The sequence below is a fragment of the Diadema antillarum genome, unplaced genomic scaffold (genome assembly GCF_040938485.1).
Source record: "Diadema antillarum isolate AM-2024a unplaced genomic scaffold, OU_Dant_1.0 seq00000082_RagTag, whole genome shotgun sequence".
Lineage (NCBI taxonomy): Eukaryota > Metazoa > Echinodermata > Echinoidea > Diadematoida > Diadematidae > Diadema > Diadema antillarum.
Genome location: NW_027271175.1, coordinates 1,610,877 through 1,755,055, shown reverse-complemented (window position 1 = coordinate 1,755,055; position 144,179 = coordinate 1,610,877). Strand labels below are relative to the sequence as shown.

Below are 144,179 nucleotides of genomic sequence, written 5' to 3'. Positions count from 1 at the left end.
CTCTTCTGTGTTTCACGAACACGACGAAGGGTTATTGAGATCTGTTGTGTGTGTGTGTGTGTGTGTGTTGGTTTTGTTGTTGTTGTTTTGCCATTATGATTACTTTTTGAAAATTAATGCTCACTGTAGACCATTGTGACAGAAATGGAATTAAAGCACAATTTCAGTCCAGTTTGAAGTAAGTCTGATAACTAAGAGTAACATCTTTGGAGTACAACATTGAAATTTGGAACAAAATAGGATGAAAATTAGGGAAATTATGAAGTTGGAAAGTTTCACCAGTTCCTGAAGGACAGCTGTTGTACAGTCAATATAGATATGCAAATGAGTGAGCTGATGATGTCATCACCCCACAATATATTTTTATTCATTGACTGTGTATGAAAAAATACCATTATCTTTAAATCTCTGCTCTCAATGGTAAACAATTTTTCTTTAATATAACAGTGACAAAAATTAAAGATTGCGCTTTGATATTAATGCGTACAGGAAAGAATTCTAGGGCACAACACGTACTTAGTTACCGACAGAATTGCATTTTGATTGTGATTCCGAAGCGTACTTTCATTCTCATTATTTTCAATCTGACGTATTTATCATGCTCGTTGATGTAGGCGCTTTCCTGTATTTTATAGCGCATGCTGTCTCTGCGTTTCTTAATTTCTTTTTGCCTCGTTTACTCCAGAACGTGCCACGTAAAATGGCACCTCGTCATAACTGATACAGCTAATAAAATATTTAGAACCACTTGTTTTTGTTGCAATCTATATTTCAACTCAAGTATAGTAGTGAGAGCGAGTAAATACGAAGTCACCTGCATGGTCGTACTGCTCTCGTGTCTTTGAAAGTATATAATTATTGCTTTTCTTTCCATTTAAACCTCGAAATTCCATCGATTTCTTTTTACTTTCGATGAATAGAAAAACTCTTGCCTAATCATCCGTGCTCTTAAGCGTTAAAGAACCAGAGCTTTTATTCAAAGCCTGAATCCAAAAGATCATTCGATGCCCAAAATGTAAGTAACCCCTCGTAGACACACAATGAATTGCACATAGATATAAAACCTGTAGGTCTGAATGCAAAATATCACTTACCCATATACATGTTAGTATGAATGTAATCGGGCCTTCAGACAACGGGAGTTTATAAATCATCACTTTTAACATGCAGGGTGTCTGGATGTATACATACGTCACTAATCCGACGCCCACGAGTCATAATACAGTCCATGAGTCACACAGCCCACGAGCTTGACACTATAGCCTAAGGCTAAATGAGTGCGACGCACCATGACAGTAGACAAGGTCCACAAGTCCGTAGGCAAAAAGGGCCCATGAGGCCGACACTAGGCGAACAAGGTCCAAGAGTCCGACAGTAGGCTAAAGGCCCACGGGTCTGACATTGCTTTTGCCTATAGTCTCGGACTCATGAACCCTGAATCCTACGGCCACGTGACTATGACCTCAGTGACGACGAAAACAGAAAAATACAGATTCGGAAATATGAATAAATGGATGGTAAAAGGGTGAATATCTTGCAATTCAAAATTGTCCATGGGGGAATCTATTTGGACGACTTTATAAGTTAAATAAAAGTGAACATTTTTTTTTGTGCAATTCTGCAAGTGACGATGATACAAAATAACGCTTCCATACTGAGGTTTGATTACCGACAAAGATCTACTGAAGAAAGGAAAAAAATCAAATTAAAGACAAATGGTGAGAATGTTCCACAATTGCTCATTTCTCCTGCTAGATTTGTTATGATTATGCTATTATACGCTGATGCAGCAGATGGTTGATGTAAGTTTTATAGCAACATTGTCAAACCTTAGAATTAAACATCGACATTTTGACATTTACGTCACATCTCACTTAACCAAAATGACAAATGATTCTCCACCCCCCCCCCCCGTACATCTGCAAAAATAATTCATTTCAGGGCAGTTGCAAATATTTTCGTCAGATCCAGTAAACCCGATGGGTCTTTCAGTTTCCTTAAGGGAATATGAGGACTTCTCATCAGAACAGTTATTGAAGGCGACGATAACAACTATAGGAAGAAAAAGAAAATCAGATAAATTACACAGCAGTACTTGTGACGTCCCTTTTGACGATTGAGAAACACTGGTATTGTTGATTGTAGCGCATGCAGTTCCTCTTGTTATACCGCTGACGAACGTAACATGCCTCGTAACAACGACTCATTCGCCGTGAAAACCTGTAACTTTATAGGCTTGTTTTCGACTGACAAAACAACTGAATTTCTCCCGCAGGTTTTTATGATCTCACCATGCGCGTCTACGGCGTCTGCAAATGCCAACGAATCCGTGTGCGGTGTGCCTATTAAAGCAGATAACTTCTTTCCCTCTCCAAAACCTTTTCTCTTTCCCTTTCTCTCTCTCTCTCTCTCTCTCTTTCTCTCTCTCTCTCTCTCTCTCTCTCTCTCTGTCTCTCTCTCTCTCTCTGTCAACTGCAACATAATCATCACAGGATGTAGAAGAGGGATAATTGTGTCATCCTAATAGCTGGGCCGCCGGGCATTTTTAACCTTTTCCCCTCTTCCACGCTGGATTACCAGACGTTATTTTCCGCCATAATCGTTTAATCGACTGCATTATGCGCGCCAAAAATAAGCATGCGTGCCGTCTGATGCTTTGCATGTATTCCAAACGTCAAAAATAACCAGCGTATATCGTATGCGGAGCGTTTAAAGTCCGACTGCAATCCCGGTGTCTTTAAGTTGAGTACCATCACTAAGAAACGAATTGTTGAATATAAATGAAATTTAGATTAAAATCTAAGTTTTTTTTTTCATGCCTCCCCCTCCCCCTGCCGACCACTCGGTGGAAATTGAGTGTTCGTACAATATCTAACTCAGGCATAATTCGCGTTCTATTTTTCAATCCAGTCAAGAAAGGCCTATGCAGTGGCGTATCTAGGGAAAACGGCGCCCGGGGCAAGCGCGAAAATTGCGCCCCTAATTTCTGAAAAAGACTAGTGTTCAACCCCAACCCCATCCCGGTAGGGACTCTAAGCAAAGTCCACATGATATGCTTTTCAAGCCCTTAAAAGGGTCTTTTGAGGGTGATTTAAATGTAATGAATTTTGATAAATTTTGGCGAGCGAGCGCAGCGAGCGAGCCGAAAATTTTTGTATTTCAGCTGACAAAACATTTCATTCTTGTCATTTTTTGCTTATCAAATCTTACAATTCTAATCAAGATAGTGACGGCCTTATAGATAACGATTTATCTATATCAACAAACTGAGTACTTTAAAAAAATATTCTAAAGGGGGGGCATTTCATGAAGCATTTTGTCATGAAGCAACTTGTCGGACAAAATTTGCTTTCAGCCAATCAGAGGCAAGGATTTCAGTAGCTTTTAACAGTTTGTCAGACGAAATATCTGACAAATTGCTTCATGAAATGCCCCCCATGGACGCGCGAGTGAGCCGAAATTTGTATTTTTATTTCCGCGTCATCATCACGTTTTGTTCTTGATAAATTTTGGCGAGCGAGCGCAGCGAGCGAGCCGAAAATTTTTGTATTTCAGCTTACAAAACATGGAACTCTTGTATTTTTTTGCTTATCAAATCTTACAATTCTAATCAAAATATAATGACGGCCTTATAGACAACGATTTTTACCAACAAACTGAAGACTTGAAAAAATACTCTAAATTAGTACGAGCGAGTGAGCCGAAAGTTGTACATTTCCGCGTCATCATCACGTTTTGTTCTTATCTCCTTTTTGTTTTGATAAATTTTGGCGAGCGAGCGCAGCGAGCGAGCCGAAAATTTTTGTAATTCAGCTTACAAAACATGGAACTCTTGTCATTTTTTGCTTATCAAATCTTACAATTCTAATCAATCAAGATATAGTGACGGCCTTATAGATAACGATTTTTACCAACAAACTGAGGACTTGAAGAAATACTCTAAATTAGTACGAGCGAGTGAGCCGAAATTTGTATATTTCCACGTCATCAGTACGTTTTGTTCTTATCTTGTTTGATTTTTTTTTGGCGCCCCCCCCCCCCGTATGTTCGAAACCGTTGGCGCCTTCTTTTGATCCAATTGGCGATCGCTTCAGAACGAAAGAAATTGCAGCCGCTGCTCCGTGAAACATTTTGCCTGCTAAATATAAAATGACATGTGTGAACACAATAGACATTGTCATTTTGTCCGCGTCATCATCACATTTTGTTCTTACCTTCTTCTTCTATATGAAATTTAGAGAGCGAGCGCAGCGAGCGAGCCGAAAATTGTTGTATTTCAGCTTACATAACATGGAATTCTTGTGTGAACACAATAAACATTGTCATTTTGTCCGAGTCATCGTTATGTTTTGTTTTTATCTTTTTTTTTATTTCGTTTTCTGCCCCCCCCCCCCCCCCCACCATTCTTCCTCCCCCCCCCCCCCCCCCCGTTTCCGGTGAGTTTCTTCTTCTTCTTCTTCTTTTCTTTTTTCTTTTCTTTTTCTTTTTTTCTTTTTTTTTTGCGCCCCCAAGGAGTGGCGCCCGGGGCACGTGCCCCCCTTGCCCCCCCCCCCCTAGATACGCCACTGGGCCTATGTCATAAAACAAATGAAAATAATTCAATAACGTTATTTGAAATGGAATTAACCACATCATTTGAAACATCTGTTGGGATATTTGGCAGTGCATTTTTAACGTCGTCGTCTATAATTAATTCATATCATGTTTGATTTTATTAAGATTTGATTTTTATTTTCAATCGGTCATGAACGATAGGCTGAGGATTTTCAGATTTTATATTTTCTTTTAATAACTTCAGCAACAACAAACAGCAAACATATCACGCGACTAATGCAAATCCGAGTAGGTGATAACCTACTGCTGCAAAAGCCGCGCTCTGACCTGTCCACATATCTTAAATAAACTTTCCTGCTTTGCTTCATAAAACTGTGAAGAAAGCCCGTGTATAGGTAGATAGATATGTTGCATATATATTTTTTACTTTTGATGGCACGTTAGGAAGACACTTTGTGTTTTCCTTACGTTTTTTTTTACCATATAACACCTGTATAACATCCCATTTAATCCGTGCTTTACTGCTTACAACGATTTGTACGATTTTCGTACACTGTCTCTGAAAATTGGATGGATCACAGAGGTATACATCAGCCAAACCCCCCCCCCCCCAAAAAAAAAAAAGTGATGTAAAAATGATGTCATCATCGTTCAAGCTGTTCTACATAGTGCAAATGACTGCCAACTCTCTCACGGTTCTGCAAAAGCATGTGGAGTTGGAGAATTTGGTGACTGTTTTATTCTATGTTACATCTTTATGAAACATCTGCTGTCTTGTCATTATATTGTTTCTTCGTTGTTGTTGTTTTTTATTTCTTTTTGCTGTTCAATACAGCCCAAACAATATAGACAAGATGATAGAGTTGAATTGCGTTCAGCAAATGTAAAGCTATTAAAAGAACACTAACAATGAGTCTGAGAAAAAAAATCTATTAAATGCTAGAAAGTTACGAATTCTTAAGGTTTAGTTAAGTCCATTTGCCGCCATCTCTGGATAAGTTAGTGTACAACAATTTGGGAATATCTCAAGCTGACGCCGATGCGACGCAAGAAACTATAAAGGAAGTCAAATATATCTTAAATTTTCTAGCATAATATTACTTTAAAAAAAGCTCATCACTTACCTTTTCAGAAGGTAGGGAAATGGCGTCACCTGTAGCGTAATTATGTCAGTAATAAGTCGAAGCAACGTGTATTGTTCATTGAAAAAAAAAATGAAGTTGTTGAAAATGTGATATCATTCAAATGGTCCCATTTTCGTCAAACGTCTTTTATGGGTTAAATTTCTATAGGCATTTTCACAGATGATTGTGCTTGAGAATAATGCCTCCAATTCTCCCCAACCCCACCCACCCCCTCCCCTTTTCTACCTCTCCCTCCATTCGAGGACCCTCCTGCACCACACCTCGTTAAAGTGTCTTCCCGCCATCTCTTCGCCGCGACAACCGCTGGCGTCCCCGGAAGCTCACTTATCGGCATTTCTCGTCTAGCATCTTGCCAACCCGTCTGTTGACAGGTCCCTACAGTGAACGCACTTTCTGAGCCTTTCTTTCCCACGACTAGTCTTCATATCAGAAGACACGATTGCAATTCGTATACCCATTTCACCGAACCTTGTGTATACCCTAAGTGCTCCCTTCTCCATCGACCTCAGCATCTGGTAGTCTTGGTCAAGACGTCTCGCTCAAGCCGAGCTTTTCTTCACGGATATTTGATTTTTTCAAAGTTTGAAAGAAAACAAAAGAGAAAAGTAAAACATGATATGTCGTCCATATTTTTCTCAGGAGCTAGTGACAGCAGAATAGTCCATTGAGGTCTCTATCGACAGACTGTGCTGCCACTCAGCTGTACCAATAGTAATTTGGCGGGAACATCACGTTCATGGTTGGGATCGAACAGACCTCAGGGAAATGGGCGACAAAGCGCACATGTGAATAAAATTGGTCCAGTAGGATCATGACTTCGGCACTATACTACATTATACATATTTTTTTTTTCATTTATTTGAATATGTATTCATTATGTAGGCCTACGTGCGTGCGTGCGTGCGTGTGTGTTTTGTTCACATTTTATGAATAAAACTTTTGTCGACATGAATAATTAGATAAGCACGTGCAAGGTATTTTCTGGATGCGCACACACACCCACACAACACACACACACAAAAAAAACGATTCATGGAGGGTTCTATTCCACGGATTATACAGAAATACTCACCTGCATTGTGTTGAGCGTCAAGAGTATCCACAGGGAAAATTTACCTGTTGGAGTGTTAACTTGTTCCATACTGAATTCTGAAATTCCTGTTGACATACTGGCCACCAAGTTCCCGATCCTTAATGTGCAGTCGGTATTATCAGCATTGATTGTGCATGTGTGATGCAAGCGTGGAGCTACAACGCAACGTTGATAGATCCATGATGCAAGTGTGTGTATGTGCCACAACACGCTTTATGTCTTGTTCGATGTCTGTGTGTCGGTGTGTAGGTGCGTTTTGTGTGTGTCTGCATTTCTGCTACTTGTATCGACGATATTCTTATTAGGGTATATTAATATATTTGTTTAAAAAATGGCATGAAAACTGCATTTTTGGTATATCCTGGTCCATTAACCTGTTTGGTAGTCATTAGCAGGCATATGCTCAAATTTAAAAGAAAAGCTGAATGAACGTGGACTACTTGAACACAGATGGCAAACGTTGTAAAAGATTACTTTGAAAGGTGAACTTTTGACACTAAAGTATAAAACATGTTGATGGACAATGTCATCTGCAACTGCTGTAAAATGTGATGAAATAAGTTTACAAAATTAATATAGCACACATAACCAGGAAATTGCTACATTGAATGACAATGTCAATTCCATGCAGTTTCATTACTTTTTTTTTTATAGATAAATATTCCCTTTTCTTAGTGTATGGTACAAAAGAAAGTTTGTGATGGCGGCAATCTAATAGATATTTACTCGACATATCTTATAATCTACAAGTCTGAGTTGTTGTTGTTGTTGTTTTTTAATCTCAAATATATCATACTGGTATATACATGGCAGTGAAACATTTAGCAAGAATAAATGGGTCATTACATACCTTTTATCATCGCCCCCCCCCCCCCCCCCCCCCCCATCGCCGGCCTGTTAGACGGTGAAGACTTGGGAAAAAACAGTTTAAGATTCATCCATATAATTTGTTCATTTGATTCTTTTTTCATGAGAGAGCTTTCTTTTGACGCATATGGCTTGTATTTTTTATAGCTTTGACACGGTCATTCGTCTATGGGACGATACATTCATTATGTTACCAAGACACATATGTCGTGTTGCCGTTGAAGGCTGCTACATCAGGTGCATGGACACAATACTTTTTTGATACTAAAATCATGGAGCTACTACACAGAGTGTAGTTCCATGCTAAAACTCACGCACTCGTCATAGCTTGCACAATGAGCTGTCATGGCGCATTTCGTAGATGGCGCTCTTCTTAATGACAGTACTGCCAGAGCTGTCATGAAACTGTGTAACTAGTCTATTGTACAGAGTTGGGTCAACTTGTTGGTTTCAGATGGTCGCAACATGGCGTGTATACCTTTGTTAAATGCTTGCCTAACAAAGCAATATGCCGCCATAGTGCTGTCTATTGGGGCAGAGTAAGCAAGACTCTATAGATGGCACTACATGAACTACCCCTTTCTCGCTTCACCTACCATTATGATGTAACTTTGGTGAATAATATGAAAGACTAAAAGACAGTTAATGAAAATTATTACACAATATTCCAGAGTCCACTTTCTCTTTCTTCTTTCCTAAGTAGAGACCCTAATGCGTAGGCATAACAAGTTTTCATACTTTCAACTGAATTCATAAATAAGATTGGGGTTCTTGGGATCTGACATTAGTGTTTGTTGAAAAAAAAAAATGTCTCTTGAAAAAGAATATTGAATATTATTATCTATATGAGATAGTTTTGCGGGGCAATTGTAGTTGGTATTTTGATCGGTCGTCGAGGTCAGCGGGCAATATTAGTGGGTATCACCCTACATCCTACTTTACGTGTAAACATTTCGGTCAATCACAAAGAGACATTCACAAATCCGCGGGACACACCCACCGCAGAAGAACGCCAATAAATCAACTCATACAAGGTCGACCACTTTCAGCTGCAGCAGCACTACGCGTCAAACAATAAGTAATGACTAGTCCATTTGTGCTCAATGACTGCACAATGACCATCAGTTATTACAACTCTCCAAATTGAAACAGAAACAAAAACAAAGTGTAAATACGTTCAGATGTTTGAAGTTAGTTACAACTATGTATCTTGGAAGTTGGATTTGAATGATATTCATTGATGAACAATTTTGCAATTATTCGACATGTTGGTGATGATCTACAGGTAGTCAAATAGTGCATAGCCGTATTCACATATTTTCCTATTTTTACCTAGGGGATAGGTAATAGTTATGATATTGACTGGCCTTGAGGGAGATACCAGACAAATATTGCCCGCACTGAAAGAATATTGCCCTCGTCTTCGACTCGAGCAATATTCTTTCAGTTTGGGCAATATTTTCTGGTATCTCCCTCAAGGCCATTCAATATTATATAGATATTATATGCTATGCTCGTTTTTTTTTTTCTCATGGACATCCAGCGGTTAACTTCATTATCATGTACTGCTGTCTCTTGCATTCTCTGCAGTTCGTGTTATGCAACCCAAACTCAAAAACTTATATCAAAATATTGTAATTACATGCAACATTTCTTTGTGTTGATATTCTTATAAATTCTATGTGGATCAATCACTAACCCGTGTTTCATCTGAGCCAGTTTTTAATGAAATAATCGAGTGATTCTGTCATGATTTTTCTTGTCCATTATTCAATGTAAGTTAAATTTCAGTAAGCCATTAATATAGAAAATCATGTTTTCTCTTCTTCTTCTTCTTCTTCTCCTTCTGTTTCTTCTTCTTCTTTTCATCAATCATTCCACAGACGGTGCGAGTATTTCGGGTCGAGAGTTTATCTTCACATTTGCTGAGAACTACGCGAACGACGAAGATCCTCGTCTGCTGTTGGTTAATGCCTCACCCGAGCAAGCACACGTCACTGTATCTGTACCGGATCTCAACGTAAACCTTCAAGGGTTTCTGCCGCGGGAGGCCAGTCAGGTTGTTCCACTGCCAAATGAAGTGTTATTCCATGGCTCGTATGACGGCCGAAGCGGCCATGCCATCGTGATCAACTCTACGGCCAACATATGCGTCTATGGAGTCAACGATGCCCATGCGAGGTCAATGGACGGATTCACGGCCATACCGGTTTCCACCATGGGGAGGGAGCACATGGTTGTCTCATATCCCGCCGGCTCCCGTTCCCAGATCAGTTTCGTTGCCGTAGAGGACGCTACTCTGGTAACCATCAATCTGAATACTGCCTGGGTGCACACTGGAATCCGCCTGAATCCAGGAGAGAATCTCCGCTTCAACTTAAATCGGCTAGAAACCATACATCTAGAGGGCGCTACTGATCCGACTGGTTCCAGGATCACCTCCAACAAGCCCATCTCAGTCCTAACGGGCAGTCAGTGCGCCTTCGTGCCAAATTCTGTCCAGTCGTGTGACCATCTCGTCGAGCAGATTGCACCATTCCACCAGTGGGGGCGCACGTTCATTGCTTCTGCCATGATGGGGCGGCAGGCATCGACCGTTTACCGTCTGCTAGCTGGACGAGACAATACTGTCATCGCTTTCTCTGACCCGAATAGAACGGACGTGATGCTGTCCCGGGGACGCTTCATCGAGTTCGACATTGGCCAATCCGACACAGTTTTAATTCAGACCTCCATGCCTTGTCTTTTAGTGGCATTTGCAAAGGGTCACTATGCGGACAACCAGACGGGACCGGGCGATCCTTCGATGACGATGGTGCCCCCTTTAGAGCAGGGAGTCCATTCCGTACACTTCCTCACGTACAACCAAACACGAAATGGAAACGTACTTTCGTCTTTCCTCAACGTCCTTGGAGAGTGCCTGAGCCTTGAGAATGCGACAATTGATGGATCCAAGGCCGAATTTGTGGCGGGAAATTCGTTTCGGCGAATAGGGATGAGTCGCTACTGCGCTTTGCGACTGCCCATCAGACAAGGGGCACACAATCTCGTTGTGAATCGTCATTACGCGCCCGTTGTTGGTTTCCTGTACGGCTTCGCCTCCTTTAACTCGTACGCGTTTCCCGTCGCCATGGCAACTGATCCCTTGACATGTTACACAACGCGGCCCGATAGAGAACAGGTAGAGCATTTCTGCGTGGAGAGGGTAGTGATCGTTGGAGCAGGGTCCGGAGACAGCGGTCCGGAAGCAGGAGATCCCGAGTGTGACTACTCCGAATGTGTCCATCCAGGTAGGCATCATATAGGAACCTCTACATTTATTTCCGTGCTCTTTTGGAGATGTCTGGCTTAATTCTTTGGCTCAGCTTTTTTTTCCGGAGATTTATTGACATTTGTGAATAGGCGTTGCTGCGCAGCACGTCCTTGTTCAGTTCCGTGGAGTAGCGTATTCACGGACTTCCATGCAGCGAACGTAAAGAATAATCAACCATTGATAAGCCTATAAGTTGAAATAAAAGTAGTGAAAGTAAGCTCAGATACAATCTCTACAAATCAATAGATATTGTCATTAATTTTGTGAATATCGCACTACTATCACCACAGCCACCAACACGGGTCACTACTGCTACAATTTTTTTCAAGGAAATTATACCGCACGAAATTCTTTGTCATTTCTTCAGCGCTTTTTAATCTTTTAAATGAAGAGTCCGTGGAAGATGAAGGGTTCCCGCCTTTAAAACTTAATAATGCTTCTTTTTCATATCGATGTTAGGAATTGACATTTCAATAGTTCTTAGGATAAAAGTGCACCCAACTTTCGTGGTGACACTGACGATATGAGCAGATGTCGAGGTGTAAAGGGAAAATGTCCTCAACAGAATTACATGAGGACTCGAGAACGCAGATTTAGAGTGAGACACCTAGCCAAAGTCAAAGTTTTACGAAAAATGGAAAATCCATTCAGTTTGTGATCCTTTTCTTCAGTTTGGGATGATTTCCCGTTGCGTCTTCTTTACATGGGAACTCGAAAAATCGAGATGAAAGATAAGGAAGAGTGAAATGAAGAAATTTCCTTTTTATCTTATGAAAAGTACACTTTAGCTCAACCTGTTGCAATGATGCGTTCAGACAAGCGTTATTTTCACAATCTGTAAGAGCTATGAGCCAGTTGAGCCAGTTGTTCTTTCTACGAACGAAAAAAAAAAAAATGAATTAAGGTTCCATAACCGTCTTATATCATGTTCGACTTGATGGAATCTTAAACCGTCCTCTCATTTGGTTTAAATACTTTGTGCTCACTGAAGCACCTTGAACGGGAAGGGGCGCGTATCACTTTTAAACTTAATGTGGCGTGTGGTTCATTCACTGTACTTGTCTTCATTGTTTCCCAGTGCATGTGATACTTATCGCAGTAGCAACGGCAGCGGGGGCTCTCATCATAGAATTCTACATGAGGAGGAAGTTTTCCCAGCGACGTAAGGAGCGGTGAGTGATGCAACTATTTGACGCATGCGCATGTGTATTGTCGTACTGGCTGGTATCATACCTCCCATTAGGGAGGTTTTCGTCTCACCTCCCTGCTTCCATTATAATCAGGACTGTACAATACACATGCGTAATTGAACCCGACCGAGAAGTTTTAGAGATAGCCATTGGTTACAAGTTACCTGCCCTGCCCTAAAAAGGTGACGATGTGTGCGAGGATGGGGGCGGGAGGGGGCGTGGGGAGATGAGACTGGGTAATGATATCATGGTAGCAGGGAGCTGAAAAAAAAGTCGTCTTCTTGCAACCTCGCTAGAATGGTACTACAGCGTATCATTAGTAAACAACAGTAGTAAGACGGCTACTTCCAGTGATTAGGCCTAATGACGACGATAGCCGTTCTCCTATCAGGAACTGATAATAGTGCTTGAGAGAAAAAAAAAATCTCCCATAAGGGTTTTTGAAGAGATATAACGGAGATGTCGTAAAAAAGTTATGAGCTGAGGCCGAGAAACTCACTGCTCTTCCTAATCGTGAGCAGGTGAATTGAAAACTCAAAGGTGAAAAAAAAAAAGATCTCTGTGAATTCCGAAAGCGAGCAGTTTGATTGTTCTCGAGTATCTACTGCGATTTTCAAGAATACCCAAAATTGAACACTGATACGCCTGCTATACTTGGGCATGCTACCATTCATACGAAAAATAATGAATGTTCATGTCGAAAAGAATTACCGTTTCAGTACAAAATCCAATGTCTTACATCATACAGCTAGATTAACAAAACGTTCTCAGCAATAAGGAGATCGTTTTCGATTTTGTTCCCTGTGTCGTTCTCGATGTTTTCACTGTCTTTTCCAACGTCATCCTTTTTACACAGCGAGCGGAGACGCCGGCGATCGTTGATGAAGAACGCCGCCGCTGCCATTTCGTCGCTGTCGTTCTACCGAGAACGTCGACCTGCTCTGACGGGCGTGCCGCCCGAAGAAACTTGAAAGAGTCTCCCTTCACCCTCTCACTGGTACATGTACTTCACATGGGAGTGTTGTGTCGAAAATTGCAGCATGAAAGACTGTTTTGTGACACTTGAACGAATCGTTTCGTTTACGAACATGATCCTTATACTAATAGATAAGGGTATTTTACAACACATTTTAATGGGGCTAGTGGGATTTTATACGATTAACACGGCTACTAACAGCCGATGTTTATGCCATCGTTTTGTTTGTTAAATATGTACATAATTGTAACGGATAATAGTCGTTTTGCCACCGATTATTCTTTAAGGTATATAATGTGACTGCAGTGCAAATATCAGTGTAGACGGGACTATAATTTGAAACTTTTCTTTATCAAATATATCATAAATTAGTATATATTTTAATCATAATCATATAAAACGAAGGGTCAAGTATGTGTAGGTGCAAAGTATGGGAATGCGCCGCTCTTCGAGAAATGTGAATTTTGTGCTTTTTTCCCCCCTTTATTTTCCTAATTTGTCCGTGTAAGTATTATTAATGCCATCGCAAATATTGTTGGTGTTATTCTTATTATCACTGTTAATTAGAATATGGTTTGGTATGTGGTAATTTACTGTAATGAATTATTAACGTGACATCATTTCGAAATTATGAATACTCTGGCAACGAACACTGTTTAAGTTAACTGACAGCAACATTCTTTTGTGAAACATACTATAGCGCCTCCCGTTCTGTAGAAGGCCAGGAAAATTTCTCGGGAAAAATAAAAATAAAAAAACCCCAAATATGTGTGTATACTATATATATATATATATATATATATATATATATATATACAGTGTACATAAATGATAATGATAATGATAATGAATAACATTTATATAGCGCTTAATACTGATGTTTCTAAGCGCATCAAATCGGGGAAAAATAATATATATAACGTAAAAACAAAATACAGCATTATGTACATATTATGATAACGACAGCAACAACAACAGCAAAATTAAGGTTGTGTAAACAGATGAGTTTTCAACAATGACTTAAACCTATCAACATTTTCAGCGTTACGAATATAAAAAGGGAGTTCATTCCAAAGAAGTGGGGAAATAACTGAAAAGGCCCTATCACCATAACGTGTACAGGTGCGGGGACCACGTGATAATTGGAGAGCGGAGGAAGAACGAAGAGAACGGGTTGAAGTGGAGGAGCGGAAGGAAATGTATACAATGTATACATTGTATACAATGTATACAATGTATACATTGTATACAATGTATACAATGTATTTATTATGAAATGGTATGAAATGATATTCTGATGTATAAACTACTGTTTCAAAGGTAGTGTCTGGAAGATATTTAGCAACTTAAAAGTGTTAGGGGAAAACGTCTCATTGGCATACAAAAATGAACAAATTGTGGAAAAATAAAAGCAATGGTAAATAAATCATATCATATTACTGTGTGACTATTGTATAAAACATTAGAGCAGCTTGTGTTCATTTTTAGTATGAGCAGGACCCTGCTGCATAAAAACAGATGCAACCAAACTGCTCTACTCAAAAGAGCTTTACTCCTTAGAACATAATATACCAGCAATCACTTCATTTAAAGGTCGTATATCCCTTTTGCAAAGTCACAAAAATTTGCAAGGTTGAAGAATAATGTCTCCTATGAAGTTGTGAAGGAAATCTAATGGTAATACAACTTAAAAAAAAAAAATGAAGGAGTAACCCAATGTCACTTCGGAATATTATGCTCCCTTTTGTACCGTGAAAATCAGGAGGAATTTTTTCGGGTTTATGAGTAAATTCATTGGATATCTAAAGTAATGTTTCCCATTCCACCATAAAGAAACTACCAGTTTTATCATTCCGAGGAAAGGTCTGAATTATCCACCTCTACAAAATACCAGCTATGAAAAGATATCTTTTTCTTCTGCAGGGTTGCAAAAGGGACACACAAACTTTAAAATACAAACGTACAGTGTATTTTACCGTTCAACACGCAATCCACAACTACATTGTATGACTGCTGAATAGTCAATAAGAACAACACAAGTTACAAAGATTCTCTTCTCCTTTTTTATCATTCGTCTACTTACAACAGTGGATACATTAGGCATGTTTATTACGGAAAGATTCATTGATATACAAGTGCATGAATTTATACATATATTTTAAATTCTAGACAAGTGCTCCACAAAGAGGTGTAGGCAACCCTTTCATCACTCTTTAATTTACAACGTACGAGATGAAAGATATAAAAGTTTGAGGGGAAACCTTTTCACTATTTCAAATCAAAACAACACAACAAAGTAACCAGCGAGAAAACTGCAGCTCAGTAGACATGTGAGATCACAATGCTGCTCTTCTCCATCGCTTGATAATCACAATACGCCCTAAGATACTGATAGCCTTTGATAAAAATGCACCCTTACATTACCCAAGCTCAAACACAATAGTAATCATAATCATAGCGACAATAAGAAGTAGATTTAAAGTCAGAAATATATTGCTACTGCTTTATCTTTTAATCACGCAAACACAAAAGGGAGGAAAACAAAATGGAGATGTTTTATATTCACAATGAAGTCATTTTGAAATACGAGATCAACCAACTTTGAGCGCATTGCGTAAGTATATCTGTAACTTGGCAGACAAGACCCATTTCACTAGAAATTTTCTTAGGTGAACGAAGAGGAAAAAGTTATGTGTCCCTTGCATCCTATTTGCTTGTGAGGGTCAACAATTAACACCTGTACCCAAAATGATTCCACTTTGTGGAGGAGGGGGGCAGGTAAGATAGACTTTGGAAAATTCTGCCCCTACCTCAGCAGGACCATTCGACACAATTCCACTTTTGTTCAACACAACAAGATCGTGATTCCACAATGTATTCTGCCATTCCATACAAATGTTTTTCAGACACTTGGGGGCGCCCTACATTTAACATTGCCTGAGTGATTTTTAACTCGAAGAACAGTCCCAAGTACAGTGCGTATCTGGTTGGTTGTCCATGAAGAACTGAGCCAACTTCCATGTCTGTATCGTGGTTTGGACCTTGAGCCTTCAAGCACTGATTAAAAATCCGTCACTAATGCCATTCAGGGCATTATTTAACTCTTCACTATGAGATTTGAGAAACCATATCTGTGGGGGGTTTTTTCGCTTTAATTTTTTTGAAATACAGCAACACGGACTAATGCACAGAAAAAAAAAATGGTACACTTAATCCACTTCTGGTTGTTTTCTGGTTCATGATTCATGGACATGTCAATCACATGCTCTACCCCTAGCAACGATGAAGTTTATCAGATTGAAATAAACATATTGTTGTCGTTTTTTTAATGGGTGTTTGGGAGCAAGAGGAATAAACCCATACAGAAGTTGGCTGGCCAACTCTCAACTACACATACACCTGTCTACTCAATAAATGTTAACTTGCCTTCCTATCAAGTCACGAATAACAAAGAACAGAAAAAAAAAAAAACGAAGCACAGGTAATATAAGCACGAGGTCTCCGGCTGCAAAATTCCTTCATTGCCTCCTTTTGTAAATCGACGTCATAAATAGCAGAAGTACAGAGTCCTACACGGTACATGCAGTAAAAATATACATTTCACTGTTCTAATTTTCACGAGAAATAAACTAGTCAGGTATAAATTCCAGTTTGTTTGTTTGCAGGGGGGCATGAATTAATTAATTACAATGACAGGCACACTACTACAATGAGAAATTCACTGACTGCTGGGTTCTAAAGCTGCAGGAGAATCAGTCTTTACAAACATCCCTTTTCCTTTCCACATCAAATACAAAACAAGAATAAAGGAATGTACTACAAACTTTACAACAGGTAGATTTACAAGGGAAAAAAAAAAAATCAACGTTTTATTTCCATCCCAGCAGAGAAGGTACTGAACAGGGCATAAAATTCTAGAGAGCTTAACTACATAGTTTCATTAAAATTCATTCCCCTCGAACCTGGAGCAGAAACCCAAAAGCAGCTATTTGCACTTGAACAAAATTATTCACTGGATTTTTTTTCAACTGCAGCAAACAAACACGGCGACTACATGATTCAGATTACAGAGACTAGCATCAGTTAATCATGTATGGGAGGACTTGACAAATTGGATATACAATTACATTATTGACTGCTTCCTCGCAAAAGTTGCGAGAACATCCCTATCGCATCCGCATTAGAACATCTCTTGCCCATGCAACGAGTCCCGCTTCCAGCATCTCACATGAAAGACGTCTTTTGTCAACCCCAGCTGCACTTCGACCACAGCCAACCGATTCAAACCTGCCAGTGGGAACGTTGCAGCCCCAACGCTCACAACCACCCAACGTTCTGGGACAATTGCAGGAATTTCAGAACTATACCCACATTGCAACGTCAATGTGCATGTAGTGCTATTGCCTTTTCACACAAGAGAATCATAGAATAACAAAGAAAAAGAGAAAGATAGAAAAACATTAATCTCTTCATTTACTTTTACACATAAAAAACAATGTTGATCTATTAATGCATCTTGAACTGCACATCCACCAATGCTAAAAAGTCAAATCTATGGCATGTCTTTGAATATCCTTGCATGCACAAGTTGCTCCTGCAATTTCTTCAATGCTTCCAACAATCTTTGCTGTCTTAAATCAGCAAACCATCCAAAGAGAACCATGCAGCGGAGTTCTACAGTCACAATACGTTCAACACCTCACAGCAAATTTGACTGGCGACGATCTGTTGGAAAATACACATACGAAACAGCCCAGCAATGAGCTAGCTGTAGTCTCTTGCCATTTGGGGATGAGGTTGCTGAATTGGAGAGGTCTAGGAGACATAGAATTATGCATTGGGTCTACAGACTTTACACATTGGATATGATAGGGTAAGTACTCCTGCTGTGTTCAGGCGCTGAAAAGTGTCACTACACATTCCCTACCCCACGTTCTTGCTTCCTCACAGTACTGACGTGATGTAAACCCATTGCACAGGAATAATCATACAATGACCATAACCGAAAATCCTCTGGCTAGAATTACGCAGCATGACTGCTCATGCGCTGCTGCTGCTGGTTGGTAACCGCTTACCACAAATTATCGGCAGTAAGCTGCAGAACTCATACAGGTCAGGTCGGCAAAAGTCAAGTCTTACATTGTGGCCCCAGCAGTCAAATGCACACACAACAAAACAAAACAAAAAAAAAAGAAGAAAAAAAAAAAACACACACACACCTCTGAACCAAATGTCTATCGCATTTTAAATCACAATCTGATAATAAGTAGACACTGAATAGATTGAGGTGCTATGCAAAAATATTCCAATTCACATTTCCATGAGAGGAAACAAATATAGAAGCAAAGTACATTTGCGCATTTACTCAAGACTCTCCCTCATACAAAGTCTCTGCCTAAAATTCACAATTTGAGAAGAAGGCAGCTCTACTGGTGACATGGACATGATTGCTTGTTCTTAGGGGTCTCTGGAATCTCAACAACAAAGAAAAAACAAAGATTTTCTCCCTCTCTTGGTTACCCAGGAGATAATCATGGCATACATAAAAATAACTACAGGGATGCTGGGCAGACGCAGACTGTAGAATGTCACTTCACATTCCATCCTTGGAGGGGAGGGCACTTGTCTCCATGGCGATAGCGTCATTTATGACTCGTCTTTATCCTTGGCGGCTGAGAAGCCCCGGACTTCACCTTCACATCGGCCCTGCAGAGAGTAGCAAGCGTTATTAAAACAGTGAGAGCAGAAGAAGGTTCATCTGCTCAGGGTGCATTTCACTCTTAACTTTTTTTTTTTTTTTTGGGGGGGGGGGGGGGCCACGATCAGACTTTTGAAATGTGTTTAGCACATAACATGGTTGCATCACGAACCAAATTGACATAAATGCCATTTCATCACAACCCAAATTGCAAACTAGCAATTCAAAATAGACAAAGAGGTGCCTTTGCAATTGGCAATTCTTCCAAACGTAGATCCTGGAGAATCATAAACATAGCAAGCACCTGTGCAGTGCATGTTCGCAAAATGGGCTCTTCCTTGAGCTGGAAAAAAATTGAGCATAAACAGGTACAAAGGCACCCTTGTATATAGCATTTCAAAACGCCGATTCTGCATTTGCAAACTAAGCATAAAAATGCATACCAAGACAACAAATTTATTGGCCTCGTTTAGGAAGGGCTGACGAAATGGCATAAGCTTAAACATGCTACAGGCCTAATACACCTTTAAGACTGACTTTCACCTGTTGATTATCCACTACATACTGTAAAGCAAGATATTTTTACAGCATGAAATTTTTGCAAATTGTCACTGGCATTCAATGTATATACTGTAGACAGCAACTTTAGCTTGCATTCTAATTTTGTGAATCTTGTCTCTCACAAACTTCACAAAATTGAAATGCACACTAACATTTCTGGTTTTACAGTATGTGACAACTCAAGGGGAAAAATTCCAACTGAATTACTTCACAAAGCTCTTCCACAAGCTTTAAATCTAAAATGGTTCCAAACAGCAACAGAAAATAACCACCACTGCCAAAGTGCAAACTGTCTGACACGCACTAGGTCTGTGGCAGTGTCTTGCTAAAAGGCAGCAAACATAAACTGCGACTCATTGACAAACTGCCCTAAAATTGACATTTGGAAACATAAAATGCCACAGCATTTGAACAGCTGTTCATCGGTGGGAAGTTCTACACTTGAGTCGAACATTTTATTTCCCATTTCTAATACTAAATACATTACCCTGAAGGGTAGCTATTGCTAAAATTTGAACTGATACTTCCTCACTGTTTCAGTAAGTCAGTCAAGAAGGACATTTCCATGGGAACCGAGAAATTCAAACTTCCTCAAAGTCTCGCAATTTTCCATATTAACAAATGCACAAATGCAGCAAACATTCTTCCCAATTCACACAACCCACCATGCCCCTGGAGGAACATGTTCTTCACCAACCTTATCTAGCTCGGCTTTGGTTTGGTCTTCAATGGCCCTTATATCCTCCATCGTCATGCCATGGTACTTGTCTATCGAGCAGAAGACTTGGCGATGGAATAATGTGAACAGACGCCTCTCTTGCTGTTGGTAGAATGGGAGACAAGAGTCAGAAGGTAGGTATGAACAGGCAGGGCGGTGCTTTCTTGCTCAATTAACCCGTTCCATACAGGAACCTGGTGGCCTGTGTATTACGTCTCTGGGAATTTCAGAATTCAGTATGGAACGGGTTAAGACAACCAGTATGAGGACTGTCATACAAAATGTCCAAAACTAGATATTTTGTGTCTACAAACACAAAATATACACATTCTCTATGGCATGGACAGCCATTGATGGTGAAAGGCACTGAACTAGAGCCAAGGAGAATAAACTATCCCCAGATTTCTGTTCATTTGGTTTAGTTTGGTTTTAAGTTTGTTTGTTTTGTTTGTTTGTTTGTTTGTTTGTTTGTTTGTTTGTTTGTTTGTTTGTTTGTTCTTGTTGTTGTTGTTGTTGTTGTTGTTGTGTTTTTTTTTTTTTTTGGGGGGGGGGGTTAAGCTTTTCTCCCTAAATGTGATAAGAACACAAGTTGATGTATGGGGAGAACATAGGAGTACTGGACAGGTTATACCACAATCTGGTCACTATCCTCAAACACATTTTTTAACTTACTCAAAAAATGCAACCTTTGAATACTTGCTGCTATCAGTGTGGTAAAATTCCTACATTTCTTTTTTTGATTCCACTCTAAGATCGGCAGTCATGCATGTTGCCTCTGCACTAAAGGACAAGTTCACCTTCATAAACATAAGGATTGAGAGAATGTAGCAATATTAGTAGAACACATTATTGAAAGTTTGAGGAAAATCAGACAATCCGTTCAAAAGTTATGAATTTTTGAAGTTTTTGTGCAGTAACCGCTGGATGAGAAGACTACTCCAGTGTATGAATAACTTAGATGTCACATGCGTACAACAATATAAGGAAAATATAAAGAGAATTTCACAAAATACCATCTTTTGAAAAGAGTACACATTCCCCTGACTCGTTACCGACAAATGTTATGGGTAATATTATTCCCCCTGCCTTTAGAAAGAGGCAGTCAAGAGCTCTTTTATTATGCGAAAAAAGTGAAAATATGTTGAATTTTCTTTAACATTTTCTTTATACTGTTGTACGCATATGACTCACAAGCTGTAGTAGTCTCTTCATCCAGCGGTTCCAACACAAAAATTTTAAAAATTCATAACTTTTGCATCGATTGTCCAATTTTCCTCAAACTTTCACTGATGTGTTCTACTAATATTGTTGCATTCTCTCAATCCTTATGTTTATGAAGGTGAACTTGTCCTTTAACAGATATGACATCACTTTCAACACATCTACTGCTTATGTATAGACTAATGCATGGTCAACAGCACTGGTGTTCAAAAGTCTCTAAGGGTAAACATATACATGTGACGCAAAATTTGTAAGCATTCACTGTTGCCGCTACTTTCTCTTTCTTTTTAACCCTAAAAAGGCCGGGGGGGTTGAATCAACCCCCCCCCCCCCCGACATTTTTCGCGACTTCTCCGCCGCGCGAAATTTTTTGTCCGCGCCGTTCGCTGACTTTTTACTTTCAAGTCTTGCGCATCTTTTGACACCATTTTCGCAAAAAATCTTGCATACCGTTACGACGCTGCGCGACCTTTAATACATGCCTGTCAGACCGAAAATGGCTCAAAAATGTGATTTTGTGTATAAAGTCTATGCAAATGGAGTTTTCTCTTCTTATTCATAAAGATATGATTATTTTCACTTTCATAGGCTGAAACTAATTAATCTTAGCATAATTATGCTTGAAATAGGTTCTGTCATAAATTTTGAGAAAAAAAAATGATAAAACAAAAGGTCGAAAAAACAAAGAAATACATAAGAAATTCATAAAACAATAAAATACATAAGAAATTTATTTTGATACCAGATTTTTTTTTCATGTACATTGTTAGGAATGCTACAAAGAATGTTATCACCAAAAATTAGGATTCTAGGAGCTTTAATTTCTGATTTAGAGCAAAAAGTATGATTTTATGCATATATTAACATAACTAATCATTATGATGAAAATTTCCATCTTTTTTTTATAGTTTGGTAGATTACGCCACAGGTAATGTATGTGCCAATTTTCATGGTGATTGCGCGAGCGACGGCCGAGATCTCGGGGGGAGGGGGGGGGGGGGGGGGGGGTGGTTGAATCAACCCCTCCCGGGCCACAGAACACCCAAAAAAGCCTAGCCTGGTTAGGGTTAAAGGGTGTGTACAGTTCTGGTCGAGGTGTAGATTTAGCTTTTAACATTTTGCGAGATATTCAGAAACCACTCTATGAGATGCCAAAGAGCATGCAGTTCTTAGGGGTATCAACAGTTTATTCAATGAAAATCGGTCTTGAAATGGCTGAGATATCCAAAAACAAGGTGAAACAAAGAGATCCTAGTAAAGTTGTGGCATGTTGCCTTTTATTATTAATACTTTTTTGGATATCTCAGCCATTTGAAAACCAATTTTCATCAAATAAACGTTCAATCCTTCTTAAAATTACATGCTCTTTCATATTTCATAAGAGGCTTTTCATTATCTCACTTAGGAATGTTCAAAACACGAATTCCTACCTCAACCAGTACTGTACAGTCCCTTTAAGATATGGTAAAGGCAAAAAGGAAACTTACCCTCATTACAAAGGATTCAACGCGCCTCTGTAGACCCCACCACTGGAAATTAAAGGTTACCAGCTTGTAGCAACACATGAGTGGCTTCGTGGTTTCCTACGTCATCAGAGAACATACATATTCATGATTAGAAGTAATGCATATTCATAACAATGCAAATTAGCTAAAATTGTATTCAAATTAGCTAGAGACTAATCATAAAGACATTTATACAAATTACCTAAAACATATTCATTGATCACATGCACAAGTATTCAAATGTAACATGTGCCGCAGTTTCCGCTGATTACCATTTCTTGACATGGTAACCCATACATTTTGTACATGGAAACAACTAGACTTGGCAATTCAGTGATCAACAGAAAAGCAGGAGTATCATACCACACAGTATGCATTCAAACAACTTGCTCAACAGCGGTATCACAGACATAAGTTTGCAAATCACAGTGGTGATAGAAATGCTTCTCGTCACTCGCGCTTTACCCTTTACACAACCAACATCTTGACAAATCACTGACATTGCATACAGTAAGGATGTCCATGGGAATGACAGCAGGGAATAATTTTCCTGGTATCGCAATTTGCTATGCATTTTTACACCACTGCTACACAAACTAACTTTTGTATAGCAGTTTTCTTACATAGAAATGTACAGGATATCATTGAAGATATTTTTCATCAGCTAAAATTGCTAATCAAATTTGAGTTTGAAAATTATTCCCTGGACAGAGTTAGGGGATCTCTGCAAAAGCTCTGAGCCCACTTTAACGCACTGGTTCACTGGAAATGTGTACTTGCAGTGGGACTATTAGACCCGAATTCACGAAGGTAGTACAAATGAAACCATGGACAAAACCATGGAGCGCCAAGTGTCAAACGGAATATTTCGTTATGAAATTGGTAATTTCATTGACAAAATGACAGTTTCGTAATGAAATTATCGTTTCGTGGACGAAATGTTCATTTAGTTACAAAATGTTGTCATTTCGTCACAAAATAATCATTTCATTGACATAATGACCGATTTCTCAACGAAGTATTCCATGCAACACTTGGCGCTCCATGGTTTTTGTTCATGCTTTAAACCATGGTTTCATTTGTACCACCTTCATGAATTCGGGCCTTAAAGTCTGGGGTTCAAGTTTTAGAAGGTCTACTTATGCCGTGATTTGGCTGGGGTCACGCTTACACCCTAAGACAGATATAACAAAGTCAGCATTAAAAAAAAAAAAATCCACTGCAATATGAATCTACCAAATGATTTTCTAGCCGAGTTTCTTCTTCTCCTCACTCAACTCCCCATCCTTTGTTAGTCTTCTTCCATGTCTTTTCTTTCTTTATGCAGATCAGACACTTTGACTTGTTGGCTAACGGCTTTGGCCCATATAAAGAACAAACAAGATCTGAAGGTTAGATTCATTCTGCTGTGCGAAGCCAACAGGTTGCACATTATACAAATAATACACAGGTGAGAGTGTTTTAGTGGAGATGCAGCGCACTCAAGGGTATTTACAATGGTGAAACATGCATGAGGCGCAGCCTAATGCATGTTGTATGACATTGTGAATACCCGAGAGTGAGCTGCATCTCCACTAACGTCACGAACTCAAACCTGTGTATTATTTGATTTATAAAATGGGTTGAAAACTAATAGCATTTTTCATGTGCTTTTTATGGGTGCATGACAGTTCGCAACATAAAACTTGCTTAAGAGCCAAAATGAGCGAAAATGTTCGCTCCAAACACTCAGTAGACACTCTTTACATGTCATATGCACGCATGTATGTCAGCTGTACGAGGCCGTCAGTACAAACTATTAGTAACTATTAGCAATGTAGTAATTAGTAACAACTGATTGAGTGCGCATTGCTAAAGTATGCGTTGAGACGTTGTGACCGTGCAGTTATGCCTTCTTTGTAAGTCCCATGGGATAGAACGCTGTGCTACATGCTGTTTTGTTGCACACTCTTTGCACGGCCATGCATATTGATAAGAAAATCAAGAGCGCACACATGAGTCATGTCAGCAGTGCTGATTGGCTTTATTCTTGAATCCATTTTATAACATCGCATGACCCCTCATCTTACCTTCCAGTCTTTGCCGAGAAGACCCCGTCCAGTCTTCTCTGACTTGAATTTACTGGGATCCTCAGACTCCTTGTAGTCCTGGGTGACCAAGGGGCATGATGTGCAAAAACATAACATGGTAAATCATTACATACAAGTAACATCAAACTTTGTTATGGTATTGTTTAGGTTTGAGATGGGGATTCAAGTTTTAACTTTTGTAAGATGATTAGAAACCTCTTAAATGAAATATTAAAGAGCATACAGTTCTAAGAGGAATTTAAAGTTTATTTGATGAAAATCAGTTTCGAAATGGCTGAGATATCCAAAAACAAAGCAAAACACTGTGGTCCTTATAAAAGGTGGGTCCCACCTTTTATTGGGACCTCTTTGTTTATTGGATATCTCAACTATCTCTAAACCAAATTTCATCAAATACACTGTTATTTCCTCTTAAAATTGTACACTCTTTAATATTACATATAAAAGGTTTCTAATTATCTCACAAAAAGTTAAAACCTGAATCCCCACCTCAGCCAAAACTATACCATCCTTTCAAGCATGACCTAATCACCACATCTTATTAATCCACCTTTTTCAATGCAGAAAGAACAGTAATAATACATTGCTTTTCAAATGCATAATGTAAATAAGACTATGTACTGCAAAGTCCTACATGAATTAAGAACAGAAATTCAAACACTGAAACAATGTCAGGGAATAATTTTCCTGGTATCGCATCGCAATTTGCTATGCATTTTTACACCACTGCTACACAAACTAACTTTTGTGTAGCAGTTTTCTTACATAGAAGTGTACAGGATATCATTGAAGATATTTTTCAAATTTTTTCAAATTGCTAATCAAATTTGATTTAATCAATTTCAAATTTTTGGTGGCCCAAGAGAAAAATTTGGTGGCCCGAAAAAAACAAACAATAAAAAACATTAAAAGTCCTGTTTTTTTTTTTAATGAGTCACGAGTTACGAATCTATTGACATAGGCCCCTACTTTTCAAAAAATTTTGAGGGCCCAAGGCGGGCCACCAAATTTGAACTTTTTTGAAATTTGGTGGCCCGACTTTAATTTTTGGTGGCCCCGGGCCATCGGGCCACCGTTAGTGTCGAGCCCTGTACACAGACATAGATGCAAAAACTAATTCAGTTTTTCAGGACTTCTCAAAGGCCTCTCCAGAGGGGGGCTTGCATCAGGGAAAGTGGGAAGACAATCTTTACACACACAAAAAAAAACATTGGCACTAAAAGTGCATTTTAAATAGCACCTTGTTTTAATCATGGGTTCCATAAAAGACGTAACAATAGATGTAGTACAAGCAATAGTGCCAAGTCAAGTCAGGTTGAAAAGAAGTAAATTCCAACACTGTTTCCACCAAAGATCTCTAAAAAAAATCCCCAAGCATCCACACAACGATTCATTTGGATGGCTACCAAGGATGTTCAAGAGCCACGGATGGAGCATACAGTCAGAGTCATCACATGTATACTCTTTGACCCCTTTTACAGTGCGAGGCTCGGCTGCGGCTCGGCCCCGCCCCGCTTCAGTGTAAACGTGCAAAAGGCCAAATGCGGGGCCAAAATTGGCCTCGCATTTGGCCTTGCTCTGGAGGTGGTCTCGGCCGCGGCTCGGCTGCGGCCCAGCCCAGCCTTTTCTCAGTGTAAACGCAAACTGAGCCAAATGCGCGGCCAATTTTAGTCTGGCTTCCAAACCCTCTGCTCGTACTATTTCGCTATTCAAGATATTAACCCCCTCAACATCAAAAACTAGTATAGTTTAAGGTGGTTTTGTCTTGCAAAGGATTTTTCCTTCGGCAAAGGTCTTTGACACGGCGACAATCCAGTTGGCAAAGGGTCTGAAAACCAGAATATACCAAATTGCGTTTGTTAACAAGCAGAGCGCCACTACAACAAACTATTGAAAGGTTTGAAATAAAAGCGCGGCCGAGCCCGGCAGTGTAAACGGACAAAATTGCGGGGCTCGGCCTCACAATTGAGGCTGGGCTCGGCTGCGGCTCGGCCGCGGCTCGGCCCGGCCCCGCACTGTAAACAGGGTCACGGTCAGGTTCAAGTCATTTCCAGAAGCCAGAGTGAAAACAAACAGCTCGGCATTACACATGTGCGGAGTTGAGTGTGAATTTACTGTACAAATCCACGAGGTGATACAGACGACACGATACGACGTTCACAAACTTGGTCTGTCAGCGCTCAGAATCCTCGATCCACCATTCTTTTCCATAATCTGTCAATCAACAAAATTTCTTGTGGCTATCAGAAATATGAATGGACCATATCTGACGGTTCCATGGAATTTCAAACGGCAGAAAAGTAGATAACTCCATCTAAAAGTACGCGGATCGATTGACCACATGGGTTTGTTTTCACTCCAGCTGCCACTCTGCATGTCACATAAATACCTGGATGTCCAACCACAAGAATACTTGCACTTACCGAAGAGGAGATGTGATCATTGGCTATGTCGATCACCTGTACGTCCCTATCCTTCAACTTCTCTGGAGGTAATTGATGGACCTTTAGAAAAAAAGACGGAGAAAGGACTTGTGACTGTAACAAACACAAATCTTAGTTTCATAAATAGATACATACATATATATATACATACATACATAGATACATACATACATACATTCATACGTAAATGCCATATACACCAATACAATCATACAGGTACACACATACATACACACACAGATACATATAGTACATGGATACATATCCATAAATAAACTCACACACACAGACATTCACACATACACCATTCATCATTACATACATGTTTTATGACTGAAGTTGACGCAATTCCACAAGAGAACGCTATAATTTGAGAACGACGAGATTTTTTGTGTTTTTTTTAACTTAAAAGATAATGAACATCTGAATGTGAAAAACCAGACATTTAGCCTAAATTCAGACATAAAAAACAGAATGCCATCGTACTCTGCAGATAATACTTACATTTTCTTGCTTGCCATCATCTTGTATGTGCCAGGTTTCAATTCGTAGTTCCATCTTATCCTTCATGTAGCCGGGATTCTGAAATACAGAGAGACATATACAGCGTTCAGATTGATCTACCTTGATCTTCTTGTTGACTAGATGCACTGTGGGCATTCTTATGATACTCTTTACATCAGGTAATAAACTACAGCAATTCCACTACTGAAAAGTCAACTGGAATGCTTTTGAATCTCATGCAATCTTTCTGTCAGCCACAAGTACATGTGTTATCATTTACACCTGATGAAGTTTAGCAATCTTGACTGTTGAGCGTGGATTGATCTCCACCCTCCCAGTAAAAAGAAAATATATCAAAATTCCGTTTCATCTCCATCCATTACTTCAAACAGCAAAGCTAATAGATTTTCTTACTAGAATTTAGGGCCACAAATGGCATTTTTTGCCATCAAATTTGGATCACCTTTGACCTTGACCTTTGAACCCCCTGCCATTGCAGGTAACTAATTCATTGTTTAATTCTATCCTACTAGACTTTTCTTGTTTATAAAGTTCTAACTGGATGTAACAATTTTTGCAAAAGCAAACTAATCTTTAACTCACCTTAACATTTGACCATTACTAATGCATGCAATCAATCATCAATTTTAAGCTACAACTGTATTCCATCCTTCTATTCACAGCATTGCTGAACACTCATAGCTAATGCTTTGGCTGAAAGTGACAATTTTTCTGCAAAAGGGCATTGACCTTTGACTTTGAGCTTGGCCACTCACAGTTAACATCTCACATTCAACATTGTCTATTTACCATATCTCTATTCTTTCAACTGAAATCATCCTACCAATGTTCACAATTTGCACATTCCTAGCAAAAGAGTCCAGATATTTCAATTTTCAACTGAACTTTGGTGACCATTGACACAAAATGAGTGTCAAGACACAATTTTCATCAAAGTTTGCTCCTTCCTGTTAACGTAGGTTTAACGAAAATGCTAATAAATTGGAGTGGCTGAATATGGGCATGCATGTTGGACTGGGTAGTTTGGGGGCTGGAGCTTAGCCAAGGGCTTACTGGAACTGGCTGTCCCATGTGACAATGTTCTGAAAAGTACAATATCTCTACTAGAATGGATAGCTCTACCAGCAGTGCTATCCATGGAAGGGTGCGTCCCTTACCTTGATGACAGTACAGCAGTAGGGGTACGCGTTGTAGGCCTCCTCATCTACCTCCAGTGATCCTTTGGGGGCCAAGGCCCGGATGAAACCCGGAACTTTGCTGAAGAGAGATCAAGAAGACTGATGCATTGATACCACACTCTTTCCACAATAAAAATATATCTTCCTGGAACACTGAAGTTTTACATGTGCCTACTTTTGCTCATCAACATGAATGCGTAATGGATTTCTCACACATCCTCAAACCAGAAGAAAGTACAATCCTACAAATGGATGAAAAAAATCATGTTTGTTTACGTCTGTCTACCAAGAAATAAAGTAAACACACAAAAAAATAACCATGCCATTTATGTTCATGTAATGCAAATGAGCAATTTTGACCTCTAAACATATAGAATATCTCATCATTTTTTAAACTGCATTTACACAGTCATATTGTAAAACTGTCAGACATTTTATTCAACCTGTCCTGCACTGATCAAACTTTCACTGAGTTCTGTTATCTTCACAGGCTGCTTGTACTAAAAAGAACTACTTCTTTGTGCAGTGGTTTATTTTTGCAACACTGCAAGTCAACTTCACATGCCAAAGTAACAACATACCACAACTCTGCCTATCAAATGTGATGGATTATCAAATCGATGGTGGTATGCCAATAACTCTGCTTCTGAACAAAGGACAATGTTTATAAATTTCCAATTCCACTGCTATGGGTCTCCATATTGGGAATATTTATCACTTGCAACATTCTAATTTGTGAAATAAAGTGCAAAAAAAAATAAGAAATATGGTGTGTACAGTATGTTTAAACTTACTGTTCTAAATGATATTTCTTGTAGGTGTATTGCCCAGACTCTTCTACCATCTCCCCGCTAGGACCACGCTTCTGTCTTGTGTAGGGTTTGTTCTCCAAAACTTCCACCCCATCTCCGCCTCCTGTTACCTCTTTACTCGTTTCTGCTACAGAGTACAGCTGGCCGATTTTATACTGCAGCAAAAACAAATGCACAAAATCAAGAAACACACAATGAAAGCTTAAAATCAGCATTAGCCCACATTGCCAACTTTGACAGTATGATGAGAAAATTGACAGATGCTTGGCCAAGCAATGATGGCCAAGGAGGTCATGACTATCTCTTCACACTGTCAACTCAAACTTACTGTATCAAATTTGCAAGCTGCACCAACACTTGCAAAAACACTAAGAATCAAAGCAATACTGCACCATCTCTATCTTCATAATGTCAAGTTTCAGAGCATCCTTTGATCAGGTACAGTTGTATAATGTAAACTTGCGTGGATGTACAGTAATTTAAATGTGAAACAAAACTAGGGGAATGAATCAATAACACAGTAGGCTACTGAGACAATTACAGTGTAAATCAATACAGTTTGCTTGCAATGGAGGGTCACTAATGGATGCATGACAGTGTACATTCTATGAGCAGTCATTACTACTCTACTCAGGTTTGTAATTACATGTAACAAGCAGTGCATCACACATTAAACTTGGACAGAGTGCACAAGAGCATCAAAATATTTTGACATGCATTCATTAATAAGTTGTTGTTTTTTTTACTGTTTGTGTGTGTGTGTGTGTGTTCGTGTGTGTGTGTGCGTGTGTGTGTGTTTTCTGAAGAGCCTGAATGAATAATCTGCTATCGTGGCCATGCATGACAAACTATACATGTACATGTACGTACATGTATTGGTTTACACTATACATTGTACAAAATACGATATACTGTACATTGTACTGTATGTACACACTGATGTTGTAATGATGAGTCCTCTGATACACTTTAGGAACTACAATAGTGGATACACGTGTAGCTAGAGTATAACATTCCTGTAATACCTTGCACATACATGTATGTACACTGTAGGAAAATTTACACTGTACTTGATGAAGTGTTAGTGAAAATCATTGATTATTGCTCCACAGACAATAACGTTCCAGAAGAGGAGCTACAACGAAGCTGTGTATTAAAGTAGTAGGGTAGGAAAGAGCCGCATGGGATCAATGGTGGCATGTGTAACCATTTTGAAGAGTAAGGCATTTCATTTTGCTCCTTTTCAATTTGGACCAACTTCATTGTATGCGAGAGGGTGCACAGGGCATGCATATCGTTAATACTGGCAAATCCGCAACTACAGTTTGTCTGTCAAATGCAGAGGGCCCTCTACTGATTGCCTGCTGAAACGTGGTGGGTACTATGCAAAGTCTGTGGCGATTCATGGCTCTAACACAGGAAAGGGTGTAAGAAGGAATCACATCTAAAGTGTAGCTGGGATTGCACAATAACTCAGCAATATCAGTCAGCCTTCTCTCTACGCAATGAACAATATACAGTGTATAAACACATCATGTACATTGTACATTGTACTTGTATCATGCATGCACAGTGTTAATCAGTGGCAAAAACTCCCTGGCAGTTCCATACGTCACCCTTTCAGAATTTCCCCAAGGCCTACTCTGTGCCCCCAAAATAGGCCACCTTGTATTCTATGATTGCATTTATACAAGTCAATGACTTTTTACAGAAACACAAATTTCTGAAAAAGAGATCTCAGTTCTGTTTCTCGTTCTTCCATTTTTTTTTTTAAATCTGGGGTGGGATGTACAATTGTACATGTACTGTACTTGTATCATGCATGCACAGTGTTAATCAGTGGCAAAAACTCCCTGGCAGTTCCATACGTCACCCTTTCAGAATTTCCCCAAGGCCTACTCTGTGCCCCCAAAATAGGCCACCCTGTATTCTATGATTGCATAGTCAATGACTTTTTACAAAAACACAAATTTCTGAAAAAGAGATCGAAATCAGTTATTTTTATTGTAATACAAAGAATCAAATGACCACACAGGATGAACTTTATCACAATGCAATGCAAGTTCAATAACGGTGAACCATAGAGCAGGAAGTCCCATTCAATTCCACACAGTTGGCATGGTGCAATTTTACACCTGTACATGTAAGGAGACAAAAATAGAGTCTACTAGTCTAGCTAAAATATACTGGTACAGTACATTTATACATTATTTCAGAAGGTTGCAAATCACTACACTGTACAAGGATTTGAGTGAACACAGTTTACAGCTGTCTGCAGCAGCAGGTTTGTCAATATTTGAAATGGTAAAGAGCTGTGTCCATTTTGCATGAAAGACTTGAACACAAATCACATGAAATCATGAAACAAAATGTAAAATGTACTACATTTTTTACTTTGTAGGATAAGAGGCCCATTTTAATGTTCCATTTTTATGCTTGGTTTCAACTCAAAGCTAAAATTTGCAACTTTATTGCCATTAATGTTTTTGGATGTTTAAATTCCAGATGAATAAAATCTGAAGAATATCTTAAATCTGGTTAGTGCCCTTACAGGCACATGTACATTGTACAACTTTACTTTCACCAAAACCTTGTACATTAGATACAGAATAACGGGATACACTTTATATTTACTGTATATCTGAAAAGAATTCAAATTGTATGTTTTCAAGAAAGGGTAGTTTTATATTACAGCCATGAAAAAAAAAGGATTACAGTTATACTTTTATATTACAGCCAGGAAAAAAAAAGGATTACAGTTATACACTGAGGTACATTTGTGAAAACCACAGCATGCATTGACATTTTGAACAGGTGCCATATCATTCTGCATGGCTAATGTGCATGCACATGTGGTTTCAACACAGGAGATGGATGGCACATGAATCTATAACAGTTACCAGTACAAACCTTCATTATATTCTGTAGCATTAAAAATCAAAGTCTAAAAACCATTTCCAACGAACAATGTAGTATTGTACATACAGCATGTATGTACATGCACCTAGTTTAAAGGTGCATGGTCCCCGTGTTTTAGTCAAATGCGTACGCGGGCGCACGGCGCAAGTTTCCTATAGAGACCTACGCTATCGACTTCTTTTGGCGCTTACGCTTTGGCCCACTTTCCCGAGTCCGAAGAAGTCCGATTCACTGTAGTCAGTGGTCCGATCACAGTTCGGCTCATGATTCGGCTGAGGGGGATGACAGCTTTAGCAAACTTCTTTTGTGATGTCATAATAACAAGCACATACGCATGCACCCTGGCATTACTACAGACTGCGCGATGCGCAGAGAAGACAACAAAGGCAACGTTACTTAGCAACACCTACGCACTTTACTCTTGATGACAGCTCTACTTCGGTAATCTTCGGCAGTATTATCAACAGCGCCATCTACACTACCGGGACTATGCCCCTTTAAGTACGTTTTTTTGTACAGGTGCAGTTAGTCTAAAAATCATGTTTGGTTTTTTTAAAGTGAATTTCAGTTGACAACACATACACCTTTGTACAGCTGTAGACATACATGTACACGTACAAGTGTACAAGTACAAGAGTGTATGTAATCAGTACTGTACATGTACACTGTACACATTAGCATAATCACTGGTTGTGTCTTACAGCTGTACAGTACATGTACCTTTGTGGTTAGTGTTATTCAAAATGCAAGTTTCCATATCCCACTTAAAGGCATAATTTACCACTTGCAGATAAAAACCTAGCATTAGTGCTTTAAAATAGTTCTAAAATGTGAGTTAGGGATAGAAACAACCACTGTACAAATTTGAATCCGTACAATCGATGTTACTGTAAGTATTGTTAAATACACAAAATGTGAACAATACTTGTAGTTATAATAAGAATGTTTCCAGACTAAACCGTCTACAGTTATGGTTTATTGAGAAAAATACTGATCGCAATATCTCCTTATATTTTAGGCTTTATTGCGAAAATTGTATGTGGTAGGATGTTTTGTGATACAACAGACCTACACTTATGCATCAAATGTGATATCTTTCAGGCCTCGAATTTTGCCAGTTTTAGGGACAGGCAATTTTTGGTTTTGGGGGCACTCTCTCTCAAAACTTTTTAAGGGCAGCAAGGAAAAGTTGCAGTTTACAAGCAGGGTAATTTTGAGAGAGGCATTGTGGCAAGTAGATAGGGCATTGCGGCATATTGCCTTTTGCCTCCCGGGTAATTCAAGGCCTGATCTTTAAAATGTTTTAAACCACTACTCCCAAAGGTAAACAGGACCTTTAAATTTCATTTAAAACACAATACAAGATGTCAAATTTAATAGACATTATCAGTGATACATACAACATGCATTACAAATCGAATGTGTCAGTAAATTAATGTTGAACCCAATGCCTACAGTAGAAACACACTTCTCCTATTTGCCCTGTTGGATATTAGAAGGCATTACTGTATGACAGTGTGGCTACAGTACCCTCTCTGATACAAGGGTGCATTTTCCTTGTCTAACAGTGTACAGTTTTGGCCACTACAGGCAGGAGGACTGCAATACGGGGTTAGCAGCAAATTTCTAAAACTGATTTTCTCTTTGTGTGAGTGTGTATACGTACGTGTATGTGTGTGTGAGTATGTGTGTGTGTATACGCATGGGTGAGCAAGGGGTACATTGTGGGGGTTCCATCTTTATGTTTTACTTTATTTAGTCAAGCACTGTGGGGGTAAAAATGACATTTGGGGAGTATTTTGTCTATGGGAGAAACCAACAGGGTACTCCCACAAGTACTAGTACTACTACTGTACATGTACAGTGTAATGCTAGTTTATGTGTATGTGTGTGTGTGTGTACAGTACATGTCTGTATGTGTGTGAGGAATCACATTGGAACCTGGTACAAATCTCACAGCTGTACAGCAATCAATGCAATGTATTGATTTGCTACCAAGTATCAAACTAGAATGTACCACTGACTCAGTATAAACCTGGGAAATAATACCAGTCAAGTTCTCACAATACTGAGTTTCATATGAACACTTGATTGAAGCATGCTGAATCAGTTTTGCAAACAACATACCGTACATGTAAGGTGCGGTCATACTGACAAAAGATTGAGAAGTTTAAGATCGCAATCTCTAAGATCTCGATCTTTTGCCAGAGTGACTGCGCCTATCGCGATGCTGGTATTAAATTATGTATGTTTCATTAATCCAATGCTATACTAATACCTGAAGCTCACTGCACCCAGACTCAGTATTCATGCCCATATTTGTGAAAGATGAGCACATACTGTAGTACCGTAACGTAAGGAAAATAGTCCAAAGCCAAAGGCAAACATTCTGTCCTGGCATTGATTACAGCCAACACATCTCACATTGTATTCAAATCACTTCAAGGCTGCACTCATGAGTAATCCAGATATCTTCATATACCCATATCTGCCAAATGAATTACAACAGGCCCACATGCATATCTGGAGATCCTCCCACATTTCTCCCACCCCCACTCCCTTTCTCTCGTCTGGCCAGACTGAGGGCTGGGCCACCCGTTACTGAGTTGATACTGAAAACCCACACACACACACACACACACAAACACACAAACACAAACAAACACAAATACCGTACATCTCACCCTGTACAAAATGTGTTAGATTATGCATTCACCTAAAAAACTATTGTACACTGTACAATGTAGACCTACCTGTACAAATTTCTCTTTTTGATCAGACTCAACATACAAATCACATTTAAGCAAATGTGATTTTTTTTTTTTTATACAGATGAAAAGTGCAGGGCACAACATGTACATGTCAGACATAGTGTACATAATAGTAAATTGCACATGTAGATCCTACACTATTAACCTGTAAAGGATGAGCTGATTTTGCTACAATTGTACAACAAGCATAAATTCCTAAGGACACTTGCCCAAGTACTGTAAATTTTATAATCAGAACTCGTCCTCAATGGGTTAAGATGGCCCTATGACCTGTTGCAATCACTAAAAAACCAGATTTTTGCATGCATGAAATTATTGAGAATTTCACGAAGAGCCAAGATTCACGCAATTGCCCTGAAACGGCCTTCTGCTCCAATTTGTCAAGATTTCATGCCGAAAACATTTCTGGTTTTACAGTACCTTAAAGGTCAGGATACATCTGATATGTGTGTACAAAATGAGTCAGAGGAATGACCTTGACTGCACTTTGTGAACACTTTATAAAATGAACAGTCTACATTGTACTTGTATTTGACTGCCATAGTATATTACATTTGATTGCTTTGGGTGTAACATGTTTATTTATCCATCGCTTCAGCGGTCAGTAAAATTCCTGCTGATTACATCGGCTAATCGTAACTGATACATCATCTCGTAATGATGTAAGCGAGGGTCTATCTAAAAGTAACTACTCAATAGGGGTGTGTTGTATGTAGGAGCAAAGGTAATCTACATCAATAAAAAAAAGAAAAAAGGAGTCGTACCAGTTGGGTCGCGCTATCAGACACTTGCATACACAGACAAAATGCAGTCACCACAACAAACCAAAGACTGAGATATCCAGCAGAGATAAGACTTGTCTATGTCAGTGGGGGTATACAATGTACACGTGTACATTCAATCTAGTACCGGTACCACTCTGGCCAAATGTTGCAAAGATATTGTAGAGTTGCCTGTGATGTTATTCCTTAAAATGCATTAAACTTCTTTTTACAATTACTTTTTTCTTTACGAGAATTTTCAAATACTTACTATCTAAAGGGAAAGTTTCCCAAACCCTATGAAAATTACCAAATGTAGGAAGATTAGTGAAACACTCAGCTTGAGGAATCAAAAAATTTTTCATGAGTTATTTATATTTCCAGTTCAGAATGTGACAAAGTCTAAAATTCGAAGCATACACATATCTAATTCTACCTAAATGCACACCAAAAATGCTTCAATTCTGTGTAAACTTTTGGTTGTTATTGGGTTTTTTTTTTTACTTGGTTTGATATACATTATATAAATATTAAAAAGAGCAAAAATAAGAACATTTTAGGAATGATAAGTCTGATTTCCCTGAAATATATGTTTTGTTTGCATCCACGAGAATTAGGGCACTTGCATTCTAATAGCCATACTGTTGCTGGGGCAATTTCTATCTGACTGAATTTTTCATTACAAGATTTCTACTGATCCTTTTAAGCTCTCCACCAAGGCTAAGAAGCCAATCGGTACAGAGCCAAAATCTCTTGTTGTGGCATGAAACCCGAGTAGAGCATTTCCTCTGGATGGAAAGCCGGCAGGTTGCAAATCACTTGCAACTTGCAAAATACCATCTTCCTCTTCCCCCTGCCCTTTAATACTAGAAGCTAAGTAACACTATAAAAAAAATAGCATTACAAAATGAACACTAAAAATTGAGAAGGACATCATGGCAAAGGGCATTTTGAGTACAACCAGGCGTGGACTTTGAACCCTCTCGCTACCTTTAATCTCTGCGTCCTATGGCTAATCAATTGTTCAAGAACCATGCCTCACTTGGCGATCTTTCCGTGCATGGCAAGTATAATCCACATGCAAACACTGCAGCCCTCTATTGCACATGCCTTCCTTGTTCACGTCAAAACCGTGATCATTTATGATCGAGTCGTGTCTCTTGCACGATGATACATGGTGCATTACAAAAATGCTGTGCCCCCATCCCTCCCCTCTCCCATGAAAAAGATTTCAAGTCACTGAATGAAAATTAGAGGAGTGTATGTTATTTTAAAGAGGAAATCCACCCCTACAATGAATAAACTTCAAAAGAAAGAGAAAAATATCTCTTACAGAACGGTACAAACATGACAAAAATCGGATAAGAAATAAGGAAGATATGACAGTTTGAAATTGCACATTTTTTTCAGAAAACATTTCTTGACCAGTCCTTATGAATATTTAAATCAGCAAGTTGATGATGTCATGCTCTCACAATTTCTTTTCAAATAAATTCATTTCAAATACAAAAATGACAAAAATCTCATATTTCAACTGAATGAATATAAAACTTGCCTTAAAACCACCCAAAATACAAGAGAATGAATGTTAACACTGATATATCTTGGTATGGGAACATGCTTTTACTTTTATTAGCCAAAAAATAAACAATTTTCTGAATTTCATATGCAACACATGTGAAATATAGTGAGGGTACAACATCATCACTCGGTCATTTGAATATTAGTAAGGACTAGTCTGGAACCGTTTTCCAAAAACAAATATGAAATTTCAAAATGTCATATCTCCTTAATCCCCGATTTTTGTCAATTCTTTTTCTGTCTCGTTTAGTATGGAATATTTTTCTCTTTCTTTTGAATCCTATTCATTTTGGGGGTCGGATAAAATCTTTATGAAAGTATGGAGCAAGAGTCATAACATACTCACCTCCTCTACTGTCATTGGGAGTAGAACCCGACTGCAAAAGAACAAAGAAAAAGATTACTTGCCATGGTGTACACATGAATGTACAGGTGTATTGCACAGAATACACTGAAAAAAACAAAACAAAACAAAACAACAAAGCATATACAGTGGAAACTCAGTACAACATGATCCTTGGGATCAAGAACGATTTGTTCTTTATAACAGACATTTTGTTATTTCAGTGGTCAATGAACAATACAAAGCAAACGAAGTACAAAGTAACTACATTGGGACCAGAGAAATTAGTTTGTTATATCAGGTGATTTGTTATACAGTACCATCAGATCTCTTTACATTGAGTTTCCACTGTACCTCATAATTTCACATATCCAGACAAACATAATTAATCATACACTTTGTACCAGTAAAAGAAAAAAAAAATGGTTAACCTACATTCCTTTGTACATTATACATGTCATAGTTCATTGTGCAAGAAAGATTTTACATTTCATTCCAGCACAATGGACTATTAAAGCCCATGTGTCAAATTTTCATTTAACTATCGTAAGGGCCACTTACATGACAGCAAAATAAACATGACAGTTGGGCATAAAATTTCCATTAGCAAAACCATGACTCAGGTGAGTAAACACATCATAATAAATTCTCAAAGATTGTTCTAAATATATACTGTATATAACATGTCACCTATGGTAGAACTTGAACTTTGTATTTCTATAATCACTAAAGACGCGGGGGGGGGGGGATCCTTCTGTCAGTGACCTTGAGCAGGAAACTAAAGCCTACTGTTTTAGACAAGAAATTTCCATGGGTATGAAATTTTGCAAATTTTGGGAGGAGCCAAGATACACTGTACATGTAAGTGAAAGTATGAAAAATGTATGAAAAAGTTGTTCTTGTTTTGTTTTTTTCTACACAATGCATTGAATGTCAGTGGCAATTCACATACAATTCATGGTGTGAATGTTTCTCTTTTACAGTATAATATGCCCAAATTTGGCAAGAGGTTCGACACGCAACGTACATTGTAGGTCATACTGTTTATATTGCTTTATATTGCTGTACAAATACACGCACATGTCCTATTATTTATTCAAAGTGAAAGCATGAACTTGATGTGCCATCTCAGTCTAGCCCACAATACGAACTACTACTGGAAGTACAATTGTACTCTGTATTTTCTTTAAGATTCATGATTGTCTACAATTGTACATGGTGTATGTACGATGTATAACCATCATCAACAGTTTGCAAAAAGAAGTACATGTACTGTAAAAGTGGAAATTTTCGTGGTGTTCAAATTTTCGCGCAACCAGAAACTAGCGCGAAAATAAAAGCACGCGAATATTTTTGCTTGCCATATGTGCCTGTGCGTGATGTCTTGATTCCGCGGAATTAAAAACACGCGAAACTCTTCAGACCCGGCCAAGCGCGCAAAATTAGTAACGCGAAAATATCCACTTTTAGAGTACCCACTGGTTATCAATAGAGCTGTTTCAGTATTCATCTAGCCAGGTTAATGACATCCACATGTATAGGACACAGCTATGATCTGATAGTCAGGTTTCCTTCCACCCTACCTACTGGTAATACATGGTGGTACTTACATGAAGTACTTTCAGGATCTGCTTTAAATGAAACAAAAACAAAAATAAAATTGATTTACGTGTGTCTCCTCTTTATAGTGTATGCCTAAAACTGTATACAGTCTGTGTGTGCACAAAGTACCGTGTAGTGTATGCCTACAATGTATAAACAGTGATGTACATGTACAATGCACTTACATTTGTTCACACTATACTATCAATAATCAATGATGAAGGATAGCTAGTTGGTCCCTGGATTGGTACAGGGTTTACAAGAGAGGTTGTTTGATGATTTACTTTGAAGTTTTATAATTCATACAAGTAGGCAGTACAGGTGTTGTGAACTTCCTTGCATGTGTATCTAAAAGGTTGCACTCGGCTGAAATTAGTACCAATAATCTGATGCAAATCACACAGGAGGGATCTGTATTGTGAGATTTGTATTCAGATTTACAAGACCCATGTACTTACAATTATCCTTAACTATCAGTATAAAGGAGGAAAAGTGTTACTATAGTACATGTATTCATTAAAAAGTGAAATTTTGTGGAATCCTCTTCATATATTTTGATTTTATTCCCCAGCAAAGTCTGAGAATGGATAAGGCCACCATTAATGACAGGTCTTTTTATCTTTCTATAGTTCTAATCTAGACAAGACATTTGTCATTAGTGATAATAATTGCAAGAATCGAGTAGCAAAACGCAAGAGATGGCAACCAAGTTACTGTGGCAAGGCAACTACACGTAGCACCCCAACTTCAAAGTATGAAACAATCTATAATTTAGCATGTCATCGTACAATGTAGCAGCAGCATGCAGCAACAACATGATTGATAATGTTATCATAGTAAACCTACATAATCAAATGATTATTTGTATGACGGGTTGCTCTACTTTGACTGGTATCATTTCATTTCATTCCTCACATTAGCAAAAAGGCTCATTGCATCGCTTCCTCTTTCTGTTTAAAGATTCTTTTCCTTTTTCCGATTGTATATCTATGTAATCTGCTTCCTTCAATCCTGAACAACTCGCAGATATCAGCCGTTTGTGTGTGTGTGTGTGTGTGTGTGTTTGTTTGACCACTTCTCCAGGATTTCACCCCATTCTTTACGAGACAAGTGAAATGGGTTCTTTTACAAGCATAGTTGGGTTTAGCTCTCCTACGCACACAAGGGACCGAAGGCTTTATATAGTTTCCTCCAAAAGACTTAGCAATGAGGATAGTGCCTTGCCAGAGCCAAGTAATGCCCCAGTCACATAGACATGCCGGATCATCTCGGATCTGATCTGGGGTGATCCGGGGGGAGATCTGTGTTGACGCCTTGGGCATCCTTGGACAACTTTTGGAGGCAAAAACATCTGGTGTCACCCAGGGACTGCCGTGTTGGCTGAGCAATCTGGGATGATCCGTGTGGCTGACATGTAGCTGCCATGTTGATCCATGCAGAATCCGTGTTTGTCTGTGTAGACGCCGCGCTCTTCCGGCCTTATCCGTGTAGCTGCCGTGTTGATACCATGTGTACAGTCATATCAACGCTTGTCGACGCTCCATCGAGGTTGAAACTGTCCCGGATCTCCCCGGATCATTGTGTAGATCCTTGATGATCCGTGTCTATATTTTACTGGGGCCTATCATAAGGGCACTACTGCCGGGCTGAATGACACTCGAACCTCACAAGCTCACAGATCGGGGACAATCAACTTAAAATCGAAAAATTTCTTTAATTTGAAGACTTACCAGTGAAGTTGAAGTATTGACGACAGGGTTCGTGCAACGTTTGGTTCTGTCAGTAGTCCCTTTCTGTTCGAATTGATGACTTAATGTGACTGGGTCGACAGGAACCTGGGAGAGCTACAATGAATTGATGGCCAGTGCATGCGCACACAGACATCTTATCCAGTCAATGGATTTGAAATTTGTGTGCATGTGATGTGTGCGCATGCGCTGGCCGTCAATTCAGTGTAGCTCTTCCAGGTTCCTGTCTTGTCTTGTCTTGCCGAAGATGCCCACAATCAATAGGTTGATTATCATGGCACTAGGGATGCAGACCAACCCTGACCTGTCTGTCCTGCGTTGACCTTCGAAGCTGCTATTTACACTGTACAATATTTTTGTTTCTTTTTTTTTTCTCTTATTCTAAAAAAAAAATGCCCGTTGATGGTTCATTTCTTGCTGACCCTTGACATGAATGTGTCAAGGGTTGGAGCAGCCACTACTTCCTCTGGAAGGCTGTTCCAGTCCTTTATGGTTCTTGGCAGAAAAGATGACGACCTGTATTGTGTTCTGCAGGTGACAAGCTGGAACTTACACGTGTAACTGTTTGCTGTGAGAGCGTCGTTGGCGAGGGGGTAGTGGAAGAAGTTTTGATTTGATTATTGGACAGTGGGCAGAGGTCACTGTTGATCTCGACCGAGTCACATTAAGTCATCAATTCGAACAGAAAGGGACTATTGACAGACAGAACCAAACGTTGCACGAACCCTGATGTCGATACTTCAACTTTCACTGGTAAGTCTTCATATTGAAGAAATTTTTTTCATTTTAAGTTGATATTTGTCCGTGATACTACCACCTGTCATGATCCCTGAATGCTACAGTAGGCACCGCCAATGGCCCCTAGCTGCCACTTGCCCGCGTATATGCACCGAAATTCACCGAAATGTATCCCCATAGGCATACGTGTTGTATGCGGGATGATCGTTGTGCTATCGCTGCGAATCTTTAGTGCATGTGTCAATGGAAAAGTGGAAGGATATTAGTTTGCACTTTGTGTGAACAGGCATTTTTCGGTATGTATCGAAAATACAGGATTTTCACTTACCAGCGAAGGTGACAGTTGCCTTCGGAAAGCCGGAATTTCAGCGCAAATTGCGATGATTCATGACGTATCGTACCAAATTTGCAGTGAAAAGTTCGTTAAGTTTTGTCTTTGTTTGTCTATTTACCTATATTAAATGCAAACTTCATTATTTGTTTGACATTTTGGAAAGCTTAGGTGATGAACGATTTCTTCAATGCACAACCTAAGCTGCACCAGCCAGCGCAACGGGTGTGTGGCAGCTGGAAGTAGGGCACTGCAAGACAATTTTCAGTCGATCTCGAGTCAAAGTTTGCGTGTGGTTGCATTTTCTCCGCGCGTGCGCAGGAACAAACCTGTGCGTGCCTCTATAGGAGTTGTATACGTTGAAGTTTGCATACAAACGTACAAATGCCATGCAACAAACTTGCCTCCTGTTCATCGTCGTTAATTTAAATTTGTTGAATTCCACCCAAAAAAAAAAAAACCTAACTTAGTCTAACGTTAGTTATTCAGAAATTCCTTCCACCTCCATGGGTAGCCGTTGACACATGCACGCATATTGGTAATGAGCGATTTGACTTTGACATACGCATCGCATGACGCCGAACGCCGCGCCGCTAGGCCACCATGCAAATAAACGAGTACAGCATAGTCTGCCAGCCAGTACTTCAGGCGATGCCTTGTGTGAAACGGGACTCCCTGATGCCGTGGACGCGCACCCGTCACTAGCAGGCGCTGAGCGGTGATGTAGCAGACGACGTAGATTTCAGAGCGCACATTTAAAAATACGGACACGCACAAGGTTCGATCACATGTCACAGCTATCGCGCGATATCGGCAGTGGTTTGTGGTCAAAAAATCAACACATAATTTCTTGCATACTGTAATCGAATTTCGGGGTCAGTTTTTACTGATTAAAATCATATTTTGAAGTTCCAAGGCACAAGGTACGATTTTGTGGTTTTTTATTTTGCAATGAGAGTTCTTTTGAAGAACATAGTCTGCATTGACATCAAACATTTTTTGATTTCCATTGAATGAGCCTAGCTGCAGTCCGCAGCCCCATTACGCTATGCCTATGGGGCTGCTGGTCGCAGTTAGTCCAACGTTAGACCCTACTCTAAACTCTAATCCAAGTTTTCAATAGGCTGTGTATATAACCACACGCGTGTGCCTTTACCATCCAGCCACACGAGTGTGGTTGTAGCCATGGCCCGAGTCGCTGAATACAGCCACACTCGTGTGTAATGTACAGTGTACATACGGTATCCACACACACGAAGAAGCTGATCGCCGTGCTTATCAAGCATAATTATGAACACCACACAATCCGTTCTAATCGTGTGTGCTTGATACGGTGGCCAAAGTTACAACTGCCGCTAAATTGGGGGACTTTGGTTTAACATCGCTAGACTGCAGGTGTTAGGCCCTAACCATCGTGGCTTTGGGTGCTAGCGATTGCTTAGCGAAGCTGCAGCAGTAGCCTAGCCAGCGCGGTGTGCCGCCACCCGCCCCAGCAGGGACCCGCGCGCCGGCTGCCTGTGTACGCTAGGTGCGCAATTGATTTTAAATTCATCTTATCAAATAAAGAAAATGAGAATAAAGTTTAAAATGAAATGTCTAGATGGTGAGATAATATTAAATAAAATTAATCTAGGAGGTAGGTTCATCGCTTTGCAGTGGTACATCATATCGCGTGTTGATGTGCCCACACACAGCGTGTTCCCCGCCGCTACGCAATGTATAAAGCTTCTCGCCGTGTGTGGATATTATGTATGGTTGGGGCACCACCTATCGGCAGGGCACCTTCCCATCGGCACCCTGCGTATCATGGCTGTTTGCGTATAGAACGAAAAGGTACGCGCGGGATTAAGTGTCATTAGCTATACAGACAATAAAAACGAAGAAACGAAAATCAAACTCAAACAAACCAAGCTAAAACTTACACATCCGCTCAGTAACGACGCATGGCTGTGAAATTCACGTGTATTACCTATGGCCTGTGAAATTCACGTGTATTACCTATGCTGTGAAATTCACGTGTATCACCTATGGAGGGGAGGGGGTGCCGATCGCAAGGTACCCTTTTTAGCTGCGCGAAGAAAACGGAACGCACGCACTAAAATTGCGCTATTTTAAAACGGAGATTCATAATCAACGATTTATGGCATATTTGAGGTAAGAATTAGGCGGATTTGTGTCATAAACAGGCTACAGATCCTTAGGGTGACGATAGAGTAAAATATCCCGTTTGCGGCAGTTTAAGCATTGTTAAGGGTTTTACCAACTTGTAAACAAATCAGGCAAATTATTTTCAACCATTTCATATATCATAGACAAAATTATTCATTAACGCAATTGTTTTCATAAAAGAAATTTACCATTGACCAACGCAGTTTTCATGATTTACCAGGGCAAAACCCGGCACAATTTTCGCCGATAAGGGCGATATGTGACGTAGTATTTCTGCTTGCGGCACAATGTACAATCCCTATGCAATACGTGCGTGCTCCGCGATCTTTAGCTGATCGCCTTCACATGTCTCGCGAACATTGCGTAAGCGCCAATTCCCATTGCGAAAGCACGTGAAAATAGCGGGCGCACATGCATTGGCCGCAAACAAGATCGCAATTCTGGCGGTGTTGTTGATGTCTTTCTCGTGTTTTTCTGAATTTTTTCGATGGAACATCCACTTTCCGAACAAAAATGGCGGCCCACATCGGCTCGCGAAAGTTCTATTTTATGTGAGGATATGTTTTCAAAATCCATGAGCATCGGGAAAACGACAAAAAATCAAGTTTCTTGGACCATTATTTCTAAATTGTTATGTTAAGAAGTACCGAAAATTTCATTTTGGATGCGATATGTTGTCATTTAGGTGAGAAAATTTCACTTTTGTCAGAGATTGTGCCCTTTTTATCGGTTGGTTTTTGTCGATTGCTAGTGTGTTAGTATGTGTAGTGTGCATAGTAACAGTGCAATGCTGTGTTTAGCGGTATATTACCGTGTATGTTGTACCTGCCGCGAACGGCTGCACGGCCGCTTACTGACGCAGTTACTCTAGTACCCCCAACCCTACCGGTACATGGCACACAAGTGTGGCTGTATCCAGCGACTCGGGCCATGGCTACAACCACACTCGTGTGGCTGGATGGTAAAGACACACACGTGTGGTTGTACACACTGCCTTTTCAATAATAAACTGATATTCATTGTTCTTTTGGTTAAAACTGTGTTGATCTAGACCAACAATGCAATGATGGCCCACTAAAACCTCTACTGTACTCTCTAACGCTACAACTCAGATTGCCATAAATTTTGGTCGATGATCACGATCATTTTCAGACGTTTCCCGCCCCATGCCATGGCCATTCATTCCTCATTTGACATTTACTACTATACTAGGTCCTCTAGGCCTATGTCATTGACATTGAGAATGCCATACAACAACAACAGTCCCCGGCCGGGGCCTGTTTCATAAAACTTGTCATCAGTGACAACTGCCATATTTCTAATTAGAAATCTATGACAAATTTGCTCTCGGCCTATCAGATGCAAGGATTTCAGTAGTTTGTCACATCTATGACAACTTGTTACTGATGACAAGTTTTATGAAACGGGCCCCAGATCGCTATATCACGGTTTTGACCCATTTCTTTCTGTCAATGTCCGAATGACGATGTGCACACCGGCCGGTCATTGACAATAATGATTGGCAATGCACACCGCACCGGCGGCTATGTGCATAGCTGCTGCGCGGATACAACATCCGATCGTCACGAAAGTCGGGTGTGTTCGCCTAACTACATGGTACTTTCCCCAAGACCATAGACTTTGCAAGAAATGTGATATGGTGAGATGCCTTTGTTAAGACGAAATAATAAGGATATTGGGCTAGAAACTTACAATTCCCTTATGAGAACCATTGCACCGGTTGATCCCTTTCCCTTCTTCGAGACTGTCTCCAACTATGATACAGCTGTATGTATTGGATTCGCCGACTGCATGCATGCATGCACCATACACACCATACAGCAAGTATTGCACATGGGGACAGTGGCGTAAAGTGCCTGTATGTGCCTTACCTCCTAAGCGATACTTGGTAGCCTCTATCAAAGCGTCACCTATTTTTTTTTTTTTTTTTTTTTTTTTTTTTTTGGCATTCACAACGTTCACGTTCAGATCCAGTACATACTGTCAAACCTGTCTTAGCGAGCACCTGTCTGGAGCGACCACCTGCTGCCGTATACGATCACTAACTATATTTCCCTTGGAGAGAAAAAACACCCTAGAGAACCTGTTGACATCGGCCACCTGTCTATAATGGTCACCTTTGGGTGGCCGCTATAGACAGGTTTGACGGGGGCATATGTATGCTGTAATATATCAGATGCATGTTAGTATGTCTGTGTGCATGTATAAAGGCCGGTGCAAGCGGGGAGGGGGCACTTTTATTTTTGCAAAAGATAGGGTCTGACGCCCCCCCCCCCTCCACACACCCACACACACAGACACACACACAGACACACGCACTTTCTGTAGAAAACATTGGGTCTGACTTGTTTTGTGCTTTGTTTTTGCTACTTCTGAGGCGATGTTGGTAAGAAATGTATAGAAGCAAAAACTATAAAGACCTTTATTATTATTTTCTTTTTGCTTTTTGTTTGATAGTTTGATTTATTGTTTGTTTGTTTTTGTTTTTATCAGAATATTTTGGGAGGAAAGTGTCAGCCATGTAAAGACTTTTTATTTTGTTTTGTTTTATTTTGTTGTTTTGTTTTGTTTTTGTTTTTGTTGGGTTTTTTTTTGTTACTTTTGTTTTGCTTATCAGCCGATTTCGGAGCAAAATGCCCCCCCCCCCCCCTCTCTTCCTGAAAACAAATCGACATCCTTATTCCCACACTGGGAGTCAACTCCCCTTATTTTGAAAAACGTATAGCGTCACCCCTGTTTGTTAATGTGTGTATATGCGTGTGGAAGCATGTATGTATGTATATCTAAATATAATATTTTATATGTGCATATCATGTATGTATGCATGAATCAGGGAGGTGGGAAGAGACTTTTTGATCTCAATTTTTATGCAACCATGGCAACAGGGCCCTGCTGTTGCAACAAGTCGCCGGCTCGTATACAATTATAGTAAAGAAACAAAAAGTGCATTCAAATTCTTAAAGGGGAAATCCAGTCCAAATATAAGTCAGTCTGACAAAAAAAAAAGTCTTAAGAGTTCAACGGTACAAATTTGACTGAATTTGAAAAATAAGGAAGTTATGACATTTTTTGAAGTTTTGCTAATTTCTGCAAAACAGTTCTTGTACATTGGATATGAATATGCAAATGAGTGCAATGAGCTAACCATGTCATAGCCTCACAATTTTCCATTGATCGTGTGCAAAAAAAAAAGACGAAAATTCAATGTTTCTGTCAATGAAGTCTGAAACATGATGTTATTCCTGGTTAAATAACTTCAGAATAGTGATCAGTTTAGAGATACCGGGATTTGAGCCTTGTACATAATTGAGTTTGAATGAAAAACTGGAAATGTCAAAATTGTATGTACAATCATTATATGGCTATTTGTGAGGGAATGCCAAGGTTACTTTGCCATTTGCCTATCATATTGACCGTTCAAGAACTGTTTCCTGAAAAACTAGCGAAACTTCAATTTAATTGTCATAACTTCCTTATTTTTCACTCGATTTCAAACAAAATTTAGTGAACTCGTAATATTTTACTCTTTCTTATAAAACCAACACATATTCGGACTGAATTTTTCCCTTTAACAAAACAGTTGCTAGACTATATCTTTGTGTTAGAAGTAGGTCACAAGGCTCATTAAGTTGGGCAAAGTTTTCACGGGCTACCTACAAATCACAGTGAACAAGTGCAATACAAGCTCTTTGTATTATATTTTCCTAAAAGTTCGTTCGTGAGCTGACAGCTGTTGTATGACTTCTGTAATTATCATCTCGTTTAATACTAGTCCTCTTTCTTCAATTCCATTCATAGGATGCCACCATTTAGAAATCAAACTTGATTTTCTGGTACTGCTGACTTTAAAGGTGGTAACATTATTCCTGCCCTGCAGAATTCAGACAAGTTTTTTCCCTTCAGTGACTTTTTTGTAATTGTACTGATTGGCAAATCTGCCACATCTACAAGAAAGACACACACACACACGCGCGCGCGCGCGCACACACACACACAAAGTATGCGCATCTTCATAATCAAGTATATCATTCAAATAGGTCCTTTGATACTTTTATGAAAACAACGAACAGAAGTACTCCTTATCTTATCACGATCATCAGGAATAGTTATGATCATGATCTAAGTCTAACCATTGCCATTATCAATCGTAATCATCATTTCATCCTTAATAACACTATAATTAATGTTGTAATGATTATCATTATCGCTTTGAATACTCAAACAATCGTTGTTTACCTCCTAATCAACGAAATGAAGGAATAGAGTTTCCCATATACATAGACATCAAAAATTGTACACCGGCATACCTTTTTTGTTTTAAATATCTTTTTTCTCCTTCCTCTTGACATGCTTTCACAATACACAAAATTCAATCAAATTATTTTTTTTCAGCACTAGAAGGAGATACATAATACAAGGTGTTTAATTTACCTATTCAACTTTAAAACAATTTGGAAGGACAAATCATTGGATATACATTGCAAAATAATATGTACGAATTGACTTGATACAGAAAGGTAATTTTTGGACACTTTCAGTCACATTTCCAGCAACGTAAGTTTTGCCATACACAGCGTTGATAGTGCGAAGCAGCTCCATATACCAGTTCTTTTCTTTTTTTTTTCTTATTATTATTATTTTTCGATCCTCTTCTCTTTCTTTCGTCTTATTTCTTTTAAAACGCGTACAGCCTGTACGGCGGTCAAGGCATATACAGTAGCAATCACAGACACTGTTGTATACACTGTGTCTTTTGCTTCATATTTTCTATTATTGGTATATAGGTCCTTCTGCGCCTACAGCACTATGTTGTACAGTATGATTGTGATTAAGACAATGATGTACATTATATCGTGAAGATTCACTAAGATTCGTAAAGGCAAGTCCAATCTGCGACATGATTACAGCATTGTCAAAGTACTTTAATCTAAAACATTCGACAACAAGAGTCGATAATAACCTTTCTTTTTTTTTTCGTGAAAATACTTTTAGTGCTTTCTTGTCGCATATAGGCCTACCTGTTCTTTTTTTTAATCAATATTGCGTCATATTATCCGACTATCCTTATACACGTAACCTATACTCGTACCAGAGCATGTTAATAACTTTTGTATTTATACGAAAGACATTATTCAGAGGGGTGAAGGTTCAGATGCAAGTTTCTTCACTATGTTTCCCTCTACAAATTAAATTTGTTAAGATCGCAACTGCTGATCTGTAAATTAACATATAATGGTTTACAGGTGTACATGCAAGACACATTTGGTGTTATTTTGATAAGGCGCTGCCATGGTAATGATAATATATATATATATATATATATATATATATATATATATATATGGGGTTTTTTTTGGAGCGAATTATACAAATATATTGGGATATGTAGGTGATATAATTGTTTGGTGTATATTGATGATGTATGAAAGGATATTATCAAATATATTTATGAGTGGAATAATTATATGAAAGTGAAATACAGCTGTATATTAATAGTTTTTGTATACATGTAGTTGTAAATGTCGGGTTAATGTATTATGTTATTATGGTGCATACGTTACTGTATGTTAATGTGAGTGAGTTTCATTTTGTACTCTATGACATGTCTTATTGTGGTGTACCTGTGATGTATTGAATGTTTATTTTGTTGCGATATCCAATGTATAAAGAATTTCCAGAGTGGACAATTTAAGTATACAATCAATAAATCTCCTCTTCCGTTTATTCTCTTCAGCTTGTAGGCATTCTCTCTCTCTCTCTCTCTTTCTCTCCTTCTTTGATTTTGTTTTTGCTCTAATCCTTTCATTCGCATATTCCCCTCAGTTTAGTCATGTCATGTTGTTGTGTCTCTGTTGTTTGTTTCATTTTGTCTTATTTTTTGTTGAATTATGCATTACGTACTTGTAATTATAATAAGTATTTTTGAAGATATTTTAGAGTGGTCTAAAATCTACAAGCAATGCTTTTTAGTGGACCTCTTAGTTCTCATTTTTACCCTGCAAACATAGCTTTGTAATTCCAGTATGTGTGCATATCTTTATTAGTTTGTTAATTACCATTGAATGTCATACTTTGTAAGGTATATTTTCTTATGATTGCATTTTTGATTTACTTTGTGTTATGTTTTGTTGAAAGAAAAATGAGAATAAAATAAATAAATGAAATGAAATCCACATGCATAGCTCCATTTTAGTCTCCTGCATACACATTAACAATTTGTTTGCAGACTATTAGACCAACATTCTTTTTTATTTTGAACTACAGCTGAACAATCATTTTCTTATCAGAACAAAGCTCACTGAAAACAAAACATAAATTCCACGCTGTACCCTACCAGCAAAACCTCCCTCTCTCTTCTTTCCCACTTCAAGCAGTCTCTTATAAATGTAGGACCTATAACTATAGTATTATCATGCTCTTTCGTTGAATGTGGGCGGGGGGGGGATCAGTCTGCAATTAGCTGATTTCGTTTGTGTATTTTACTATGACAATTATCTTAAATTTTGTATGATTTTTGATAAGTTTGTTTTGTACATATTTGTAGGTTTTAAGTTTTGTACTTTTGTTACCTCATGTTACCTCATGTCATTTGTAAACTTTTGCTATGCTGATTTGTTTTGTTTTGTTTTATTTTTTTTTTGTTTTCTTACTCATTTTCAGTTATGTAACTTTTGTATTGTACAATTCATTGTGTAACGTGTATTTTTAATTCACGGACTGGCTGAAAAACAGCCTCCGGCTGAGCCCGGTACCGTGACAAAATAAAATGAATGAATGAATGAATGAATGAACTATTCTTTGAAGTTTTGTCTATAAATAAAGGCTAATCGCACCACACTGTCTGTGCAATGGCTCCAGATGATCGACTCGTACGTTTTGTGCATGCTATTTAGCTATTTAAATACATTGTCGTATAGGCCCTACAGTAATACATTTCTTCGCGCCACTTGTACGAGGCTATAATATGATTCATTTAAAGGGAAATTATCAGAACGTAAAAATAGGTTTGTCCTTAATATCATTTTTAAAATGAAGAAATAGCTTGCTTAGATTTTTTAGGTTTGGTATAGGCATCCACAATAAACAGATATTATTTTGTTTTTAATGAGGCCTACTCGCACAACCCGGATAAGATCGGCGGTTGCGGAACGTTTCTGCGTACTGCCTATTGTGCGGTATATTCGTTCCGCGGAACTAATCGAGTGGATTCGGCCAGTATCGGTTCCCCCGGAACCCGGAACGGATCGACTGTGACACCGGCAGTGACACGATGAACATGGAACAAATACCCAAGCTCCGAAATTCCGACATTGTTATGTTAAGTAGTCCAAGGCGGACAAGGCGTATTAAATGAAAGGAAGACATTATTCAGAGGGGTGAAGGTTCAGATGCAAGTTTCTTCACTTTGTGTCAGTAGATGACAGGTTCGAGTCCCGCTGGTTCCTTTTTTCCGACATGTTTGTTAATCTACAGATCAGCAGTTGCGATCTTAACAAATTTAATTTGTGGAGGGAGACAAAGTGAAGAAACTTGCATCTGAACTTTTGTAGTGTATATTCCAATTAACAGTGTTGGGATACAACGAGGGTCCGTATATAATGGATTAGATTAACCGGACCAAACGATCTCATTATAATGGAATTCTCCTATATATCCTTTTTTTTAACACTCTTCACACAATATTTAGTCACAAATTTGGCACGGCTATATTGCCGTGAAGCTGCCACTTAATGTCAAGACTGTCGAGCTGTTGCCGTAAAGCTTGAATTTTATTAAGTGACAAAGAAGATGGCGCAGACTCCCCAGTTATCACAGGCTTTACAATTACAAATTATCCGCTTCTGGAAATCTTAAATTAGAATGTGAAATTTCACTTTGTAACGCGAAACTCGAAACTCGGTACGCGATACCAGGGGCGTCACCAGCTTTTTTTCAAGGAGGGTGCGTTTTGACACTAAATGTTTACGAGATTTTTTTGACAGACATTTGGAATATAGGAAGCTCTCAATCCCTAGACTTTTACTGTTTTTTGAGGGAAACCAAGCGGGGAAAGGGCACCGGCGCGCCGGTAGCTAGGATTTCATTTTTTTTTTTTTTTTTTTTTTTGGGGGGGGGGGGGGGGGGTTAGTATGCGAGGGAGCGAGCAAGGGTGGGGGGAGGGTGTGGAAGTGCCGGAGAGGGTTGTACCCCTTATAAATGGATTATGGAATGACGGTGTGAAACGACAAATTACTGGCAGCGATATCAGGAGAATGGCATCACGACTACATGCGAGCGAGCGGAGCGAGCGAGCTTGAAAAATTTGACATTAAACAGTTCCAAAACTGCCGTTTGTAGCCATATTTTTTGCTTTGTAAATTAAGGGGGGCGCACCGGGCGCAACTGCTGGCAATTACTGGCAGCAACATCAGGTGAATGGCATAATAATTAAATGCGAGCGAGCAAAGAGAGCGAGCTTGGAAATTTTGACATTTTACAGTCCAAAAACTGCCATTTGGAGCCATATTTTTTCGCTTTGGAAATAAAGGAGGGGTGGGGGCGCAACGGGCGCAACTGCCGGTAATTATTGGCAGCAACATCAGGAGAATTGCATAACAATTAAATGCGAGCGAGCTTGAAAATTTTGACATTTTACAGTCCCAAAACTGCCGTTTGTAGCCATATTTTTTTTGCTTTGTAAATTAAGGGGGGGGGGGGCGCAACGGGCGCAACTGCTGGCAATTACTGGCAGCAACATCAGGTGAATGGCATAATAATTAGATGCGAGCGAGCGAAGAGAGCGAGCTTGGAAATTTTGACATTTTACAGTCCAAAAACTGCCATTTGGAGCCATATTTTTTCGCTTCGGAGATAAAGGAAGGGTGGGGGCGCAACATGCGCAACTGCCGGTAATTAGTGGCAGCAACATCGGGAGAATTGCATAACAATTAAATGCGAGCGAGTGAGCGAGCGAGCTTGAAAATTTTGACATTTTACAGTCCCAAAACTGCATTTTGTAGCCGTATCTTTTTTTTTTGCTTTGGAAATTAAGGGGGGGGGGCTCACCGGGCGCATCTTACTGCTGGCAATTACTGGCAGCAACATCAGGTGAATGGCATAACAATTAAATGCGAGCGAGCGAAGAGAGCGAGCTTGAAAATTTTACATTTTACAGTCCCAAAACTGCCGTTCTTAGCCATATTTTTTCATTTTGGAAGTTAAGGGGGGGGGGGAGGGAGGCGCACCGGACGCACCTGCAGGCAATTACTGGCAGCAACATCAGAAGAATGGCATAAAGATTAAATGCGAGCTTGAAAGTTTTGACATTTTACAGTCCCAAAACTTCCATTTGGAGCCATATTTTTTCGCTTTGGAAATAAAGGAGGTGGGGGGGGGGGGGGCGCACCGGGCGCAACTGCCGGCAATTACTGGCAGCAACATCAGGAGAATTGCGTATAACAATAAAATGCGAGCGAGCGAGCGAGCTTGAAGATTTTGACATTTTACAGTAAAAAAAAACCAAACAAACAAACTGCCGTTTGTAGCTATATTTCTTCGCTTTAGAATTTAAGGGGGCGCATCGGGCGCAAGTGCTGGCAAATACTGGAATCAATATCAGGAGAGCATATTGATTACATTCGAGCGAGCGGAACGAGCAAGCTTGAAAATATTACATTTTACAGTCCAAAAACTGCCGGTCTTTTCTTAGCCATATTTTTTCGCTTTGGAAATTAAGGGGGGAGGGGCACCGGGCGCAACTGCTGGCAATTACTGGCAGCAACATCCAGGTGAATTGCATAACAATTAAATGCGAGCGTGCGAAGAGAGCGAGCTTGAAAATTTTACATTTTACAGTCCCAAAACTGCCGTTCTTAGCCATATTTTTTCATTTTGGAAGTTGGGGGGGGGGGCGCACCGGGCGCACCTGCAGGCAATTACTGGCAGCAACATCAGAAGAATGGCATAAAGATTAAATGCGAGCGAACGGAGCGAGCGATCTTGAAAATTTTGACATTTTACAGTCCCCAAATTGCCGTTTGTAGCTATATTTTTTTTGCTTTGGAAATTAAGGGGAGGGGGGGGGGGCGCACCAGGCGCAACTGCCGGCAATTACTGGCAGCAACTTCAGGAGAATGGCATTACGACTGATGCGAGCGAAAGGAACGAGCGAGCTTGAAAATTTTGACATTTTACTGTCCAAAAACTGCCGTTTGAAGCTATATTATTTTTTTTTTCGCTTTGGAAATTAAAGGGGGGGGGGGACGCCCGGTGAGCCCGGTGCGCCCCTCTCCCTGGATCCGCCACTGGTAGTCAAGGGTGTGGGTTTATGTTCATGACTGGGGGAGGTATGACCAGCGAGGTGGCGTCGAAGTGACCAAGCGGGGAAAGGATGTCCAAAATCTGCACTTTAGAGCATCCCATAAACTAATCGTGCGTGTTTGTTTGTGTGTGTGTCTTATATGTACAAGGAAAAGTTAGGAATTAGCCCAGGGCAAGTCTTTTTATTGGCAATGCAAGACATTTTTACATAGACTAGTATGTATAAAGCAACACTGCAAAATCAATGATCTAGCTTTGATATAACGAAGAGTAAGGTACAAAAGTATACATTCTACATCACATTGCGCAACATTGTAGCGACTCTTCGTTCGGATGTACTGAGTACACTGCGCACATCCTGCTTATGATTATGCAGAATGCCAACCAGGAATCACGCTGAATCACAATCTTTTGTCGGGTCCGGGCTTTTTGAACAATGTTTCACACTATATTCCTATCTAATTTTGGTTAAAAGGAATCATAGAAAAATATCTTATTTCTTGATCACCCTTTCATTCAAAAGCAGTTTACTAACACTTGAATCACTATTTCGGTAAGTCTTTTTTTTTTTTTGCCAGCGGATTGGGAGGGGGGCGCACCCCCCTCCGTAGTTACGCCACTGCTTTTGGGTGAACTAATTGGACAGATTTCTTGAATTCTAACAAAAAAGCAAGAAAATCTTTTCATTGCGGGAATTATGATTATGTGGGATGGGGCAAACGTGTATAAGTGCTCCGTATCGTACGGATGTACAGTACGGTCGATAAATAGTAAACACTGTAGAATACTAATAGATATGTACAAAATCAGTGCTGCCAGGTGACCAGGGGTGCGAATTATTATTATTATTTTTGTGTGTGTGTGTGTGTGTGTGTGTGTGTGTGTGTGTGTGTGTGTGTGTGTGTCCCTGGTGCAAAATATAAAAACAAATTAGAAAAGAGTAATTATTTAGCGTCCGGCGTTGAGGTCGCTCGCAGACTGATTTTTTTTTTTTTTTTTTTTTTTTTTTTTTTTTTTTTTTTATAGATCTGAAGGGGGGTGCGTTCGCACCCAACGCACCCCCCCTGGTGACGCCCATGGATACTCGATACGCGATACTCGAAACTCGAAACACGAAACTCGAAGTTATAGTATACACACCCAGGGAACAGTTTCATTGATAATCAGTACCAATGTGATTGTCGTTTATACTGTACAGTAAGAGAAGTAACAGAAGTAGAACTTCGTGCGAGGTGCATGGTATTAAGGAATAACACATGTATTATTATTATCAATATTATTAGTAGTAGTAGTAGTACTAGTAGTAGTAGTATAGTACACCCTGTAGAGTAGTAGCAGTAGTAGTAGTAGTTGTAGTAGAAGTAGCAGTATAAGTTAGTGGTAGTAGTAGTAGAAGCAGTATTATATCTAGCCCGTAGTATAGGAGTAGTAGTAGTAGTAATAATAGTAGTATAGTAGTAAAAGTAGTTAGTAAGTAGGCCTATATAGTAAGTAGAAGTAATAGTGGTCAGTGGTGGTCAGTAGCGCGAACAGCAGTTGATAGCAGTAGCGGAGTAGGCCTATAGTTGTTGTTGTAGCAGTATAGAATAGTACTTGACAGTATAGTCGTGGTATATAAGGGTAGTAGTAGAATTCATATAGCTTTAATAGATTTTCATCGCTGCAGCATACAGCAGGATAGTATACACTATATACAGTAGTCGTGGGTCAAGCAGTGAGAGTAGTATAGAAGTATAGTATATGGCTTTATTTTCATCACTATATTGTCATCAATTATGCTATGGCATAATTTGTTTGTAAGATAAGACATGACTACAATATCACACAGGGAGAATAATCCACATAACTCACAATACACGACCTATAAGTAGGCCTATATACCTTATGGTTTGGTAATGATGATAAGAATTGCCATACATCAATAGCCCTAATTACGTTTTGTTTCTCTAGATCGAGAGAAAATGTTTACTTTGCCCATCGTACAGCCCTACTTTTTTCGCACGCCAGTAAAGATTATCTATGATGTTTACATTAATCTCACAATATGGATCTATCTGAAGTTGCTTAGCAAATAGCCTTCATCAAAGTAATCAAGGTTAATTTGTTTTGTCATACGTACTGGCAAGAAGTGGCATGTACTGAGAAAAGATCGATTACAGCACTAAAATGTTGCAGTCCAATTTGAATGTGGTTATTACGTAGACAGGCCCTACATTCTTACTGAATCCAATCACATACAGCCAATCGATCGAGTCTATTCTTCTCCTTTTTTTTTCCCAGTGCACAGGGATATGTATCGATACTCTCGGCGCGGAGCCAAACCGAACTGAGCTACAAAAAGAATAGCGGAAAGGCGACTTTGAAGAACCATGAATGGATAATTATATTATCAGAGCCTCTTTCACCGATGAAAGTGAGACTATAACCATATGATATCAGCTATAGTGGGCTGGAATATGGTTTTATGATGACTTTAATAATATACTGCTAGTGAAGACTGTGTCAGTATTTCTAAGCAAAATCGTATCAAGTGTGTATTTTTAGATTAATAGCTAGGAGTATGTGCACTAAAAGAAATGACCGTGTTACTTCTATACACTTCAAAACCTCACTCATTCCACTGCGCGCACATTTTTGACTCCATAATATTTATTTGCCATCGAAGGAAACACAACTAAAAGTTCATTTGTATTCAAGCAACCGCTAGCAATAGCTGTCTCAGTTTATTTTCTATGAAGTCAATACGTGTATCGGCAATAATGATCCAAACAAATAATGATCCAAACAATTATTGTTTGGATCATTTTCTTGGGCTTTCACATTCCCCCTCATTTTCACTCTATTTCCACCTGTCTTTTCAATCAAGGAGTTAAATTTTGTGCACAAAATCATTCCGGAGCTGTCATGAATTAGAAAGGTTGTTGTTGTTGTTGTTGTTGTTATTATTGTTGTTGTTGTTGTTGTTGTTGTTTTTTTATTGTTGTTGTTGTTGTTACTTGTTTTTAGGGTGACTGTATACACGTGATATAGATCAACGAACATATCCGTAGCCTATAGGTCTACAGGCCTATCATGCATGTATAGACCTAATAATATTACTGAGTAGGCCTGATGTTTGTGTATAAATGGGTGCAAAATAATATGACTAAAGTTTTTCAGCTTTCAAACCCCCTCCCCTTCTACACACCCATAAGGGTCTATGTGCCTAGATATCAAGAGCATGTCTCCGCCACTCCACTTGGTCAAACCATTGACCCTACAAACCTAGCTCATGTCTCCCCACCCCCCTCCCCCCCCCCGTCCCCTCTGGCTTTCTCTCATAAAAACATACTACTGTAAATGTCTCACCATTACGTCATCGACAGAGTTTCTTTCGCTGATCAATGATCGCGCTGTACCGTGTACTTGTTCCCGATAGGGAACGATGCGACGAAAGAGGGCCTGTACAGCAGCACGAAGGAACTACCCACACGGTATTTCGCGGAAGACGAAGAATTACGATCACCTTGTAACCGAGAAACGTAGCCTCACGTTTAGTACACCGTCAATAGTTCCATTCCCAAGAGCCCGAATTACGCCGTACAATTTTACGTTTTGCGGTCTATTTCGAAAGTTCGCCACTCAGATTCATGTTGCGATCTAAAGTATAGACGGGTTTTGTCATACGCGGTCGTTATGTTGTTCGAATAACTTTCGATCAGTACAATATATTATGCAAAGAAGCAATTGCATAAATGATACGAGTGTGATAAAAGCCTTAACCCTAAAAAGGCCGGGGGGGGGGGGTGTTGAATCAACCCCCCCCCCTCGACATTTTTCGCGACTATTCCGCCGCGCGAAATTTTTGGACCGCGCCGTTCGCTGACTTTTTACCGTTAAAGTCTCGCACATCTTTTGACACTATTTTCGCGAAAATCGCGCATACCGTTACGACGCTGCATGACCTTTTATACATGCCTGTCAGACCGAAAATGGCTCAAAAAGTGATTTGTGTATAAAGTCTATGCAAATAGAGTTTTCTCACCTTATTCATAAAGATATGATTATTTTCACTTTCATAGGCTGAAATCAATTAATGTTAGCATAATTATGCTTGAAAAAGGTTCTGTCATAAATTTTGTGGAAAAAATGATAAAACAAAAGGTCGAAAAACAAGGAAACACATAAGAAATTCATAAAACAATAAAATACATAAGAAATTAAGTTTAATACCAGTTCTTTTTTTCGAGTACATTGTTAGGAATGCTACGAATAATGTTATCACCAAAAATAGGATTTTAGGAGCTTTACTTTCTGATTTAGAGCAAAATGTATGATTTTATGCATATATTAGCATGATTAATTAATATAATGAAAATTTCCATAGTGTGGTAGATTACGCCACAGGTAATGCATGTGCCAATTTTCATGGCGATTGCGCGATCGACGGCCGATATGCCGGGGGGGGGGGGGGGGGGGGTGGGTTGAATCAACTCCCCTAGGCCACAGAACACCCCAAAAAAGCCCGGCCTGGTTAGGGTTAAATGGCATGAAAACGTTTCATCCTACCGGGGAAGGGCATGTATCAATAATTATATAATAATATTATATACATATACATACATACATGAATCTATATGCGTGAAGAGTTTATCGCCATTTTCAAACATTTTGAATTAGGTCCAACATAAGACAGTAGAGCAATTTAAAACATTTCCAGTGATACCTCACTTGTAAAATAACAAAGCCTCTGCTTGAAGTTATGACGAAATATATGATTTTCCTTTAATTTTCCGTGTTTAGCAGCTTTGATTGCGAATATCTCAAGTTGACAAGAATTGAGTTAACGCGACTCGTTTTGCGCTTAAACTCCTCATATGGTGTATATTCTCCCCAGCTCTCTCTCTCTCTCTCTCTCTCTCTTATATATATATATATATATATATATATATATATATATATATATATAATGTACTTATTATATGTATATATATATAATATATGCGTATGAAGCGTTTTATCACAAAACGAGCTAACTCCATTTGCAATTAAAGCTGCTAAAATCACAAAAATATGGGATATTTTTATTCATAACGTCTAGAATATTCCTTGTTATGATACAAGTGAGTTACTATGGCAACAACCTACATGCTGTAAGCTGATTGGCTATTGCCTGGCGAGGTATCACCGAAAAGGTTTTGTTTTGCTCTATTATTGATGCAGACATGGGTATACGTTAAAATGTTTAAAAATATCGCTTAGCTCATTTTGGCATTAAACTCTTTGTATGTTTATCAGCTCATGCCACAATCACTTACAATTCAAGAAAAAATAAATTCCCCTCAGGCACCAGAATAACACTCAGAAATTACACAACGATGTCCTCTAACTTTTAACTGAAAACTTTATGAAACATACTTGATAGCGTTAGCTTTACAGTGTATCTGCCTGTATGAGCATTAAGTCTTTAGGCCTATTTAATCTAGATGAAACAGATATCAATATCATTATTACATGGATAATAATAACGTACTTAGTATTTACTTTAAAACTGCACGGACGTGTAATACATGCAATCATACCAATGACTTGTGAATACAATTTTCTATTGGGTTTTGTTGGGAGTCTTTTTTTTTTCAATCCCTAGATCCATTGAAGAGATTTTAAAAGGCATTTATACGTCATTAGAACTACACTGCAAATAAAAATGAGTGTCTAGTAATGAATAATACATTGTTCTTTAAAGAAACATAGTGACGAACGAGTGTTACAAAATAGAACACAGAAACGTTGGATTTTACTGTTCCCCGCCTAGTACTATGAAAATTATCTCTGCTAGCAACACATACGCATACACAATTACATTGAAAAACTATTATTACACACTGCAATGCTAGTACATTTCTTTCCCATTAAGCACTGTATATATAGATATCGCTTTAAAGGTATAATTTACCATTTGCAGATGACACAAATTAAAACCCAACATCAGTGCTTCAAAATAGTTCTAAAATGTGAGTTACAGGGATATAAGAAACAACCAATGTAAAAAAGGAAAAATTGAACCAGAATAATCGATGTTAAGGACTGTTAACTGTTTAATACGTTATAATAAAATGTTTCCAACCGCCTACAGTTATGTTTTAATGAGAGAAAATAGTGATATCTTCTTATATTTTATGCTTCATTGCAAAAAGTTCATATGGTAGGATGTTTTGTGATATAACTGACCTACACGATCCATATGCATTAAAAGTGATATCTTGAACATTGTTTGAATCACTGCTCCCAGAGGTAAACAGGACCTTTAAGCAACAATATGAATTATGCATTGTTATTAGATAATGTGACAGGTTAGTGCGCGCTATTCCAATCATTAGTGTCTACTTACAGCAACGAAAGGACTGGGATATGGACATGGACATAAATTACAGAACTACTAACAGAACAGGACTCGGTCAAGTATAACATGGACATAAATTACATAATTACTAACAGAACAGGACTCGGTCAAGTATAACATAACATGTACATGAACATGTTTATGAATACAAGTCATGTAAGTATGTATGTATGTATATATACGTATGTAGATATTCCTATGTGTACGCCCATATGCCAACAAAAAGGATTTCCTAAATGGACAATAAATGGATTTGACTGAATCTGAATTATTATAGGAATCCATCATTCTATTATATCGTAATTGTTCACACTGTTCCACCTGCATGGAACAACAAGAATGCGAGTACTATAATTGATGGACATTTATAACTAATGTACGAAACTTTTCCACTTAGCTTACCATGAATATACGTTACTATAATAATACCTACAACATTCGATACATTATTATCAAGGCCTAATATAATTTCTAACTTTCGCTTCAGACCCGACACCAAGAGAATCTTCATAGATACGAGTGTTGATAGGTAAAACATGAACAGGAGAACACGACTCAAGTAAGATTCAGTTGGTTTTTAACCCTTTGAAATTGTTTCAATCCTGCAACACCCAAGTCAATTCAGCCTCATAGGGTAAGTGCATAGTTTTAAAAGTAACTCACCAACCATTGAATACAAAACTATTATTTCCTCTTTAATCAAACTTCATCCAAAATATACATTTTTCTTTCTTTGTCATCATTTTTTTTGGAGTGTGTGTGTGTGTGTGTGTGTGTGTGTGTGTGTGATAACCTGGAGAGAACCGTCTTATTGGGTAGTATTCATTATAGCCCGAAGGTTCGTTATTCCGAAACGCACATATTCCGTATACCTTGATCTTCGTTAAACCGGATATACTGTGATGTGTGATCTTCATCCGAAGCTTCGTCAGCCTGAAAATGAAATAAGGTTCGTTTATCCGAACATGGAAAAAAGTGTGTACAAAAGAACATTATTTCATTTTCGGATTAGCAAACTTTACACGCCTTCGGAATAATGAGTTATTTTTTGTTTTTGTTTTTGTTTTTTCAATTTTGCAATTACGAACCTTCGGAATAACGAACACTTCGGAATAACGGGGTTTCGGAATAACGAATTGCAACTGTTTTATCTGTAGGTGTGAAGCTTTCACTCTTCCCCTGCCAAGAACAATGACATAAATGGGGGAGGGGTTAAACTAACGCGAACGATAACATCGACGATGTCACAAGCAAGTACACGGATGCATTGCATATCAATCAACGACGACGACGTTTCTCCGTCGTTTCTCCGACGTTGCGCGATGTTGGTCGTTTCATGCATTACAGGCATTACCTCTGTTTCTGTCCAATAATTTGAAAGGTCAAACTTGCAATAAACCCCAAACTTGTGCACTGCAGATATTCTTGTGTCAGCTTATTCTTGTCGTGTGTCGGAAAAGGACATTTCATACCATCGTAAAGCTCGATGAAACTTTCCGGATGGAGCCGAACCCTTCGCCTACTTTTCCATCGTGCCTCTGACAGTCCCCTCGTTTATCATCTATCATATAGGAGACAAAACCAAACGAAGGAATAGATCTATCAATGTCACGTAAATCTCTTACATCTGTGAATGATTTCTTATGGAGGCATGTGTGAAAAGTAAAACGTTAAATCTCGAAATAGGAAAGACACATATGTGTTTTGTGTGTCTAAACAAAACATCTTCATAATCTTGATGCACTCAATTGTATTGAATGCTGAAAGTATTATACACACCTTTTTTCTAGAATAAGATACCGTGCGTCATGTTCAATACAGAAAAGTCTCACTAATTTAAAATTTAACTGAAACATATTTTAATTCTTTCCCTTCATCAGCCACAAAGATGTTTATTCTAAGCTGGTATTCGTATCAATTTCCCCTTATTTTTTCCCCAACATCTTTGCTACTACAAAGTGATGAGGCACACGAATGTCTCTTTGTACAGGTGTGCGGTTCTTTCACTGGGAGGGATATGGTGATCTAGTCTACAAACCTTTCTTCGTGAGTGCAATAATCTGAATCATATGGCCTACAACCTACATGACCTACTGTATCATTATGGCCCACGAAGTCTACTTCCCACACTTAAAAAAAGAAAAAAAAGGCACGTCTTTTAAAAGATCTATGCCATTTTGGGGGTCATCCATTTCGTGATTGTGCCATGTTTCCATTGTACGTATCAGTGTGACCTTAATCACAAAACTCCTATGAATACAAAAACTTAGTAGGGGTAGGTGGCCAACTTTTAACTAGAGCCTACAGAAAGAAAGCATAAACAGCTGAAAACCACCGTAGCTGCAATCACGAACTGCGCAAAAGTTGTAACGCGTATCGAATCGACATCTTTCAGTCGTTATTCATATCAACAGAAGATAATATCAGATATACTGACCATCACACGACACGGATAACTATTATTATTAATCATTTTATTTTACCGCACTCCCACTAAATAATTTATGCACAGAACGCGATGAGAGCACGATGACGTCATAATGGCCTCACAGCTCTATACCAAGGTTTGTACAAAAGACACCTAACATGAGATCGTCTATTTATCTATAAAATATGGACCCTCCCTAACAGTTTCCAGACAAACACTTAGGATCTTTAGGTGTCTTCTCTTTAAGCATATCTGGCGTGGTCTGGTACCTTTTGCAAGTCTCTCTGGGTCTTCTCTTCCATCGCTCGAATGTCCTCAATCGTCATCCCATGCCATTGGTCCATTCGACAGAAAAGTTTGCGATGAAGGTTTAACAATAAACGCCTCTCCGCCTGTGTAGATGAAAAAAAAATCAACAAAAAAGGGCGAATCCAGGAATTCAATAAAGAGGGGGGGGGGTAGCGCAAAAATATTCCTGGTGCCACTTCCAAGTTTAATCAGCTGAAAAAAAAAAGGGGGGGGGGGCTCCGCGCAATATCTCATGCCACTTCCGGGTTTCATCGGCTGACAAGCCAAAAAAAACAGGGGGAGGGGGTTCAGGGCAATTTTCTTGTGCCATTATAATCGAAAATTAAAGGGGGAGCGCACGCGCCCCTTTAATTTCCTTTATTTTAAGAAAAATGACATGTGGGAGCAGCCGGTGCGCTCCTCCACCCCTCCCCCCCCCCCCCTTCCATCCACCACTGACACTGTACAGAACATATAGTCGTGTGTTGGACAATGACACAATATCTGTACACTGCTCAGCGAGTGAGAATATGTCTGCACTTGGAGTGATTAAACGTTGTAATACCTTTTCTTTTCTTTTCTTTTTCTTTGTTCACCTCCGAAAAGCCTTAGATATTAGTAATCTGTATCGTTTATCCTTGTCGTGACGAGAAATACCTACCCTTTTCATCACACTCTCCACTTTCGTTTGGAGACCCCACCACTTGAACTCGAAGGAGACAAGTTTGTAGCAGCACATTATTGGATCCTGCGTCTCCTGTATAGAAGAGAAAGAAGACCATCCCATTACAATAAGAAGGAGATTATCAAGCCGCCATCAACAACGGTTGTATTAAGTGACATTTTACATGTCTTATACATAAATTAACAAGAATTCATCATCGTATAGTGGACCCTGCCGTGACTTAATAATAATAAAATACCAATGATAGTGTCTTATTTACCCAGGGTAGCCTCTTCAGTGTAACCACTGCTCTACCAGAGGGCCCTGCCATTATTGTTACCCTATCGTTGCCAGGTACTCATTTATACACCTGGGTTTAGAAGGACATCGTGGGTAAAAGCATCTTGTCCAAAGACGTAAGCACAGGGTGGGATTCGAACTCAATCTAACGGACAATGACAAAAAGGAATGAATAATTTTGTGTGCGATTGTATTTACCTCTGAAAACCTCTTTCGCGTATAACGGATACTCTAGGGGAGAACTTTACGTCATTCTTAGTCCAGCATTACCAGGTATATCCATTTTGTATCAAAGGGAGCGGGCAAGTATAAATAGACCTTCTTGCCCGAGCACAATTTTGTGTCTTACGTGTTTTTTATAAAGTACTGTATTTGTAAACTTATTTTCTAGACCCCATCGGAGACTCATCTTCCGCATAATTTCTCAGGTAATTATTGGAAATTTGGTAAAACGATATGCATTTTGTTACTGGAATTAATTTGCACATTTATTTTCCTTCTTGGAATCATGTACATTGTAATCTGTATACTGATATTTCATTTGATATTACTTTAAAGAATCTTGATTTATGTATGAAAATGTGTTGGAAGAAAAATAAAACAAACAAACAAACAAACTAGCAATGTCAAGTTGGAATCGCACGAAAAAAAATCAATCAATCAATTAATGTATTATCGCAAAGTTTTGCGCAATTCCTCTCAGAGATAATAGGGAGCTTTAGATTTTAGACGCGCGGACGTTCAGAGGGAAAAAAACATGTTCTGAGCGTGTGCAGAAGCGTGCGTCAACTTGACCCGCGCTTCTGCGCACGCTCAGAACATGTTTTTCCCCCTTTGAACGTCCGCGCGTCTAAAATCTAAAGCTCCCTATTGTCCTCGCTCACCTTCCAATCCTCGACCAGCGAACCACGCCCAGTCTTCTCAGATGTAAACTTTGTCGGATCTTCGTCTTCTTTGTAGTCCTACAGCACAAGATATTGAGGAATATAACATAATTTTTTTATTACAACTTGACTTTATCACTGCGAGGACACTGCAGTTTTGCGTAAAAAATGGCAAACAATATCCAACAGCCATATGACAGGCAAGCAATAATCAAGCTATAATTGTTTGTTTGTTTTTATTTCCGTCTTCAGATAAAAAAGAAATAAATACACACAAGTTGTATATACAATCATTTACGTAACAGTATGAAGAAACGAGGGTTTGCTCGTTCAGCCATATCTGCAAAATATGACTGTTCTTGCACAGGGTCCTAAATTTACATTACAAGAATAATACAATGTATACACAAAACATGAATAAAAAAACGCTCAATGAAATCATTTACAGAACTGGCACAGTGAGAGTCAACAACAATCAGAGACAAGTAAAGAAAAACAGAGCAAGGAAAAGAAAAGAAGAGGAAGGGAACAAACCTAAAAAAAAAGAAGAAACATGACTCATAAAATTTGGGAAAAAGTTCTTCATATAAATCATCCTACTCATGATATTTTTTCTATAGGATTGATGAATCAACTTTTTATTCTGTACCACATGTTATACAGTGTTAAAAGATATTAACAACGGGTCGATAATTATGTTCCATGCATGGGTATGAAAACGTATTTTAGGTAAGCAATGCGCGCAATAATGTTGTCGAATATGCACTATGCGTGCATGATCGTCACCAATAACCACACCACTGCCAGCTGAGTGTGCATTTTTACGGGCTGGGTGGTGATACGGCACTACGAAAATTGAAGCAGCTGGCAATGACAGTTATAGAGCACGCATACCTTCTCAAAGTAGGCCCACTAAATTTTGTCCTAAGCTGATGAAAGCATTATAATGAAATGCCAATTCGGGTAATTCATAAATCCCTATAGACTTGGTGCTGAAAGCGAGTTTTCAAAGCTTTTCGGTGAAATATTCTTGTATGTACGTTCCCTACCCTGCTAGTCACCGTCCATAATCACTGACTTCAATGTTAAGCAGCAGCTCGGTTTATAAATTCACCATGAATATGAACAAATCAATTTATTTTGGTCCTGCGTTAAACGAGATTTCCACTGGATTGCGCGATAGAGTTGATGCAAAGAGATTTTTCTGCCTCTACTCATAAGCTCCTGGTGTTCATATCAAAATTTTGTCCGATGATCGCACCTCATGCGGGTTGTTCGATACTCTGAGTATACATGAGTGCCGATGAACCTCTAGTCAGCTATCCCTGTGCCAATATTATCATCATTATATCACGCTCTACCTTTATGACATTTCGAGCACTCTGTACTGAAATAGCTTTCACAAAGTGAAAGTATATATTATATAACGTAATATATAATATACCATATACTATATATAATATATGATACATAACATATTATATATAACATATATATAATATGATATATAATATATAATCAATCTGTAACATATTTGTCATAGATAGAACGAAGGGGGAGGAGAGAGAGAGACAGAGGAGAGAGAGAGAGAGAGAGAGGAGATTTTTCAGAGTTGCCTTCTTACCGTCTTACTGACTGGATCATTGGCGATGTCAATGAAATCAATCTGTCTCTTACTCAGTAAGTTCGGGGGTAGTTCGTGAATCTAAACGCAACATTTGAAATGAAAATAATTATAGAATTGTACAAAAGTGTGCCAACAAAGGAGACAACATCCAATCTCGGAAAAGAGAAAACCTCTATACGCAAACAAAAACAAAATAAAAAACAGAAACAAAACACCTCGACAGTTACTTATACGTTCCATTGCCTATTTGCATGTTACGTCAATGAAGCTTGCAACATCTTGCAACATGATCTCGTCTATGTGTAAATGCATATCTTTCTCCGTACATCAATGGTTTAAAAAAAATGAAAGAAATAATGTGTTGAACTACACATCAAATCTCATAAAATATCTTTTTGTTATACCTTGAGTGGGACTCATGGTAAAAGTCTTCACCGCATAGCTCAGTTCTATTGAGTTACTGGCACAGTTGGTCAGGTAAGGCAGTAGGGCTAATTTATGCTACCTTAACAATACTGGAGATTCATACACATTTTGATATCATCTTTACGCTCTTAGTGCAACTTACCATTACCAATTGATTTGTGAATACACAAACCACCAACGATTTACCCATTCAAAGTCTTGACAGACTTGTGAAGTTATCTATCTATTGCAAATGTCTTTTTGAGCAACAATTAGCACTCTTAACATTAGTCATCCTTTGTTCATCCTCTAATTAGTGGATAACTTATGGAAATTACCCATACACCATATTGCGTGTCAATGCCTAGCTGCTTGGGATTACGAAAAGATAGTCTTCGCGATACAATTTTTCTCAGTGATTAAACATTGATCTGTAATCATGATTATAGATAGATCTACGCTATTACGGAACCGATGAATGCAACAAGCAAGTCAAGCGGGGTCAATGCTATGAGGATATAAAGCGCCTTGCCAAAGGGGCAAACCGCTGCCGCTCATCATAGGGGACTCGAACCCGGGAACTCTTGGTGAATACTCCGTTATGCCATCCACTGATTCACAACATGTCCTCGTGATGCGTGGAACACCTTTGTGGTATCATACTTACGTTCTCCTCTTTCCCTTTGCCCTCTGCGTAGATTGTATCAATCATGAATTTCATACCGTCCTTCATGTAATCGGGGTTCTGTATTGCAGAACAGAATTCAGTAGCAACAGCAAGTTCGTGGTAATGTTGTAATTGATAGAAAAAATATAACCAGTACGGTAAAGAGAATAAAATTGCAGATGAGATGGTGTTGAAATTCAGGAATAATGAAGAATACATAATCATCGACAAAGATTATCGGAAAGAGATATAGGAAAATTGATATTGCAATCGATATTGCCCGATTCCTTCCAATATCCACTGGCACCCTTTCCTCATCCCAATCTATTCCTGATAGATAATTTGCAGAAATGCATGGCTAGTGTTTAACTGCATTTCACGGAATGTTGATGTATACAACTAAGTCAGGGTCCACAAGCATCGACATCAGTGCACTTTGATGCTTCGGTTATTGAATGAAATTATACGTGTATGTATAGTTTCCTATATTATACTTTATTATGTATTTTCTAGAAAATAATGAAATAATAATTGTGTGATATATACTGCACTATATTTTTTTACTTACATTTTTGTGGACGAATGAAAATTAATCTTATTTAAACCGAAAACATACTACGATACATCCTTTAAAGAACCACATCATATTCTTGTCTATGTCATTATCAGTATATTATTATCAATATCATATAACATCATTACTATCTAATGGCTGGCTTTTTAATCAATAATTTGTCACCATCTGTACTTACTTATTTTTAACATCGCAGCTGTTCTATTCTGTTGCTGTTCTATTTATAGTTGAACAAACATAGAAAAAAAACAAAACATGCACTGGCAATCGAAACAGCCATCTACTAGTACTGCTTTCCGATCAGGGACGCAGTATATTATATACCACCAGGCTATTCCTGTAGGTTGCCTGCAGTGTCACGATGAACTTGGAACAAATATACCCAGGCTCCAAAATTCCGACATCTCGTTCTTTCATCATGGCCATCATCGTCATCATCATCATCATTATTATCATTATTACATCATCATCATCATCATCATTACAGCATCATCATCATCATCATTAAAACATCATCATCATCATCATCACTATCATCATCATCATCATCAACAACAACATTACATCATCATCATCATTACAGCATCACCATTATTATTATTATCATTATTATTGTTATTATCATTATTAATATTATCATCATCATCATCATCATCATCATCATCATTATCACTGTCATTTTTTTTTATGTTATTCCCAAGGAAGATCTTGCATGTTTGCTTACCGATATTTCGGTGTGGACAAATGGAAAACAATTCCAAGACTTCTCATGAATCTCGAGTGAACCTTTCGGGGCCAGAAGGCGAATGAAGGCGGGAACCTTACTGTGGTGATGATAAATGAAGAGTTTATCTCACAACGTATAGAGTGAAAATGCTCAATTATTTTTTTTTATGAATATCGTCATCCTTCAAGTGGTACCTATGAGTCTTTGTTCAAGCAACAGTAATTTTGTTTATTGGCTTGATTTAAAAAGATACTGTAATAGAATTGCTATATTTTACGAATGATAGCTTTAGAGGCAACCTCAAGATAAAAGCACATTGTGTAGAGGAGGTTCCAAAGGGGAAAAAAGGAATATATAAGAATACTACTGATTAAACTTCAGATCCCTAATTTCACCCAATCTGGTCATCCACAAATTCACCCATCCACTGTCCACGCGTTGCGGGGAAAGTCAACTTTTGAATCGTATACTGCAATCGCTTTGAGTCTTGAGAAATGATTACGTGGGTACCAAGTTTGACATAACAGTATCGCTTGATAGAGAAATGATGGTCTGATTATAATCATTTTTTTCACAAATTTTCATTCTCTATATACCTTTAACAGATGAATTCTGTGAAGTTTGGTATAAGTAGGACCCTAAGGTTGAGGCTTGAAAAGTTTGCTCATGAGGAACAAAAAAAAATTGCACATGATGCACAACGGATAAAAATTAAGAGATTTTAATAGCTCATCATAGGTGTAAGTGTGAGACGGTAATCGCACCCGCAGCCTTTGCCGAATACGTTTTCTAAAGTCTTATACAGCTTAGTAAATTTGAAAATGTATTTATCGCTATTGATCTATTGGAATGACAGGTTTAAAAGCAAAGATGAGGTGGTTCTCAAGGAATAACTATCCTCAATAATATTGCTTTGAGGGGATGCTGTTCTTCTTTTGAGGTACCCAATAACGCATCGAAACTTAAGGAAAAAAATTTTCTCTCTCACTCTCAGCTCTAACAGCTCTCAATTCAAACATTTTGCCGGGTTTTTTTTATTCTATGTGTGCAACTCCTTGCGCATGCATCTTTTTGAGATGTTCACATGAATCAGGCAAAATAGCGCTCGCAGAAAGACATCAAAAATCACATCAAGGGATTTTGCAATACTGTTTTCCAAGTTAAGGGCCGTACGTACGTCTTACAAATTAATCATTTATTTACAACATAACTTCAATCGTGGGAAAAATAACGTATACAGATATATAGGTGTTTAAAACTTTTGACTGGACTACATATATACACAAGACATGGACAGGGTGTGGAATTCACCTTGAAATGTGGTAGATCTTATGAGTGTACTGCCCTTTTGCTGTCTTAGGTTGACCACTGATTGTGTGGACGTCGGGGAAACGTGTTGCGTCGAACGGCACATTCTCGACTATCTCCACGCCTTCTCCTCCTCCCGTCTCATCCCGGCTCGCTTCATCAATGGCATAGAGATGACCAATACGACACTACAAACAGTGATTACACAAATATACAAAGAGAGAGATGTAGAATTATACTTGTATAACAGTATTATATGTGATATATATATATATATATATATATATATATATATATATATATATATGCTGTATACTGACATCAAAGGACTTAACCACAACATGGCAGGACGGTGCAAGGACAGTAAATCTATTGACAGCAAATCTTGCACATATAGACGTGGCTGGTGGTTGGGTAGCACCCCTTTAATCATCAAGCTTTCGGGCGAAATGCCCTTCTTCAGGATCTACACAGTCAATGACAACCTATGAATATATACATATAATATTATATATATATATATATATATATATATATATATATATATATATATCACCTGCGTGCTCTATTTCAATTAAATGATATACGACAAATTAAATTCCTTCACCCAAATTACTGTGCAGCTATAATGCTTATGTAAGGATTATATTTCAAGTGGCAAATGGCTTAACAACCACACCACTGTACAGTGTATTGATTCTACCAGAAACATGGTCATAGGGGATATGATATCATAAAAGAAAAAAAAATGGGGTACAGAGATAAACTCACCATTTCTTTATGTTGAAATATAGGCCTTTAGTTACAGTTTATCATCATACAGCCGTCAGCGACTGGATTAGCATGATCATGACTGTGAACATGTAACATTCGTAAACAAGCCACAAAAAATGCCTCTGTTTTCCCATGCACGTGTATCACACAAATATGTTCAGCATAATTGTTAGAGCTAAAAAGTTTGCTTATATTAGTAATCTCTGTGCTATAGAACCCAGAGTGCAGTGCTTGACAAACCCAAAGTCGAGGTTGAGGCGAATTCTCATGACGTATAACTTCCCAAGGCAGCATTTCAAACATTTTTCGATGGACATTCTGCATGTCCCCTCTCTCGTTATTGGCCAGTCAGCCTACAACTTGAAAATGAAACTTTTTCGGGTCTAGTTTTTACACTCGGGGCAACCACTTTCATACAAACACGCAATAACGCACACAATAGCATTATCTACCGTTGGGCAATTAACGTATAAGACACACTTAATACACACAACATCCAACCATAATCATACATTTCATTACACCTTTACACTGTGCAATAACGGTACGGCTGTTACGGCTGATATAGATCATGATCTTCATTATTATACAAATAAAGAAATATTCTGTAAATTGTACGAATCAAAAACATTCATTACTGTTTTATAATATAACACCTAAAAAAGATCCTTGGCATTTGATATTTCATTAATCTAGAAACAAGAGAGAATCTGAGATCGAGAGAGTGCTCACTGAGCACTTTACGCTATCGCGCTGTCGCATTGATACACACACTGCAAATTCAAGCGTTTTACACGCGTAGTGTGCCGGGCTCTCGACGTGCGTGCAATGGAGTAAATCGTATAATGGATCCAAAGTTGCACGGTAAATGGAGCCACAATATTTTGCACGGATGATGACGTCATATAGTGAAATGGACTAAATGATCAACGTCAAACAACCAATCAAATGACAAGGATCTATTTAGGCGTCATATAACACGTGATTATGGTGGAATATCGGTTTCACGAAGAGGAAAACTCAAGTTATACCAATACCATAGACGGTACATTTATCTGCAAGAGCTTTCCTCAGGAAAGTCTCAAAAAACGATAACGTTAATTTATGTATAATTCATTGTTAGACACCACGTTGCTAAGTGTTTCAGGGTATGATCACATCACACATACCTCATCTGGCGTCATAGGAAGCAATATCCGACTGCAACAAGAAAAGAGAGAGAAATAGCCGGCATTGCTCAATATACGTACACAATTCTATATATACCACCTGTGTACTGTTATACTTGTATCAATATTAGTTTAGCAAAATGAAGCAAGTTGTCAAATCATGCGAAGCCGAGTATAACTGGTTTTTAGATTGAACAAAGCAAACAGCATGTTACTCCGATGTAATGTTCTAAGCAGAATTGCTCTCTTCTTATAGTTACTGATCAAGTGAGAGATGTGAAAGTTGAAATGTCATGATATCATTTTATTACTCGAGATTTATTACCAGGGAGCTTTAGATTTTCGCGACGGGGACGTTCAGAGGAAAAACAAAACAAAACATGTTCTGAGCATGCGCAGAAGCGCCCGTCAAGTCGATCTACTTTTAGCTTGCATCGTCACTACGCGTTCTGGGCTATTTCTACGTGGGCACAATTTGCGACGTAGAGAGCTACTTCATGCACCCATATATATATGTATATATATATATATATATATATATATATATATATATATACGTTGCGTCCCAGCGTACTAGCAATCTAAAGCTACTTTTCAACACGACGCAAGGGAGAGGAGAACGTCCATCTCAAGCGTCGTCTCAAGCGTCCGCGCTGCAACTGGGGCGCGCGCGCCGCCGCCGAAGAGGTCGCCCCTCCCTTTCTTCTATCTGTCTCTCTTGCTGCATTTTCTCAGCCTCAGGCCTGTCCAGTCTCGTATAATAATATTGTCTTCTCTTCTTTATTCTTCCTCATTTCCTCTTCCTCTCACCTCTCACAACAGGGAGCTTTAAATTGGCGACGCGGCCGTTAGGACGACGGTTGCGTTAACTAATTTCCTGCATGTCTCCATGCATCGTGTGTTGCAAAGTAGCCTTAGATTTCTCGAAGAGGCAAGCTATACAAATTACCAGCGCTCCCGTAATTAAGTCGATCGTTACAATGACATGAAGTCAGCTCTCTGCGTCGTGAATATGAGCGGACGCTAAAATAGCTTAGAACCGTCGCGAAAACTCAGACGAGAGTTTGATTTTGATAAGCGGTCTTGCGTATTTTTTTTTTTTCATTTACATTTAACGTAGGCGTCGAAAATCTAAACGTCCCTTATTATACTTTGAGTATAACCTTTAGAATCAGGAGGTTCTTCGTTCGAGCCTTGCCGGTATGTACGCCAAAGGTACATGAATACGAGATTCCTTCGTTCTAGCGTTCTCGTAGGGCAAGATATCGTCCTTGACACAATGGATGCCATCCTTCATAATTATAGGTGTTTAGATTGCCATGCTGAGTTAACTAAGGGTAACTTTTTGATCGAACGAAAAAAATGCTTTTCGCTGTAATGGTTAGTTACCATGCGCAAAAGACAGTATAATTTAATTCCATAACATTTTATTTTGTTGCTGCGAAAATTTCTGCCATAAAATATCTGCACGCTAAGCCAAATATAAATTCTACTCATAAACATAACCCTATATAACCCTTATCCTAATTCTCACATCCAACTAAATCTAACACCCTATCACAACCCTATTATCCCTAACCCTAAGTCCTTTGAGAAAATAAGACCGGAGCAACTGTCTCAGGAGTGTGTCACCGTATTTGATGTTTATATTACCGTACAGTTCTGTTATTGTATCACACTGCCCTATAAAACCTTCTAAGCATATACACAATGTAGTGTACTGTATGTATATAGTCCCTGCGAAGATATCTGTCATGTAACTGAGAAATAATAGATTTTCTCTTTGATATCTTTTCTCTTTCATATCATGAAAATGAAAGTTGAATGGTACATAGAATTTTGCTTCGAATAGGTGCGTACTATGAACAAACAAACGTATACGGGGGGGGGGGGGGTGGTCCGCAAACATAACAAAGGTACAGTTTATCAGGCGCCAGTGGGTTTTACACCCGAGTCCCTCCGTCTAGTCCTTCGATGCGCATTTACGGCAGCACACTCGAATTGTCTCCCGTTCAGTTGGAGGGCATAATGCTTTACAACATTCTATACACTTAAAGTAGTAGTGCTGTTGTCATATCGCTACATTCAATACAACTATAACTAAACGCTTTGCCTAACGCATTTGCTATTAATCTGTGATACCTATACTTTTTTCCCTGCACCGACAAGTTGCTTTTGTTGTGGTGGTGCTAGTTGCTGTTGGTGTTTGTGCTTTGGGCGGGTTTTTGTTTGTTTGTTTGTTTGTTTGTTTGTTTGTTTGTTTGTTTGTTTGTTTTGTTGTTGTTGTTGTTGTTGTTGTTGTTGTTGTTGTTTGGGGGGGGGTTCCCTGTGCTCGATGTCCCTTCGCTCGTTTGTTGTCGTCAATTTTATATACAGAAACGAAGTCTGCTTAAAAATTCTACCTTTCCACTGCAACAGCTCCTCCTGATCAGTATCATTGTACGATACGTGAGATTACTAGTATACACGAAATGGCACCTCCTTATAGCACAAAGCCTAAGTTCATCGTCCTTAAAACTTCGCACGTTGTTGAATTGAATTGAATTGAATTGAATTGAACAGGTTTTTATTAAGAATCATGTCTGGCAGCCAAAGGCTGAATTGCACATGTTTTACAATCATAGTTATAAAAACAGACAGATTATTTCGGTGCTCTGTACAAACAATGATATAACGACATGATAGAAAAAAAGAACAAATATTACAGTGGTCACATGTGGTAAATCACAAGAAGTGATCAATCTATGAGGGTACCAGCCCAATTAATTCTGAAATTGCTTGCCAAAGCAACATGAGTTGCTGCAAGTGATTATAATTGCATCAAATATCAATTAAAGCTATACGCGTCTTCGTATATTAGCAGTCACAATTATTCATTTATCATTATTATCATTATTATCATTATTTGCATACAACTGTGTTCAGTGAGTCAATCACGCAACACAGGTAACTGCGCAATAACCAAATAGGAATCATTATAATACAATCTAATGCTGAACTCACAATTCTTTGATGAAACCATAGTGCTGGATTACAGACAAGAAGTGCTTGATTCTTTAAACGGTCCCGGTTGCAATGCGGTTGACACCTGAAACGCCCCTCCTTTGAATCTCTGTCTCACCGTTTCGTCTTTTAAAACTGAGAGTTGCAAGCATTCTAAAGAGCGCTGACAGTCGACTCACTGGTCCTTGATGAAATCACAGCACGGTGAGTGGATCGAGCCTGCTGTATAGACACTGTCCAATAGCTCCATCAGAAAGATGACACGCTCCATCAGGTTTGTTTTTTTTTATTTTTTTATTTTTTATCACGAAGCTCCCATTATAGCAAGCAACCACAACGGAGAGGAACCAGTGGTGTTCATTCTTCCGTTCACTGGCTTTCCTTGAGCACTGGTTAATATGCTTTACAGCTATCATTTGAGTGTTAAAAAATAACTAACGGGTCCTCTGAAGTGAAGATACTTATACTTTGCCACACATGGTGAAACTTAGCAGGATCAACAAACACTGTATAATCGTCTCCAATAATAGACCCCTCCTAACTCCATGCAGTTTCTCGATGATTTGTTGTTTCCTTTGCAAAAGTTTTCCAGCTCTTTTAAGATCTCTTTCTTTTACGAGTATATACGCCTAAAAATGGATGTTTGTAGTGTTGTCATCTTTGCCATTTTTACCCATAGCGTCTAGTAGTTGACTTTCCGTATGCTACTTCGGTTCATATATCCCTCTATTTTCTATTTTCTTGTCTTTCTTTAAGGCGTCAAAATTTCACTTTCCCCAGCAACTATCTTCTGTTTCTCTTGGCATGCTTCTGCCGAAGATCGCTGTTTATGTTTATGTTGCTTCTGCTGTTCTGTTACTGTTTCTGTCTCTGTTTTGCGTTCTTGTCTGCTACTTTGTCTTCAGTTCGTCAGTCTTGTCCATCCCGTTTTGTCCTGTACAACCTTTCCTTAGTAGTTGTCTTGCTGTCTAGTCCTGTCTTATGTTAGTTCGCGTCTATGTAAATGCATTTATTTGTTAATCTAATTTCTAGTGGGCTTCCAGACTTCTTCCACTTTGTTATTTTTTTTTTGTATATACGACGGTTCAAGTTATCTTTTCGTTGATGTTCTTCTCCAGAGGGACCCACATACTACAAGCTCTGTCTTTTTAGTGGGTCCCTCCATTTTTCACATTTAAAACAACGGTATACATGTATTTCACTTTGATCACTTCTGTTTCTTTCTTGCAATACAATGTATGTATACTATAGGTCCTCAATTGTTGTAGTCTTTTATTTCACTATGTTCTACTTACCTTATTTTCTGTTACTAAATGAAGTGAAACATATGTTTTTGTTGAAAAATGAAATAAACTTTGAATAGAATTGAATTGAAAAATCTGATCAACGCACCCCTCCTGAAATAGCATTATGTATTATGAAAACAAAATCCCAGAACCTATACTGCTTGAACCCCCCCCCCCCCCCCCCCCGACGTTTGGTTGTTGTTTGTTGTGGGGGTTTTTCTGGTTGTTTTTTTTTTTGTTGTTGTTGTTGAAAATGATACATTGTACTGTTGAATACACTGATACTTTATCTTAGTTTATACATCGAGGTATTTTAAGTGCAGTACACTTCAGTCCTCTAAATATTCTGTGCCTCCTGTAATAAACGGTCTCGACAAGTCTTTTAAGGAAATCACAACGTTACACTAACCGCGATGACATTGTACAGTCGCGATTTTTTTTACTTTAATCGATACCCAGGGACAGTTCACCTTTTAATAAATATCACGGAAATTAGTGACGGATAGAGCGTAATGGCTCGTTCAAGTATTAAAGTTGGATGCTATGCCAGTTTTGGATGATTTCGTTCGCCATCATAGGGCTTTATGGTGATACTTAAACTGGCAGTATACTCTTAGTGAAAACGCAGAAGTTCAAAAGGTAAACAGAACACAGGAAACGCGTCACCAGCACTTGACTATTCAGGCTCGTTGGTGGCTCTGCCTGCATACCTACTTTTCTATATAGCTTTTTAATTTTTTTCTCCAGAGAAAATTTTCCTTAAACCTATTCTGGGTATGATAATGGATAATCCTTTTAATTACGTGTCGTCAACCCATGGATAAGTTCTGTCTATGCCCAGAAGTATAAAAGAAACAACTCTCACACAATAAAAATTGGTTGCAGTTTGAGTATGAGAAGCCATATCTAGAGCTGCTCAACACCTACACGATGTTGCCAACTTATCTGTGACTTTTAACTACACACTTCGCACATTTTTTTGTGTCTCTCTTTTTTTAAAACCGAAATATTAACTGATTTTATTATCTGATGTGTTTATATATGCAAAGCAACATAGTAATCAGGATCAGACTGTATTTCCATTTAAAGAGATGGTTAGGTTTGGATGAGACCTGACTTCAGGTTTTTAACTTTTTTTTGTGAGATAATGAGAAACCTCTTTTAAAACATGAAAGAGCATGTAATTCCAAGAGGAATTCAACGTTTATTTGATGAAAATGGTTTTGAAATGGCTGAGATATCCGAAACAAGCGATACTGATAAAGATGGGACCCAAAATTTATTAGGATCGCTTTGTTGTGTAGGCCCTACTTTGTTTTTGGATTTCTCAGCCATTTCAAAACCGATTTTCATCAAATAAACTTTGAATTCCTCTTGAATATATGTTTGCAAAGTTTCATACAGTGGTTTGTAAGTATCTCGCAAAAAGTTGAAGCTGAACTTTCACCTCAACCAGTACTATACCATCCCTTTAACGTTTAAGCGCAGCTGACTGCTGTTGTACGTGGACTGTGAGCGATACGGCTCTCCCTGAACAGCTTCCTGATCAGTTGTGTCAGTATACGGCTTATAATATAGCAAGTGCATACATTTGTGGTTATTAAGTCATTCTTCTCCATACTTACATCTACGACAAAACGCATATAGGTCTAAGGAAAACAGAGATCCGAGACAAAAGCCACAGGGTTACATTTTGCGGGCCAGGGAGCTTTCTCTTGCCGTTCACAATTTCCTTGAAAAAAACAAACAAACAAACAAACGAAACGAAACAAAACGACACACACTAGCCAGACACTGTCTCGTCAAGGTCGGGTCATTCTGTTGTCCACACTTATTCATGGATGAAATATCTCCTGCAAAAGAACAAGCAAAACGAAGTAGAAACATTTTGGCAAAGGATAACAACCAGTCCATTCTCGCACGTTTATTTGGCATACACCGAAAAAAACAACAACAATCAGTCCATCGCCCAAATCTATTCATTCATATCTCGTTTGCTCATCCATTCACGTAAGAACCAATAAAAAGAAGAGTCAGAGTGAAAATCTTATTTTGTGTTACAGTAAAGGAAGCAAAAATTACATTTTCCTGGTTTGCTTCGTATCTAGAACTGGAAAACAACTCGAGACCCAAAGAGGCAGATTGGTTTAAGCATCTCACTCATTTCTAAGTTATCAGAGAAATCTGAGTTATGGTGAATTAAAATTGTGTAGCTTTATAGTCCTCTTAGTGTTCTCCACCTCCTAATAATGATTTTCCCCAAGTGTGTATTAACAGAGTTTTCCCGGTGGTTTCTGTCTATTGCTCACGGGTAATGCCAATACAAACTGGACAGCCCAAGCCCCTTTGCTTTGTCATTTTGTCAAAGATACTCACGCAAATCTGGTAAATATCTATAACAGGTATCAGTACCACCATGGAGCCCCGTCTTATAAGAGTTGCGATATTGATTCGAATCAATCTTAAGTCTCCTAAATAGCCAATCGCATCTTAGCGACTGATTTTATATCCATCTTAGAAGGTTGCAATGCCAGTCGCAACTTTTCGGACTGAACAACTGATCGCAAATCTGCCGAAAGTTGCGATTGATTAGAAATTAATTACATCAAATTAACAAAAAGTAACACTTTACCCTGGAGGTTACCATTAAAAATCAATCAGTTATCCTTGACATCAAAATCATGAATAAAGTATCATTATGATAGAAGAAAGAATTGATGACAATGTACAATGAAACTAATTTCAAGGTTGCTTGGAATGTAAATTCGTAACACGAAGATAATATAAAAGGGAGGCCTATACTGTTTGTGTCATTTTCAATTTATACAGATTGCTCGCGATTTGAATTTGGTTTTTATATCACGAGAGACATAAGTTATAAATCGCAAGTCATGATAATCTCAAATTTCGTGATAATTGAAATGATTTCACTAGAAGTTTTAATACCACGACACCATGATGAGAAAATCAATCTATCTATCTATGTATCTCCCCTTCCCTCTTGTTCTCTCACCCTCTATCTCTCAGACGTATACATAAACAGGAAAATTACATTTTCGTGTCTGGTAGAATTTAATTTCAAAATGATCTTCAGAAAATACAGGAGTTTATAGAACACTGTATACCAGAAGCGTATTTATACATGTGAATACGAAACGACAGAAATATAACACAAGTGATGTTGAATAACGACATTTTGTGCAAACGCTATCTTATGTGAAATGTTTTATTCTCTCATATTGGGGAATTCCAGTTTTCTAGCGAAGATGTTAAATGCAAATTACATTTTTGCATGTGAAGTTTGGTCTAAAATAAGGGCTTTAAAAATTAATTTCGTGTAAGCAGAGAGTTTAGCACACTATTCTCACAAGTGTTTGGAAATTCCCCTCTTTCTCTTAACGTGAAAATCATGCTCCATTGAACAACGTTGAATTCAGAGTAGACATTAATTTTCGCTTTGTAAAGATTATAAACTCATCAGAATACTTTGAAATTTTCGGCAATTAAAACACCCAAGCAATTAAAAATCACCGGAACAAACACAAACACTTTCAATAGATTAACAATTATGATAATATGAAAGATCGTATCGACTTTATAATTTGGTAAATTTTGTAAATTAATAAATCTCCAAACATAAAGGGCCATTCGCTGGCCCCGCACCTGACAGTTACGTGTATACCACCTTTAATCTATCCGGTATTAAGATTGCCAACAAAGTTGAAAGCTGCTTATTTGCTGGGATTAATACCATCCGAATATAGACAGTAAAAAATGTATTCTACCACCAACCCATCAATCAATATTCTGATTTTGAAGAAAAAAAGGTAACAAAAGAAAAAACAGCAACAGTGTGTCAATCTACCAATAAAACTGATTACGTTCTGGCATAACACTTTCCCCTCAAATAGATGAACTTTTAACACATCCACCCTTCGGCTATTTTTCGTGGGTCGTTTTCACTCGGAAAAAAAGGTCAACTGTCTTTTTTTTTTTTCGGCGAAGTTTAGGGCGACCTCTTCCGAGCCCCTTGAGGAGAGCGTAATTTCTTTAGGAGGTCCAGCGCCCTCTGATTATCCGGTCCAGGTTTCCGATACCACCACGGCGCCTTCTTTGGTTCCACACGGGGCGTGTCCTTGGTGTCTGGGGTATCATTGAGCACCCTCTCAACAAGCTCGTCACGTTTGCCTGGACATTAACAAACAGAGGTCAGTGTCATTTGATGTATAATTAATAAAACTAGCATGCAACACCATCTGTGTGTGTGTGTGTGTGTGTGTGTGTGTGTTTTGTTGTTGTTGTTTTGTTTTTGTATAGCAATCATCAAGCAGGGTATGAAATGGATGATGCTGTGTTGTTACTTCATAGAAATTTACATCGGCAGAAGATCAAGGCCAAGACATAACAAAATGGCTGCCTTATGGACAAAAATGAGGACAAAATCAAGGTCGCTTTCATCATCACTACATTGAGCACCATCATAAATAATTATCGCAGCATATCTCGTCGTCATTTGCCGCTGTTGTTCTCTCATCAGCACTCAAATCCTTTTCTATACCGAAAGATGACATTGACAAGGTCTAAATGCGCTCTCTGACTATATTAATGAATTGATGAAGTAGCACCTATACAGTCAAACCTGCGTATAGCGGCCACCCAATTTAGGGAGACGAAAAGAGTGTTCGTTAAGGCAGGGTTGACTTCATAATGATTTATAGCTGAATTGCCGACTGCTCCAAGAAATTACCATCAGGAGCCCCGTTTATCTCATTCAAACAGGTCTTTGGGATTTTAATTCTTTGCTGTATCTGAATCACTAGATGCATGTAAATGGTACAGAGAGTTAATTGATTTTTATTATTTGCGCTGTATAAATCACAATGGTTGTTGTTGTTACTATTATTATTATCATCATTGTTATTATTATTGTTATTATTATTATTATTATTATTATCATTATTATTAGTAGTATTATCATTATCAATTTAGAATGATTGAGACGCTACGTCTAGTGCTACCTTGCTCTTCTTCTCGCCACGGTTCGAGACTCATGTTCGGGATGACGTCTTCGTTCCGACAAGACACCCGGATGTTGGTAAAGCCCGGCAGGGTGCCGTCAATGTCGGGAAATTTGTGCTGTCTGGTAAACTTGTAGAAGGATGTCTCCGCTCTTAGCATGTAAAACAAATTTGCCAGAGGAATCGAAGATGCCTTAAACCATTATACAACCATGAATGACTACGGATTGGTGTGAAATGCATTATAAAGGACAACTGATGCTTTATATGCACAATATATACTAAAAGAAAGGCAAAACTAATCCAAGTGGAACATTATCAAATGCATAGTACACACGGCACAATTACCATGTGTACTATGTTGATGATGTTCCACTTATTGTACCATGTGTACTATGCATTTGATAATGTTCCACTTGGTTTAGTTTTGCCTATGTATTGGTATTATTAATTTATTTCTTTTCACGTCTCTTAGTCCGCTGATTTAAAGATATTGGATTGTGTAAAACTTATGTTATGATTTTAAAACAAAAACAACAAAAGAGAAACAAGTATAATTTCCTCAAAACTGAATTAGTACATTACAGCCGGTATCATCTGGCATCATTTTCAGCTTATACTTGGGGAATGCAACCTGACAACAGTTGAGGATTGTCTCGCATTCCTCTATTGTCCCGAAGTTTTTAAGGCATTTTAAGATAACAATGTTCAGCTCCAAAAAGGCTCAAATAGTTTGCTGTAGCACTTATCTGCTACAACACACTACATGCAGATCCATATCAATCCGTAAAATAATCCCTTACGGCCGCAGTGGCTGAACCTTTATTTTAGCCAGAGACAATGACTTTTCATCTTTGGGGTAAAATGTTGTTTAACTACATAATATTAAACTACCGAGTCGTGCGTGATAGCATATATAGCTCGGACGTCAGGTCGAATACTAATTTGACTCACCCGGGAGGCGCCGGGCCCTGGTCAGGTGATCTGAAGACCAAAGAGTGGATGGTACGCATCCCGTTGGCATAGTTACAGATGATGCGAGCCATGGTAACCTTACGTATCTCCTGCAACTGATCTGTGGTTCCATGCAGAGAGAGGAAAAACATCATCACATCTACGCAGATGTTTTCTTCTTTGCTTCGTGTGTGTAGTACATTTGCAATAGATAACTAAGTTCATATAGAGTCAAGTTTTTAATCTTAATCCATCCTTTATTTTTACACCGAATTGGCGTCATCGAGGTCTGACTAACGTCGTTCCTCGCTCCATCAGTAGTTCTGTAACTGCAATTATTTGGCGCATGTTGGAAATAATCTCTTCAACTTTTCATAGAAAATGTTTGCAATTAGCATACAAACTAATATTTTACAGCAAGAATTTCGTCATATTACTTGTTTTGGTGATACATTGGACAACACGAAAGGCATTGGCTGACTGTGCCGATGAGCATTTTCTTTTTAAAGTTCGGCCACAAGCAGGAGACATTGTGTGGTCGCTTAAACTGCTCAATATGGCTCCACGCTCATAGACAGTTTCAATGGGTAAAGTCTGTCTACACGATATCATTGTTAGTTACAATCTAGTCTCTCATCTAAATGTGAATTAGAGATTTTTTCACCGTTTTGGCTCATCGCGATCCATGGGATTTTGTGCGCGTGTTGTCGTGATTTTGTGAAGGAGGCGTGATGATCAACTATCTATCTTGGTAGCCCATGTATATAATCGTGTCGTTAAGATGCGTATAAAAATTATGACGGCAAAATGATTCGTCTCCTGTCCCGAGCATAGGCGACCAGGGATTTGGATGGGACTGAGAGTGATTTGAATAGGAGTGAAATGGATAAGATTAAATCATATCGCATTGAATTTGCAATTAATCCCCAAAATGGTATGGAATCACTTACCCAGTGTGAAGGCCTGCTCTCCGTTGGCGTTCTCGTACCAGAAGCGATCGCCGAACTTCAGTCGCTGAAACTGCTGACCGATGATGCAGGAAAGGGTGGGGCCCATCAGCCCACCGCGGACGGGTCGCTCCGATATGGCGGCCACAAAAAGATCGATGTCGTCCACGTGTCTGCAGTACAGTGGGCATTGACAACACCAAAGAGATACGGGAATGTACATGGATTCGCACATTAAGAGTAAGAAATTAAAAGACAATCACCACTGAGTGTCTGCGCAATTTTCGTCAACCCCCAACAAAATACTGTTTGTGTATTCATTTTTCTTATTTTAATTCCAAAGTTTTTTTTTTATCTGCCACTCGCTCCATGGAAATTTTCATGAATCTTGGTAATCAGTACTTCATGTATTTCGTCGTCGCCGCACCAGTCATGGCCCAGCTTAGAAGTGCTCCTATAGAGCCAAGGAGGAAAAAAGATGCCGATATCCAAATGTTCTTGTTTGGTTCCTACAGAGTTTGACATTGCAGAATGTGACGTCCGTCTGGCCTTACCTGTAAGTCCGCTGAAATTTGACCAGGGCACCCGCCTCGAACTCGTTGGCGAGATCGTTGAAGCTCCGCGCCCGCCGCAGTCCGCACCACTGTCGCCAGGCGTTGTAGGCTGGAAGGCCGTGGTCGCGCCCTCTCTGGACGTTAACGGCTCCGAGATCGAGTCCCTCGCTGACCGATGGAGAATGGGTCAAAGGATCCATCACGAAGTGAAGTGACAAATGGAGGAAGATAATGTCATTTTAAAAAAGAATTAGATTTATTAGATTTAAGATTAACTAGCATTGCCCTTTCAAGAAAATTATAAGAGTTACGATCACTTCGAATAATGTGTTTATCATCCTGATAGGCCTCCTATGGCTCGTTCGGAACAGGCGTTCTTGATAACGTGTCTGACTCGTCTCACGTAGAGGACTTTCGTTTGCCCTGCCAACAGAACTGAAATAATAATCCTTGTGTTTCACTGCTTTCTTTGTGGGGGAGTAGTATAGTGCCTAAAATTGCGCATCTCTCAGTAACTGTTAGCGTTGCATGCGACCAGTGTTATAAGAAATGTAGCGAGAGATGAAGTGAGAAGAAGTGACGTTGATACTCTCCATCGCCGGGCACTCCTTCCATCATCTCCCCTCCCCCTCCCCCCCCCCCCCCCCTCCACCCCTTCTCGGTGTCTTTAGAGCGCCACTTACGATCCAGCAGGGTCAGCAAAGAGATGTCGTGTGAGGAAGACGGTGATGTAGCCGTCGACCTTGGCAACCAGTTGCTGCGTCATGCCCCTGATCAGCGAGTCCAGGCCTCCGTTGGCGACGTCGTAAACGTGAGAGGCGTTGAAAAAGACCTCACCAGTCGGTATCGGCGGGAAAACCTAACAACGGGAGTCAGAAATTCAGAATTCACAAGTCAATGTTGTATCATTATTATTGCATCAAAAGACACTTTTAAAGGCAAAATCCTGAAGTCCACATTAATAAACAGACCAAAAAACAAAAACAAAAACAAAACAAAAACAAAACAAAACAAAGGTGTCTAAGAGAGCTATTCTTTCGATTTCATGTGAAAATATTCATTTTCACTCGTTTTAGAGTGACCTCAGGGATCACTCCAGAATCTTTGAGTGATCCCTGAGGTCACTCCAAAAATGTTCATTTTCACTAAAAATTCACTCCAATTTCACTCTAAATTCACTCTTTTTTTTGTATTCACTCCTTTAAGAGTGAATATTTTCACTCTTTTTTTTTAGAGAGAGTATAAAACAATATATCAATGCTCATGTGATTGTGGGGTATAGTGAATGGTAATCGTTGGGCCCTCTTGGAAAAAAGTGCTTAGACCTACTCATAACAGACTATACCGTGGACTCCCGTTACAACTAAAACGAATATAACGAAATTCCAATTACAACGAAGTAAAAATTCAGGCCGCAACATTATTGGCTCTCTGACTTTTAATTGTTTATTTGTTCGGTTGTAACTAAATTTCGATATAACGAAAGAAAATTGCCGGTCCCGATAGGACTTCGTTATAACGGGAGTCCACTGTACACCCTGAGTAAGATGGACAAAGTTAGGTTGTGATTACCTCTCGATAGTTTGCGTCCAGTCGGGTGAAGTTTGGCGGAACCTGGCTGTGGCCCATGCGGAACGCGCTGCTGGCAAACACATTGGAGACGGACGGATTGACGTCGACATCATACCCGAAGAACTGGGCCGTTGGGTGCACTCTGAGGCCGTTGGCGATGAGGGCACTCCGACCCAGCAGCGTCGGGAGGTACTCGTTGTAGACGATGTGCTGCCACGATGCGACTACGATGCGACGAGCCTCTTGGTAGAGTCTGCGATTTAGAGGGGAGCACTTTGGTCTTTTTTTTTCTGGACAAATAGCTACTAAATGGAACATATTTTGACATCGAATGGAAACTGAAATTTCAAAAGAAAACAGTTTATTATCATATCATATAGAATATTAAAGGAATGCTACAGGAATTACGCTTTGTAGTGTTGTGTTCAGTTCTGTTGTATTGTATTGCAATGGCGGATCCAGAGGGGGCGCAGCCGGCGCACCCCCCTTCATTTTCTTTAAAAACAAAAGAAATAAAAGGAAAAAATGAAATGAAACCCGGAAGTGGCACCAGAAATATTAGTTGCGCCCGGCCCCCTCTTCACAGAATTCCTGGATCCGTCCCTGGTATAGCATTGCATTGCATAGCATTGTATAGTATAGTATAGTATTGTCTTGTATTGTATTGTATTTTATTGTATTGTACGAATTGTATTGTATTGTATTGTATTGTATTGTATTGCATTGCATTGCATTGTATCGTATTTTTCGTCATGAAAAGATATACAAACAAATGGATACACAAATTGATACTATAATTATACCTTATCGGAGGGATTAACCAACTCAACGGTGCTGGTATCGCAACAGCGCAGTTTTACAGAGGGGGTCCCCCTACTGAGAAATAATATACACGAAGCAGTATATACAACTACAAATTGCACGTGAAGATGTGGAATAGGAACATTTGCATGTTAAAACACGTTGGGAGAGGGAAAACTTATACCTCTCGTCATCCCAAGACGGGTTGATGTTCGCCAGCCGGGAGGCGACGTCATTGTGCATTCTCAGAAACATGGTGTGCAGGGCGGTTAGGACGGGCTGCTCCGCCGCTCGCTCGTCACCCGATAAACCGCACTTTCTATCGACGCGCTCGAAGATGCAGTCCCGATGCTCTTCGTCCAGTGGGAGAAGGGGGAGGTTATCCGGGGAGATGGGGTCGGTGAGTGAGCGCAGCTGGCCTCGACCTGATAAACCATTAAGCCAAAGAGTCAAAAAATCACAAAATGATCTTGCATGATTTGTTATTCAAATACAGGAATTATAATGACTCGACAATGACCATTATATGGATTGTATGTCTCTAAATTTCCCTGGATAATCCACCAAGAGAACATTCTACTGAGGATCCTCGACGCCCTGATAATTGTTATGTGACAAGGACAATCAAGAGTAGAAATAGGGTCTATATAGCGGGCGTTTGTTCCTTCGTGCAATCCACTACGCACGCCACGATTGGTTATTAGTAGGTGATCGTAGAATTTCTGCTTTATGTCGATCACACCATGATTGAAATCGTAGTCTGTGGACAGTGAGGTAGTCGTGGTGACCGTATCAATCATGAAGTCAGTCGTGCCCACACACTAGTACGCTGATACACATTTAGTGGACTGTACTAGTCATGGAAGAAGAAGAAGAAGTGGCTATCGCGTTGATCGTAGACATTTTTTTTTTATACGATCATAGCGATATATAGCCACGACTGACCTCAAGATTGGGTGCGAACACCACGATTCCGCCATGATTCAGACCACGATCGAATGCATGTCTATAGCCGAGATGTGAACACAATTCTCTAGTTAATCCTCTCACGACTATACACACCAAAATTCTGTCTTTGACATCGAATATCAATAGGTCTTGACAATGGTTCTTACAGAGCTCATAAAGAAGCTAAGATCTTACCGCGCGTTTTATCTCTGAGAAAATCGGCCTCGGCCTTGGACGAGCCGTAGATCTGAGAGCCATCGACGAACGAAGTGACCTGATTCAGCTGCTGTCGGGGTCCCGGCTGGCAGTCGACCCCCGGGCTGGGAACCGAACGAACAAACGGGATGCACCGGCGAGAGAAAAACGTGTCGGGCTGCTCCGTCATGATAGGCATGCAGAAATCCGATTCTAGACATTCCTCGCATTCTCCTACGTTTTGAATGACATACATAAATGACATGAATGACATGAATAATACATAATCACAAAGGTAGCATACTCTTATCTGTCGTATGCACAGAGTAGATGCACCGTGCACAAAATTAGCCACAAATGCTGCTTTATTTTACCTCTCCCTGTTTTATCGAAGCCAAAAGGTGAGCTCCGCATTATTCTGCAGGACTCATCTACCCAGTAAGATTATAGGCCTATACAGTGCCTTTACAGTGGCGTCCCGTGTTATAGACATATACAGCTATACGAATTTGATAGAATTTCAGTTTCGTGCGAAGTTAGCACGAACATGGCAGTGCACTGGCCGTACACATTCCTAGTTTTGCTCAGTTTTTCAAGTTACATTAAACGTTCAATTCATATTCAATGTACACTGAGAAAATATCTATACTTTCTAGATAAACAGGAGCCGAGAAAGCTTCAAAATATCCCACTCGAAATGGTCGAAGTTGTAGGCACACTAAAAAAATGAAGTAGAGTCCATTATGACGTAATGGACGGGTCAAACTGCGAGACTGGGCCCCTGTTACGTTTATGGTTTCTGCTTTTAAACGTCTACACAAAGTTTGGTCCACGGCTCGAGCTTTGGTGTCAATGGGGTCCTAAGTCTGTCGTTCATCTCCTCAAGCAACGTCAAACACACATTCAAAGTAGTAAAGAGTTGCCTATCACGTAACAGTAATTTCTCCTACAAGATTAGCATTTCACTTTTCTTCTAAACTTTCCATGAAATTTCGAAAACTCACACCGACTGTGTGCTTATTCAGTCTATCATATTCCCAGTTATAGTAGACGTTTTAGTCGTCCGGTTTCAAACTCAATCGTCTTCAATATAGGCCATATTATTATGATGTTTTGCCATGTGACATAGTTGACGTGACACTTGATGCACATGTCACATTAGCAGTCACACACATTATATAAACTAAAAACAAAACGAAAATACTCAAACGACCGGAGCAAACCAATCAGTTTAGATTGAGTGAATTGTGGTCATGTAGCTTTACTTGTGTCCGTTCCTGAGTGGCCGACATCGTGGTCGAGAAACTGTCCGAAATGGGCGATGATCGCGGTGTAGTCGGGAACGAAGACATGTTCGAAATGAATAATGTTGGACGAAACGGTTCGCGCACCGGGGAGCGAAGCACCGGTTACGCTGCGTCTGATCGTCTTGATACCTGGTCACGTGATTATACAGAGCAAGAAAGGAAGAGAAGAGAGTTACACATTAATCAGATTGTTTGATCTATTTGCACATCAATATAAACGACTGCTATAGAATACATCGCCTACTTAATTTGTCCATCTTGACGATAACTTTGGCAACCCTCCTGATCGTCACACATAGGCTTTAGTTGAGATGATTAATGCGAAGTATAGTGTGCATCAAATAAGAATCCGGGATGGTAGTCAGCTGTCTAGTTTTACTAGGAGCTTCTTGTTCCAATCCGTATCGTTCGCGTAAGAACTTCGGAATGCTTGCAACAATACGTGCATTGGGGTCCATTTTTACAGCAGTGTGCACATAATACTTGCCATTGAACAAAGATAGATCACACTGAGCGTCACGCCATATTTTTTTTTTTTCTGAAAGGGATCGCAATTGATCGCTCCTTATATACTGTAGCTAAAAATGATCCGAGTTTTATGTTGTATACTAGTAGTAAAATTACCATCGGCAAAGTCTGGAGGAAGAAATCTCTGGAATGGCGAGAAGGCTTTCCCCACGTTCACGTGAACCAAGTTGTTGCAGGCGCCGTCGAACGTGCGTAGTCTGGTCGACCTCGGACAGTCCTTGAACGTGTAGTTGAAGCCAGCCATGCGGCAAAGCTCAGGCAGGGAGTTGGGCGCCACGGACGTTATCTGTCTGTGATAGTCGAGTCGAAATGATACACTTCATGAAAGTATGATCGAAAGTTGTTCAATGGTGTCTGTGTATATAAATTCATCATCCTGACCTTTGCGGCCGCCTTACTAATCAAGATCTTAACATGAATCAGTTCTTCTTCTATTTTTCATTCTCTTCCATGAAAATAATGTGTAACGTGTTTAATGAGGTGAAGAATTTTTCTCGACCCGATGTTACTATTGACATGAGAATGGCCAAAGCTACATCCTTTTCATCGCTGAATATATCCGTTGTTGGCAACAGAATCGGGATTGACAACATACTACCCAACGGTGAATGGCACTTACCGTTCCCCGAAGATCTCCGTAATATTCTCCGCGATCCGGGCAACCATGGCGAACCGCTTGCTGCGTTTGCTCATCTTGCTGAACTTTTGATGAAGATACTCGGGAGTTCGTTTGTATTCTTGACTTCTCTGCCTCGCCACATCTGCCAAGAAACGATCAGGGAGCAAGAATTGATAGAGACAACAACAACAACAACAACGTAATGTGCAGATTTTCCTGCAACAGACAAAATGGTGAGACCATGTTTTGATGCTCAATTTATTTGAATTATTCACATTCGTTGTTGCCGTTTTATCTTAAGCTGATGAAAGATGTGCATTTTGCGTGCATGTGCTTCAACTGAAGAGGAAAGCGTGATGTTACGATGAGAAAGTGCTAAAAACGTTTGTGCGTTATGATGGGCTAAAAAAAAAATGCCCTGTAGCATTATCTACATCTCCGTACATACAGCAACATGATCCTAAACCAAACATTTTCAAGAGTACCTTTCCTCATTCAAGAAAATAGAGAATAGAATAGACCGGTCCACCAAATCATATTGTAGGAACGTTTTTTCAAAGAATAAGCTGTGTCGAGCTTGTCAGTCCGAAAGCTTTGCTCGAGACGTTTAACGTTTGTAATCTCCTTTTCTTTAGGGATTGGTCTATCTACTGTACCTCTGAGGTAAATCTTCTCCCTCAGCTCCACCCATTTGGTCGAATGCTCGATCTGCCGAGTGATTTCGTCAAGCGATGGCTCGCCGAAGCTGTCCGAAGTTGGCCGGTGGTGGACGAATGATAAACTCCGTCCGACAAGACAAACCGAGAAAAATCTGATAAATGTAAAACGAGAAGAAAAGGGGAAAGTAGGGCTCTTATTGCTCGACAACTTCCAAAGTATATCTATAGAACCTACATGAATGCATTTAAAACACAGTACACAGCCCACGCAGAGAGGATGCATTCTTAAGATCAGTTATTATAATCTAGACAACCGCCAACAACATAAGCGGAAAGGAAAGAAAAAATGAATTTATGTGATAATACTCATGTCACTAATAACAGTATGAAACCATGATAATCTTATGAAAAGGCTTATCATGATGTAAAAAGGTTTAATCTATTTTAACGTTCAAGTCATGTAATTTGATTATTGCAGGCAAAAGTATGGTATATTATGCAGACCTAGTCACAACAGAGGTGAGACGCCCTCCAGGAAAATCAGAAGTTTCCTAAAAGCACAGGGAACACCCACTTCAACCTCTCGTAACAGCTAGACCTAGTATCCTTGGGGTTAAAAGCCAACTTACGTGCATATTGCAACATGGAGTATTCTCTTCGTCGCCAGACTCGCAACCAACAAAGTTAGGCCCATGATAATTCCTGACCAGCGGGGGGAAATGCAGACAAGGTTTACACTGAAAAGAACGCCACAGAACTAAATTCCCGAAGCTTCGAAGACCCTTGGTGCTCTATGCGGTCTGTAGAATAAGTGCGATGATTAACCGCCCTGCGGAATATTCATGGAAGCATTCCTATGCCAGGAAATTATTATCATACCAATCCAGCGATAAAAGAACGCAGGCCACACGTGTCAGTACTGAGCCCTGTATGATATTAATTTTACCCCATCAATGATGTTTATGCGAGCTTAAAGGCTGAATCCCCCCCCCAAAAAAAAAAACCCACACGTTTTCAATAGGCCTATTAATCAGTATTGCTGATTAACACTATCAGTTTGCTATAGCTGTATATTTATAGCTGAGTATCTTATATAATAAGCACATTTTTTTTCGCTGCTTAGTATAGCTCTGTAATACACTGGGCCCTGGCCTCAAATCAACATAATGTTATAGTAACACCTTCCACATGGGTCGCGTTGACACAGGTGCGCAAATGGATCCTAATATCTCGAAAATCCTGTATTTACGGAATGTCCATTTCATCGTAACAGTCTGATTCATGACGTCATTCGTCACACGATTCTAGCAATCCAATATTAGTAGCTACATGCCAACGACATCCTCATAGTCAATGATTAGCATATTCATTGGTAATACTATGTCTGCATGGCTAAAAAGACAATAAGGTATACATCACGCGTTAAAGTATCATCATGTTTTAAGAGTTCCAAACGGCCCAAATGGGCCGCGGGACATGCTTTATTATTTCTATTTTTTTTTTTTTTTTTTTGGGGGGGGGTCTCAGGAACGGGGCGGGGCAGGTTGAGTCCTTAAGAAAAATCTAAGGACGGAACCTTAAAACATTCATGGATGCACGATTTTATTTATCTATTTTTTTATTGGGGGGGGGGGGGGGTTTCAATAAAAACGTGGCCCCTATGAATATTATGATAGGTTAAGAGTATAGCCACTCGGTGGAAAAGCAGTCAGTGCATAATTGTAACCATGTACAGTCTTGTACATGCCAGGTAACTGAAGACGACGCAAAATTTAGAAGGCGATGAAGCCCATTCAAAATGAAATTCAGCAATTCCATACTCAACACGTTCAAGTTCATTGACTCTGGCACTTTAATCATAGTAAAATCAGACGAACAAAATTAAAGATTAAAAATTCTACATCCCAATCACATATAATACAATAACAAAAAGTTGTGGAATATCAAATTTAACGTGTTTGCTCATAATACAACATTCATATTGGAAAGGATGGAAGAAATTGGAAGTTTTGATGGCATCCCTTCCAAAAGTTCTTGATAAAGGGTTAAATTCCTCACCCCAGTCTCTATGAATCTGGAACAAGCGATAGGCCCTAAGTATGGTTGACCGCCTGAGGGGGGTGATTTTCACTGTTTTGCAAAAATAAGGCATGCTAAACTTTGAAAATCTTTTACTATCTCAGTTCCTATCTGGTCGTAATTAAACTGTCGCTGTTCTGGCTAATTCATTTTACATTAGTTGCTAATAACTTGATCTATAAGTGGAGATTCATTATGTATTTTAGAAAATGATGTTTTGCTTTACCTAATATTATTGCATCCATCAACAATGTGAAGTACAATATTGACTTTGCTCCCTTCTTCATTTCCTTCCGTTTTTCACGTGGTGTTTCTTCTTCTTCTTCTTCTGATTAAGTCTGCCTCCTTCAATAGACTGAAGATTCTTGCAGACTGGTGCTATTTACATTATAATACAATTTATTTACAGATATTTACAAGCACATAGAAAATTTGAAAATTGTTTTGCACAATGTGAATTAATACATAATTAAGCACTAACATTTCATATTATTGAACATGGACCCTTTGTGTGCTTTGGGTGCCGATTGATACCGAAATCCCCAAAGCGTTTTAAATACTTTAGTACTAGTACTGGGACAGAGAGGGTTAATTTGAAGTCTCATGCTACAAATGCTGCCCCCAATGTTCGATTTCAAACGGCTCGCTCGGATCGGTCGCTCTCGATCTCGGATCCATTGAATGAGCAGTCCACAAGATACCATACCAACACACATGTGTACACAATAGACGCGAAAGTGTACGATCTCCGAACGTAAAACGGGGAAGCGAGTCGTTGACTGCGAGTACCAACGAGAACGCGATTTCCTGAGAAAGTTTCATCGTTTGAATGATCCTGTTGGCTTCAAGGACACATCGTGTACAAGAGGATTTTATTGCTTTATTTGAATATCACTGCATAGTGACAGAATGGTGAGAATGCGTTCTGTATAGGCTTAGTGAGTGAGTCATAGTTTCGAAATTATTTTGTCTCAGCAACGCTGGTGCTCGACACTGACACTCGACAGCACGCATTGCATAGCCAGGAGTACAGTAGGGAAGTAAGGATTGCACTAACTAACGATGCATTGTTAGCGCAAGCTAACAAACTCACAACCAGATTCTAGGAATTTGATTTTGAGGTTGTTCACGACTGCTGTGTCGTGTGATCATACAACAAACACGAGTTAAAATGAGATTAAAGGGACTGTACAGTAATTTATTAGCTGGTTGAGGTGGGGATTCATGTTTTGAACATTCCTAAGTGAGATAATGAGAAACCTCTTACGAAATATAAGACAAAGAGCATGTAATTTTAAGAAGGATGTAACGTTTGTTTGATGAAAATTGGTTTTCAAATGGCTGAGATATAAAAAAAAGTGATAATAATAAAGGGCGATAGGCCACGCTTTTTATTAGGATCTCTTTGTTACCTCCGCCAAGGGGGGAGGTTATGGTTTTCGTTACCGTTGGGGCATTGGTTTGTGTGTTTGTCCGTGTGCAAAATAACTCAAAAAGTTGTGGACTGATATGGATGAAACTTGCAGGAAAGGTTTAGAATGATACAAGTAACAATCGATTAACTTTTGGTAGTGATCCGAAAATTTTGGTGGAATTTATGAAGGATTTTTGACATTTTGGCAGGTAGGGTCAATGAACTTGGGAGTTCAGGCTGCGTGTCGCAGGTTTGCATGCGTGCACTAAAGTGCGTGCTCTAGTTTCTGCTAGGGTGAGGCGCGCCGTGCAGCTGAGGGTTTATAACGTAACAAAGGCTTCTATATTGGGGAAATCGGGCGACTTTCAGCACACAAGTATAAGTATGTATGGGTGGAAATCACTGATATCTCTGTGGAATAACAAGATCAGTGATGGAAATGAGCTGCATGCTTGGCGGAGGTCTGCGCTCTCAGAGTGCTTCTCTCGTTTCTTCTTGTTTTTGGATATTTCGGCCATTTCAAAACCAATGTTCATCAAATAAACTTTTGATACCACTTTTTGGCACTTAGAATTGCATGCTCTTTGACATCTCATAGAGTGGTTTCTGAATATCTCGCAAAACGTTAATATTAGCTAAATCCTCACATCATCCAGAACTGTATACACCCTTTAAAGGTAAACTTTAAATAACAATGGACAAACTTTATCCCAAAAGACTGGAGTTCTAGAGAGGTAGGCTCCTAATTTGCCTCACAGTTAAGTTAAACATTGCAATTCCACCCCACAATCAAGTTTGCTTAACAAATGAATGAAAATGTGACTGTGCCTGTGGCTGCAGTCACACAGCCAAACTCCTGAAGTTTCAGTTTTTGAAGTTTGGGTCACCAATGGTTTGCATGTCTGACAGCCAATTGTTACTTGTCAAATGCAAATGATCAGAATGCAGGGGGAAATGTTTGGAAAGTTTGCCTAGTTTCTAGTGTGAGTGGGAAATTTCGAAAATTTTTGTTCTTGGAAAGTTTGCAGCCGTACTGGCAAACTTGAGAACTTGAACTTCTTCGTGAAGTTTCACCACTGTGACGATCGCTAGTCAAAAAAGTAGATGAGACGTTGTAATTGATGGCATCATCAGGATGTAGAAACGAGACTTTCGAGGAGCTGATCATGTGGCCACCTTGCAATTGTCCGATTGGTGTTTTTTGTTTTTTTTTATTATAGCTTAAAAAACAAAAGAGTTTGTTTCTGCTCAATAGTTTGGCAATTTTAACTCCCGATCCCGTTCACCTTGAAATTGTTGTTACCAAGTCATTGCTACAGTACTTGTTTTGATGTGAAGGTTAAATTTTTTTTTTCTTTTTAAATATTAAGTTCATGTCAAAGATATGAACAGCTCAGGATATTTAATGAAGATTAAAGTGCAGATCAATGGGAGATTTGTGAGGTGGTGGCATAACATTCTTTAGTAATAAGACTGTTCCAGGGAAATGTAAAGCTATGAACTTCCATATCTTAACTGGTAATGTTCAGATCTGGTTTTATGGAAACCTGTAGGTCTCTTTGTTCATCTGAACATTGTGTGGAATTTGCATCTTTAGACAAATACAGCTCTGGGCCACGGAACATCATTCAGTGAGGGGTGTTGTGATTTTTTTCCTGACCCCCCCCCCCCCTTTTTTTTTTTGTAGACAAACCAAAAGTGTGTGTGTGTATCTGTGTGTGTGTCCGGGGGGTTGCTGCAGCCCCATGTTGCAGTCGCGTGCCATTATGAGTGGTGTATCTCTTTGACTTGATTCGATTTGATTTGACCTCTCTGTGCTCCATCACTACAGGACGTCTTCTTGATGATCAAGCGTCAGAAGACTACCATCTTCACTGATGCCAAGGAGACAAACACTGTCTTCGAGCTGAAGCGGATCATCGAGGGCATCACGAAGCGCTCGCCCGAAGACCAGCAGCTGTTCAAGGATGGAGAAACGCTGGACGACACAAAGACCTTGGGTGACTGCGGTCTGACCAGCAATACGGCCAAGGCCCAGGCACCAGCCATGCTAGGTCTGGCCTTCAGGGAAAGTGAGTGCTCCTTTAAAGCTTACCATTAAAATTGCTCATATTTCTGGGACCCTGTCAAAGTTAGTCACAGTTTATCCAAAAATGGCACTTTGTGTCTAGATAGCATACATCAGAGTTTGCCTTACAGCTTCCACCACTTTGTACATCGATAGTAAGAAAGGGAGATTCTCCTCTCAAGTCCCTCCATTTTGTTGTGATGCCCACTTCTTCGAATCAGCATTATTCATTTAGAGCACTTTGCATTAGTTTGCATGGCATGAGCTGGGATGAGTGCAGCTGTGATACAACTGGAATACAGCAGATTGTTGTTTGTTTTGTTTTGCAACCAAAGAAACCACATATATATGAAATGTTGTGTAGACATTGCACATCAATTACATGTTGTTGTAGAATAGAATGAAATATTTTGATCTATTAAGATACTTCCATTAATGGTATTGAATTTCAGTCTCAAATCATAAATTTGAGATCAATATATATACTGTACAAAACAATATTCATTTGAATGTATACAGTTTGAGAAGATTCCTTCATTTTACCTTGCAAGTGAAAAGTTGCTCACCATACATTTAGGAGGCCATAGAGTTTAGAAATGAAGGACCCAAATAGTGAACATTTTTATTTTATCTTTCATTAAATTTATTCGTATGATCTGTACAGCAACACAGTAGTAGTTACATGTACATCTCTTTCAGTGAATTTTGCTATGGGGCGAGTCTTATCATGCAATCTGCACAGTTTTGCATTTATCACCACATGGCAAACCGCATAGTTTTCTAGCATTTGGACTCGGCAAGTCATGAAAGTTAGCAAACTGTCATTCCTATGGGGACAAATACTGTAAATGAGGAAGTGTTGAAAATTAATCCGAGCAGGCATGATTTGAAATAGTGGTTGCTGGAAATTATTTGACATTTTGATCCTAGTGATATAAGTGAATATGATTGAATGATTTAGGGAGTTAAATAACAAGTGTCGTTATGCAAATTCAGTGCAGCAAGGGAGCAAGATATGCAGAGATACATGTATATCACATTATTTTTTCCTTTCTTATGCATTATAAATGGTGTACAACGGTAAACGTTTCATTTTGTGTCTTATTTTTCCCAATCTCTGATACCGCTAGGTGAAGGAGCAGACTTTGAACAATTGACGATTAGTCCCTATTCCAACCCACCGGAGCTACCGGACGTCATGAAGCCGACTGACTCAACAACAAACACGGTCGACCAGCCAGTTCAATAGAGGAGTCGTAACCCCTGAAAAAAAAAAAATTATTATTAGCAATGTTTTGGAAAAATGTTGAGCGTGGAGCCCCACCCCCTATTAAAGTGTGATGCCTTTCACAATATTATGATCAATCTGCTGGTTAATGCAAGCACCACGTGGGCATTAGACAGCAATCTCTAGATATTTCTAATCCCCTGCATTGTCCTGTCTGTATGTTTAGGCGAATATAAAAGAGCAGGGCCCTGTTTCATGATTAGGTACTTTAATATGACAAATGCAACATACACTTAACCACTGTTGCTATGACAATAGCAACAGCTATGCCACAACCAATCGGCCTTGAGTATGTCAGTCGTTGCCATGGTAGCTGCAAGTAATGCGAATGACATGAATTGCAAACTTGTGTATGAAATGCGACCTGGGGCCCCAACCCATGTGGCAAGATATATGTTCTTTTGATGTTTATGTATGTGTGTGTGTATTTACATTTTGTATGTACATATATACAAAAATTATATATATTTTATAGGTCCATTTTCTCATGATCATTTTCATCTTTCCTCGGCAAATCTGGATATTTATTTGGTGGGCTCAGAGAAATCGCAATAATAGCAACGTGGTATTTATTAGACGTTCCTGTAGTTTGTGGACTAAGAGCTGCAGTATTACATTTTGCTGGCATAAATTGGAAGTGTGGTAGATATTGCTAAATCAAGGGGAATTCAAATATTACCCAAGTCTAATAGTGGGTAGTATTTTGCCCTTGCTAGAGGTGCTTATTGACATATATTTTTTCATCTTCTTTTCATTAAACTTGTAGCAAGAACTTTGGGCACAGTTGTTATTGCAACTGAGCAGAATTCCTATAAAATTTAGTAACCTGCTACACACTGCTTACCTCTTGTTTAATTTTGCTTTGCTACCCCTGATTATGTGTCATCTCAAAATGCAACATAATGGTGACATACAGTGGAGATGGATATTTTCCTTTTATTTGTTTTATGCTTCAGCAGTTACGTGTTAGCAGTACATTTGTATTAATTTCTTTATGGTTTAGATGCGATGGGCAAAACAGCATTGAGCCCATGGCAAAGCAGGGCTGCACTTGGCCATTGCGTATGGGTAGTTCATCCATTCACTAAAACAGTCCTACACGGGGTAGAGATGACCTAACATGTATAATTCAGCTGCTTATGAATTCATGCAGAATGAATAAGGGGTGTATGGCATGTAGAAAAGTCATTAAGTCTCAGTAAAGGTTATGTATTTCTGTTTTTTTCTCATGTTCCAACTGTACACATGTGTTTCTGTTCCCTTAAATTTTGTCTTTGGTTTGTGTCGTCTCGTGTTGCCACTTGTATATTGCCCTATTGATCTAATTGTATACAGCTGTATGTGATATTCCATTAAAAAAAAGTCTGTTGTAGATATTTTTTTGCATCTATCGTCTGATTACCTCCAAAGTGCTGAAGTTGAAAGAGAATGTGTACATGTTCCTGAAAATAACTAGATTTGCAGATATTCAGACTCTTGTATTACTGCAGTGTGGGTTTTTTCCCCCCTTTTATAAGAATCAATGCTTAATGCCTGCCATTATTTTAGTCACAAGCATTCTTCTTTCTTCTTTTTTTTTGTGCATGTGCAACTGAAAGCGATTGCTGGACTAATGCAGCAGGGGTAGCACGATCCCAAGATATTGTATCATAACTCGTCTCAATTAATGATATACATACACATATGAATTGTTTCCATGGGAGTCCATTCATATCCATTAGTTTGATTTAGATGTTGCTTATCTCATACATTGTTTGTTACTTGTACAACTTTGCATTCCTTCATTTAGAACCTGATGAAATTGCAACAGAGCCCCTATTCTACACATATATAATGCAAAGTAAAGCAAATATCCCATAAGATACATATACATGATTGTGAGTTTGATGTACAGTGTACCCGGTACTACACATTATCTAGATAACTATCGGTAGTACATATGTAGTATGCATTTTGTATACCAAGTAATTTCGAATAATTGTCTTCATGATATCATAATATGAAGGGGAATTATAATCGTATATAAAAACGCGGCATTTGGTGTGTATATAAATTCTTGGATTAATACAATCTATTCAGTCTTATTTCAATTTGTGATATATCTGAGTCTCTGGTATGATAAGGTGTAAACTCAAGGTGTCTGGAGATGGAACTATTTCGAGTTTATAACCATATTATGCAGATTTTCTTCGGATTTGATTTTAAGTCAATCTGATCACGCCTTAAGCCTTCCTGTCTGTGTTGCCATGCAGGAGTGTGTTCAGAAATATATGCCCCACACATTTATTGAAATTCAGACCCTAATGCTTGATCAGCAGTAGGTCGAAGGAGATATTTCCCATATATTGACCCGAGTATAGCTTCTGTAGTGTAAACACAATATGAATATACTGCTAAAGGACCCTCATTCTGGAAAATCCAGCGATGTTCATTGTCTGTGTTGTTGCAAGCACTTGTCACAGGGAATGCAAAAATCATTCCATGTGCATGGCCAGTTCAGAACCAAGAGGGCGCTAGGCTGTTTGCTCCTGATTTGTGTGTTTTGTGTATTTGTTTTTTGTTGTTTTTTATTGAAGAGAGTTACCTGGTAGTCGGTTACCAACACCAGGATTTTGACTGTGCATATTTCATGACACATTACTGTATAAGCTGTCATTTTCGCGTAAAGATATTTTAGCTAATGACGAGGTCATAGACATTTTCGTGAGATGTTGTTTTCGCGAATTGATGCCAATGCTTACGTTTATGCTCTATCAACAAAGCGCATGGAGGCAATTTTGCGTGGTGTTAAATTCGCGATCCAACCGTAATTACCAGTAATCCCTTGTGAAAATAACAGCTTATACAGTATCAGACTACACTTGTTGGCTTATGTAGTTGCCAGTTCTCTTGATGTGTGTACAAGGTGTCTGCCAAGCTGTCACTTCGGAGCGAAGTGCCAATACACTGTACTGACAAGGAATACTCCAGCCCAGTTAAATTACTTCAAGTCACCAACACCACAAGGAAAGAAAATGCACATGCTCACTGTACGATAAAACCGAATCACATATTTCCTATTACACATGACATTCAAATGCAAGTGCGATTGTACAGTGTACTCTTTTTTTTTCTTCAGCATATTACTTGGTGTAGACTAGTAGCATTGTAGATGGTCGACAGAAAGATCCGTCCGTCCGGAGGAGTCTTTTATTTTTTGACATTATCGCTGAGGGGATTCCGTGAAGCCAGACGCGGTCTCCGCAGAACATATCCCCGACGACCAGATACAGACCGATCTTTCGGTCAACGTAGATGGCAAAGTTGTCTGTCCTTTCAATTCCTAGGGTAGCATTATCATTTAAGTACACTCATACAAGTACACTACCACAAATTGAGTTTTAGTGATCTGATCTAGTACAGTGTGTGACAAGATGAAGAGATGGTATGGGGTTTATCTCTTTCTCTCAGTAGAGGTTTACTAATTTGCTGCCTTTATTGTGTTTTGAAAATGCAATGAATGCTATATTAATCCATCATCATTACTGGTGGTATACCAAGTATGCCATCAGCGCAATTGGGTCACATTGATATGGGTGTGGAATCAGGGCATGATTTCTGCAACATGTACACAAGCACCCAAATGCAAGAGCTGTGTGCCAATATCCAAAGATAGTGAACAAGTTCTTTTGTTCAGGTGAAGACTGAAGAAACTGAAGTGTAGTGTTTGGAGTGTGCTTTTTAAATCAGTTAAATATGCTCATTTGGAATGACTACAAACTTTTGCAGAATTTTTTTTTCTTTTCTTTTTTTTGAATTATTATTTGAACTTTTATTGGAAGTCTCTCTGTAAAATAGATTTATAGATCTGAGTGCCAGCATCACTGACCTTAGACAGAAAAATTTGTCTGTCTGCAGGAGTCTTGTAGCGTTTTAAAAAAACTTTATGGCTTTCCTCCGTATAGGAGGGGATTCCGTGAAGCCAGATGCAGTCTCTGCGGAACATATCCCCGACAACCAGATACAGACCGATCCTTCAGTCAACACTGACCAGTAATATCCCTGCAAACTAGAGAGGCAAATCTTTGTTTTTGGTTTAATTTGAATGTGCCATTTTTTCTCTTATTTCCTTTTTCCTTGTTTATTTGTTTGTTGTTGTTGTTGTTGGTGGTGGTGGTGGTTTTTTTTTTTTTTTTTGGGGGGGGGGGGGGGAGGGGGGAGGGGGGCACTGACTTCTATGTAGGTTTCCTGCATATAAAGATCAGTGGGAGGGAGTTGGAGGTCTGCATATCCCCCTTCAAATAGTAATTATTTTAAATTGTTATCCTCTTGATGAATGTACAATTGTATATCTGAGTTTTGGAGATTTCAGGTACAGTACATGTATAATTTTTTCTTTTTTTTTTTGCTATTTTGCATGGAATGGCTGTAATGGATGTGCTTTTGTACTGTATTTCATCTTCTAGACTATTCTGAATAAAGTCTACTGGTCTTTCGATCAGTTCATCTGTGAATCGTGTTTCAAGGATATGTAATGTGCTGTGAGCAGTTTTGTGATATGGCACTGGTTCTTCCATGGACCCTGGTTCTACCATGGAGAAAGTATGCACTAGAATTACACTATAGGATGGAATACAAAATTTGTGTGTGGTGCCTTGGGGCTCTAACATGACATGCCCTCAGAGTATGAGTAGACATACATTTATGATGTAGGATGTGTTTATAAGAGAAAGGAAGGAAGGAGTGGGTGTGTGTGTGTGTGTAAAGTTTTGTTTTTGTTTTTTGTAGATGACGTGTTTGAACAAGAGTAAATTTGTCGAAAAGTCTTGCAAAAATTGATACAACAGACCTCAGTCGGCGAAAGCCTTCCACAAGATATGTGGTCAAAAAATGCCACCTCACAAATCTTGCAGTAACCTTACCTCACGATTGTCACTAGATTTTCTTTTTGAAATAAAAAATCAGCAAGAAGAACTTGCCTTCTGGGTTAAATTATTGTTTTGTTTAGACATGTTTACAGAGCAGTTATGACATTCAGATTGTGACTTCCATTTATGACGTCTTTGTGTAAAAAGTTTGTGGAAGAGTTGTGTGGATTTAATTGCATCAATACCTTCTTTAAATGCACGCGTGGTTGCAACCAACAAAATTTTCATGAAAACATGAAATGTTGGAAAATCTCAGATTCTTGTAACTTTTAGATTTAGTGGCACTTCCATCATTTATTTTGTTTGTTTATATTACGGAAGTCATGTCTATCATAGCCTGGGTTTGCACTGTTACTATACTTTGTCACATAAAAAACAGACAAACAAACATACAATACCAAAGCAAAAAATTGGAATGCTTGCAAGCAGATACACAGAATTAACAAAAAAATGTATGTGCACATCCCATTTTAATTCACAGTGAATGAAATGTACCAGAAGTACTCGCTGTACAGACGCTCTAGAAATATCACAACTTGTGACAGTGCTAGCTTGTCAGTTTGCTTTTGAACATTACAGACCAGAAACAGTGTTGCATACAAGGGTATTGTATTAAAAACTTACAAATGACGGGGTGTTAGATTTGTTATTCTGCTTATAAAAGGTTCTTCATCCCGCTGGGGAAAAAAAATAAGTTCACTTATGCTGCAATTTCAATCCAATTTCATTATGTTCTAACAGAAAATGATTGATATACTGTTTAGAAATAAATATATGTATTCAAACATGAAGATTTCTTCCATGTAAATCAGTAGCTAACTATCCCCAACCCCCTTTACAAAATGGGAAAAAAGGAATGATTATAATTATGAATATATAAACTAATGAATGAAGTTATTTATTTCCTGACTCCAAATCATATACTTTATAGTAAAATGCATTGATTAGACAACTCTAAAACCTTTCTTATGTGTCAGCACTAGCGTAAGTGTGTAAGTTAAGTAATACATGTATACCAAAATTAATGCCAATTTTATAATTACATCACTTTGCTATTTACATCACCTGTCATAAATATTAACATGTCAAAAAAAAAATCAACTTCTCACTGCAACATCCCAGACCCCTTCACAATCATTTACTGTGTACAAGCAAATTAAAAAATACACTCAAATTCCTGTGGATTTTATGATATAGCTGATAATTTAACAACCAATATCCCACCAAATCTCACTCGCAATGTAGTGACAATGCAACTTTTCTTTTCCAAACCACCCATGTTTCCTTTGTACATAAATACAAAATGTTACGTCCCTCCACTGGCCAAATATTCTACAAAGTTTTCAAGAGAACAAATGAAGGTTATGCTCAGAATTAAACAGTTAACAAAACGATGGAATATGGATGCTGGAAACTTCACATCAGCACCTCCTATGGCTACTGGTAGGCAAAACTAGCTCATTGGATTAGACATATATTTGAAAATATCAAACTTCCTTTGCCCTCCTTCAAATCACAAATGGACCCATACAAATGTGAGTTTACACACTAAGAACAAATTAATGAAACCAGTATATGAATCTCTTATGTGTCCCCTTAATACTGATGCAAATTCAGATGTGTGTATTAGGATAGGAACAGGTGAACTGTGATATAATTTAAATCAAAAAGATAAGGCAAATGCCTTGTACGTAGCAGTATTAGTGACAACGCATCTTATAAGCCTAGCGTGATCAATCATTCAAATGGTGGATATTTTAAGAAGTAAACATGTGTCAAATCATTGGTTTCATAAGCATCCTGACCAGTATCAAACACGAGGAAATTTATCAATATACAACTGTACACATTTGTATATACATCCATTGTATTTGCAAAGAAACACTTACACAAAAGTATTTAAATATGTTAGAACCCCTGGACTCTGAAGAAAAAAAAAACAAAAACAAAGATAACATGCACAAAAATGTATTGCATCCTGCATCAAAAAAACAAAACAAAACCAAAACAAAATCAAACCATCACTACTAAACCTCCATTTGTTTGTGCAAGGACTCAATGTTCCCTGCATTGTTGCCTAAATTGGCTAATGATTTGTCAGATGACTCCAGCAAAACTTCATCTTCGTCGTTGTCTCTTTCAGATGTCCAGTGAGGTCACTACCCTCCACGAGAATTAGGCCATTAAAGGTCTGCATCATCCCAGTCTAAAGCAACTTAAACAAGCAAATATGTAATCGTCCTAATACCCATACACTGTACCTCAGTGTGTGTATATATGTGTGCGTGTGGATGTATATGCATAATAATTATATACAAACATATATATGTACACAATATGTTTCGTGTGCAGATATGAAAGCGTCATGATCTGGTTACAGAGATTTAGTCCCCGTGCTAAATGATGTAAAAAATTACGTCTGCTAAAATGGAGTTTCAAGCTCATTCAGTGCAACAAATGTCTAACTACAGGTACCTTTATGTGAACCAGCAAATACCATCGGTGATGGATGCACAAGTACTTCGCAAAAGTAATTGAACTTCCACTGATATAGTCCCTACTGCAATCCATTTGTTATATAGTTCCTTCCAAAAAGACTATCGATGCATCTGCATACACTACATCTTCGTGATGTCTCATATGTACACATATCTCATTATATACAGTATATACGAGGGTACAGTATTTACAGTTTCAAACATTCTTCGTCAAACATATCCAAAAGTAATTCTGAATCACCCACCAACAACAGTATTGTAATAATATCTTGTTTAATAAACTTGTGATGGTGTCAAACTTTTGATTACAGACAAGCTCTTATTCTTATGGCTTTATACAGCAAAAAGAGAAAAGAAAATATAAAGGAATGGTGGATTGCAATAATATCTTGAGAAATGGATATGATGTAGTGTCAAGCCTACTCCTACAGGAAAGTTTTTATTCTCCTGGCATTACACAGTTTTAAAAAAAAAGGAGGTGAGGAAACAAAGAAATTACAAACATCTACTACATATTACATACATCTTCTCATCGCTTAATGCTGCGAGTCTTTCTCCCGGACATTGAGCCAAACTTGATGCCACACTTTGTCCTTCTCAACTCATCCTCCGAGGAGGAGGAGGCCGAGGGGAGGCGAGCGGACGCCCTCGCCGAGGTACGGCTGAACTTGCCCCTCGGGGTGTTGTCGTAAGACTCCTGAAGAGGGCGCTTCATTGAACTGCGGAAGAAGAGGTCGAAAGAGGCAGATTATCAAACATCTATCATTAAGGAGTCATATTTTTTCCAAACAGGGAGTGACTTTAAAGGAAGAGATTGGTTAAGGTAAACTTATTATGTGCTAATTACATCACTGTGTCTACTTGCATCCCCTCCCCCACCCAACTAGAGCTGACACAAGCGACAAATCAACAAGTTTCCTAAGCGGAGGATGGCATGGTAAATGGAAATATTATAGAACCACGCTTCTAAACCTTGTTCAAATCTATAAAAGGTAAAGTGTACACATCTAAATCTGTATCTAGATCTCTCTATTTATCTATATAAATAGAATTCACTAAATGACATTTCACCATTATATGATTTTAAATTTTGACAGCAGTAAAGGAGGAATCCTCAGACAGACATCCCATTTCTCACCTCCTTGTCGACCTGCGTGGGGTCACGTTGGGAGTCCTGCACTCCTGGCTGGGGGTCCTCTTCACCGTAGTGACGGGAGGCGGTGGAGGACCCATGGCTCTATGGTTACGGGCCGCTGCGTCCACCCCTGTGCAGCTCACGCTGTCCCCCACAGTACTGCTGCTGGTGTCCAGGGCAGAGGTGTTCTCCCGCGGGCCGGAGGCGCAGTTGCCCTGGAGACACATCAACTCCACGTTACGGTCTCCAAGGGATGCGATGTACACCGCCCCAGGTGTGATCGCCGGGCCAACAAAGCGCGGATTGGCCATGTCCATGAAGGTGCGGTTTGCAGGACTGGCAAAAAAGAAGAAGAAGAAGAAGAAGAAAATCAACATAATGAATTCCAGTACATACAACTTTTCAAAAGAGATAATTCCCAGCAGTACTGGATACACTGAATGAATTCCATATTTTTTAGCATTCGTGGACTCATTATGTTTGATAACTGTGAATACGTCAATAATACAGTGGGAAATTTCTTTCATGAAAGCTTTGGCCATTGGTCACATGTAACCGAGTTTGGTTGGAAACAAATGTGCTTCAAGTAAAAATGTGTTACCATTATTTTTTGATACACTGTAGACGGGTGTGGTAGGCACGAAATAGGCATTGGAAAATAGAACAAGGCAAGTGCCATAATGTGTCTCGCCCATTTGTGTACAAGAAATTGTACGCGAATGGGATATAACAGATAAAAAAAGAGATATAACAAATAAAAAGAGATATAAAAGGGTAAAATTTATGGCAATAAAGAAACGTGCCATAAAAACTTAACATTGGGCCCTTAAAGTTTGTTGACCCCTGCCTGTGACCTTTGACCTTGTGGTGATCATCCACTCCCAAGGGACATCTACCATCCAAGTTTAGTCACAAACGGACCTGTAGATCAAAAGTTATGACCCATAATAGAAACGCGCCATAAAAACTTAACATTGGGCTCTAAAAGTTCGTTGACCCATGCTTGTGACCATTGACCTTGTGGTGACCATCCACTCCCCAAGGGACATCTACCATCCAAGTGTGGTTACAAATGGAGTTATGGATCGAAAGTTATGACCCATAATAGAAACGCGCATTAAAAACTTAACATTGGGCCCTAAAGTTCATTGACCCCTGCCTGTGAGCTTTGACCTTGAGGTGACCTTCATATATGGTAACATGTGAAACTTTGTATGACCCCTCTTCCATCGAAGTTTGATTGCAATTGAAGCCCAGAGTAAAGAGTTATTGAAGTTTTTGTAGCGTTATACGGACAGACGACGGACGGACGGACGACGAACGGACAGACAACGGACAGATGACGGACGGACAGACGCCACAGGCAATCCCTTAGTCTCCCCTCACCTCCGGTGGGCTTGACAAAAATTGTTGCCGTTTCTCAAATTACAAAGTGAAAATGAACATTTTCTGAAATTTGTCCGAACAGCATACGTACCTCTCGGTGTCCCCATTCTGCTTGATCTCACAGACCTCCACAGAGTTGAAGTGGGCCATATAAAGGTATGGCTGGCGGTAGGTAAATGCCAGAGGGAGCCTTGACCACTTCATGTCGTCTGGCCGAGATCGTCTGCCCTTGGAGTCCACAAAAATGCCAAATTCTGAAAAACAACACAACAAATATAAACAAATAGAATCACAGTCATGGTTTCAGTGAGTAGTAACAGACAGAATAGGAATTCCAGGTGTATTCACACAGCTTGCTATAAAAAGAGGTAAGAAAACAATTCACTTGACTACAACTGACTATCTCAAGGTATGCTGTCAAGGGTATTGTTACTTCTATCAAAACCTTCAACTGTGTTGACCTTCTCATGACCACCAAGCTAAAATCCAGTTGCCATTGTACATAAGCATGTTTTGCTGAGAGTCAAAGAGTTTATAAGTGAATGTGTATCCTACATTTTCACCCTCTCGCATGATTCTCCTGAGAAAGACAAGTCTGGCCAAAGAGATACCTACGACAGAGGGTATGAAGTGTGCCACTCTGAATCAAAATCACAGAGTTGAGCAAGTTGGTAGATGAGCTATGTCAGGCATTCCAACATGATAGATGGATGCTATTACCATGGAAACAGAGGAGGAACTCTTCGGGTTCGCCGTCTGGAGCAACCTGTATGGCCGAGATGGGGAAGCTGTCCAGCTGACTGGCTCCGTATACGGCGAAGGCCAAAGAGGTGTCTGTCGACTCCAGGAACTCTGTAAAACAGAATACCAAATTCACTAATTAGTATCATGATCAGTTACAATCAGAGGCAGAAGGCATACCTGATACACACCAAATTCTACCAGAATTCACTGTAATAAACAAAAGTGCCACTAAAACTTTCATCTGCACATAAAATCAGGCATGAGCACTATTTGCCACATACATATTGGGCTGGCAGTCAAGGTATATATACAAATATGTTGGTCTGATATGAAAGACAACTTGAATGAGTCACAGATCCCTAACTATCACAGCGGAATCAATGTCTGAATAGCGAGATAATGCTGTGTTCATACCGTCAATCTTGAAGTCATTCACTTCGATCTCGTAGAACCTGTCCGTCCCGGCCAGGATGCTCTTCTCCGTGAAAAGCAGACAGCTGCAGGGTTCAGCCGTCTGGATTTCCTGGATGTTGAGAGGGATCACAAGATTTGGTATCTATAGCAACGGAATACCTTGTAAAAGGATTATTTCCCATAGGAAAGTGTGTGAAATTTGGCCTGAGCTACATGGTATTACAAAATATATTTCTCCACTTGCCCAAATCGGAATTTCGGGCAAGACTGGGCCCCATACTGTTAGCAGGTAAGTGCCAATTTATTTATTGTATCTGCCCAACATGGCTCTGGGGCAGGCAGGTAGACTGAGTTGTTATGACTTTGTGCATGAGTTGTTCTGACTAACGTATAACCCTCTCTTCAGTTTTAGAATTTGGTGGATTTGACACATATAAACAGGTCTGCCAAATCCTGCAGAAGATCATTTACTCAAGCTGAGAGTTTATGACATGGATTCAAATGAGTGAGGCAAACAATCTGTCCATATATGACTATGTTTGTAAGTATGTGTATGTGTATGTGTGTATGTGTATGTGTATGTGTGTGTATGTGTATGTGTATGTGTATGTGTATGTGTATGTGTATGTGTATGTGTATGTGTATGTGTATGTGTATGTGTATATGTATGTGTATGTGTATGTGTATGTGTATGTGGCCCTCTTAAAGGGAAGCAGTCCTGAGATTTTCACTGTACTGATAATTAAGAAGAGTAAAAAATATAACCTTTCACCAATTTATACGCGTGGACATAAAAAATTGTCTCCGTACGCGATTTTTAAAAAATAATTTCTGCAAGCGATCGTGTAAGAGCCTGCCAAAAGGTGCAACGTCATTGATGCCCTACTCTCAAGTTGACAGCCGTGCCTCAGAAAACCAATTTAAGTGTTCAAAATGATCATATCTGATTTTTTCATAAAATGTGACAATATGTGGTTTTATTATTTCAAACAAAATATTTCAAGCTTATTTATATATACAATTAATATAAAAATAAATAGTAAACATGTATTTATAGATAACTAGGGATGACGAGCAGAACACCGCTGGAAAGAGTTGTGCATCAATGACGTATGACTCTCCGCCAAGACTTGCTCATTTGCAGAGTCACACTTTTTTAACTGAAATGTACGAGCTTATTTGGTGATTTGAAAGTTTGTTTTTGATGAAAGTAGTTCATTGGAGGTACCAACAACAACATATTTTTTTTAATTTCGTGAGGACTGCGTCCCTTTAACAGGTTCCATTTATCACACCTTCTTGCCATACCCCCATACATCCAACACCAATCCCCTAGCCTCTTTCCACCCCCACCCTACACAGGAGAGGGAGAGGGAAAGGAAAAAACAAAGGAACAAGGTTTCACTTCAACATCTCTTTGTAGTGCAAATTTAACCCTCCCAGCCCCCACGATCCCGGCCGTCGACCGCGCATTGTTTTTCCGATGAAACTTGTCCGCGACATTGTTCCGAACAAGAAAATATGTTATTAATTGATTTTAATCAATAAAATCCCCAAATAATCACGCTTTTATGAAATTTGCCTGTAAGCACAGTTTGCATTGAAATTGTACATGAATTCACATGTTTGAGCAATTTTTGGTCTGACATGCACGTACATATTTATGCGCAACTTTGGAACCGCGTGCCCGGGCATCGCAAATTTGGTGTCAAAAGATGTGGGAGACTCGAAAGAAAAAAGTCAGGAAATGTAACGTCACGGGGGGGGGGGGGGGGGGGGGGGGGGGGGGGGCGGGCTTCGGAGGCCCCCTCCAGCCTAGTTAGGGTTAAGGTGGACAAATTGCCGTAGCACTCACTTTCCTGACACAGAACTTTGAGAGTCCCTCACTGTACTTGAGGATGCTGATTTTGGTTGGCATGGCAGCACACAAGTAGAAGGATCCATCGACCTTGCCAGCAGCAAACAGATGACAAGACTGGAAAGAGAACAGAGAGAGAAAAAAAAAATGTCTTTTCACAATCCTGAATAACTGCATATTCTTCCTTTCTTTTTACCTGCATATTCACATTTTGTTTTACTAGAGGAGAAATTTTTATCAAGCATATATGCAGGGCTCCACACTAACTCTTTTGTTTGGTAGCCCGATGGAGCCACCAAAATCCTCAATTTCATATTTTTGGTGGCCCGAGAGAAATTTTTGGTGGCCCGAAAAAAAACACAATAAAAAACATTAAAAGTCCTGTTTTTTTAATGAGTCAAATATTTAAGTTTTATCACAGTACGAATTGTAAGTTGGACATATCTACTCATAAATAAACCTCAACAAACTCGTAACACTCATTCTCAGGCACTCATTCAGTCCTTTTCATCCATCCTTTAAACAAATTCAACTGCTAATTTCCAGCGCAAAAAGTTACAAATTTATTGACATACTTTCCAAAAAATTTTGGTGGCCCAAGGCGGGCCACCAAATTTGCCCATTTTTTAAATTTGGTGGCCCGACTTTCTTTTTTGGTGGCCCCAGGCCACCGGGCCACCGTTAGTGTCGAGCCCTGATATATGACATGAAATGCATATGTGAGAGTGAACTTTCAATGACAGTGTCATTCTTTGTCTTTCTCGCACAGCTAAATTCATTCTCTTTGCCACATTCATATATTCATAGTTGGTTTCCACTATTGTTTACATGATCCCAAACAATATCTAACAACAGCAACAAAGGTGGGTTTATCACACTGTTGATTTTTTGATGGCTCAATTTCAGAATTGCTGAAGTTTGTCAGCTAAGCTATGTGGTGATGTTAAAATATCCTTGCCAAGGTATGGATCAGTCTGGACAGATACCAGTGGTACCCAGAGTGGGATGCCTTACCTCAATACCCTGGATGTCGGTAAGGTTGATGTCCACCTCTGAGACAGTGGCCTGGCTGCTCATCGTTCTCAAGTGCCGCAGGTCCACGATGCTCAGCTTACGCTCTAGACCTAAGGGGAGTCAGTGAAGACAGAGATATTAAAACGTTACTCTGAGCTGAAACCTTCTCCAGGACAATTTCTTTCCATGGACTCACAGATTGATAAGCCCTTTAAGGCCTGGGGTCACGAAGTGCCATTGATATTTTATGCAAACAGGTTGCAGATGACTATAAACCTGTAAATTTCATTATCAGTCTGTGTGCCTTTTAACCCATTGAGGACGGGCTAATGTTGCTACAAAACGCATCTGCCATAGACACTTTGTCCAAGTATACTCAGGACTCATCCTCAACGAGTTAACAAGCTAAACAGATCCACTACCCCAATCCCCCTTAGCAAGAAATAAAATATAGGTAAACAAACAAAACAAAATAAAGAAATCGCTCACTTTAAGAAGGAAAAAAAGAAGTGCTGTCTAACTCTTAATGTCAATTTCAAGTCAAAAAACATTGCAACTTGGGATATCAGAATTTAGGCAAATTCAGTTCCCTGTAAAGCTCACCAGTGATCATAACAGTCAGACTTAGCTGGGTGATGGTCTGCATCTGGAAGACGCTGCTCACCCCTCCCAGCTGGGAGAGTGGTTTCTGCCGGTCCATCAGCAGCATGGTGTACAGGCCCTCCTCGGCTCCTATCAGCAGAATCTATTTCAGAAAAAGGGGTGACTGGAGTCAGTTCTAAGCTATGAATAAAATTTGATGCTAATGATTAGCACAAAAAAAAAAACAACAACAACAACAACAACAACAAGTGTGACTGATTTCAAAACAAGATCAAGTGTCACTGAGTGATTCACTAAATATATTGTGAATTAGGTTATTGGAGATATGTGGAATAAATACTTTCTGTTTCTGTCTTAGAAAAAGACCTCATGGCACATTTAGTTAACAGTAAACCCAAGATGATATTTTACCGATACTGTCTGAAACTTGCCTTTTTATCCTTTATTTCATCCCAAGCCAGAAGCAGACAGGCAAGCAGGTGTGCAGACAGTGAGATGAGCAACCAAACAAACAGACAAACAAACAGATATGCAGGCAAACTTATTAGTATGTGTAAGGGTGAGCTGTCAAAATCATATAAAAAAATCACAAGCTTGTTAATCAAGAGATCGGTTTTGTCAAAGTTGGGAACATTTACTGTATACGCCATATATTTCGCGAGTCTAAATTTTCGCGAATCGGGAATTCCCGACGATTTCGCGAGTGGTTGAATTCGCGATCGTGGAGTCATGTACTGAACGGAGAAATGTACATGCGTACGTCACATCCACATCAGGATCAGAGTCAATATTTTCGCGTGTCTTTAATTTCGCGAACGACACCTGACTCGCAAAATTCGCAAAAATAAAAACCTTGCGAAATATTCGGCTTATACAGTATTTGCTTACAATCATTTGGCATCTGTACCATACTTTATAAACTTCTGTCTGGCACTGAATGTAACACTTGGCCATTCTTGCAAATATGGTGTAAAGCCATGTAAGGATGAGTTAGTACTACAGTTGTAAAATCTTTATATGAGCACACTCTAACAGAAATGAGACAATGTAATGACACAGCAATTAACCACTGCACAGTCAACCAGTGAAATTCAAATCAACAGAAGAATATTTCTCATTTAGATTTTAATGTAAATGTATTGAAAGGAAAAAAGTATACACTGTGCTTTATTTTGTTTTATTTCAATTGTGTTACACAAAGCCTAACTCAAACAAAGTTTAAAGATAAAACAGTGCAACATAAAGTATGTGCAGAGAAGGAAAATAAGCCTGGAAGCAAACATAATTACACCAGACTGGTTTGATGTTGTACCCTGTTATTCATTTTGAATTAATGGTGTTATTAGTTCTAATAGATAATCTACTGCAGTGTGCAATTTTCCTCAATTGTGTGGAAAAGCACTGGATCAGGGACTTCTACCACTCTCGAACTTTTCACAGTGCATGAATGACAGAATCAAATGTTGGATAAAGATAACAAGATTCAAAGAATCAAATAAAGCAGTAATGAAATCAAAAGCAAAGCACCTAGTATAGAGCTTAAATGCAAACTATTTCAAGTAAAGAGAGAAAATCAATATTTCAAACAAACAAAAGTGCAAGCAATATCACACAAGTATATGCATGTGTTTGAAATAATAACTGTTGTATCAAAACAAGAGTGCTGAAACTAGAATACTAAGTGATCACTCATAAATGGGTCAATATGGATGACAAAAGTGCATAATGGAACGGAGCTATATAACACTTAGTGTTTATGTTAATAGTGCTGTTTTGTTTTCGTTTTTTAATGTTTTTTACTCACTCCATCATTAATGAGCAGGGTACAGTTGATGTCCAGTCGGTCAGTCTGGTTAAGCTTCAGCAGGGTGTTGCCGATCAGCCGCGCTCGGTCCCGCATGGAGCCGTCGGGCCCGGCATTGCGCCCTCTGATGGTGGCAACTTCCACCCCTACCTGTCCAATGAGGGCAAGAGTGTGGTGAAACCTCAATCATTAGTCCCATACATTTGTTTTGACAACAGGTCATACAGTAACACTGCATGCTTCTACCCTTCGTTCATGGAAATCACACAGTTGTATTCAAGGCCTTTTCATTACAGTTTTCCTTCACAGTTCTTCATTTCCTTTTCTTTCAATGTTGCTGCAAAAGGAAATGTCCCCCAAACAGCTGGTAAGATAATAGCTGAAGTCAATCAGTCATCCTGGGATATATCGCATATTATATCCCTCATGTAAAGCTTCTTGCCATAGGATTGTACAGAGCACGAACATGGTGTAGTTTTACTAGCTAGCTACGAGCAGCTGGATGCGGTGCAATTGGTTACTAGCCAGCGGGATATAGTACTTTTGGGAATCCACGATTTGCACCCAATCGTGATCGTGTGATCGATATCTACATTCTCACTTAAGAATGTACGCAGTGTGCGTAGTAGCGATACTTTTGAGCGACAGTCCTGTGGCTTGTAGCTAGCTAGCTAGCGAGCGCTAAGAGAGCGCGGAGCGCTCGGTGTGCGACAGCATTACAGAAATCTGTGGTGCGATGGCGCAATGGCGTGGGTGTGTAACGTTAGTGGACGTGTGATCAATGCATTCAGCTCAATTGACAAAGTGACTGCTTCAAGTAACGGAAGAATGATTGCAGGAGGACACCATATCAGGTACGAATTAGGAATAAACTAAAACCGATTTTGAAGATGATCTGGGTAACGAAGCCACTTTAGGCCTACTTCTAATGTAGTCTTGGACCTCCTCGATCTTTCGGAGTTTTGCACGCTGTAGTGTAGCTCTGTGTAGGAATCAACAACAGCGCAGCGGTGTCGTTTGCTACGCGCTGCACGCACTGCTGCTGCACTGCTACGGCCTAACGTTAGATTTATCATTCACAAAACCTGCGCACTTTTCCAAAAGGGAACCGTCATTACTCTAGTAAAATGCTCGAGAGGGATATAAAACAAATATCGACTGCTTTCTTTCGGGCCATGGTAAAACTATTTGACCTCGGTGATGTCTCAACAGTGCCATGTCCCTCGACTTCGTCTCGGGACATAGCACTGTTCGTCTCGGGACATGGCACTGTTGAGACATCACCTCAGTGCAAATAGTTTTACCATCTCCCTCTGCAGCAGTCGATATTTGTATAATACCTCATCATGAAAAGAGTGCACGGAAATCAATCACATATGCCTATTTTTCCTCTAGAAAAGCTACAATAATTGTTTTCACATTTTCTTGCATAACAAACAAACAAACAATCAAACAAACTTTTAATAAAGGGAGGCTGGAAGCACAAAATATAAATATATTTACATAAACTTTAGAAGAAAACAAAAAGTAGGGAAATTCAGTTGTTTGTGAGGTAGGTACGTCTCAATTATGTAAAACCGTGAATGTGGATATTCTATTGGGTGACTTTGAGGTTTGATGTTGAATGTGAAAAATTACATGAGTATAGTCATAAGTGCAGCTCTATCATCATGACAGCTACAGCTGGATTTACACCCACCATCCACTGCTGTTTGTCCTGGAAGCTGGGGGCCATGAGGTACAGGGTCTTGGTGTCCGGCCAGCAGGTGGTGATTGGTCTGGACTCCACTCTGAAGACGAAGGGCAGATCGCTGGACGCCGTGCGGGGCAGCTCAGCCGACGACACGCCGGCATGGACGGTCACCACACCATCAGTAGGACAGAGGTCATAATCTAAGATGGGCGCACCAGAACCTAGCGTTTGACATGGACAACGGCAAATCAAACATGACGATCAGTCTTGCCAAAGCACCTTTAAAACTAGTACAAGTGTACAACTTAAATGCCGAATGAGAAACTCGGATTACACATGCATCTAAGGGTCTTCCTTTATCCTCACTGAGAATTACACAGAATATTGAGAATTTAAGCACTATCTGTGATCTTTGCTACAGCTGCACATATATGAGAAATTCTAAATTAATCCTATCCAGGTGCTTCTGAGCTGAAATTTGCACAACTGTTGCGAGAGACAAAACATCAAGTGAGGAAACTAGTAGAAAACATTGGTGGCAAGAAATTAGAGACGAAAAACATGCATATGTACAGACAGACAAGGTCCTAGAGTCATTAACCCTAAAAAGACTGGGCTATTTTGGTAGCTCGAAAGACTGGGGGGGGGGGGGGGGGGGGGGGGGCGGTGCCTAAAGGGCCCCCCTTAAGATCTCGGCTGTGGATCGCGCGATCGCCGCGGAAATTTGCGCAATGGTAGTGTGCGATGTAATCTACAAGATCGTATATTTAAACTTTCCAAAATAGTCTTCTTTTATTTTATTTTGATAAATTAAGCTAATTTATGCGAGAAATCAGACTTTTTGATCTAAATCAGTAAATAAAGCTCCAAAAGTGCTCATTTTTGGTCTAAATATTCTTTGTGGTATTTTTAGCAAATGTACTTGAAAAAAATTCGGTATCAAAATTAATTTCTTATTTATATTATTGTTTTCTGAATTTCTTATGTATTTCTTTGTTTTTTCGACCTTTTGTTTTTTGTTTTTTTCAGCAAAATTTGTGGCAGACCCTTTTTGAAGCATAATTCCACTAAAACAAATTAATTTTAGCCATTGAGAGTAAAAATAAGCATATTTATATAAACCATGTGAAAAAACTCAATTTGTATCGACTTTGTACACAAAATCACATTTTTGAGCCATTTTTGGTCTCGCGAGCATGTACAAAAAGTTATGTAACTTCAGAACCGTACCCCCGCGCGTCACAAATTTGGTGTCAAAATGTGCGGGAAACTCAAAAGAAAAAAGTCATAGAGCATTGCGGTGAGAGCATTGGGCGCTGCAGAGTAATCGCGCGAAATGTCGAGGGGGGGCCTTTTAGGCCCCCCCGCCAGTCTTTTTAGGGTTAAGTGCTAGAGGAACAAGCAATAAAATAGAGACTAACCTGAAGAATTTTCTTTGTCATACAGACAAAGCTTCGTTCCCTCCAGACACACCCATTTCTTTTCCCATCCCTGCTTGTTGCTCCTGGAGAGAAAGTAGAAAGGATTTAATCCCCATGACAGTCAGACATTATCTCATTCAGTCAGTTGATGACATGGGTTATTTCCCATCCCAATAGGAAAGACTGGCAAACTTGTTGCAACAACTTGGGATTGTTTGATTGATGCAATGACAGGGCAGATGACAGATGAGGCAACATCTATAACAGTCTGTGGTGCAGAGCCATTCCTGCTAACCATGAGGTATCTACTGAACATTTCTATCGGCCAGTGACTTTCACAGAGAATGCGCAACTACAGCTGGCAATCATTATGGCAATGTGTAAGTGTGTTTTATGCACCTGATCATTACAAGACACCATGATTCATCTTTCAAAAAGTGATCCAGTGCCTCTGCTCTCTGCTCTCTTTGCTCAGCAGGAGAGGCATACACAGATATGCCTGAGTGGGATTTCAGTTGTAATCTGTGACCTTTTGAGGCGGAGCCAAAATGAACACACAAGGAGGTCAAATTACAGTTTGGTACACTCTCTCATTACATAAAGTTGACTTGACCTACACTTACCGGTACTCTTCACAGCTCTGTCTCTAACATTATCATGAACCAGACAATTAACATTAACATGAACCAGACAATTAACATTAACATGAACCAGACAATTTCTTGAAATCACACGGGAATATCTGATATTTGCTTAATACTGCAAGCAGTCAAAAGTTTTGCTGTGCAATGAATCAACACAACAATAACGCAACCATGTAGCCCCAGCATTTGAAAATGTTGCTCCCCAGGCTAAAAGGGGATGAGATTGCATAGCTCTGAATCCTCCTTTGCGAGACAATGAATTTTCAGAAAATTCAACCACAAGAAAAAAATCCCTCTTACCTTGGCGTCTTCATCCAGCCCTGGATCTGGCAGCAGCTGAGGTTGGTGTTCCCTGACACGACGGATCCCTGGCCGAACGATGAGGAGGACGACGAGACCGTCGATGAAGCAGTCGACGAGGCAGAGGAGACGGACCTGGGTGTGGTGGCAGGGGAGCCATCCATGACCTGCTTGAAGTGGCGCATGAACTGGAAGGGCAGGCCACAGGTGTGGGGCAGGCAGTGGGCACACTTAGGGTGGCAGATGAGGTGGCACTCTGTCAGAGGCCAAGAACAGAATTTTGATGGGAAGATATTAAGTCTTTATGCATCAAGCACTTTGCTTCAACTTTGCAAAACTTTGTCACCAGTATTCAGTGATCCATCCAAACTAGGCCTAGTCTAAAAGCTAGCAAGCTTACTCAAGTGGAGCAATGTGCCTCAGACCAACAGGAATTTCATGGTGACACATTAGGGTAATAAAAAGGGGATTAGTTAATTTCCATTCATTGACATTTAGTGTCCAGTATCTACACCAGGTGGTGAAGAAGGCGCTCCAACGTGTGCATCAATCAGCAAACAAAGCACATCGAGGGTTAAACAAATGACTGAGAGCTGTGCGCAAATCAACCGAACAAGCAAGCTACAGCTCCTCTCTTGGCTTTTGTCTTGAACTGATACTATCAAATGAGTGCATAACAAGATGGTATTTTTAGTGAAATTGTAAAAGAAACTGTAACAATGTATTCTATTCTGGCAGAAAGGAGGTAACAATAATAATACCAGTATCAGGATGTGATTTACAAGGTCAGGAAAGGAAAGCATATTTATGTCAATTCATTCATGTATGTGTTGTCTCTTTTTCATATGCTGTACCAAAATTTCATACCAAATGGGGGGATTGATAATTTGTTCATTTGGGTCCATCACTTTGGTGTGAATTACCATTAGACATTTGGGAAATGCACAATACTGATGCATTTAAAGTGAAACTAAACTTACATCTCTTTAGATTTGCATATATGTAGTTTGTTTTAATTTTTTTTATAGTTTGTTTGTTGAGTATTGTTCCTTATCTGTATAATTTTCCGTTTTCAGTTCTAAGCGCTTTAAGCACTTCTGTGGATATAGCGCTATATGAATAACTGATATTATTGTTATTATTACCCTGGCATTTGGCCACCTGTCGGCCAAAGTGGATGTTGTCCGCGCAGGCCGCGCACTTGGTGCCCCTCATGCTCAGGCCGACGGTGAAGCGGTGAGGGATGTTGTGCTTCATGCGCTCCTTCAGCCGCTTCATCGTGCCCTTGCCCGTGTTGGTCAGCGCCTTGGTCCGCTTGTCGCCGGGCGTCGGCAGGATGAGGCTGGACGGGCTGGCCCCCCGGTTGCCGGGGGACTGGACGATGGCTGAGATGAGGTTGGCAGCCTGGGTGAAGCCCGGGGTAGAGGGCAGATCGGGGAGGGAGAGCTCGGAGCCAAAATCCGAACTAGTGGTGGTAGCTGCAGCAATAGTCATAACAAAGGCAGTTTTGATAGTGTAACTAAGCCAACGGTGATGACTGCACACTGCATTAATTGATTTTTATTTATTTTAGACTAATGCCTAACTGATTTACACTGAATTTAAGTGTAAAGTTTTCAAGGTGGAAAAGAATATCACAATATACAACAGATGAAACACAAATTTATTGGAGTAATTAGAATAAAAGATACCATGGAATACATTATCCCTACAGGAAGTATCACAATGTCTGGAAGATTTTTCACATATGATTGTTCTTGCAGATGTCACATGGTCAAATGGAAACTTGTCTTTTGTTTTAGCCATCCATAGTTGAACAGGCAATGGTGTAGCCACTTGAAAACTGATGGAGGAACCCAATTTTTCGCTTGAAACACTTCCTGGGTAAGCTTTCATTGAAAAAGAAGTGTTTTCATCAGTATATCAAGTGACAATTAAGGCACTAAACATTCAGTGTTGCTATCTGCCAACCTCTGTGCAGCATAGGATCATTGTAAAATTCAGATAATTGCCTAATATCAGCATGATTATATCAGACGAGCTTTACACACTCATAAATCATTGCAGATTTTGTGTTTGGAGTGAATGTTTAGATATCACAGTTGTTGCAAACCATTCTTTAAAATCCCACATCAAACAGTGAACAAGGTATAGTATTTCATGAATCTGGATTAACTATTTGGTTGATTTTTATAATGAGTAACCATGGGACCAACAGTTTTAAGTGCCCACTAAAGAACAATATGATACAGTGACTTGTCTATTAAGTGCATTATTGTTACTGCCACGAGACTTGAACCACGGCGCTCAACATTGAATGGAGTCTCTTATCCACTAAGCCACAAAGCCTTCTCATCCCATTTGAGATCAATCAGCTGCCACTAATCATACCTTTCAGCTTCGCTGCCTGCAGGTCTGACCTGGCCCTGTCCAGAGCCTTCTGCAGCTCCCAGGCACGGCTCCTCTCAGCATCAAGCTTCTGCTGCAGCTCCTTGACCTAACAAGTGGACAGGAAGTCAGAGGAACAAGACATTTAAAGTCAGACAGACAGACAGACAGACAGACAGACAGGCAGACAGGCAGACAGGCAGACAGGCAAACATACAAAGAAAACAGAGGAAGGTTAAATAAAGATTAAAGAAATATAGATCAGTGACATAATATGTTGTTGATATACACAGATTATACACAGATCTTAGATATATACAGATCAACAGCATAGTATGTTTGTGGAAATGCACTAGATATGATACATCCAAGAAAGGAAGGTACATGTGTGTTTTGTGTCTATGCAATCAAATTGTGTCATGGTCTACAAAGATGAGCAACGATGATAGAATGGCTAAAATTGGGAGAGAAAAAAAAATCAGGTGAGCATGAATAGATCAAGGCGGATATTTCTAGTTCTTCTTCTGAGGGGCCCACATCCTAAAAGCTTTGTCTTTTTAGTGGGTCCCTCCATTTTTCGAATTTTGCATATTGTTTACTTACTTCTAATCACTTGAGTTTTATGACAATGCATAATTATCATGAGGTGCTACAATCATTGTACATTCTTTTCATCCTACAAAGTTTTACGCACCTTATTTTCTATTACCCCAAAATAGTGATGCCCATATGTTCTTGTCAAAAAATGAAATAAAAACAAATTGAATTGAATTGAATTGAATTGAGTAGAAAGACCAAGAAATTCAGATGTGGTGAAAGTCTATGATACACGAAAGGAGATACAATGTATCAAGAAGATGTGACCAAAGAAGACACGACACTCACAAAGGTGGCAGAGGTAGGTCAGATGAAGACAAGAATAACTAAGAAGGATATATGAGAGAGAGGAACTCAAGTAAGAGGCCCTGAGAGAAGTACTGTAAAACGAGGAATGTTCGCATGCATTTTAATTTCTCGAATTTCGCGAGCGCCAAGATTCGCGAAAATAAAATGCACACGAAAGTTCTCGTCTACACTGTATGCATTGCATGCCAGTGGCAATTCGCACACATTTCATGCCACAAAAGAGGCCATCGGCTCTAATTCGCGAAAATTTCATGCCGCGAATATATCATGTTTTACAGTATATGGAAATAAGAATGTGTGAGTAAGTGGAAATGGATGATGAGGGAGTGGGAAAGGATGGAATGGAAGAAAGAATGCGAGATGAACAGAACACTACTTTGCATGGTATAGGTATAGGGTATTCCCCTACCTGTACAATGTATGTATTTTCCCAATCAGGCACAATCAGCTTCACTTTACCTGCATGGGGTAGGTGATGCCAGTAATGCCTGTGCTTGCGACGCCATATGCAGACTGCTGAGTCCGGCCGAAGAGACGACCCTTCTTCTTTTTGGGCGGGGCATCCACCTTGGCTTGGAGGAAGTCAATCAGTTTGGTCTGCTGGGCCATGGTGCCTTCAAACTTCACCTTCTCATGATGATGTTGGATCTGTCAAGCAAGAGCACAAAAATTCCTGAATTCAGTGGTCTTTTTTTCTTCTCTTTTTTTTTTGTGATGAAAATTGAGTTGTATTTTCCTTAACTGTTGTATATATATCGAAGGGACAACATACTTCCATGCTCAAAAGGAGATGGATCAAATTTTTTTGTTAAAGAAGGCTAAGATCAGGATTGTAGACTGGCATCAAAGTATGCATGCATGAACAGATATTAGAATTGGTACTAGAGTATGCATGAATGAAGAGTGAAACATGATAAATGGAATACCTCCAATAATGTGTCTGTAATGTCATTGTAAATAGAAGCGTTAAACACTCTGAACTTTCTCTTTATCACGTGGATATTCCCTGCAAAACTCTGCATACAGGCGATGCTTCCGTTCAATCTGATATGAATATATTCAACTTGATGATACCAGCACCCACAACATGCATCAAAAGCATAAAATTACCAAAACTTATCATACAGTCCCACCTCTTCATCGACCTGAACTGACTCTAAATTTGATAATCCATCCTGTTCACTTGGCACTCACAGAGTATATCAAAGAGAGTAAAACTATTGCACAGTCCCACCTCTTGATTCTCGAGTTGGTTCTCCACCTCCTCCTTCTCCTCCTTGATTCTCTCCCCCTTGGAGACTGCCTCCTCCAGGCACTGGGTCAGCTGGAAGTTGATGCCCTTGCTCTCCTTCAGCTTCTCATCCATCTCCTCCATCTGGGGGGTAAGGATTGGATACAAGTATTTCATTACATGGCTGTTATTAGAAGAGTGCTTTTCCATTGCAATGTCCAATTGCTGCATCCGCTTGATTGATATTCAACTTGGCAACATTGGCCTGCATTTATTATCATTTGCAACAGGCAGAAAGAATCATGATAATACCAGGACCCTAATGACACTATAAGGATCTTTGCGAGACTTAATATTGGCTTGCCTTGGGTCAGATTACAGGATGCACCATTTGAGCAGACCAAATGAAGACATTCGCTGTTAGTTCAAAGAGATGGAACAACAAAAACTCACACACATTGATTAAACGTGCAAATACATAGGTATGTACTGAACATTTGATTAATGGTTTTGTACACAGAATCTTTAAAATGCTGGCATGTATACTTGAAATTTCTTGAAGAAATACTTTGGACCTTTGAAATTTCTGTCTATGCACTAAGGTACTGTTGTATGCACAATTCCTGCTACAAAGGTCACACATACTTTCCAAACAACTGAACAAACTGATATTCAAACAGGGTCAAATCTTCTCCTATGTGAAGAATGCCACCCTTCATCAATTATCTACACAGATGACATTTTGTTCCATAGCAGCAGTGACTAATCTTTTTTCATTGCTGTTTTTGTTTCAGTACAGTGAAGGGCACTAGGTGGTGTATCAACACAGTCCAACACTGTCAGACAATTGTGCATCAATTTCTTTTCCCCTCGACACAAACACTTTATTGATCACTGCAATTAGTTTACCTCTTTCTCCAGTTTGATGTTATCCTCCTGCTCGTCAGAATATTTCTGCTTGAGTTCCTTGGCGGCCACATCAAGCAGAGCCCGCTGCTTCTCTACCTCACTCAGCTGCCGGGGGAAGAATGCAGATGGAAAGACATGATCAGACAAGTTATGACTACATTACAGCTCAACTGTGCTCATGCTATCACTGTGTACTGCTATATCTTTTAAGGCCCAAAGAAGTAAGCAAATAGTAAACTATATATTTATATTAGTATATACATTAGGCAACTCAAAGATGATAGAGGGGATATGAAGAGCCTAGAACTCAATCATACATTTGTGAAAAGGACAGACCAGGCCACTTGACACAAGTCCTTTTGGTGACAATATACACAATACAAGTGGCACAAATTTCTATGCGTACCTCCTGGAGGGCAATTAAGTTTAGGGTTAGGTTTAAGGTTATAGAGTTTGGGTTAGGGTTAGGTTTAGGTTCAGGATTTAGGACTAGGGTCAGGGAAAGGGTCTGGGGTAATTGCCCAGGGGGTAATTGCCCTAGACCCATTTTTACGATGGCAAAATCACTATACCAAATCAACACAGCAAACCACTGTTCTAGATAAGATTGTAACGGACTCAGTCTGTTCCATGACTTGAAAGTAAATGGACAGATGGATAGGTAAATGGTAGATAGACAGATAGATAGGACAGTAAAGATGAATAGATAGGTAGATAGCTAGTTAAATACAATGAGTTTATGAGGGAGATAGGTAATCAGATATAAAGATAGATAGATAGATAGATAGATAGATAGATAGATAGATAGATAGATAGATAGATAGATAGATAGATAGATAGATAGATAAATAGGAAGATAGATGGATAGGTGGTAAAGACAAAAAGACAGACATATACAAAGACACTGATTGCTATTCAAGGAAAAGACAGATATCTTACATTCTCTTCTAGCTGGTTGATGCGTTCCCTCTGCTCATTGAACTGTTTATGCCAGGAGTCCAGCTCATCACTGTGAGTCTTTTCCTTCTCATCCAGTGTCTCAGTCAACTCCCTCAACTTCTCCTCCGTCCTGGCCCTGTGCAGACAGGAAACTTGATATCTGCATCTCTGCGCTTCCATAGAGTAAACTTTCCGCATTAATAGGTCTCCCACACATGGAGCTTTCATTACTACCCACCCTGGGTTCACACACGAGATGTAGCTTTATGCTTTCATACTGAGCAGATCTTCTTAAAAGATAATGCATCGCTAGCAAGCAGCTAGATTAACTGCATTTTGTAAGCCCATAGTTGATGAGGGAATGGAATGCTGTATCCTGTGTAGGTTCCAATAATTTCACCAAAACTGCCAAGACAGTGTCATTTGCTGCCCAATTCTAACCCAGAGCCCTTCCCCTACTACTTTACCTGATTCAAAATAGAAATATGTATTTGACACTTTGACAGTAATCATTTGATTTGTAAGAGAGTATGCACTAATCCGGAAATGGAATTCTCAAGAATTCGAAGTTCCCATGCTGATATCAAGTATGAATGTGCCACAATATACACTTCATTGCATCAATTCATATTTGGCAGAGTGAAAAGGTATAGCTTGACAAAACATTCACAAAATGTATATACCATCTTTTATCATTAGATAAGAACCAGAAGAGTTACCATTGCTGTACAAGTCCAAAAAAACAGCTGCCATCTACTGTACTTCTCAATGGATATTGCGACACAAAATGATGACTCTACTATCAGCTTAGGCACCCTCAGGAGGAGGCAGGTTTACTAGGCTAGAATCAAGGCCCCATCCCCTCACACCCTAACCATCCCCATAGCACAAAGTGTTATGTTTCACTTACATGGCTTGCTGTGCCTCTTCCAGGGACTTGGTGACCCCCTGGAGAGCGACGTCCCTCTGCTGCAGCTCCTCCCGGGCAGAGTCCCTGGCCTGGCGACACTCCTCCAGCCTGGCCTCCAGCCGGTCAGTGATGGTGTCCAGGTCCTCCACCTGCTGCTCTAGCATCGTGCAGGTGGTCTTCAGCATGTTGATGTTCTGTCAAACGAGAGATCAAAGACATTTAGAGTAAATGGATTGTAAGGGGGGGTAATGATGATGAGCTTATGTAAATAATACTGTAAAGCAAGAAATTTTCACAGCATTAAATTTTTGTGAATTGGAGCCAACAGCCTTTTTCGCAGCATGAAAGTTTCGCAAATTGTCACTGGCATCCAATGCTTTATAGTGTAGGCAAAAACCTTTGCTTACATTTCAATTTCCCGAATCTTGGTTATTGCCAAATTTGTGAATTTAAAATGTATGTGAAAATGTTGGGTTTTATAGTATATGACTCTGAGAAGCAGGAATGTTGGAAGACATGGGGTATAGGAGGGTGAGAAAATCATCCCTCTCTACTCCAAGGCTTGTGGTATTTAGAACCGTTTGGATGTCTCTTATCAATGCTCTCGAAGAGCCTGATGCCAAAGGAAGATCAAATGTGACCCGCTACAACAAAAGGGTCCGAAAGTCGGGGTAGGACAATTTTCTGAAAATGGCATGACATTATTAACTTACTCTTTTACTTTAATATCATATATAGCACAACTCATAAAAGCACTCGGTTGTGGAGATATCGATGATTTCATTAGCGCATGTCAAGTGGTTAAGGAAATCAGTTTCGAGAAAAACACCTTCAAAGTTTTCCTTCCCACGCTATCATGATCAAGGGGAGGCGAGACAGTTTTCACCGCTTGACAATAGAAGGCGTGCTCCTAGCGACCTCCGTCATGTTCATTCAAGCTTAGTGCCAGCGATGTACGCACAACCAATCAGAAATCAGGATGCCACACACTGACCAATAAGATCACTCCCTCGTTGCTAGGGGCGGAGTCTAGCTACAGCGCTAAATCCAAATCTTCGGACACGTTTCTGTTACATTGGAAGTCGGAAAATCATGGCCCAGAAAAACGCCGATTTCTTGCCTTTCCTTTAATCATTTGGCTTCAAAATTTCGGCAGATGACGGACAAAATATTAGACTACAAAATTATGCCAAAAACAGAAATCCGATTGTTTTGACCAATTTTGATGATGCAACTTTAAACTCGATTTTCTCGGCTCAGCCGTCAGCGACTTTAGGATCCTTTTGTTGTAGCGGGTCACAAATGTTGAAAAACCTGTCTGAAATTCACTTTCACTGCAGATATCTAGCAGATTTTTAAATCAACTCTTTGAAATATTTTTCCTGGTAATTTCTCATCCAGAGTCTCCCGTCTACAGCATTATCTCAGAATGCTGCCTCAGACCAAGCACTTGAAGTCAGCGTTTATCAATGCACATGTGACATTGTTTACTGATGTTAACTCTGTAAATGATACAGAACTAGAAATAGATGATTGCATTCAAGGAATTGGGCTATAATCATCTCTCTCTACAGACAGGCGACTATAATCGCTGCCACTATTATTGATACTATGGCAATGACACTGATATTTGATGACATCAGACAACATACACCAACACTCAAACAATAACGCTGAAACAACACTACTAGTCAACTCAGACTCACCAAAGGGGACACATACGAATGATGCCCCAAACTACATTTACACCAACACTCATCAAACTTAATTCATAAGTTTGACACCTGCTGATAACCTGGCACTGCCACTAAAACACAGTCCCTCACCAGTTCGTTCTGGCCGAGCTTGTTTTGGCTGTCGGACAGAGTGGCCTCCATCTGCTGGCTCTGACTGACCAGCTTGCCCTTCTCCATGGCGAACGCCTCACACCGCCCCACCAGCTCCTGCTTCTCCTGCAGCAGGCCGGAGCACTGGTCCGCCTTCTCCCTCAGCTGGGTTTCCAGGGTGGTGACGGTGGCCGACCGCTCCCGCAGGACCCTCAGCTCCTGATCCAGGAGCTTCTTCTCGCCCTATATGGAGTGGGGATGGATGGATGCAGGAGAGGTTCATGTATTTCTCAGATTGGAAGAAATTTGATGGAATGGGACAAGACTAGACAGATATCAATATTCTTCCTTTTACCCATATCTTCTGATCTATTTCTTTCTTTGTTTTGAAGCATAAAAAGGGTGGAAATGCAAGATACAAGTACGATATACTAGAGAAAGTACATAGCTGTTTCTGTATCAACATACAAGAGGAGACTTATCATTTTCATCACTTTCTTTTACAAGCTGTCATATAATTGTAGGGAGTTGCTGAACAATACATTGATATATTCGGGGTGTATGGACAGTAGACATCTCCAACAGAGCTGTCCCATAAGAGTCATTCTAGCCTTTTGAGTTACCTTTGCAGCCTTTTGATATGACCTTTGATGAGAAATAGCTGAGTCTAAAAAAAATATATTTTGAATTCATGAGCCTTTGATATAAAGCATGGTTTGCAAAGAGAATACCACAAACATTCACATTAAACAAGGTTTTGCCATTTTCCTGTTTTAGTACAGTGAAAATGATTGCTCTGAATTCCAAATGAGGCTTGAAAAAATTAAAACCAGGAAAGAATAATGAACTTACTTCCAAATTGTCTATCTTCGTTGCAGCGCCCTCAACTTCATCTTGGAGTTTAGTCTGCAGCGTCCTCACTTGTTGCTTCAGTTCACTCTCACTGGCCTCCACCTGCTGTCGGCTGACCTCTAACCTCTCACTCTTGACCTGGGCTTGTCTCAGCTTGTCCCTCAGCACATAGATCTCCTCTTCATACTTATCTGCTGCCTGGACATCGTTTGAGTGGAGACCAATCAGGAAGATTTGCAATTGGTACCCATGATGTGTATGTGTGTGTGTGTACTGATATGGTGATATATCTGTGACGTAAAAGCTATGACTTGTTGTGTCACTGACAAAATGGTGGCGATTCATATCTAAGTAAGCATTTCATGGTATGACATTCGGAGCAAATCCGCCCATGCATCCCTTATTTTGTGACATGCCTTTATTGCATTCTTGTGATCAACATTTGATACATTACAGTTAGGCTTAGATCATTCCGACACAACTTTCTTTTCTGACCTATGTGTCAATGTGTTGATAAGCCAATAAACATCTATATTGTTGACTGAAGGTGTGTCACATCAGAATCTCGGTCAAACATCAAATCAACCACCAAAGATAAAAACAGTTGCACTGAATGACAGCTCACTGTGTATGACATTCCTAAAACTCATGGGTGTAACGATTGGATATAGATGACAGGAAAAGGATGTTGAAAGAATTTAGGAGAGGATGAAGAATACAGTAGTGACAAAAAGGATGAAGATGATGGAGTTTATCACACAATAATGATGGCTAGCAAACTGTAAAAGTGGAAATTTTCGCGGTGTTGACATTTCCGCGCATTTCGCGCAACCAGAAATTAGCGCGAAAATAAATGCATGCAAATATTTTTGCTTGCCACATGTTCCAGCAGTTGATGTCTTGATTCCGCGGAATTAAAAACACGCGTAACTCATCTTACCGGCCGAGCGTGAAAATTTCCACTTTTACAGTAAGTTAATGTGAAAAAAAATAAATGAATACACAAATTTCAAATTTGTATACAACTCATGACAGCAATAAGACAATCACAGGGTGGAATAATAGTGATAGCAGTAGACTAGAGAAATGCATTACCTTGTCCAGTTTCTGCTGCAGGTCTTTGGACTGGTCAGTCAGACTAGTCTTGGCACGCTGAGCCTGCTTCATTTCAAATTCAAGTCTGCCAACCTGGGTCTGGAGGTAGAGCCTATCCTGGTTCAGGTCAGAGAACTTTTCGTTCTCAACTCTCCTGGGGTTGGGAGGGTCCGAAAGAAAAAATATATATAATTATAAAAAGGTATGCCACCTGGAATTAGTTTCATACATCACATGAAGTGATAGTTTCTAAATTTTTGCTACTTCACAATATACATATGTTTTTGCTCTAAAAAATGAAATAAAATACAGTACAAGATCTTGTTGCACCTAAAAGAAAACAAAATCAGTGATGGACTGATTTCTTGTGATTTCTTCAAGCAATGGGACTCGGTATAGAAGTTTTCTAAAACTTGCCTAGGTGGAGTTACCTAATCAAAAGCATACACGCACAGAAATTTGTGTTTGATATTAATATACAGCAGGGCTCAACATTAACTTTTTTTTTTCTCTGGTGGCTGGTTGGGGCTACTAAAATCATTGAATGTAAAATGTTGGAGCCCCAAAAACAAAGTGTAGTGGCACTAAATAAAGGAAAGCATAGCAATTCTTTCTTAATCTTAGTTGCCCAAATGGGCCACTAAATGATATGCTCTATGAAAGTTTGGTGGCCCAAGATCAACTTTTAATGGCCTCAGTGGCCACCAGGTCACTGCTAACGTGAAGCCTTGTATACAGGCAACCTGCCACTGAATCTGTTGAGGCACATCGAGAGCTGGCCTATGTGTCCTTACTTGAGTTCCTTCTGCTCCTGCTGCAAGACGTGGTGTCTGTTGGCCACCATCTTGTCAATCTGGGCCTGGAGGACTTTCACCTGGTTGTCTAGGACGGTGATGGACTGGGGCAAAGAGGACAAGATATATTTTATTGGATGGCAATGAATGGGATACTATGCCACATTGGCCCTAACGAGTGCAATATTCCCTGGTATTCCATGAAATAGAGCCATCCAGTGTCATCATTATTATCTATAGCCATTATCAATAGAAGGCATTTAAACTGTTTAAGGTACTGTACTTCTGCTAGTCTTTGAAGTTTAGCTGAGAAAGGAATGACTTGCATGCACTTCTTTTTCATTTAGTCGGTGCATGATTCTGGAGCACAAATTCAACTACTCACATAATAGCCTGACGAGTCCCAATTCACGACATATCAAGCCTGCAAAATACATGGCGTATAAAGTATTTAAAAGTTTGTTCCAATACCTGATACCCAAGCTCTTTTAAAAAAGTTACTGGTATCATTGGAAACAAAAGATCTAGTATACATGCATGAAAATACAATGCAAGAAAACAGAATGCCTCAAACACTATTACATACACATCAGGCTTTAGAAAAAGTATGATTTTCGGCATACCTCGGCTTGCTCCGCTATCTTTTTGAGGTGGCTGCCCTCGCAATCAGCCTGGAGAGAGGAGACCTTGTTTATGGTCCTGGTGGCTTCAGCCCGCTGCTGCTTCAGCTCCTGCAGGCAGAGAATAATACACAGTGAGGATTGAAAAGAAAGCGCCTCTTGACAGAATTTGTATGTCATATCTGAAAGGGCTGGATTCAGATTCCACGAATATGTCACTGCCACTCCCTGACTATGTTGCTAAATGAATGCACCTGGGCAGAGAACTAGAACTGTACACAAGATACAGAGGTGATCGTGATAAATGTGCACAGCATGTACCATCTCCAAACAACTATCTCAGGCATTGGAGATCCCAAATATAAAATACATTCGATTCACTGAAGCTGACAGTAAACAGAATAAAGTAGCTTTGACATAAGCAGGTCACAATGTAAATCTAAATCTTAATTGCTTCAGACTTACACTCACGCCCAAAATGATCATCCCTTTTCTTTCTCAATGGTGAATATTCAATAAAAGAATAGGCCTGTGTCTTACGGATAATTGATATTCTAGGCTTTGATAATGAAGCTCTTGCTAGTATCAACAGTAATGAACAAATTTTTAAAACAGTATTCCCGAGCAATAACAGTGTTACAGCCTCCAGAGCATAACTCACCCGTTCTCGGCCACTGATCTCACGTTCCTTCACAACCAGGTCGTGCTCAAGCTGCTTACACATCCTCTGGGTAGCAGTCAAGTTCTCCTCCATGTCCTGACACAAAAACACATCATTAAAGGGATGGTATAGTATTGGTGGAGCTGAGGATTGAGTTTTTAACCTTTTGCATGATACCAAGGAACCACTTAAATGCTTCAAAGCATACCATTCTACGATGAATTAAAAGTTTATATGATGAAAATCAGTCTTGAAATGGCTAAGATGTGCAAAAACAAAGTAAAACAAAGCAATCTTTAGAATAGGTTAGTTCCATCTTTTATTAGGATTGCATTGTTTTGGATATATCAGCCATTTCAAAACCAATTTTCACAAAATAAATGTTGAATTCCTCTTGGAATTACAAGCTCCTTCATAATTCATAAGAGGTTTTTGATTATCTCACCAAAAAAGTCAGAAACCTTGACCCAGGTCTCAACCAAAACTAAACCACCCCTTTAACCTGCATCATAGTCATTACAAGATGACACAGTGCTTGCTCATGTTGAGTTGTTACTGACCTGTGAGAAGTCGTCACATGTTCAAAATAAAGGAATCAACCATACTAGATTTGGGCTAGAGTTTTATCATTTGAGTATCCTTTCCACAACATGAGTGTGGGTAAACATGGTGAAAATGTAATAATGGTTACTCAGATTTTGTGAGAAAAAATGAAGCATCTGTATTGAAATATTGCCCACAAACAAAGGATGTGGGCTTGGGGATGCATTATTTGCCAAGTGTCCATGTCATCGGCTCCTGAGATTCTGGAACATGCACAGATCTGTTTACTCTTTGTTTAGTAATCTCAACATAAAAAAAATCCAGAGACTTTGGGGAAGGGCTATAAAACAAAGTCTTGATGTTGTTTCAAGCCACAGACAGAATGAGAATGGAACTAATTACTCCTAGTTGGCCTGTCAAATGTGGCTAGCAATGGGCAGCAAACCAGTATCAACCAGGCACTGTGCCACATGAAACAAGAAAGAAGCATAACAAATTTGGGGAAGTGACCTCAAGACTTACCACAATCTTGCTGGCCAGGTCCTGGGTCAGAGTGTGCTTGGACTCCACCTGTTCCTTGAGCCGTGCCTCCCTCTCATGGACCATCTTCAGACGGTTCTCCAGGCTCCGCTGGTCATCCTGTCATAAGATCACAAAGTGGGGCATCAACTTTCTACTATGACACACAATGTTCTGAGTGTGCACAACCCCAGGTTTCAGGCTAGGGAGGTAACCCTCCCTATTTTTAACAGGTTGTTTCCACAGGGCTGGTTGTCTCTGCATGTGCATAAAAAGCAAGCCTTTTTTGGAAAGAGCCTGGCACAGTTGTATTTCATTACAGTAACCATATCCGTAAGTTTACCATCTGTATAGTGCCGCAGAAAGTGAGGCTACGACATTGCTTGCTTACACTTTAATCTTCACACTGCAAAATCTTATGTGGCCTACGGACAATTTTGACTTCATAAACTGAATCCTATATTGGTAAAGCTACATCACATTTCTAATAAAGTCAAGACATTGTACAAAGTACAAAGCGGCCAGTTTCATCAAAAGACTACTTCAAAATGCAGCCTATGACTCCATCACAGAGTGGTGTTCAATCCACTTCATCACCTTCAGAAGATGACTTGGTGGCTAGAAGGAAGACTAGACAAACCTGGCTCTCCTGCAGCTGTTGCTGGAGGTCCATCACCGTCGCCCTCAGCTCCTGGACCGACCCCCTGCATTGTTCCTGGACTGCCTCCCGCAGCTCTGCTTTCTCCTTCCGCAGCCGCTCGGCGGCGCGGCTGGCGCTACTCTCCGCTTCGGCGGCTTCCTGCAGCTTGTGGCGCAGTTCGTCCAGCTGGGACTGGCTGCTGTGGCTAAGCTGTAGAGAACAGTGGACAGAACCAGTTGATCAACCCTGTTACCAATGTGCCATCGGAAGTGAGAAAACTGTCCAAACTGATGAAATAGTGCTTTGGGATGAAGAGCTTATGACTTCACAATGATGGTGCTCTGTCTCACTAGAAACATCACAGATCTTGATGAAATTTTGATCAATCATAGTTTGAACTGACAAATCAAGGACTTGCTGTATCAGCATTATCTCTGGCAATCAAAGATATCTGTTTTAAGGCTACTCTCAGATTTAGGAATACTTGGGAGAAAACAAGAAGGAAATAATGTTACTTCTCAGTCATACATCAGTCAGTACTCTGAGCTAAAGAATATTATACACCAGTAGTACCACTCTAATTACTAGTGTCAACTTGCAAAGCAATAATACCATCCTCAATGATGTCTCACAAATTTCCTTTTTACTCCATTGGCTCGCCACTATTGGATAAGCAGTTTTCAGCAGCTTTTTTTGCTACACAAATATTTCAGAGAAGTAAATGAGGCAGAATTTCTCAACATCACCTTGTATCAACTTCATCAATGCTTGTCCAGCCTTACTGTCAAAGCTGAAGTAGCAAAATATGCCCCTCTTTACTGCACAGCTTATGACTACGATCAACGATTACATTCGACAGTTCAGAGGTCCTGGACTTACCTTCTGCAGCTGTGCCTGTAGTTCCACAACCTCACTCCGTGAACCTTCAGTGGTCTGTGGCATAAAGTGAGTGAAGTGTACAAGATGCATTTATACGGAATATCTGCTCGACCTATCAGAACACTTAATGCACACAAGTGATTGGGAATCATATAATTGACATATGAGAAGACTTATCACAATAACTTTATTCTATTTGAGCATAATTGCAGGTGACTTTGTTTCACATTAATTTCTAGGATAGTTGCTTTAACAAGGCATTATCCTTGTGGCCATATGTAGGTGTGTGTTCAGGTTATGACATTTGACAACTTTAAAAATGATTTATAATAGTCTATTCAGTATGACAGTTGAAGAAGTAAACAGGGTGATAACTGCACAGACCCTGCAGAAACTTGACATCTTAAATTGTTTTTTTTCTGATTTTCTGAACTTTGAGTATCCAGAATAAACAGAATCATTAGAATTTATTTACTACCTCTCCCTATCAATAGTGCACTTGCGCCATCTGATAACCTGAAATAATGAACTCTTTACACTGTCTTCATCACATTCAAACGGGTTCTGACAATTATTACAAGAATGCTGATCATCTACAAGACAGAGCGTCAGAATTATGATGAGAGAATAGTCGCAAAAGTGTTTATTTTTTTCTTGCTTCTTTGTCAAAATGGCATGGATGAAATTCTGTAGTCATGGTGACGTTTGTACCTTATTAAGCTTGGATTTGACAGAGGAGATCTGAGTCTGAAAGTCTGCACAGTCCTGAGTCTTCTGCCTCAGCTCGGCCTCAAGCTTTTCTGCTCTCTTCACGGCCACATGGCGGTCAATCTCCATCTGGGAAAATGCCTGCTTGTATTCCTCTAGTTCAGACCTTCATTCATATGAACAGAAGTGAAAACTGTGGTGTGAATTCATTGAATAATTGTATCTTTCTACAGTCTATCTGGAGCATACCACAGAATATGCCATCTTGAACAGAAGCAGCTATTGGTCAAAACTGAAATGAGACAAAAACAAAACAAAACACACAATTTCACAAATGCATAGTTCTGAATGGCTTGTAGTCTAGTTTTGTTTTCTTTGTTTTGTTTTCTCATTCTTTACCCAGTAGGTTACTGTCTCTGCATGAAGATTTCTAGTTGATCCATCATTTATCTCCTGGGTGAAGACAACTCAACTATTTTAAGATGCCTGCTTCAGTGGAAACCTATATCAATCTCGAGTTTATGTGATGGACGTAGCTGGTTTCATAGATAGACTTCCACAACACACTTTACTAATGTCCAGACTACATTCATTATTTGGGAAGAACTGTGAATGTATGTTTGTTCGTTTGTTTGTTGTTGTTTTCAACTCAGCAAAGGCTTTAAAAAAATGAGTTCGATTTTCAATCATATCTGTTGTCATATCGCTTAGAAAGAGTAATTATTTTTGCCATTAATTTGGAAGTGTGCACTAAGGAAGTTACTCTGTGCCTAGTAACTACAAAATTTTGAATTCGCATGAACGCCGTACTGAACACAAAATATACAAAAATAAATAGATGTTATGCCAGCAGAAAATTGTAGGACATGCCTAACCACCTCAATGACAAGACATACCCCTCCCCTCCTTACCTCCACTCCTCCTCTCTAAGCTCCTGCTCCTTCTTGCTGGTGTGCCTGATCTCCTCCAGCATCCTAACTGCCTGGGAGTCCACGTCCTTCTGGTCGCTGCGCTCCTTCTCCAAGACCCGCTTCAGTTTCTGTTGGAAACAACAGGTTTCCATAATGGAAATGTTGCAAATGTTTATATCCCATGTTAACATGCCGAGAGTTTCAAAACTGAAAATTTTGATGTATTTTGATTTCAGCCCTGCTTCGGGAGTTCAAGTATAAGTGTAATGAAAATCTCTAAGAGGGATAAACACACAGTTTGCAGAGACAAGAGTTTTTACAGCACTTCTGAAAAACACACAATCAGACAGCTCTCCAAGTTAAAGGGATGGTACAGTATTGGTTGAGATGAGGATTCAGCTTTTAACTTTTTGCAAGATACTAAAATCCACTATATAAAATGTTAAAGAACATACAATTCTAAGAGGAATTCAAAGTTTATTTGATGAAAATGGGTTTTGAAATGGATGAGATATCCAAAAACAAAGTAAAACAAAGTGATCCTAATAAAGGTGGGTCCCACCTTTTCTTAGGATTGCTTGTTTTGGATATCTCAGCCATTTCAAACCCAATTTTTATCAAATGATGGTTAAATTCCTCTTAGAATTGTATGTTCTTTAATATTTCATAGCAGGTTTCTGATTATCTCAAAAAATCATAATCAAAAAGTCGGAAACCTGAATCCCCATCTCAACTGAACTGTACCATCCCTTTAAGTTTGCTTTGGTTCGAGGGGGAGGGGGGCCGGAAATGATGGGCAAAAAGAGAGATTCAAATCAAAGCGAAGATTCTATTTAACCCATTTGGTCTTACCGTTAATTCAGCTACAGCTTCAGCCAGGTCCCTCTCCAGCACAGTTTTCTCTGCCTGAACCTGCTTCAAGGCATCGACCTTCTCCTTCAGAGTCTTACTGATGCCATTGTTCTGCCTCGTAAGGGCACTATGCTGGCTCTCCAGCCGACGGCAGCGGTCCTGTAGCCTCTGGTCAGGCATGGTGCTGGTGTCCAGTGGTGAGGAGAGCGTGGTGTTCAAGAGAGACCTGTGTGCAAAAAAAAAAAAAAAAAAAAAAAAAAAATGAGGTCACATGGTTCCTACATCTATTAATAATATTGCGTTTATTAGTTGAAAAATGAGCAAAGAAAATGAGATTTCACGGGGATTCGAACCGAGACTTCTGGATGCTGGCCCAGTGCTCTATATCCACTGAGCCATAGAAAGCCCTATAGTACAGCGTTCATCCCAGAAACCCTTAATTCTCAATGCTCGTGTGGTCAGAAGCTAATAATTTGCGTTTAATAATATTGTGTTGTTGGAAATTGACTAAAATCAAATTTATGATGTGGTAGAAAAGGGGGACCGGTGTTGACAAGAAAGTTGATGACAATGACAATTAACTTCCTATTTGTTTTCAGTGACCTGGAAGTGAAAGACTCACATTTCTGGTGAACTTGACCCTGTGGCTGTCTTGGTGTATGTGAAACCCACAAAGGGGAGGTCATGGCCTGAAAAGCCACCTCTGTTCCTCATCAGGGCGCTGGCATTGTGGCTCCGGGGTTCAACGGGGTCAAACTCGTCAAAGTTGGAGACGTCGTCCACACTGCTGACAGTTGGCACAAATGGAGGCACTCCTGCAAGTCACATAGTCGGAAACAACACAAAGACAGGAATTTATTAGATATCTTTGACTCAGTACCGTAAAACCTGAAATTTTTGCGTGCGTGAAACTTTGCAAATTTCACAAGGTGCCAAGATTCGAAAAAGTAAATCGCATGCAAAAGTTATTGTACACCCAATGCACTGAATGCCAGTCCCTGATTCCCCAATGTTTCTCATGCTGTGAATTTTCCTAACAATAATGACTTAAGTATTTCAGGCTTTTACATTGTTTCCATGCTATGATACGGGTTCTGGGGGAAAAAAAAGTCTAACTGAGCAAGGTGACAACTAAGACTAGGCAGAAGACAAACTGTTTTTGACCATTTTGCTCTAAAACTGATTGCCATGACAAAAGGTTTAAAAAAGAAGGGATGCTGATGTATGTGCATACAGTATCAAAGTGCATGAAATGATGCCTTCCCATGCAGTAACCTTTCACAGCACATGAGGGGTGCTAATATAACTGTAAGCAGAAAAATTAAAACAAATAAATTCCCTGTCCCTCTTATGGGTCAACAACCAATTGACGCCAAAGATCAGTCGGCCTGATGAAGCATCCCGGAGAGGACGTGAAACGTCGCTACTCCAAATTACAAGTCCAGTTGACTAGATGTACTGATATAGTTCATCAAATAAAGACTGGCACTATCACGTTTGTCCATAGCAAGTTCTCACTTGACAAAATATAGAGCATGATGAAGAAATAATTGCAAAATAGATTGTGCACACACAAAAAAGGTCTTGTTTACAATACATTAAGATTAGGTGTAAAAGTTTAGACTAGTCAAACATATGTGTGCACCGTTAAGCCTTCTACCATCCAACATTCTACTGCCACGAAAGCCTTCAAAGATTTCAAGTATTTCTCCATTAAATATAGGCCAGGTTTACTAGGAAAAATGAGATTTGGAAAATTACTGACTACATAACAAGTCGTTAATTGAAAATTTGAGCATGAAAAGGAAATGTCGTTTACTAAGCATACATGCACATGATGCTATGGACTGCATTAGTATTCATCAGGGATTAAATACACCAAGACAGACAAGCTATTGGGTTAGGAGGGTATGTTTGTAGGAACAAACCATCTCTGAGAGTTGCCCATTCGATGCCGCTGAAGAAGGCGTGGCAGCCAAGCCCCTCGTAGCAAATTCTCTCTGCCCTGTCACAGAGCAGCTGCTTAATCAGACTGGTGGCCCTGGGACTGGTGGCTGGATTGGATGGGAAGGAAAGCTTCCTCTAGAGATGACAACACAATAAAAACAAGAGGAAGATAGGAATGCATTCTGGCAAATTAGAGTCATTTTATTCTCTTCTTCTTTTTCCTGTTTTTGTCTCATTTATGTCAAATTATGTACATGGAGGATGTGCAGTAAATATCTGGAAAAAAAAAAGGAGCAAAAAAAAAGAAAGAAAGAAAAGAATACAGTTTACAGCTAGTACATTATTAGTTCCTGCAGTCTATGAAGTGGTATCATGGAAGAATCACAAACTTACGATCTCTTGAAACAGACAATTGGATCCGTGGTCTGAAGTATATGGCACATTTAGCATGATTTGAAGGAAATTATTCAGCTTTATTACTACCAGAGGCCATGAACACGGAAATGGAATGAATTCTATAATCAAGGCAGTTACACAAACCTTACAACTGAAATGTCCTGATTGTACTTCCATATCTCTATTTATTCGATTTGTTTTTTCGGTATGGTACACAGAATTTTACACTGATTCTCATTGCAGTCTCTTTTAAGAAAAAGAAAAAAGAACGTTCTAAAGAAAATGCATTAGATATTTTCAAAATTCTAATATTTTTTTTCCAAGGGTGATATCATGAGTGCAGGGGATCATGGACATGTCCTCCCTTACCTTGTAGTCCATGATGTTGCTGTAGGTGACCACCATGGAGTCGCTGCTGAATGGAGTCTTCCCGACCATCATCTCGTATGCCACAATACCCAGCGACCACCAGTCGCACTCCGTCCCGTACTGGCTGTCGAGGGAGCCGTTGAGGCTCATCAGCACCTCGGGCGCCACGTAGTCTGGAGTCCCCACTGGCATCTTGGACAGGACCTGATGATAGAAGACAACAACACACAGTAGGCACGACAACGCACCATTTTTAAAATCATTATCATTATTTCAGTATTATTTTCTTCTCTTTTTTTTACATAAACATGGCCAGCAGGCTGATGATCACTGACAGTAACAAGGATGATGTTGTACACATACACAAAATACCCACATTTATGAAAAACAGCCTCTGTCCAGTTTGTTTGAGTCTATGTCAAGTAAGTCAAACATCTCAGGAAGTTGTGATGCTTTTCCAAAAATGATACATATATGATTGCATTCTGAATCAGTATCACAGCTAGGCAGAAGCCTCTTACAAACTTCTGTTCTCATGCATATTGCTGCAGCACGACATGATCCTGAATTGAAACAGAGTGGGGCAAAGTGGCAAACAAAGGAACTGTCAATAATCATTTGACAGTTGGAACATTAAAAGAGTTGAATATTCACTCAAGATGACATACTTTCTTGCCTGTACTTCAACAGCTGAACTCAAATATAAATATGAAAGCAAGTTGTAGGCAATGAGTAATGTGAATGACACTTGAAATTTTTGTTGCACTAATGCTGGTGATGTTTTACATAAACAACAAGTGTAATCAATCATGAGATGACTTGATAGGACAGAGTCGATGTTAAGCACTAGAACAAAACAATTATTCTTCTATTGAAGACTCTAAAAGAAAGGTAGGAGCCAGAAGACATGACTACTCACCGTACCATCTTTACCCAGCTTGGCTGACGAGCCAAAGTCAGCCAGCTTGATGTGACCGGTTCGATCCAGGAGGATGTTGTCTGGTTTGATATCTCTGTAAGAACCATGCGGGAATGAACAAAGAGAACAAAATTAAATGCTCCTTTGGCATTATGCATCACACTCTTAATGAGAGATCGTTACACAACAATGTAACATGCCGTTGCGGGTAGAAGTATGAGTATTTTGTAGTAACTTGATGTTCATCTGTTACACTGTTTGTAATGAGAATTCTAATGTCATATAAACATGTTGGTTCTGTCTTCTTTAATATCCTGTATCAGGAGTACCAAATACACAGCTAACTCTACCTTAGTTCCTTCTAGAAGACTCCCCCACCTCCATCACCCCCCCCCCCCCCCGAAAAAAGGTCAAATACAATACAATCTGCCTCCTATCCTGGCTTCATATTTCATCTCACTTACATACCTCCCCCCCCCCCCCCCCCCGAAAAAAAAGAACATTCGAAATAAACTAAACATACGGGTACACAAATATGAATACACCAGTATATTCATAATTATAAGACTATAAGAGTCTCACTACCAAGGTTTCCACATAGAACCTCCAACCCCTCAGTTACCTGGTATGTTCCCCAAGCACCAAACCACTAGACCTATGACAGGCAGATTGCCTTACCTGTGCACATAGCCCATGGTGTGCAGGCTATGGATGGCCGCCACCAGCTCTGCCAGGTAGAACCGGGCCATGGGCTCCTCGAAGACGTCGTCAAACCGGGCCAGGAGGGAGAGCAGGTCGCCACCGGGGTGGAACTCCATGATGAGGTAGAGGTTGTCGTCATCCTGGAAGGCGTACTGGAGACGGGTCAGCCAGTGGCTCGAGGCCCTGGCCATGATGTCACGCTCCTCCTCGTAGAAAGCCACCTTCAGTGAATGAGAGAGAAACAAAACATAGAGAGTTAGGGAAAACATGTTTCCTTTAATACCTCTTGAGACAATCAAGGAAAGTTCATGTACATCTCACCAATACAGGACTCACAAGTCTAATTCTCTTATGTCTCCAGGGTGCTAAAAGACCTATTTTGTTACCAGTGTCTTGCATTAAGTACAATAAAGGCACTAGGGTTATTCGTGAATTGTGATATTAGAGAAGTACCACTTAGATTACATCACCCGCAGGAATGAGCATGGATAAACAGCATTTTTGTCTTCAGCAATCAGCAAAGATTGCTTTAAATAAAATTGCCATCGAAAAAAAAAGGGGGAGACGAGATAGTTGAAATGCTGATGGATAAATGCTGAAATGAAAGAAGTGCCGTACTGTCTTGCCACTTCTGAAAAATGTTGAGTATGACCACTGAAAAGCATGCATGGCTTGATTTTCTATGTACATGTACTTTGACAAATGGTCTAAATCAGACTCACATTTTCCTTGGAAAGAGTGTCTGCCTTGTGCAGTACTTTCATGGCATAGACGTCTCCAGTGACTTTCTCCCTGACCACCTGAACCTGGCCGAAGTGACCACGGCCAATCACGTCCTTCACTTCAAAGTCATTGATGCTAATCTGGAGCTTCTTCACTTCAGAAACTGTGTTCTTGACTGTTGAAAGAGTAAGGAGATGAAGTGACACCACAATGTACAAACATGGTTTGTCAATTACTGGCTGGCAACAGTAAAGTGTTACCACGAAAGAATGCATATATTCATTTCCTTTTTTACGTTTCATAATTCCCAACTTGAATCATAGAGTAATACTTCATATAAGGGATTTTCGCTGTCCCAAACATATATAAAGTTGTTGTTTTTTAAAGCAGTTTTGATTCAAAAGAAATAAGCAGTACAATTAGGTCCTATCAGCACACTTGATTTACTCCAAACAAAACACAACCTATATTGAAAATTTAGAAAAAAAAAGAACAATATTTTTTATCAAAACTCCAAGACAGCAGCACATTAAATAAGTTCAATTTTCTTATCAACACACTGCCACTGCTAGCAGTAACAGCAGAAGTGGCTTGGTGTGAAAGAGCTGGGCATATCAGTGGTGAATATCAAAAGAAATACAGTTATGTATATTCTTCCTATTTTCAATCTATCCCTCACACACACTTATCTGTATTCTGATTGGAATGGTAACACACAGAATGTGATTTTTTTTCCCTTACACTTGGTAACAAAGGTAGCAGCATGCTTGTTTCTCATCAGCTGCTCCTGACTGCATTCTCCGTAGAGGGCCAGGAGAGCATCCACAAGGCCATCCCTGCTGAGGTGGGTGCGCAAGGCCGTGGTCAGGACTCCTCTGCTTTTGCTGAGGAAAAGCTGGTTGAGTTTGTTGGTGCGCTGACCGAGGGGTTCCATCTTGTCAGTCATAATCTTCAACTGCTTTTCTGTTTCTGTAAAGTCAAAAGTTTAATCTGTTAATAAATGTGAATGACATATAAGAACTGCCTACACATAACAATGAAGGCGGGGACCTTGTGCTCAATGAAAAAAGACAAGCAGATTCATGCTTGCTATCGTCAGTATGGACTAGATTGGCATCATCGACATCGCATCGCGTAATATCACGGCTCAATCATTCATAATTTCTACAGCTACAGTAAAGTCTTATCAATACTAGTAGTTACTAGACATATATTACTGATTTTAAGATAAAAGCATATCATGATTATGTGCAGATGTGGGATGTAAGAAACTCCACGCTGCTTGCATCTCAGCTCAACTTACTTAGACTTCTAAATTAAATTTTACTGTATTTATATAATGGACACTAGCACAACAGACACAACGTTACATGCATGGGACTGATCGCCCACAAGCACTGCATAGTGCACTGTGAATTCATGTTTTGTGCGAATATTAATTCGTTGCAGCATGCATTGATAAATTTTGTACCAACAAATGTAACTTACGCGTCGCTAAGTAACAGTTCATAAAAATGTATATTTTCATATGCAATATGCTTACGGTTGTGGAGATCCTCTATTTTAAATACATTTCTTTCCCGTTAGCGCAGCTGTTCGGCGTTCTCAAATAATCCGCCTGCGATATAAGCCCGTTGCTGAAATGAAAGCAAGCCAGTCATTTGCTGCTGCATTGACCCTGCTTATGAAGCGGACTACGTGATTGGTTGATTGGTCGGTTGCTACAGCACGCATGCGCATCAGACTTCGCGAGCTTTGCTCCAATAAGCCTAATCCCAAAGAGCTTTACATAAATAATGAGTGAAGTGCGGAGAAAAATCTCTGTAGCTTAATCCTAATCTCATAAACACAGGACTGGCATAAAATATTACAATTATGAAAGAAAAACAATCGTTTGCTCTATAATTTG

At 39.5% G+C, this 144,179-nt stretch overlaps 6 protein-coding genes across 6 annotated transcripts; 2 read left to right on the top strand and 4 right to left on the bottom strand.

The window, feature by feature from the left end:
- Positions 1 to 9,793: 9,793 nt before the first annotated feature.
- Positions 9,794 to 13,133, top strand: LOC139726251 (uncharacterized). Its single transcript, XM_071637317.1, has 3 exons — positions 9,794 to 10,949; positions 12,051 to 12,144; positions 13,019 to 13,133. The coding sequence occupies exons 1-3, from the start codon at positions 9,845 to 9,847 to the stop codon at positions 13,131 to 13,133; spliced, it is 1,314 nt and encodes a 437-aa protein (XP_071493418.1). The 5' UTR covers positions 9,794 to 9,844.
- A 2,559-nt stretch (positions 13,134 to 15,692) lies between these two features.
- Positions 15,693 to 46,677, bottom strand: LOC139726275 (phosphatidylinositol transfer protein alpha isoform-like). Its single transcript, XM_071637345.1, has 10 exons — positions 46,567 to 46,677; positions 38,269 to 38,299; positions 29,873 to 30,045; positions 29,058 to 29,157; positions 27,880 to 27,957; positions 27,355 to 27,435; positions 24,911 to 24,988; positions 22,824 to 22,919; positions 20,095 to 20,217; positions 15,693 to 18,844 (listed from the first exon to the last, which is right to left on the bottom strand). The coding sequence occupies exons 1-10, from the start codon at positions 46,584 to 46,586 to the stop codon at positions 18,785 to 18,787; spliced, it is 840 nt and encodes a 279-aa protein (XP_071493446.1). The 5' UTR covers positions 46,587 to 46,677; the 3' UTR covers positions 15,693 to 18,784.
- Positions 46,678 to 64,225: 17,548 nt separating this feature from the next.
- LOC139726300 (phosphatidylinositol transfer protein alpha isoform-like) lies at positions 64,226 to 73,385 on the bottom strand. Its single transcript, XM_071637367.1, has 8 exons — positions 73,371 to 73,385; positions 71,431 to 71,615; positions 70,117 to 70,216; positions 68,819 to 68,896; positions 67,744 to 67,824; positions 66,120 to 66,197; positions 64,933 to 65,028; positions 64,226 to 64,375 (listed from the first exon to the last, which is right to left on the bottom strand). Exons 1-8 carry the CDS (start codon positions 73,383 to 73,385, stop codon positions 64,226 to 64,228), a joined length of 783 nt encoding a protein of 260 aa, XP_071493468.1.
- An 8,280-nt stretch (positions 73,386 to 81,665) lies between these two features.
- LOC139726299 (salivary peroxidase/catechol oxidase-like) lies at positions 81,666 to 92,712 on the bottom strand. Its single transcript, XM_071637366.1, has 14 exons — positions 92,708 to 92,712; positions 91,759 to 91,913; positions 91,103 to 91,244; positions 90,580 to 90,773; positions 89,914 to 90,084; positions 88,649 to 88,882; positions 87,690 to 87,930; positions 86,705 to 86,957; positions 85,816 to 85,991; positions 85,133 to 85,300; positions 84,582 to 84,751; positions 83,632 to 83,752; positions 82,678 to 82,829; positions 81,666 to 81,847 (listed from the first exon to the last, which is right to left on the bottom strand). Exons 1-14 carry the CDS (start codon positions 92,710 to 92,712, stop codon positions 81,666 to 81,668), a joined length of 2,364 nt encoding a protein of 787 aa, XP_071493467.1.
- Positions 92,713 to 94,585: 1,873 nt separating this feature from the next.
- LOC139726250 (elongin-B-like) lies at positions 94,586 to 100,649 on the top strand. The gene is made up of 3 exons (XM_071637315.1): positions 94,586 to 94,752; positions 97,086 to 97,326; positions 98,453 to 100,649. Exons 1-3 carry the CDS (start codon positions 94,750 to 94,752, stop codon positions 98,569 to 98,571), a joined length of 363 nt encoding a protein of 120 aa, XP_071493416.1. The 5' UTR covers positions 94,586 to 94,749; the 3' UTR covers positions 98,572 to 100,649.
- Positions 100,650 to 106,544: 5,895 nt separating this feature from the next.
- Positions 106,545 to 143,869, bottom strand: LOC139726297 (citron Rho-interacting kinase-like). Its single transcript, XM_071637365.1, has 40 exons — positions 143,814 to 143,869; positions 143,012 to 143,239; positions 142,270 to 142,445; positions 141,524 to 141,768; positions 140,846 to 140,939; positions 139,927 to 140,130; positions 139,143 to 139,296; positions 137,837 to 138,029; positions 137,215 to 137,440; positions 136,363 to 136,490; positions 135,455 to 135,617; positions 134,744 to 134,797; positions 133,865 to 134,074; positions 133,228 to 133,344; positions 132,163 to 132,258; positions 131,505 to 131,612; positions 130,882 to 130,985; positions 130,088 to 130,241; positions 128,993 to 129,190; positions 128,141 to 128,383; positions 126,315 to 126,508; positions 125,405 to 125,540; positions 124,466 to 124,570; positions 123,560 to 123,700; positions 122,785 to 122,973; positions 121,423 to 121,528; positions 120,177 to 120,509; positions 119,130 to 119,287; positions 119,032 to 119,057; positions 118,088 to 118,170; positions 116,673 to 116,887; positions 114,974 to 115,123; positions 113,170 to 113,311; positions 112,567 to 112,676; positions 111,550 to 111,669; positions 109,695 to 109,803; positions 109,257 to 109,388; positions 108,628 to 108,790; positions 107,154 to 107,486; positions 106,545 to 106,734 (listed from the first exon to the last, which is right to left on the bottom strand). The coding sequence occupies exons 2-40, from the start codon at positions 143,214 to 143,216 to the stop codon at positions 106,545 to 106,547; spliced, it is 6,207 nt and encodes a 2,068-aa protein (XP_071493466.1). The 5' UTR covers positions 143,217 to 143,239; positions 143,814 to 143,869.
- Between the last annotated feature and the right edge of the window lie 310 nt (positions 143,870 to 144,179).

What these genes read in the sequence shown, in the direction of transcription:
- LOC139726251 (XM_071637317.1), top strand. Translation starts at nt 9,845, where the DNA reads ATGGACGGATTCACGGCCATACCGGTTTCCACCATGGGGAGGGAGCAC. An exon ending in CTCCGAATGTGTCCATCCAG is followed by an intron (nt 10,950 to 12,050) that starts GTAGGCATCATA and finishes ATTGTTTCCCAG; the next exon opens with TGCATGTGATACTTATCGCA. An exon ending in TCCCAGCGACGTAAGGAGCG is followed by an intron (nt 12,145 to 13,018) that starts GTGAGTGATGCA and finishes CTTTTTACACAG; the next exon opens with CGAGCGGAGACGCCGGCGAT.
- LOC139726275 (XM_071637345.1), bottom strand. Translation starts at nt 46,586, where the DNA reads ATGGTTCTCATAAGGGAATT. An exon ending in TCCCAATGACAGTAGAGGAG is followed by an intron (nt 30,046 to 38,268) that starts GTGAGTATGTTA and finishes TTTTTGCTGCAG; the next exon opens with TATAAAATCGGCCAGCTGTA. An exon ending in AAGAAATATCATTTAGAACA is followed by an intron (nt 29,158 to 29,872) that starts GTAAGTTTAAAC and finishes ATCTCTCTTCAG; the next exon opens with CAAAGTTCCGGGTTTCATCC.
- LOC139726300 (XM_071637367.1), bottom strand. An exon ending in TTGTCCACACCGAAATATCG is followed by an intron (nt 68,897 to 70,116) that starts GTAAGCAAACAT and finishes TCTGCAATACAG; the next exon opens with AACCCCGATTACATGAAGGA. An exon ending in TGGAGAGTGTGATGAAAAGG is followed by an intron (nt 64,376 to 64,932) that starts GTAGGTATTTCT and finishes TCATCTACACAG; the next exon opens with GCGGAGAGGCGTTTATTGTT.
- LOC139726299 (XM_071637366.1), bottom strand. An exon ending in GGAGAAGATTTACCTCAGAG is followed by an intron (nt 91,245 to 91,758) that starts GTACAGTAGATA and finishes GTTTCTTGGCAG; the next exon opens with ATGTGGCGAGGCAGAGAAGT. An exon ending in TGGACGCAAACTATCGAGAG is followed by an intron (nt 85,992 to 86,704) that starts GTAATCACAACC and finishes TCCCGTTGTTAG; the next exon opens with GTTTTCCCGCCGATACCGAC.
- LOC139726250 (XM_071637315.1), top strand. An exon ending in AGGTCTGGCCTTCAGGGAAA is followed by an intron (nt 97,327 to 98,452) that starts GTGAGTGCTCCT and finishes TGATACCGCTAG; the next exon opens with GTGAAGGAGCAGACTTTGAA.
- LOC139726297 (XM_071637365.1), bottom strand. Translation starts at nt 143,216, where the DNA reads ATGACTGACAAGATGGAACCCCTCGGTCAGCGCACCAACAAACTCAAC. An exon ending in GGGTCAAGTTCACCAGAAAT is followed by an intron (nt 137,441 to 137,836) that starts GTGAGTCTTTCA and finishes TTTTGCACACAG; the next exon opens with GTCTCTCTTGAACACCACGC. An exon ending in GGCTGGATGAAGACGCCAAG is followed by an intron (nt 118,171 to 119,031) that starts GTAAGAGGGATT and finishes CTTTCTCTCCAG; the next exon opens with GAGCAACAAGCAGGGATGGG.